Source organism: Stegostoma tigrinum, chromosome 38, assembly GCF_030684315.1.
Source record: "Stegostoma tigrinum isolate sSteTig4 chromosome 38, sSteTig4.hap1, whole genome shotgun sequence".
Taxonomy (NCBI): domain Eukaryota; kingdom Metazoa; phylum Chordata; class Chondrichthyes; order Orectolobiformes; family Stegostomatidae; genus Stegostoma; species Stegostoma tigrinum.
Genome location: NC_081391.1, coordinates 13,449,145 through 13,587,635, shown reverse-complemented (window position 1 = coordinate 13,587,635; position 138,491 = coordinate 13,449,145). Strand labels below are relative to the sequence as shown.

Sequence of the window (138,491 nt, the reverse complement as noted above, 5' to 3'; positions counted from 1 at the left end):
GAACTAGTGATTCACCCCAGCATGTTTCCAAGTGAAGAATTTCTGGTTCAGTTTACATTGCGTTCTCTCGATGGTACAGCTCAGAAACTGGGAATTCAGATGCTGGGAATTCTGTCAGGAAGTACTCAACTCCTGAGTTTCCAAAACCTGCCCACCCTCAATAAGGCTGAAGTTGGGAGTTGTGCTGGAATTAGTTTACAATGTTCTCGCTGGAGGCAGCACCAACGACACTCAAGCAGCTCCATGTAACTCTGTCACCATCCTGACTTGGAACACTATCCCTGTTTGTGAATGAAAATCCCAGGAGCCCCTCCTCAGCAACAGCAGCAGCAGCAGCATCATTCCGGTCTCTCCGACACCAGGTGGACTGTAATAAGCAGCTCATCACCACCTCCTGGAGTGTAACAGTTGCTGAGCACTAAATGTAGCCTTGCCATTGGCACACTCAAGATTGACTGTATATAAAAAGCATGCTGGGACAGGGTAGGGGGGTTCCAAAACTAGAGGGCACCGGTTTGAGGGGAGAGGGGCAAGATTTAAAAGGGGCGTGAGTGACAACATTGTCACACAGAGGGTGTTGCGTGTATGGAACGAGCTGCCAGAGGAAGTGGTAGAGGTGGATAGAATTACAACATTTAAGTGACATTTGGAGATTTACATGGAAAGGAACGGTTTAGAGAAAGATGGGCCAAACGTAGGCAAATGGCACTACACAGTTTATGAAAACCTGGTCTGCAAGTTCGGGCTGCGCTGCAGAGTCTATTCCCATGGCGTAGTTTGCCGCAGTGTATTCCTTTCCTTTGGTACTTTAGAATGTTTTGGCGCCTCAGTGCCAGGGACCCAGGTTCGATTCTACCCCTGGGCGATGGACTGCGTGGATTTCCTCCAGGTGCTGGAGTTTCCTCACACAGCCCGACGATTTGCAGATTGTCGATAGTGAGCAGGGGCATGCAGGCTTGGTCGAATAACCATGGGGAATGTGGAGTTAAGGCAAAGGGGTTGGGTCTAAGGAGGATGCTGTTCAGAAGGTCTATGCAGATTTAATGGGCCTAATGGTCCCTTCCTGCACTTGAGGGTTACTGTAGCCTAGACTTATTTTCACCAAAAATAAATTGCTTTATGAGGTTGGAACAAATATGTTGAGTGCCTTTTGACTCTGCAGCACCCCCCCCGCCAACCTCGATGAAGGCTGCAGTGTACACCCGCTACAAAACTCCCTGGAACAATCCTCAGGATGTCTCAGATCGCCCCCTCACGAACCCATGATCTCTGACACCTTGAAAGATAAAAGAAGCAGCCGTAAAGGAAAGTCAGCATCTCCATGTCTCCTCTCCGAGCCACTTTGCTCCTTCAATGTGATTTCACCCAATCAACCTGCATCAGGAGTAATGTTCACCATGGGGGAAAGCTCAGAGGAACCAAGGGAGCAGCTTAGTGTGCTCAATGCTGGCATTAGCAACAAGAGCCAATCAAACAGCAGCATTTAACCAAGTGCATTGCTGTGTTCTTCCCAGGTCCCTGTTATCCTGCTGTAAGCAGCAATGAGGCCCTACATTATAATCCAGTACAGTTCAGGTGAACGTCTTGAGCTGACTCCCAGGGAAAGGGGCTGTGGTGAATGTTTAGGCTGGTGGGGCACGTGGATAGAAAAGGTCGGGTGGGGGGAGGGCGGGGTGAGCGAAGTGGGGAGAAGCGGAAGAGAAAGAGCTCCAGCCACAGTTTGGGATGGTGAAACCAAAAGTAACAATACTGAGAATATAGTGTTTATTGGTCAGGGTAGGGCCCAATGGGGGGGAAAAAAAAAAAAAAGAAGAGATATACCAGGCAATAAAATGTGAGGCTGGATGAACACAGCAGGCCAAGCAGCATCTCAGGAGCACAAAAGCTGACGTTTCGGGCCTAGACCCTTCATCAGAGCCTGTGCTCCTGAGATGCTGCTTGGCCTGCTGTGTTCATCCAGCCTCACATTTTATTATCTTGGAATCTCCAGCATCTGCAGTTCCCATTATCTCAGATATACCAGGCAGTTGAGATTGTTTCACACCTCTGCTGCTTCCGCCAGCTGGATTGAAATCAGAGCCTGCTGGGCCTCTTCCTTTAGACCTTGGTGATCAGGCAGCTGGGTCAGTAGATAAAGGGCTGTCTTCACTTTGTGTTGCTGTCATCATTCAGGCAATAATTGAGTACGCAGGATGGCTGAGGCGGGGAAGAGATTAAGGGAAATGTGCAATTGAACACCACTATCCCAAATTCTATCAGGCTGGGTAGAGAAGTCTATTTAGAAGGTGTGGGAACTTCCTGTCACCAGAGGAAGACAATTGCTTTGAGCTACAGTTGAACCCACCATCTCCAGAAGTGCACTAATTGTCCTCTAGAAGAAAGCCAATGCCACAATTGACAAATTCCAACCTTATCCTATTTGGAGGAGAAACACCTTCAATTTCCACAGGACTAACCAAAAAAAACACTCCATCGAGTTACATTCTAATGTGGGGATAGTGAGCTATTCTGTGAAGGGTTGCCTAATCCAATTAGAAATTGGACCAATCAAATGACAGAAAACGAATTGGCTTCAAGCAAGAGCTATCACCCAAAGTATTCAGAGCTCTGAATGATGGACAATAAGCAAGATCAACACATCATTTTATTCATTTCCATTTAGCTGGTACAGCCATTACATTCTTTGCTACAAAAGTCCCTTCTCCTTGGAAGGAGACAGGTTGTCCAGGGTGAAGTGGGGAATGCATTCAGACCAAGCAGACAGTACTCCAGGCCACACTAACTGCTGTCCTCCAGGGAGAGCCTGTCAAACAGGTACTCTCCCATCCCATTCTCAGGGGCTCCCAGGCGCTTCAGGTTGGTGATGTAGTCCCCGAGTTGCTTGATGATCTCCACCTCCTCATCCAAATAGTGAGTCTCCAGGAAGTCACACAGCTGCAACAGAGGAATATGACAACTGGGTGCATTAACACTATCCAAGACAATTTCAGAATTCCCACTGAAAAAAACAGGCTTTACCATACTAGTTCCAGACAGCCCTGAAAATTTAGCTAACACCTGGAAAATCTGTGTCGGTGATGACAATAGGATTTCAGCTGCTCCATCTTGCTGCTTGTGAAGTGGAGCTGAGTTGGATGGTGATGGACAATGATCATTCCACTGTAATGCTCCCAAGTGAGAATGGGAATTCAATGGCCAATATCACTTCATCACTCCCAATGGATTGCCTTCCAAACTCCCATTTCACTTCATTACTGATCACCATGTAACAACTGCTCAGCAGCATGGACCCAAAGTGATCAGTGCACACCTGTGAATTTCCAATCCACACAGACCAACCAATGAAGTGTTACCCTGAGGGTCTCGCAGTGATGAGAATGAAGTGGTGAAGCTTACATGAGGGTCAGTCTGGGCCGTGGAGAGTTGGTGTAGATCCAGCAAACTCTGGTTCACATTCTTCTCCAGATCCAGGGCAACCTGCAGCGCCTGCAGACTGTTGCCCACTCATCCCTCTCTGGCTTCTGAGGATGGAAAGAAGGACAGGTAAGCCTCAGAAACAACATCCCTGCAGCATGCATCAGGCCATTCTGCCCACTCATGACCATCTGAAGAGCATCCAACCTGGTCCTAGCCCCAGCCATGTAATCCTGCATTTTTCATGCCCTATCCTACCCTGCACATCTTTGGACTGTGGGAGGAAGCCTATGTAGAGATGTGGTGAACATGTCAACTCCAGAATTAAGCTTGTGCCCCAAGCACTGATGCAGTTGTGCTAACCACCGCCATCCCTGAAGTCCTTAGGAAGAACAGATCAGTTATTTAAGGAATTGCTTTCACCTAGCCCTATTTGCTTCTTCCGAAAGGAAAGTCAATTCACAACCAGGTCATAGTGGGGATAAGAGTTATGTTTGCACAGAATTGTCAGTGCCCATCTGATGGCATCCCAAGGAAGATATTCACAACTTAATCCCAGGGCTCGTTAAGCAGTGGTACTGTCCCTAGGTTTGGAGCATAGGCCCAGGTTGAAGTCCCACTTGTGCTTATGGCTTCATCTCGGACTGACCTGAATGATCAAAAGCATCACTACTATTTAATTCATTGAAGGGACAGCAATATGTTGACAATAAAAGGAACCAAAAGAACAAGACTAGAGATATTTCAAGGATCCATAAGTGTAGACAGGTGGGGAAGTTGGCTTCCACAATGCCCTTCCCCATTTCTTGGGGCGCAGTACAGGTACTCCAGTCTTGTCACAAACTTTGCAGCATTGGCCATGCAAAGGTGGAATACTGTGTGGTGACCAGAGCCACAATGGCACTGGAAGGGTCACCAGGATGTTGCCCCAAGACTGAAAAATCCATTAAAAGGAGAGATTAGATTTCTCACTCCAATCCTCAGAGTGAAGTCAGTTGAGATGTTTATGTGATGGCATTTGATTAGTGTGGAGTCTTGATAGTAGATGGGGAGTGTCTGCTATGAGGGGGTGGGGAGAAAGAGACATTAAGACCAGAGGGCACTGATGTGAGGAGTCAGCAGGTTAGAGGAATCCTTTGCCCAGAGGGTAGTGGAAAAATAATATGGGGGGGGTGGGGCAGTGGGGGAGGCATCTCCTGCTGCAATATTTAAGCAGCTTCTAGACAACTACCAATGCCATGGGGGCTGTAGACCAAGTGCAGTAAATGGGATTAATGTGGTTTGGTGTTTATCGGGTCAGCATGGGGTGGGGTGGTGTGGGGGGGCGGGGTTGGGGGGGGGGTGGAGAAGCAGCAGGTGGAGGGGAGCCAAGAGGCGTGTTTCTAGGATTTCTTTCCTTTTCATCAAAAGGAGGGGAGCCAAACAAAACAGTTTTCACTTTCTTTCAGGACATGAAACCACACCATAAGCAGCCATTTCTCACATCTCCTCCCCACTGCCTGCCTTCTCCAACTCCAACCTTCACATCCTTTACCACATGAAAATCTTGTCACTACTAACAGAAAACACCATGAGCTACCATTCCTGCACACCACACCATGCCCCCCTCCCAAACTCCAACCTTCACATCCTGGAGGAGGACTCTGCCTCCACGCTGATTCTGGAATTTCAGCAGCTTCTCTGCATGTTCCTGCTTCTCCTGGGACTGATCTTTGAAGAACCGGGAGACATGGGTGAGGGCAACATCATCCCGGTCAAAGTAGGACATCTAGAAGGGAGATAACATGTTAAAGCCCATTAAACACATCATTGACCCCATTTCTCATGCTCAGAACTGGAGGACTGGTTTAGTCTAAAGCAAACTAATGATTCAATCAGCTGAAAATTGTTGACACCTTACAATGTTCACTAATGGTGTTGCAAAATTAGCCAGCAGCTCCTTTAATTGGAGGAAACCAAACAACCCCAGCTTCTTCCACGTAAGATGCAAATTCAGTGTTTTGGTTTGTAAACCCTGCTGAATTGTTTGGGGGGGGGTGTCTGGCACAGCCTGGAGAGAAAAGCTGAAAGCACATTTCTACCATCTAGCCTCCAGAAATGGATGGAAGTGGTAACTGAATAGGGTTTAAACAAGTGCCAGGAGCTGGAATGCAGGATGTGCACAGGGTCAGGCAACTTCCAGTCATTACATGTCTCCCCTGGTGCTAGAGTAACATGCAGATGCTGGACATTAATATAGCTGGTAGGTACAGGTCTTCTGCAACCAATTGGATCAGATGTACTGTATTTTTTTTTACATAAAGCAGCTCTACAAGAGATGCTGTTTGCAGTATGCAGGAGAATGAGGGCGATTAGGAGAATCTTGGTGCTAAAGGAGAGCCTGCCCAGTGACAGCCTTTGGCTTGTTGCAGCAATAGTTTATCACATTTGTTTATGCCATGCACTCAGGTTGCCAGAAGCTTGCAAAGCAAAGCATTAAAATTCACAACTGAAACAAGATCAAATGTTCAGGAGACCTAATGGTATCTGCAGGACTGTGTGACCTATAGATTATTGACTTGTTCAAAGCTGGAGAGCTCAATTTAGCTTATTCCAAGAGGCTAAACTATTGTTTTCCCCACTCATTTCACTCACTTTTCAACTGAGATTCACAATCCAACAAGTTACTGCTGATTAGGAACAGTCTATTGACATCAAAAGAAGAAGTTGTTCTTTGGTAGAATCCTGGTGAGAAGTTAGTTTAATCCTCAAATACAAACTAAAAGTTAAAAAAGTGGTTTAATTGGGTAGTTAAGTTGTAGAAGGTGAAGAATAGTGGGGATTTTATTATCAGCACACAAGATTCCCTATTGAGTTGGGACAGTGGTCAGTGACTAAAACCCAACAATTGGTTCACTAGTTAAAGCTATTCCCACCTCCCAAAAAGGTAGTTATAGGGACTTTATCCTCATGTCCCTAGATAGGACTTCCTTCCAATAGGCACAAGCCCAGAGAGTGATGAATATTCTCCATGTGTCTGGAGAAAAGTGGAGCTGCAACGTGCAAGAAGCAGACACCATCCAGGACAGAGCAGCCCACTTCGTGGGGACTGCATTCACCACCTCCTTTCAGGGTCCATTATCTACCAGGTCCCCTGCAGCACTCACCAAGGGGACCTCAACACCTTCTGAACACATTCTACTCCTGGGAAGGGCACAGGGGCACCACCACATGGTGGGAGGAGCCAGTTTGTTTCTTTATCTGGTTAAATGGTAAAGGAAGAACATTTATTTCTTCACCTCTGGGTCAATAGCCTCAGCATGTTCCAGCAGCCCCCTTTTGGGGGCGGGGGGGTCGGGGGGGGCAGGCACCTATAACAAGTCAACTTTCTATAGGTTGTGAAGTGATGGATCAAACCCACTTCATGATATAGAGCACAGAAAGCCAAAATAATATCGGAGACCTACTTAAGCAGGGAGCAGCTTGTCTTACCTCAAGGACTTCAGTTCAGCTTAAAAAAATCTGATTTGTCAAATTACTACAACACCTTATTGTAAATACCAAAACCAGTATGTTTGTTTATTTACATGCACAAAATTAAAGCAGATACATCAAGGCAGATTTAAAAAGGTAGTTAGCCAATGGTTATCTGGATCAAAGCTTGACAGTAGTTTAGAAAATTATGGAGAGCCACAGCCAGTTATAGGCAATCACAGCCCAAAAAGGAATTTTAAGATAAATCACAAGATGCTTCACCCTCCATATATCATTGAGACAACTGGGGCCTCAGTTGCTGCATATCAGTATCATATCCCATTGTCACCACATTTACGCTGAATCAAGAAATAGCTAAGAGAGATACAAAAAAAAAACAAACAAGTCTACAAGAGTGTTAAAGATAATGGGAACTGCAGATGCTGGAGAATTCCAAGATAATGAAATGTGAGGCTGGATGAACACAGCAGGCCAAGCAGCATCTCAGGAGCACAAAAGCTAAACGTGTGCTCCTGAGATGCTGCTTGGCCTGCTGTGTTCATCCAGCCTCACATTTTATTATACAAGAGTATTAATCTAGTTTGTTTTAAAAAAAAACAGTTCACTTCATAACAGAAGTAACTCCAACCCCACAGGGACAGCACTCACCAAAGACTGATAGAGATAGGAGGCAGTGAGCTCCACATTAATCTGCTTGTTGACAGCAGCTTCACAATCCTGGTGATAGTTCTGACTGATCTGGGAGGCCATTTTGTGATAGAAACAGCTTTCCTTATCCAACAAAACCAAATTATAAATATAGAAAGAAAATCAGCTACACCTAAAATAGCAATGCCATTGGGCTCTATTTATACTCCAGGAGAAGACCCTCATTTTTTGAGCAGGAAATGACATCATCAGTGATGGCCAATCACTCTTGTTAATCAATTGATCAGTTGCCACGTCCAATCAGTGCAGGATGGGAATTGGATCCAGAAACCAGAATTGACAACTGGTGGATGATGGAATTGCTGAATGACCTTTGACCTCCTGTGCAAGAACAAATTGTATAAGTTTATCAAGCTGAAAATGAGAATAAAATAGACGTATAATTACCACTTTGATAAGACATTTGGACACTTATGGGGGAAGGAATGGCTTCGAGGAAGATGGGCCAAATGGCACTACAGAATTTTGGAAACCTGGTGTGTAAGGACTGTGTGGGCAGAAGAGTCTATTTCCATGATGTACGACTTGATGACTGTGCAACAGCCTCCCCCTTTTGTTTGGTACTTTTGGGCGTGATGGGGGCTCAGTGGTTAACACTGTTACGTCACAGCCACAGGGACTCTGGTTCAATTCGAGCCTTTGGCAACATGAGTGGAGTTTGCACATTCTCCCTGTGTCTGCATGGGTTTCCACCATCTGCTCCGACTCCCTCCCCTCGTCCAATGGCCTGCAGAGTAAGTCGATTGGCAAAGATAATTGCTGACAGTGACAAGGGGCATTCGGATTTGTTAGATTAGCCATGGGAAATGTGGGATTAAGGGAACAGGGTGTCCCTGAGCAGGAGGTTGCTCAGTAGGTCATTACAAATTTAATCAGCTGAATGGCATCTGCCCGCATTGAGGGATTCTACAGCAAAAACTACAACTTCCTGTTGTTAGCATCGAGAGCAGACATTGTAATCCCATACAGATCAGGGGAATTCCAGCTGACCTCTTGGTAAATGGCTTCTGTGAACGTTTGGGCTGAGTTTTCCCAGATCTGGGCTGGGTAGCTTGTTGGAGTGAATGCTGGGAGAGAAGTGGGGTGTGGTGGAGAAAGGAGGAGGAAGAAGGGGAGGATGGCACATGAAAGACAATTTTGGATTGCTCTTGGGAAAAGCTCAGCCCCAGTGTGAACTGACTCCTTCTTGAGCAAAGATGGAGCGGTCGATGTTACTCAGATGGAGGAATGAAAAAGCCAACCTACAGTGAGTCCAGCCACCCTCCCTCAGAAATGTCAAGAGGGATTTAACCGGGTAGGGGGTGCAACTGCAGTTGGCTGGAACAAGAGATGGGGAGAAAGAGAAGGTCACAGGCCTCCAGTGCTGGTCCTGCTTTGATCCATAACCGGCTCCAAGATCCCTAGGCTACATCCACAGGAGACCAAAAACAACAACGCTGAGAATAGAAAATACTGGTCATGGTAGGGCCTCACTGGGGAGGTTACACCAGATGAGTCAAGCCTGTGTCTTTCCTAACTTAGCTGGTTCCTGCAACTGGATTTAGAGCAGAACTTGATATATCTACTTCCGCCAGCATTTTGTCAACTGATCCAGCCTCCAAATCACAGACTTGTCTTCCCATTAGATTATCGTCCGAGTGACAAATCTCATTGCTCGTGGTGACTGAGGGGAGCCTGTAGGAAGGGAAACCTGGCATTGAACGTAGATATCCCACATCCTATGGAATGGGCGTCTGGTTTATCCCTTCGAGCAGGTACGGGAACTTCCTGTCTCAAAAAGGAAGACAAGTTCTGATCGACAATTGAACCTAGAGTATCCAGAAGTGTACTAATTGACCTCTGGAAGATTTTCCACCCCACAATTGGGGAAACACCAACCTCATCCTACTTAGAGGGGAAAGTCTCGAGTCTCCTGTGTCATGAGAAAAAGGAAGTCCGTCTAGTTACTGTGCAATGATCGAGAGTGAGTAAATACATCCATTGAAAGGTTGTTTTCATGTCCAATTAGTAATTGGGTCAGCCAAATTACAGAAAGAGAACTGCCTTCAAGCTCAATAAGACATTTCCCAAAATATCCAGTGCTCTGAATGATGGACAATAAGCAAGATCATAAATGATTTTATTCATTTGCATTCAGCTGGTACAGCCATTATTCTTTGCTACAAGCCTCTTCTCCCTGGAAGGAGACGGGTTGCCCAGGGTGAAGTGGGGAATGCATTCAGAACAAGCAGACAGTACTCCAGGCCACACTAACTGCTGTCCTCCAGGGAGAGCCTGTCAAACAGGTACTCTCCCATCCCATTCTCAGGGGCTCCCAGGCGCTTCAGGTTGGTGATGTAGTCCCCGAGTTGCTTGATGATCTCCACCTCCTCATCCAAATAGTGAGTCTCCAGGAAGTCACACAGCTGCAACAGAGGAATATGACACTTGGTACATTTATACTATCCAAGACAACTTCACAATTCCTACTGAAAAAGACTGAGCCATAACGAGCTCTAGACAGCCCTGAAAATCTAGCTAACAGGTGGAGAATTTGTGCCAGTGAGCACATTTCAGCTGCTTCATCTCACCTTCTTAAAGAGCTCCAAGTTGTATTGTATAGTGCAACAATCCCCAATTCAGCAGCCAAAAATCACATCAGCATTCCCACCAGACTGTAATCCAAATTCCTATTTCAGTTCGGTGTTGAGCAGTTTAACATTGTCATCATAATTATGATGACAAAGGTACAATGTAGCATCTGGACAAAGTTACGTCTGTGAATTTCCACTCCACAAAGACCAACCAATGAAGTTGAGGAGGCCTGGCAGTGATGAGAATGAAGAGGTGAAGCTTGCATGAGGGTCAGTCTGGGCTGTGGCGAGTTGGTGTAGATCCAGCAAACTCTGGTTCACATTCTTCTCCACATCCAGGGCAACCTGCATTGCCTGCAGACTGTTACCCAACTCATCCCTCTCAGGCTTCTGAGGATGGAAACAGGAACAGTTAAGCTTCAGAATCAGAGACTCGCCGCAGCATGGGAGCAGGCCATTCAGCCCATTGAGTCTGCAATCAACCTTCTGAAGAAGATCTCAGATTTACCTGAGCCATTTGCACTGCAATTCCCCCATGGCTACTTCACCCAGCCTGCCCATATTTGGACTGTAGGAAGAAACCTGAACATGTAATCACCAGTCATCAGAGGCCAGAGCTAAACCTGTGTCCCTGGCACTGAGCAACTGTGCCACCCCTAAAACCCACATTCATTACTTGTGAAGTGACTTCACTTTGCTCCATTTATCCTTGATCTGAAGCATGAAGTCATTGTGGGCTAGGGATTTATTTCACACAAAGTTCAACTGTTTGCACCAGTGCCCATTTGGCATTTAGATGAGGACATTGACACCTTAGTCTCAAGGGCTCTTGAGGTAGAGTACCAATCTGCACCTTGCAGGCCAGGCATCTATGTCTCACCTGTGCTGGTGGCTTCATCCATGTCTGAGCAGGATGATCAGACATCACTACTATTTAATTCATTGAAGGGAGCAATGTGCTTACAGTAAAAGGGACAAGCAACAAATGCCCAAGTCCATCCCTCAAGGTTCAGCAAAGGTAGACAGAGTGGGGAAGGGGCTGACATGATGCTGGTCTCCATGATTTGGGGCTCAGTAGAAAGGATGAGTCTTGCCACAAACATGGCAGCATTGGCCAGACCAAAGATGGAATGTAGTGTGGTGACCAGAACCACCATCAGAGGGACAAGGTGGCACTGCAGGGGGTACAGGTGAGGGTCATCAGGATGTTGGCCCAAGATGGAAGCAAAAAAAGACAACAAAAATACAATGATGAGAGGGAGGTTGGATAGCCTGGGATGGTGATCTGATGGAAGTGTGGAAGATCAGGGAGGATGGACAATACACAGTCCCCATGGCAGACATGAAGACCAGATGGCACAGGTTTGAGGAGATTGGAGGACCCACCCACCCAGTCGAGGGTGGGAGAGGTATGGGATGCATTACCTGTGGGGTCAGTGGAGGCAGTTACTCCAGCAACATTGAAGGCTAATCTCAACAACTTCTTCATGCCAGAAGATAGTCGGCTGTGGACTAAGTGCAGGAAATTGTGTTAATGTAGTTTGATGTTTGTGGGCAGCATAGACATGGTGGACAATAGGGCTTGTTTAGAAACTGCCTTCAAAAGAAATCAAACAGGGAAGCCAGGCCAAAATAGGATTTTCACATCCCAACAGGACGCAGCACCACAAGAGCTGCCATTCTCTCCTCCACAGCTGCAACCCTCCCACACAACTCCAACCTTCACATCCTGGAGGAGGACTCGGCCTCCACGCTGATTCTGGAATTTCAGCAGCTTCTCTGCATGTTCCTGCTTCTCCCGGGACTGATCTTTGAAGAACCTGGAGAAGTGGGGGAGGGCCACATCATCCCGGTCAAAGTAGGACATCTGGAAGGGAGATAACATGTTAAAGCCCATTAAACACAGCACTGACTCCAAATTCTAGTTCAGCCTTCTGCAGCAAACCAACTGCCTGGTATGTGAACATGTTTGAGAACCCAATGATGTCCAGCTGTCCAGCAGATCCTTCAACTGGGATCAAACAGAACAATCCCAATTTCCTGTTGGAAACTGGCAAAAGTTTGGCTTAAAACAAACAGTAAATTGCTCAGGCTGCCTGGCACAGCATTATAGCTCTTCTTGTATCCAGCCATGTTTGCACTCACTAACCTTCATTCGAATTGGACAATATTAGTGCCAAACAAACAGCTGAAACAAGCACCAGGAGCTGGAGTGCAGGCTATACTTGAGTAGGGAGCTGTAACACTATTGCTCCTTTGGGGCTGGCATGGAAATACATGTTAGACACTGCTGTAACAATATAACCAGGAGGAAGCAAGGTTTCTGTGGCCTCAAAACCAGGGAGATTGAATGTACGGTATATTTTATGACTACAAGATATAATAGAGGCGAATGAGAGAAAGCGACAACAAGATAGTGCAAAGGAAAACCTACCCAGTAACTGCCTCTGGATTGTTGCAGTTTAGTTTATAGCACACTAAAATTAGTGCACTCACATCCAGAAGGGGGAGAACAAGGGTCACATGAACAAAACAAATTGAATCAAACTGAGGGAAGGTCAAATATTGGAGAGAAAGAACCAATGTGACCTGTATCTACAGATAATGGCTGATCTAACGTCACTAGTTAACACAAAGCTGGACAACAAAGTTTGGCTTATCCCAGCTGGCACCGTTCTGTTGTTTGTCCACCCATATGTGACTCACTTCCGAACCGAGATATTCACAATCCAATGCCTTGAGGTTTATGAAGGGCTATTCTTCTGATATTTGAAACAGGAGCTAAGAGTTTTGTTGTCGAGGAAGCCTGGTGGGAAGTTATTGTCTTCATGTAGAAGCAGTCAAACAAAATTTCTTGTCTGTTTAACGGGGTAGGGACAAGCTGTGGCAGGAGAGAATAGGAAGGATTTTATAATTGGCACACGTGTTCCCCAAGGGAAATGGGACCCTGGTCAGTAATTAAAACCCGTCAACTGGCTCACCAATGAAAGCTGTACCCACCTCCCAAATGGAGTTTATACGGGCTTCATCCATCTGTCATGAGACATCTTCTTTCTAACAGACAAAAGCTGAGAGTGAAGAAGATTCTCCATGTGTCTGTGGAAGTGGAGCTGCAACATTCAAGATGCAGACACCATCCAGGACAGAGCAGCCCACTTCATGGGGACTGCATTCACCACCTCCTTTCAGGGTCCATTATCTACCAGGTCCCCTGCAGCACTCACCAAGGTTACTTCAACACACACCTTCCAAACACATTCTACCCCTTGAGATACGATGATGTAGAGCTGGATGAACACATCAGGCCAAGCAGAGGAGCAGGAAGGCTGCTGTTTTGGGCCTAGGCCCACCTTCAGAAGGGTCATGCCCCAAGACATCAGCCTTCCTGCTCCTCTGATGCTGCTTGGCCTGCTGTGTTCATTCAGCTCTACACCTTGTTATCTCAGATTCTCCAGCATCTGCTGTTCCTACTGTCTGAAACATTCTACCCATTGGAAAGTTACAGGTTCACTGCCACCTGGCTAAAGGGGACAGTTTGTTCCCTATCAGGATGGCATAGAGACTGGACCATGAATCTCAGACTCCAGCAGCTAGAGGGGATGCAGGGTGTGGGTGAGGGGGCAGGAGGCAAACATGGTTTGCAGAAGCTTCAACACGCCACACACTAAAGCAGATCAACTTTCTACAGGTTCAGGGATAGGCCACACCCATCTCATGATGGGAGTGCAAAATGCCAAGCAGGCCTCAGCTGAGATCTACTTTAAAAAGTCAGATACCAGTCACTCACAGCCTAACCTCAAGTAGGTTTGCTCAGATTAGCCACAGCAGACTGCAATAGGGAATTATCATTGTCAATATCAGAATTGATATTTAAGTATCACCACAAAAGCAAGCAAATATAAAATCAGATACTTAAACCTGTCAGAAAGAGGGTAACTAGCCAGTGGGTGATTCTAGTCCCACAGTCTGATCAATATAATACCTTTCTGAAGTAACCCTACCAACATTTGGTAATCTTAGAGGGAATGACATCTACTGCCAATTCAAACACCAAACTGGCAAATTTCTCCAGGGACACTTCATCCTCCACATATCTCTGAAGGCCAACTGGGACCCAGCTTCAGAGTACATCATTATCAAACCCCATTGGTATAGTAACATTGCCCTTATCCTGAATTAATATTTAGGAAAGGACTACAAAACTCAATCTACAAAGAGAGAGGGTCCAGTTAATTAAATTCAAGAGAAAACATTTACTTCAACTACATAGATCAAGTTTTAACCCCACAGGGACAGCACTCACCAAAGAGTGATTGAGATCGGAGGCAGTGAGCTCCACATTAATCTGCCTTTTGACAGCAGCTTCACAATCCTGGTGACAGTTCTGACTGATCTGGGAACTCATCTTATAAAGGAAAAGCTTGCTTTACTTTCCTCACCACCTGCTCCTGTTTTTGTTCCTTTCGGGGGCATGGTATCTTACTGATGAGCACTGCTGCTGCATAGTGCCCGGGACCCACATGTAATTCCAGTCATGGGCGACTCTGACGAGGCTGTACATCGTCCCCGTGTCTGTGTGGGTTCCTTTCCTCCCACAGTCCAGAGACATGCAGTTTACTTTGCAATGGCTGTGGGATAGAAAGATGGGGGCAAGAAGACAGGGTGTGTCTGAACAAGATGCTGTTCAGAGGACAGAGGATCAGTGCAGACTAAATGGGCTGAACAATCTCTTCCTGCACTGCACGGATTCACAGATTCTACAGCCAAGACTCAAGATTATTTGAAATAAAACACTTCTTGTAGTGGAACAAATACATTCAGTGCCTGAACGACCCACACCTTCAGTGAAAGCTGCAGTGTGCACTCGCTACACAACTCCCTGGAACAATCCCCAGGCTGGCTCTGATCACCCCCTCCTCAACCCATCATCTCTCTGACACCTCAAAAAGATAGAAGAAGCAGTCGTACAGGAAAGTCAGCATCTCACGGTCTCCTCTCCAAGTCGCACTGATGCTTCAATGTGATTGGGTGAAATCTACCTTCATCAGGAGTAACCCTCAGCGTGTGTGAAGCACAGAGGAACCAAGGGAGCAGCTTAGTGTGCTCAATGCTGGCTTTAGCAGCAAGAGCCAATCAAATGGCAGCATTGAACCACGAGTGTTGCTGTGTTACTCCAAAAGACACAGTGATGGTGCTCGAAGTGGTATTGAGCTCATACATGAGCATGTAACAGTTCAAGATAATTTCCTGAGCTAACTCCATGGAATATGGGTGCTGTCAATGTTGGGGCTGAATTTTCCCAGCTGTAGACTGGCAGGGTGGAAGTTTATTGCTAGGAGTGGGGTGGTGGGAGGGGTGAGAAAAGCAATGAAGGTGTTGGAACAGGTCAGAGAAAGTAAACTGACAAAAGCCACATTAGGCCAGCTTCAGAATGCTCCTAGGAGAATTGACTCGAGGCTAAGGGTAATTACACCAAGATCCCTTCAGGGTAGCAGCATATTTAACTCCCACAACAAGAGGAATGAACTGTTCAGTGCTGTCAACTACAGTAGGCTGTAACAAGGCAGGGTAGGTCTCAGCCCACCAGTACTGGCCTTGGTTTGAACCTTCACCGGCTCCCAGTAACTTTAGGCTGTGTCCACATGAGATAAAGGCAGCAAATGTAAAACAGAATATGCTGGTCATGTCAGGGCCCATTGGGAGGATACGAGTCAGGTTGAACTCATCTCAGTCCCAGCTGAGCTGTTTCCTGCACCTGGGCAGAAAGCAGAGCCTGATATCTCTTCCCATAGGCCTATTGGTGAGAACCTGCAGCGTCCAGCTGTCTGAATGATGGACAAGAACCAAGATAAACACATCATTTTACTCATTTGCATTCAGCTGGTACAGCCATTACATTCTTTGCTACAAGTCCCTTCTCCCTGGAAGGAGACAGATTGCCCAGGGTGAAGTGGGGAATGCATTCAGACCAAGCAGACAGTACTCCAGGCCACACTAACTGCTGTCCTCCAGGGAGAGCCTGTCAAACAGGTACTCTCCCATCCCATTCTCAGGGGCTCCCAGGCGCTTCAGGTTGGTGATGTAGTCCCCAAGTTGCTTGATGATCTCCACCTCCTCATCCAAATAGTGGGTCTCCAGGAAGTCACACAGCTGCAACAGAGGAATTATGGCAACTTGGTACATTTGCATGATCCAGGAAATTTTCAGAATTCCCACTGCGAAACAGACCCCACCATAACTGGCTCTCGACAGCTGGAAAAGCCACTGACATCTAGATGTTGCGCCAGGGAGGACAGTAACATTCCAGATGCACCTTGTTGTTTGTGAAGTGGAGCCGAGCTGAACTGTGACAGACAATGATCATTCTACTGCAAGTGGACCTGAAAGTGAATTCAGTGGCCAACATCACTCGTGGTACTGAATCCAAATTCCCATTTCAGCTCATTGCTGAGCTGTTTTAATGTTGATTAAATGAACATACTGTTCAGATATGATATTGTGATCAAAGTATCCCAGTGAATTTTAATCTACAAAAGACCAATGAGGTGTTGCCCTGAGGGCCTAGCAGTGATCAGAACGAGGAGGTGGGAAAGCTCACATGAGGGTCAGTCTGGGCTGTGGCGAGTTGGTGTAGATCCAGCAAACTCTGGTTCACATTCTTCTCCAGATCCAGGGCAACCTGCATTGCCTGCAGGCTGTTACCCCACTCAGCCCTCTCTGGCTTCTGGGGATGGAGAGAAGGACAGGTAAGCTTCAGAATCTCTGCAGCATGGGAACAGGCTATTTGACACATGGTGACAATAACAAAGGTCACTACATCGTTTTATTCATCCCCGATCAGCAGGTACGGCCACTGCGTTCGTCGCTACAAGTCCCTTCTGTGAACAATCCCACCTTATTCCTGTAACCCTGCATTTTCAATGGCAATCCTTCTAACCCACACGTCATTGAACCGTGAAGCCAATGTGGACATGGCAAGAACAAGTAAACTCCAGTCGTTCACTGGAGCCTAGAACCAAGAACCAAACTTGGATCCCTGGCACTGAGGCAGGCATGGTAAACACCGAGTCACTGTGCCATCCCTGAGGAGCAGCCACTCTCTACCACCCAACTCCCCCCACCCCAAAAACCCAACACCAGCCTTCACATCCTGGAGGAGGACTCTGCCTCCACGCCGATTCTGGAATTTCAGCAGCTTCTCTGCATGTTCCTGCTTCTCCTGGGACTGATCTTGGAAGAACTGGGAGACATGGGGGAGGGCAACATCATCCCGGTCAAAGTAGGACATCTGGGAGAAAACAAGTTACAACCATTAAACATTATGCAATTGGTGCCAGACATGACTGGTTTAGCCTTCAATCAAATTGAGAAGTCAATAAACATGACATGTTTTTTTAAATACATCAAGGTGGATGAGAACCATTGTCCAATTAGCCAGTAGCTCCAGTTCAAGGATCATCAAAAACAACCCTCGCCTCCTCCTGGTAACCAGGCAAACTTGAAATTCCTTGACCAAAACCTGTGAATTGACCATGCCTGTTCTTGTCTGTAGAGAGAAGAGCATTTCCACTCTAAGCACCATCAGAATTGGATGAAGTTCGTGACTGAACAGGGTTTAAGGAAATGCCAGGAGCTGGAGTGCCACATATACTTGTGTGGAAGAGCAGCCGATACCTCCTACCACCCCGCCCTTCATCATGACTCCACCCCTGACCACCAAACCATCTCCTAGTCCATTTACAACTTCACTGGAGATGACCTCCCACCCACAGCCTCCAACCTCATCCATTCCCCATGGAGATAGCCGAAGGCCCTCTGCTTCTCTCATCCTGCAGGTCTGACTGGTCCCCATTCACCAACAACCTTGTCCACTAGCCAACTCATCCTCACCCCTAACTTCTCCTTCAATTCCTCCCACCTCCTACAGAGGAAGGGGGTGGCCATAGGCACGTGCATGGGCCCAGGCTGTGCCTGCTTCTGTTAGGATTTGTGGAACAATCCTTCTACAGGGAGATGGGCCATAAACTCCACATCTTCCTCCATTACATCCCACAAAGGAGCTTGAACGGTTCCTCTAATTCATTAGAGCCTTCTACCTCAACCTTAAGTTTGTCTATCAATCTTTGATATATTTCAAACCTACTGACTCCTACAGCTACCTAGAATACACCTTACCCACCTTCCTGTGGAAGGAAAACGCCATCCCCTAATCCAATTCCTTCACCTCCAGCCCCGAGGGGAGGCATTCTACTCCTGGGCATCCCAGATGTCCTCGTTTTCCGAGGGAGCGTAACTTCCCTTTAGTGGAAGAAAAACACAACCGGTCTTGCATCTTATCCCTCACACAACCAAAACAGAATCCTCTCATCCTTCAGTACCACCTCAATGCCAGGACCCAGTGCATCATCCTCTGGCACTTATACAATCTACAATCTGACAAAGACATGTTTTACCTCTCCAACCTTAGCTGCCTTCTGGAGAGACCACTGATTCCCTTGTACATTCCACTAGCCAGGGCTTTTTTCCTGCCACACAGATTGTGCTACACCTCCCCTCATCCCAGGCCCCAAGACCTTCCACATCAAGATGAAGTGGACCTACACACCTGCAGTTAGGTATGCTGTATCCACTGCTCCTAATGTGGCCTCCTCTACATCAGGAAATCCGAGCAGAGGCTTGACACCACTTTGTGGAGTGCCTATGCTGGGCTCGTGACCAGCAGCTGCACCTCCCAGTCACAAACTACTTCCCCTTCAGAGGGGCAGGAGGGGACAGTTGATGTTCATTCTGGGCCTCCAATGCCACCCAAAGGTTGCAGGAACAGCACCTTGTATTCTGCTTGGGAACCCTGCAGCCCAATGGTATCAGTGAGGACTTAAGCTGAAAGATCTCCCTTCCCCCAATCACAGCTCAGCTAGTTCCCACCTCCCCGACTGGTCCGTCCTTCCTCCCACCTACTTCCCCACACCACCCCACCTCCCGCCGACCCCCGCCACCTCAAATCCCATCCCCACGGACAGGCCTACTCAACTCACTTGACTTGATTGGCTCCATCCTTACCTCAGACTGGAGTCTCCTCACCACCTGTTTCTTTATCCCTCATCCATTCACCTCCCCACCCCTTCCTATTTCAGGGACCCCTTCCCCTCCCCATTTCTCAAGGGTCCAGGCCCAAAACATCAGCCTTCCTGCTCCCCCTGATGGTGCTTGGCCTGCTGTGTTCATCCAGCTCTACACCTTGTTAGAGCAGGTTATCTAGTTCCAACTGATCAGGCTGAGAAGTTTCTTTTGTCAAAAAACAGTCATGTAAATTTCTCTGGCTTTTCTCGGGTAGCTGCATCTCACAGATATACAATAGTAGGTTGTTTGGGCACATGCTGCCCAATTGATATGGGACACCACTAACAGTTAAGACCCAACAGGCTTATTGGTGATAGCTGTTCCCACCTGCTAAAGGGAAGGGTACAGGGATTTCATCCTCAGAGTGGGAAGAGAATGCTTCTCAGACATAAGCCCCATGGAGGGATGAATATTCTCCCTTTTTCCCAAGAAGTGGAGCTGCAACATGCACAAAGTAGACACTATGCAGGACAGAGCAGCCCACCTCATTGAAGGGAGTGAGTGAATGCACTCCCAGTGTCCACTATCTACCAGGTATCTAGCAGCCTTCAAAAGCTGCTTCAACATTTACAAACCATTATAGCCTGCCATTTTGAGAGGCCATAGGCACAGTGCTCCCTGGAGAAAGGCACTATTTCCCATACCGTGGGAATTTGAAACTCCAATTCTTCACCTTTTTTGGTGAAGTGAAGACCTCAGGTTATTCCAGACACCCTGTGCATGCACTCACAGGAGGGTATTGATCTATTGGAGGAATGGACAACAAGTGACTTCCTGGCCACTAACAGTCCATTCATGAACTGAGAATGCAGAAAGCCAACTAGTCCACATCTGAGGCCTCCTCAATGCAAGTTACAAGTGCATATGCTCAGAGAAGCCAGTCACTGCCATCATTCTCCATCACAGAATGGAAACTGTCATGTGTATTTAGGATCAGAGCACAAATTAAGTGTGATCAAGGTAAATTAAAATGTTACAGGATGACTAGCCAAGGGGTGCCTACAACTCCCAACACCATTACATCTAATTTTAGTAAAGTTTGGTCAATTCTGGGGAGGAAAACGACAGTTACCACCAGGCAGAGACCTGGCAGTAAATTGTAAAATAATTGACAGAACAATTTGCCCTCCATCTATCACTCAATCCCAGCTGGTGAATTAGATACTGCACATCAATATCAAAATCCATTGTCACCAAAGGGCATTACATTTATCCCAAAATGATTTTTCAAGGTGCAAACTTAAACTCCTCAAATCTACAAGACTATGAAGTTAATTAGAAACAAGAGGATCAGCTCATTTTTGCAGAATAGATTTAATTTCAACTCCATCAAGACAAAACTCACCAAAGACTGATAGAGATAGGAGGCAGTGAGCTCCACATTAACCTGCTTGTTGACAGCAGCTTCACAATCCTGGTGATAGTTCTGACTGATCTGGGAGGCCATTTTATGAAGAAAATAGATTTCCTTTTCCTCCAAAATCAAATAACAAACTTAGAAAGATGATCAACTACACCATAAACATCGCTCTCTTGGGACAATTTTTATACTCGAGCAGCAGCCCTTTATTTTCTTGAGCAGGAAATGACATCATCAGTGATGGCCGATCACTCTCATTCATCAATTGATCAGCTGCCACGTCCAATCAGTGCAGGATGGGAATTGGATCCAGAAAACGATCAGAATTGACAACTGGTCGATGATGGAATTGCTGACTGACCTTTGACCTCCTGCACAAGTGCAAATCCTGGAAATATTTCTCTGTGAAAATGACAATAAAATATACTCTAAACGTTCACGATTGTATCTGAGATTATATCTTAAGACACACTCATCACAGATTGGCAGAATTCTGTCAGTTTGTTACTCTGAGGGATTAGTCTTTGTACTTGTTGAATAACAGCGTTGGAGCCCATTGAAAAATGGCCAGATTTTGTTAACAGTAAACATTTTCTTATTGCTGTGCATCGACAGAAACAATGTGCTTTTGGGTTACCTCATACAGGAAGCTCATTCCTTTGTGGATCCATTCTGAATCTGCTGTGATCTCCTTGACGTTGGGTTCATGAAGTGCAGTTTGAAAAGCAAGGTGCTAAATGTGCTGAGTGCCTCTCCTGCATAGTAGACCTCACACCTCCCTGTCTACATTGCTGCTGGAAATGTATAGCACATGCAAACTTTCTATCGCAAAGTTTGGTTTTTATTTGTTTGAAGTAGATCGAGAGCTTAACTCCAGCATGTTTCCAAATGGAGAGTGGCTGGTCCTGTTTACATTACATTCTGTAGAATGTATGGCTCAGCAACTGTGTTGAATGGAGCAGCCTCCCATGCACTGGTGGCCTGTGAGGCTTTGGGAATTGAGGATCCCCAATGAACGTTCGAGTATGATCACAGCACTGATGTACAGACTGGTGGAAGCAAGTTACTTTCACTCAATATCTGCTTCAAAAAGCAGGATGCAGTCTAGTGCTATCTTTTAGCTTTGAATGACAAGTTTGAATATTATTCATGTGTTCAAAAAAGGGAATGGGGTAACCCTGGAAATTACAGGCCAGCTAGTCTTATGTCAGTGGTTGGCAAATTAATGGGAAGGGCTGTAAGAAACAGAATTAATGATCACTTGGATAGGCACAGTATGATTTGTGATGGCCAGTGTGGATTTGTGAGGCGTACATCATGCCTCACAAATCTGATTGAATTCTTTGAAGGGATGACCAAACGTGTGGATGAAGGTAGATCAGTGAATGTGGGATACATGGATTGAAGTAAGGCGTTTGATAAGGTTCCCCATGGCAGGCTCATGCAGAAAGTCAGGAGGCATGTGACGGGGGAAATGAGACAGATTGGATTCAGAATTGGCTGACCCATAGAAGACATGGGTGACAGTTGACTGAAAATATTCAACATGGCGCTCAGTTACGAGTGGTGTACCTCAAGGGTCTGTTCAGGGTCCTCTTCTATTTACGATTTTGGTAAATGATTTGGATGTAGGAGTGGAATGGCGGATTAGTAAGTTTTTGGAAGATACGAAGGTGATTTGACTTGTGGATAGTGTGGACGGCTGTTCCAGGTTACAAAAGGACATTGATAGGATGCCGAGCGGGGCTAAGAAGTGGCAGACAGAGTTTAACCCTGAAAAGCGTGAAGTGATTCCTTTTGGAAGGACAAATTTTAAAGCAGAATACAGGGTTAACGGAAAGATTCTTGGCAGTGTGGAGGAGCAGATGGATCTCGGGGTTCATGTCCACAGTTCCCTGAAAGCTGCCAGTCAGGTGGATAGAGTTGTCAAGAAGGCATGTGGTGTGTTAGCTTTCATTCATAGAGGGATTGATTTCAAGAGCTGTGAAGTTATGCTCCAGCTATACAAAAGCCTGGTTCGGCCACATCTGGAGTATTGTGTCCAGTTCTGGTCACCTCATTCCAGGAAAGATGTGGAAGTGTTAGAAAAGGTGCAGAGGAGATTTACCAGGATGTTGCTTGGAATGGAGGGAAGGTCTTACGAAGAAAGGTTGAGAGAACGAGTGCTTTTCTCTTCAGAACAAAGGATGAGAGGTGACTTGATAGAGGTGTACAAAATGATCATAAGTATAGGCAGATATGACAGCCAGAGACTTTTTCCTAGGATGGAGTTAGCTATTATGAGGGGGCATAGTTTTGAAGTGAGTGGAGGTAGATATAGGGTGGATGTCAGAGGTAGGTTCTTTACTCAGAGAGTGGCTGGGGCGTGGAATGCATTGCCGGAGAGTGCAGTGGAGTCGGCCTCGTTAGGGGATTTTAAGCGGCTATTAGATAAGCAGATGGATATAAGGTAGTGGAGGTGAGATCGTCCTTGGGTTTAGGATAAAAGTTCGAAACAACATCGTGGGCTGAAGGGCGTGAACTGTGCTGCACTGTTCTAGGTTCTATTTTCTAAGAAACCATGGGCAGAGGTCAATCCTAATTCATGTGCTCATGGCTTTGAGACCAAGTCAGAGTCTGGGAATTCTGTTGTGAATAACTCTACTTCAGACTTTCCAGAGTCTGTTCACCATCGATAAGACTGAAGTTGGGAATAATGCTGGAGTAGTTTGCAATTTTCCAGCTCAATGCCGCCCCAGTGACACTGAAGCAGCTCCAAGTAAATCCATCACCATCCTGACTTGGAATAATATCAGTGTTTGTGAGTGAAGATCCCAGAAGCCCCTCCTCAGCAACAGCAGCAGCATCATTCCGGTCTCTCCGACACCAGGTGGACTGCAATAAGCAGCTCATCACCATCTCCTGAAGTGTAACAGTTGCTGAGCACTAAATGTAGCCTTGCCATTGGCACACTCAAGATTGACTGTATATAAAAAGCATGCTGTGATAGGGTCAGGTGGGGTCCAAAATTAGAGGGCATCGGTTTGAGGGGAGAGGGGTAAGATTTGATGGGGACATGAGGGGCAACATTTTCATACAGAAGGTGGTGTGCATTGTTAGAACGAGCTGTCAGAGACAGTGGTGGAGGTAGTTAGAATTACAACATTTAAATGACATTTGGAGATTTGCATGGAAAGGAATGGTTTAGAAGGATATGGGCCAAAGGCAGACAAGTGGGACAATGTCAGTGATAATGGGAACTGCAGATGCTGGAGAATTCCAAGATAATAACATGTGAGGCTGGATGAACACAGCAGGTCAAGCAGCATCTCAGGAGCACAAAAGCTGACGTTTCGGGCCTAGACCCTTCGTCTCTGATTTTGTGCTCCTGAGATGCTGCTTGGCCTGCTGTGTTCATCCAGCCTCACATTTTATTATCTTGGGACTATGTCAGGTTGGGAAATCTGGTCAGCATGGACAGGTAGGACCGAAGGGTCTGTTTCCGTGAGAAACGAGTCATTCACTCTAATTCTATGCAACAGAGTGTTCCTGTTTTTTGTAACTTTTGGATGGCAGGGTATTTTAATGGTCAGCATTACTGCCTCATAGTGCCAGGGACCTGGGGTCAATTTCAGTCACGTGTGGAGGCTGCACATCCTCCCCGTGCCTGTGTGGGCCTCTTCCCACAGTCCAAAGACATGCAGTTTATTTTGGACTGGCCGTGGGAAAGATGGCGTAAGAAGGCAGGGTGTGTCTGAACAAGATGCTGTTCAGAGGATCAGTGCAGACTAAATGGGCTGAACAACTTCTTCAGAGGATCAGTGCAGACTAAATGGGCTGAACAACCTCTTCCCGCACTGCAGGGATTCTACACCCAAGACTCAAGATGGTTTAAAATAAAACTCTACGTGGTGGAACAAATACATTCAGTGCCTTAAAGACCCACACCTCAGTGAAGGCTGCAGTGTGCACTCGCTACAAAACTCCCTGAAACATTCCCCAGGATGTCTCTGACAGCCCCCTCCCTAAACCACGATCTCTGACACCTCGAAAGATAAAGGAAGCAGCCATTCAGGAAAGTCAGCATCTCCAGTTCTCCTCCCTGAGTCACACTGCTCCTTCAATGTGATCGGGTGAAATCAACCTGCATCAGGAGTAACCCTCCCCGTGGGGGAAGCTCAGAGGAACCAAGGGAGCAGCTTAGTGCGCTCAATGCTGGCTTGAGCAGCAAGAGCCAATCAAATGGCAGCATTTAACCAGGAGCGTTGCTGTGTTATTCCCAGGTCACTATTATCCTGCTGTAGGTGCCATTAAGTGCATCCAGTTCAGGTGAATTTTTTCAAGCAGACTTGTGCTGAATATTCCCATCTCTGGGCTGGCTGGCCTGAAGTTTATTACTAGGCGTGGTGGGGTTTTTGACCAAGACTTGGCAGAGAGCAAGGAAGTAAACGGAGCAAAGCCACATTAGGACAGCTTTGGATTACTCCTGGGAAATGGTTCCCCCCGTGTGAGCTTTCTTGTCGAGCTACAATGGGTATTTAATCCATATCGCCTGGGAGGGCAGCGCATGTTCCTCAGGCGAAGGAACAAATGAACTGGTCATTGTGAGTAACTGCTGATGGCTGTCCGGAGGCAGGCAGTTGGTGGTGGGGATCAGGAGGCCACAGGGCTGGTCTTGGCTTGAACCTCAACTGGGTCTGAGTGAATCTAGGATGCACTGTCAGGAAAAAGTAATAACATTGATTTGAACAGAATAGACCAGGTGTGTCAGATCCCAGTTGCTAAGTTTAATTTTATTGCTCCCAGCATTGCTGGTTCCTCCACAAGGCTAGAGAGGGGACGCTGCTGGATCTCTTCCCTTAAGCTCTTGTTGAGGCAAGCTGAGCCAGCTGGCACAGAATTTACATTGGCATCAACTTGTGATTTGTGTGGACTTTAGCAATCAGTCTCGGTTGGTGGAGGTTGACAGAGGTTGACAGGGAAGCTATTGCTAAGCAAACTAGACATGAACATAAAGCATCCTACAGCCCTGTTTCTGTGAAAGTGGGTGTCAAGTCTTTCTTTCGGCCAAACAGGGGTGTTTTCTCTTTCGAAAGCAATGAAAATTTTAGCTGCACCTGTATTCATCATACCTGGGTGTGGGATAATAGTACAAAGTGACTTGACACCCCGCAGGCCCCAACCTCAAGTTCTGGCTGGAGGAATAACTTGGATTCATAACTTAGAGGAAGTTCCACGGGAATTCCGAGACTGATGCTGGGGTGGTGTTGGAGGGAAGACCAGGGAAATATTCTGTCAAATTAATAATTTCATTAGCCAAAATTACAGGCTTGAAGCTCTCAAAAGCTCTTTAATATCAAGGGTCTCAATGATGGACAATAAGCAACATCAATACATTTCATTCATTTCCACTCAGCTGGTTCAGCCATTACATTGTTTGCTACAAGCCCCTTCTCCTTGGAAGGAGACAGGTTGTCCAGGGTGAAGTAGGGAATACATTCAGACCAAGCAGACAGTACTCCAGGCCACACTAACTGCTGTCCTCCAGGGAGAGCCTGTCAAACAGGTACTCTCCCATCCCATTCTCAGGGGCTCCCAGGCGCTTCAGGTTGGTGATGTAGTCCCCAAGTTGCTTGATGATCTCCACCTCCTCATCCAAATAGTGAGTCTCCAGGAAGTCACACAGCTGCAACAGAGGAATATGACACTTGGTACATTTATACTATCCACGACAATTTCAGAATTCCCACTGCAAGACAGACTTAGCCATGACTAGCTCTGGACAGCCCTGAAAAGCGAGCTAACACCTGGAGAATTTGTGCCAGTGAGGACAACATGTCAGCTGCTCCATCTTGCTGTTTGTGAAATGGAGCTGAGTTGGATTGTGATGGACAATGATCATTCCACTGCAATGATACTAATGAAGAACTCAGTGGCCAACGTCATTTCAGCACTTCCACTAGATTATAGATCAAATTCCCCTTATACCTCATTGTAATCAGTATGATCCCAAGTGATCAATGTTACAATAGTTCAGGAAAGTAATGGATGGAAAGTGTTACTTCAGTGAATTTCCAATCCACACAGACCAACCAATGAAACGTTACCTTGAGGGTCTAGCAGTGATGTGAATGAGGAGGTGAAGCTGACATGAGGGTCAGTCTGGGCTGTGGCGAGTTGGTGTAGATCCAGCAAACTCTGGTTCACATTCTTTTCCAGATTCAGGGCAACCTGAATTGCCTGCAGGCTGTTACCCCAGTCAATCCTCTCTGGCTTCTATGGATGGAGAGAAGGACAGGTAAGCTTCAGAAACAGAATCCCTGCAGCATGGGAGCAGGCCATTCACCCCACTGAGACCATAACTGCTGAAGAGCATCCCATCTGGTCCCATTCCCACCCTGTTCGTGTAACCTGCATTTCAAGTTGCCAATCTTCTTTTCTACTGTGTGGGGATGCTATGCTTTGGGATAACGTTTAAACTCTCGTCACGGGCCAGAACCAAACTGGTACCCCTGGCACTGAGTCAACAGTGCCAACCACTGAGCCACTGTGCCATCCCTGAAGTCCAGATAAAGAAAACATTAGCTACTTGGTGACTCCTTTCACCTTGCCCCATTTATCCTTGACCTGAAGCCGGAAGTTCAGGAACATATCCTTGTACCACAGGGAATAAATATGTACCAGATTAGTCATTTGCACCAGTGTCCATCTGCTGGAGTCTTAAAAAGGATATTCATGAGTGAATCCCAAGGGCTGTGGGGGAAGTAGCGGTAGTGTCCCAAGCTCCGGTTGACAAGGCTGATGTTCAAGTCTCACTTGTGCTTGTGGCCTCATACATGCCCGAGCGGCATGGTCAGAACCATCATTACTTGAATTCATTGTCGGGGGCAGTAATGTGCTTACAATAAACACAGGATCATCGATCCCTCAATGCTCACACAAGGCAAACTGTGTGTGAAAGGGGACATAGGCCAAGTAACATGTGTTAGTTTGGGGCAGGGTTGTGAGGAACAGCACAGGGACAAGTCCTTTGAACACATTTTATGAAAATTGTTCTTCCGGCCTCTGCTGCATTCTATCTTTGGCCTCGCTAGTCAGAAGGACAGGATAGCACTGCAGGGGGTGCTGGTGAGGGTCCCCAGGTTGTTTCCCCGAGACAGAAAATCCATTGTGAGGAGAGAGATTGGACAGGCTGGGGTTTTCCTTGTCCTTTGAGCAGGTGAGGCTGAGGTGGTTGTTTGATGGAAGTCAGGCTTGTATAAATGCTGAAACACTGGAGATGGAGGAGAGCAAACAGGGAAGCCAAGCAAAAGAACTTTCCACACTCGCTCAGGATCTGAAAATCTTGTCACTGGAGATGACACCGCAAGAGCAGCCATTCCACCCTGCACTCCCCCACCACCCAACCCCAACCTTCACATCCTGGAGGAGGACTCGGCCGCCACGCTGATTCTGGAATTTCAGCAGCTTTTCTGCATGTTCCCGCTTCTCCTGGAACTGATCTTTGAAGAACTGGGAGAAATGGGGGAGGGCAACATCGTCTTGGGCAAAGTAGGACATCTGGAAGAACAAGTTCAAGTTACATTCGACATCACTGGCTCACTCCCCATTGCAGTTCTCAACTACAAGACTACTTGAGCACTCAAACCAAACTGACAGAAGGCATGCTCATGTGTCAGACACTGAACAGATTGTGAACCCAGTGTTGTTCAATTCACCAGCAACTGGGCAAAATCACAACAGTCCAGCTTCCTCCTGGAACCAAAAATACTGTTTTATTTTGGTTTGAATCTACTGGTGATTAGCTCAGGAGTGCCTGGCACAGCCTTTGTGGAGAGACAGAGCTGAATTCATGCTTCTATTCATTAATCTCCAACAGAATTGGATGAAGTTACTGGTTGAACAGGGTTTCAGGAAGTGCCAGGAGCTGGCGTACAGGATGTACACAGGATGGAGGAGCCACAAGGCACTGTGTTTTGCCTTTCAGGTAAACTTTCAAAAAAGATGTTGAACCTTGTTCTAGTCAATGAATAGTAGGGAGAATGTTTTCTACAAACCCAGGATCAATGAGATTTGGACATAAGTGTACACATTAACTCTACACGGGTACGCTATCTTCAGTATGATGTTTAGCACTAAGATAATGCCAAGGAAAGCCTGCCCAGTAACAGCCTTTGGATCGTTGCAGCAGTGGGTTATTGCTCTGCCTAAAAATAGTGCAAACTCAGGCTGTCAGAAACTTGCACCAAGTCACATGACTGAAACAAATGATCAAATGTCAAATATCAGTGGCCTGTAGATAATGTCACTAGTGAAAACAGTAACCTGGAAAAGCACTTGCCCTGACTTAACCCAAACAGGCAAAAAATCCTGTCGGCTTTCAGCCCATGTGACTCATATCTAAACTGTCATGTTCACAATTCGATGTAAGGGTTTAAGAGCTAATCGTCACTATTGGAAGCATCAGCTAAGAGTTACATTCTGGGGAAGGACTCCTGAAAAGTTACTTTAATCCACAAATCCAAAAACCACAGTCAGGCAAGCAAAAATCTCTGGTTTAAGTGGGTAGTTACACGTCATGGCAGAAGATAGTCGGGATTTTATCCTTGGGAAGCATGTGCCAACAGAGTTGGGACACAGTGATTAAACCCCAACCACTGGATCACCAATAAAGCTGTCCCACCTCCCAAGTGAGGCTTATAGGGACTTAGTCCTCATTACAAGACAACTTCCTCACAACAGGCACAAGCCCAGAGAGAGATGAATATTCTCCATGTGTCTGGAGAAGGGGACCTGCAACATGCAAGAAGCAGACACCATCCAGGACAGAGCAGCCCACTTCATGGGGACTGCATTCACCACCTCCTTTCAGAGTCCATTACCTACCAGGTCCCCTGCAGCACTCACCAAGGTTACTTCAACACATACCTTCCAAGCACAGTCTACTCCTTGGAAGGGCACAAGCACATCACCACTGGGATAGAGGGGACATTTTGTTTTAGGTCAAGCTAAATGATATGGGAACAACCTCCATTCCTTCACTGTCACTGGGCTAATAGCCTCAGCACATTCCAGCAGCCCCAGCATGGGGTGGGGTGGAGAAGGGGCAGAGTGGGGATCCAACATTTCTCACACACAGCAGATCAACTCTCAGTAGGGACGGGATAGGCCACACCCACATCTTCAATAAATACAAGTAAAGCCAAGTCAGCCTCAATGAAGGAGATCTACTTAAAACAGATGCTAGTCACAGACTAGCTTCAGGTTTGTTCAGACTAACAAGGGCCACTGCAACAGGGAAGTTATTGTTATTGTCAGTGTTAAAAAAAATCAGCATGTTTGTTTAGGACCACCACAGAGATCAGGCAAATGAAGTCAGGAAACTTGTGTCAGAAAGAAAACAAAAGCAAGAGGCTTTTACCCTCCAGATACCACTGAAGGCCAACTGGGACCTGAGTTAACATACATCAGTATCCTACACCATCGTGATAGTAACACCACCTCTATCCTGAACTGATATTTAGGTAGGAGCCACAAAACCTCAATCTACTAGATTGTCAGCTTCACTAGAGGCCAGGCAAAGAATTTACTTCAACAGAACAGATTTATATGTTTAACCCCGAGAGACAGCACTCACCAAAGACTGATAGAGATAGGAGGCAGTGAGCTCCACATTAATCTGCTTGTTGACAGCAGCTTCACAATCCTGGTGATAGTTCTGACTGATCTGGGAGGCCATCTTGTGACAATAAATTTCTTTTATTCTCCTCACCACCAAAATAACAAAATTAGGAAGAACAATCAACATCATTCCCGTGGGACTCTATTTATACCCCAGGGGCTGACCCTCTTTTTATGAAGCAGGAAATGACATCATCAGTGATGGCCAATCACTCTTGTTAATCAATTGATCAGTTGCCACGTCCAATCAGTGCAGGATGGGAACTGGATCCAGAAACGAATCACGGTTGACAACTGGTCGATGATGGAATTGCTGAATGATCTTTGACCTCCTCTACAAGTGCACATTCTGTAAATGTATTTGCCAGAAAATGACAATAAAATATACTCTAAACCTTCGCTTTTCTATCTGAGGTTGTGCGTGAAGCCACAGTCATCACAGATTTGCAGAATTCTGTTGGATTGTTAATCTGAAGGATTATTCGTCATAACTTTTGAACGTTGCTGTTGGAGCCATAGAACATAGAAGATTACAGCACAGTACAGGCACTTCGGCCCTCGATGTTGTGCCGACCTGTCATACCGATATGAAGCCCATCTAACCTACACTATTCCATGTACGTCCATATGCTTGTCCAATGACGACTTAAATGTACCTAAAGTTGGTGAATCTACTACTGTTGCAGGCAAAGCGTTCCATTCCCTCACTACTCTCCAAGTAAAGAAACTATCTCTGACATCTGTCCTATATCTTTCACCCGTCCATTTGAAGCTATGCCCCCTCGTGCTCGCTGTCACCATCCTAGGAAAAAGGCTCTCCCTATCCACGCTATCTAACCCTCTGATTATTTTATATGTTTCAATTAAGTCACCTCGCAAACTTCTTCCCTCTAATGAAAACAGCCTCAAGTCCCTCAGCATTTCCTCGTAAGACCTTCCCACCATACCAGGCAACATCCTAGTAAATCTCCTCTGCACCCTTTCCAAAGCTTCTACATCCTTCTTATAATGGGGTGACCAGAACTGTACACAATACTCCAATTGCGGCCGCACCAGAGTTTTGTACAGCTTCGCCATAACCTCTTGGTTCCGGAACTCGATCCCTCTATTAATAAAAGCTAAAACATTGTATGCCTTCTTAACCGCCCTGTCAACCTGGGTGGCAACTTTCAAGGATATGTGTACATGGACACCGACATCTCTCTGCTCATCTAAACTACCAAGAATCTTACCATTAGCCCTGTACTTTGCCTTCCGGTTACTCCTACCAAAGTGCATCACCTCACACTCGTCTGCATTAAACTCCATTTGCCACCTCTCAGCCCAGCTCCGCAGCTTATCTATGTCTCTCTGCGACCTACAGCATCCTTCGTCACTATCCACAACTCCACCGACCTTCGTGTTGTCTGCAAATTTACTAACCCATCCTTCTACGCCCTCATCCAGGTCACCTATTAAAAATGAGAAACAGCAGTGGACCCAACACCGACCCTTGCAGTACACCACTAGTAACTGGTCTCCAGGATGAACATTTCCCATCGACTACCGCCCTCTGTCTTCTTTCAGCAAGCCAATTTCTGATCCAAACTGCTATATCTTCCACAATCCCATTCCTCCACATTTTGTACAATAGCCTCTTGTGGGGAACCTTAGAAGCTTATCGAATGCCTTGCTCAAATCCATATACACCACATCAACCAGTTTACTCTCATCTACCTGTTTAGTCACCTTCTGAAATAACTCAATAAGGTTTGTGAGGCATGAGCATGACTTTCCCCTCATAAAACCGTGCTGACTATCCCAAAATCAATTTATTCTTTTCTAGATGATTATAAATCCTATCCCTTATAACCTTTTCCAACACTTTACCAACAACTGAGGTAAGGCTCACTGGTCTACAATTACCAGGGTTGTCTCTACTCCCCTTCTTGAACAGGGGAACCACATTTGCAATCCTCTGAACAGGGGAAAACAACATTGGCTAATCTCATCTTTCTAAAATGCCCAGATTTGGTTGATATGAACATTTTCCTATTTCTGCGCAGCAACAGAATAGTATGCTTTTGGATCGTCTAATACAGGCAACCGATGTCCTTTAGATCTGTTCTGAATCTGCTGTGATCCCTGGGACTTAGGGTCTCATGAATCCCAGTTTGAAAAGCAAGATGCTAAATGTGCTGAGTGACTCGTATACACAGTAGGCCTCAGGGTTTTCTGTGAATTAAAATCCCAGAAGCCCCTCCTCAGCAGCATCATTCCAGAGTCTGCTACACCAGACCATCTGTAATAACCAGCTGCTGAGCACGAGATGTAGCCTTGCCATTGGCACACTCAAGAATGACTGTATATAAAAAGCATGCTGCGACAGGGTAGGGAAGTCCAAAACTAGAGGGCACAGGTTTGAGGGGAGAGGGGCCAGGGGAAACACAGGGTCAAAGGACTGTGGTGTGACTGAGCAGGATGCTGGGCAGAAGGTTGATACTACGTGGGTCAAACGGCCCCTTCCAGGAGAGTAGGGATTCTATCACCAAGGATTGAGACTGGGCAAAATAAAAAGGATTATTGTGATGGAACAAATATATTCAGTACCTCAATGACCCACACTCTTCCTAAGGCTGCCGTGTGCACTTCGACAAAACTCAAGACAAACTCTGGGCTGTCTCTGTTCATCCCCCTCCCTCAGCCATGATCTGACGCCTTGAATGATCAAGGAAACAGCTGTATAGGAATGTCAGCATGTCCAGGCATCTTGTCTGAAGGAGACAGTCCCCACCTTCCCCAGAAATCCCTGCTCCCTCACTTGTTCAAATTGAAGCATGTCAAAAGAAAAAAGAGCCTTCAGCCCATGGAAAGGTTCCAAGAACCAAGGCAGCAGCTTTTCATACAAACCCTTGAACAGTAAGAAGCCAGTTGTAGCTGCAAGCATAAACCAAATGGGAGTATTTTTAAACCGTGGGCTATCATCCAAGCCCCAGGTCACCAATCCTTGTCTTTATGGGATCAAGACCATCCACTATCAATCAGGTAGCCCTAGAGAATCTGGAGCCGATTCCCTGGAATGTGACTGTTGTGAAAGTTTGGGCCGAATTTCCCCAGCTCAGGGCTGGCAGACTTCCAGTTATTTAGGTGGTGGGGGCAGGCAGGGTGGGGTCGAGAAGAGAAGCCGTTGGAAGAGAAAGTTGCTGAGCCCATGGGTGAAGGAAAGACAGCAAAAAAACTGATGAAGCCACTTGGAAGACAAACTTTGAATTGCTTCTGGGAAAAGAGAGCAATGCAGTTAAACCAAGACAGTTATTTAGAAAACCCCCAAGGTGCCCTGGGAGGAGCAGCAGACAACTGACAAAACTTAAATGCGAACTGGTCAGTGGGGCCAACTGTCAATGGCTATTGCAAGGGTAGGTCACAGGCCCCGATTTGAACCTGAACTGGCTCCCATAGGCCTAGAGTCTGTCCACAGTGTGGGGGGGGGGGTGAACTTCAGTAGGAAAGCTTGATTGACCAAAGAAAGGTATCAATGGTCTCAAAATGATGGACAAAAACCAATATCAATATATCATTTTATTCATTCCCATTCAGCTGGTACAGCCATTACATTCTTTGCTACAAAAGTCCCTTCTCCTTGGAAGGAGACAGATTGCCCAGGGTGAAGTGGGGAATGCATTCAGACCAAGCAGACAGTACTCCAGGCCACACTAACTGCTGTCCTCCAGGGAGAGCCTGTCAAACAGGTACTCTCCCATCCCATTCTCAGGGGCTCCCAGGCGCTTCAGGTTGGTGATGTAGTCCCCGAGTTGCTTGATGATCTCCACCTCCTCATCCAAATAGTGAGTCTCCAGGAAGTCACACAGCTGCAAGAATATGACAACTTGCTACATTAATGCTATCCAAGACAACCTCAGATTTCCTACTGCAAAACACTCAGCCATATGAGCTCTAGACTACCCTGAAAACCTAACACCTGGAGACTATGCCAGTGAGGACCATGTATTTCAACTGCTCTTGCAGTTTGTTAAGTGATGCTGTGTTGGATTATGATGGATAGTGATCATTCCACTGCAATAATCCTGGATGAGCATTCAGTGGCCAATATCACTTCATCACTCCTACTAGATTATAATCCAAATTCCCATTTTACTTGATTGCTGAGCTGATCAGATTATAAGCATTGGTACAGATCTGAAGAGATCCAAATGGCACTTGTCTGAGACAGCAGGCAACTTCTAATCCACAAAAGACCAACCATTGAAGGTGTTGCCCTGAGTGACCAGCAGTGAAGAGAATGAAGTGGTGAAGCTTACATGAGGGTCAGTCTGGGCTGTGGCAAGTTGGTGAAGATCCAGCAAACTCTGGTTCACATTCTTCTCCAGATCCAGGGCAACCTGCATCGCCTGCAGGCTGTTACCCCACTCATCCCTCTCTGGCTTCTGAGGATGGAAAGAAGGAAAGTGAAGCTTCAGAATCTCTACAACATCGATCAGTGCAGAACTGCTCTGAAATGCATCCCAGCTCATCCCACTCCCCCTCTATTCCTGTAACCCTGCATTTCAGATGGCCAATCCTCTTATACTATGAGGACACCAACGCAGACATGGGGAGGACATGTAAACACCAGTCCCTCACCAGAGGCCAGATCAAAACCTGTGTCCCTAGCACTGAGAACACTGCTAGCCCCTGAGGGAGCCCTGGAGCACAGCTGAAGAACAGTTCCTTCAGAATTGCTTTCACCTTGCCTGTTGGTCCTTGATCTGAAGGAGGAAGTTGAATAACAGGTCATTGTGGGGGATAATGACAAGATTTGCATCAGGGTCCATCTGATGGAATTGCGAGGATATTGACGAGTGAATCCTAAATGCTGTCATGGTACAGTGGTAGTGCCCCTGTCTCTGGCTGACAAGGCCAAGGTTCAAGTACCACTTGTGCTGGTGGCTTCATACATGCCTGAGCAGGATGATCAGAAACATCACGGCTATTTAATTCATCCAAGGGACAGCGAGGTGTTTGCAAAGTGTGTTGTGCTGCTAACAGTTAAGAAAGGCCCACAACCATAGATCCCTCAAAGTTCAGACAAGGTCAACAGGGTGTAACAGTGACAGAGGGCAAGCAACCTCTATTAGTTGGGTGTGGTGGAACAGGAAGGGGGCCAGTCTTGTCACAGTTTGTTCTTCTAGTCACCACATTATTCCCTCTTTGGCCTCACCAGTCACAAGGACAGGATGGCACTGCAGGGGGAAGCTGGTGAGGTTGCCCAGGCTGTTGCCCAAGATCCATTGATTGGAGGTTAGATAGGCTGGGATTTTCTGTGGAGCAGGAACGGCTGAGGGAGTGACCTGATGTAACTATTGAAGAATAGAGAGTGGCCAGTTGATGGAATGTCTTCCCCATGGCAGACACCAAGACCAGAGAGAAACCAGGTTTGTGGAGTAAGCAGGTTAGAGGGGATTGGAGGAAACGTTCTCTTCACCCTCCTCCGAGGGGGAGGTTAGAAATATGAGATGAACCACATAAAGGGTTGGATGGTGGTGGAGTCAGCTACTCCAGATCAGTTTAAGGTCCAGCTGGACAAGTACATAGTGCCAGGACAGTGGCCTGTGGACCAAGGGAAGATAAATGGGATTAATGTGCTTTAGTGTTTGGGGGGGTCAGCAAAGACATGGTGGGCCAAAGGGCTTCTTTCTACACTGGCTTCAAAAAGGAGATCAAACAGGCCGAACAAAGTTTTGACTCAAATGAAAACCTTGTCACTGACTTGAAACCACACCACAAGAGCAGCCATTACCATCCCAACCCCCACCCCACCCAACTCCAACCTTCACATCCTGGAGGAGAACCCGGCCTCCACGCTGATTCTGGAATTTCAGCAGCTTCTCTGCATGTTCCCGCTTCTCCTGGGACTGATGTTTGAAGAAGCGGGAGACATGGGGGAGGGCAACATCATCCCGGTCAAAGTAGGACATCTGGAAGGGAGATCAAGGTAAAGCCCATTAACAAGTCACGGGCCAATTTTAGTTCAGAGCTCCAGGGCTACTTGAGCATTCTCAAAATCAGACTGACAATAAGCTGTTAAGTACCTGATGCATTAACAATTCAGAACCCAGTTTTGAGCAGTTCCTGTTGAATTGGAAAAATCAAAACAATCCCAGCTTCCTCCAGGTAAGCTGTAAACACCATGTGTTTTATTTTGGTTTGAAACTCCTGGCAAATTGCTCAGTGGGTCTGGCACAGCATTGGGTGAGAACAAGTGTGAATTGATGTTTTTACTGATTAACCTCCACCAGAAATGGGATAAATTACTGATTGAATAGGGTTTCAAGAAATGCCAGAAGCTGGAATGCAGGATGTGCACCAATAGAACAGCTGCAGGGCACGCTATTGCTCCTTTGGCAAAGGCCAGAAAACAGATCCCATCACTGCAACTAACAGCTAGGAAGGAGCACATTTTCTGCTTAGTCAGGATCAATGCAATTGGATGCACTGTATTAGGTTGACAAGGGCTGCAGTAGTGGGGTGGCTGGGATGAGGGGGAAGGGATGAATGAAGGACATGGGCACCAAGAATCTGCCAAGGAAAGCCTGCCTCGGGACAGTCTTTGGATTGTTCTAGATACAGTTTACTACTGCAACTAAAACAGCTGTACTGAGACTGCTAGCAACTTGTACCATTACACATGAAACAATGATTGACAAAACAAACTGATCACATGACAAATATGACAGTGACCTGCAGATCACCTACTCTCTAGACAACATCACTTATTAAAACAGTAACGTGGAAATGCTACTGTTGACTTAATCCAACAGGCAAAGTCCTGTAGATTTCTAAACCAGGATGTTCACAATTCAATGTATTCAGGTTTACCAGGTCTGCTATTGGAAGCAGCTACTAAGACACACATTCTTGGGAATCCTGCTGAAAAAAGTTGCTTTAATTGTCAAATGCAAACACAAGCACAATTTATCATTGCCCATTTAAATGGGCAGTTAGAAGATGTAGAATAGTGGAGATTTTACTCTTGGGACATGCTTCCAAGTTGTGTTAGGAACATGGGTCAGCGATTAAAACTGAACTGGTGGCTCAATGAAAGCTGTTGCCACCTCCCAAAGTGGGGCTGACAGGGACTTGATCCTCATCATGACAGGACTTCCTGCTGACAAGCACAAGCCCAGAGAGCACCCGGCAACACTCACTAAGGTTACTTCTAACACCTTCTAAACACATTCTACCCCTTGGAAGGGCACAGGCACCCAACCACCTGGGGAAAGAGGGGCTAGTTAGAGTCAGGCCAAATACAACAGGAATAAGCTATTTTTTCCATATTCACTGGGTCAGTACCCTCCGCACATTCTCAGCCCCACGGCAGTGCCGTGCCTTGGAAAAGCTCCAACACTTCATATACAGACAGCCCACACCCACCTCATGAGTATGAAAAAAAGCAAAGTAGATCTCAAATGGAGATCTGCTTGATCAGATACCAGTCACAACCTCACCCAGTTTAATCTGAAACTAGAACATAACAGCACAGTACAGGCCCTAGATGTTGTGTCAACTTGTCATACTGATCTCAAGCCCATCTAACCTAGACTATTCCCTGTACGTCCATATGCTTGTCCAATGACGACTTAAATGTACCTAAAGTTGGCAAATCTACTACCGTCACAGGCAAAGCATTCCATTCCCTTACTACTGAGTAAAGAAACTACCTCAGACATCTGTCCTATATCTATCATCCCTCAATTTACAGCTATGCCCCCTCATGCTCACCGTCCGCAGAAAGAGGATTTCCCTTTCCAACCCTCAGAATATTATATGTTTCAATTAAGTCAACTCTCAACCTTCTCACCAATGAAGACAGCCTCAAGTCCCTCAGTCTTCCCTCATAAGAGCTTCCCTCGATACCAGGCAACATCCTAGTAAACCTCCTCTGCACTCTTGCCAAAGCTTCCACATCCTTATAATGCAGTGACCAGAACTGTATACAATACTACAAGTGCAGCCACACCAGAGTTTGGTACAGCTTCACCATAACCTCTTGGTTCCAGAACTCAATGCCTCTATTAATCAAAGAGAAAACACTGCCTTCTTAACCGCCCTGTCAACCTGGATGGCAACTTTCAAGGACCTGTTTACGTGGACACCGAGATCTCTCTGCTCATCTACATTACTAAGAATCTTACCATTAGCCTCGTGCTTTGCCTTCCGGTTACTCCTACCAAAGTGCATCACCTCACACTTGTCTGCATTAAACTCCATTTGCCACCTCTCAGCCCAGCTCTGTAGGGCTAGAACAAGCCTATTCTAAGCTGATTGCAATAGGAAATCAAGATTCTCAAGGTTATTTGAGATGTTAAGTTGGGATCACCACAAAATTCAAATACAAGCAAGGATACAAGAAGGAAAAGAAGAGCAGTGACTAGCTGATGGTGCTTCCATTCCCACAATGGTGAGTCCCAATTCATTTTTAAATTAGTTCCCTCAAGTTTCAAACAGCCACAGGAAGCGATAATTACCACCACTCACAGCACCATCATGGGACAGGCAAGTAACTACAAGAACACTCCACCCTCCACATCTCACTGACAACCAACTGGGACCCAAGTTAGAGTAACATTGGACACCAAACTATTGTTACAGTAACATCACACTCATCCTGCATTGAGAAAGAGGTAGGAGCCACAAAACTCAGTCTAGAAGATAGACAACTTAATTACATCCAAGGGGAAGAGTTCACTTCAACAGAACAGAAGTATGTTTCACCCAACAGAGACACCACTCACCAAAGACTGATAGAGATAGGAGGCAGTGAGCTCCACATTAATCTGCTTGTTGACAGCATCTTCACAATCCTGGTGATAGTTCTGACTGATCTGGGAGGCCATCATATAAAGGAAAAGCTTGCTTTAGTTTCCACACCACAAAAATGACAAAGTTAAGAACAACAATAAACATCCCTGCCCTGGGACTCTATTTATACTCCAGGAGCCAACACTCATTTTATGAAGCAGGAAATGAGATCATCAGTGATGGCCAAACACTCTTGTTAATCAATTGATCAGCTGCCACATCCAATCAGTGCAGGATGGGAATCGGGTCAAAAAACCAATCAGAATTGATGAGTGGTTGATGATGAAATTGCTGAAATGATCTTTGACCTCCTGAACAAGTGCAAATTCTGGGAGGACATCTCCCTGAAAATGAGAATAAAGTATGCTCTAAAACTTCACGTCTGTATCTGAGGTTGTGCGTTAAGACACATTCATCACAGATTTGCAGAATTCTGTCGGATTGTTATTCTGAGGGATTAGTCGTCATAATTTTTTAACATTGGTGTTGGAGCTCTTTGAAAAATGGCTCGATTTGGTTGATCTGAACATTTTCCTATTTCTGTGCCGCAACAGAAATAATGTGCTTTTGGATCATCTAAAACAGGCAACTGATGTACTTTGTGGATCCAATCTGCATCTGATGTGATCTCCCTGACCTTGACCTTGAAGGCCCAGTTTGAAAAGCAAAACGCTAAATGTGCTGAGTGCCTCTTCTACACAGTAGGCCTCAGGCCTCTATGTCTCAGTTGCTGCTAGAAATGTATCGCACGTTGAACATTTCTGTCTCCCAGTTTCGTTTTTCATTGTTTGAAGTAGAACTAGCGATTAACCCCAGCAGGTTTCCAAGTGAGGAATTTCTGGTCCTGTATACATTGCGTTCTGTAGATGGTACAGCTCAGAAACTGGGAATTCAGATGCTGGGAATTCTGTCAGGAAGTACTCAACTCCTGAGTTTCCAAAACCTGTCCACCGTCAATAAGGCTGAAGTTGGGAGTAGTGCTGGAATAGTTTACAATGTTCTCGCTTGAGGCAGCTCCGACGACACTCAAGCAGCTCCATGTAAATCTGTCACCATCCTGACTTGGAACACTATCCCTGTTTGTGAACGAAAATCCCAGAAGCCCCTCCTCAGCAGCAGCAGCAGCATCATTCCGGTCTCTCCTACACCAGGTGGACTGTAATAAGCAGCTCATCACCACCTCCTGAAGTGGAACAGTTGCTGAGCACTAAATGTAGCCTTGCCATTGGCACACTCAAGATTGACTGTATATAAAAAGCATGCTGGGACAGGGTAGGGGGGTCCAAAACTAGAGGGCACCGGTTTGATGGGAGAGGGGGAAGGATTTAAAAGGGGCGTGAGGGACAACATTTTCACACAGAGGGTGGTACGTGCATGGAACGAGCTGCCAGAGGAAGTGGTCGAGGTGGATAGAATTACAACATTTAAGTGACATTTGGAGATTTACATGGAAAGGAACGGTTTAGAGAAAGATGGGCCAAATGTAGGCAAATGGCACTACACAGTTTATGAAAACCTGGTCTGCAAGTTCGGGCTGGGCTGCAGAGTCTATTCCCATGACGTAGTTTGCCACAGTGCATTCCTTCCCTTTGGTACTTTAGAATGTTTTGGCGCCTCAGTGCCAGGGACCCAGGTTCGATTCTACCCCTGGCTGATGGCCTGCGTGGATTTCCTCCAGGTGCTTGAGTTTCTTCACACAGCCCAATGATTTGCAGGGTAGGTGGGTTGGTAATACTAAATAGCCCCATAGTGACAATGCGCATCCAAGGTAATTCGATTGTCCGTGGGGTTAAGCAAATGGGTTGGGTCTGAGCAGGATGTGGTTCAGTGGGTCGATGCAGATTTAATGGGCCTAATATCCTCTTGCTGCACTATTGGGATTCTCCAGCCAAGACTTCAATTTGCTGCAATTAAACTGCTCTCTGTGGAGGAACAAACACGCTCAGTGCCTTAAAGACCCACACCCTCATGCAGGCTGCAGTGTGCACTCGCTACAAAACTCCCTGGAACAATCCTCAGGATGTCTCTGATAGCCCCCTCCCTAACCCAGGATCTCTGACCCCTCGAAAGATAAGGGAAGCAGGGGGACAGGAAAATCAGCATCTCCAAGTCTCCTCTCTGAGTCACACTGCTCCTTCAATGTGATTTCACCCAATTAACCTGCATCAGGAGTAACGCTCACCGTGGGGGAGGCTCAGAGGAACCAAAGGAGCAGCTTAGTGCGCTCAATGCAGGCTTTAGCAGCAAGAGCCAATCAAATGGCAACATTTAACCAGGAGCGCTGCTGTGCTATGCTATGCTCAAGACACTGCCACTGTGGGTGGCATCAAGAGCAGGCATTATACGCCCATACAGCTCAGGTGAATGTGAGCTGACTGTCTGATAGAGGCTGCTGTGAAAATTTGGGCTGCACTTTCCCAGGTCTCGGGGGTGGTAGGCTTGAAAATTTTTCCTTGGATGAAGCGGTAGAGTAAGTGCAAGGATAGGGAAAGAAAGTGGAATAAGGGAGCCACATTCGGACAAATTGGGATTGCTTCTGCGCATACTGCCCCCAGCAACCATGGGCATTGACTCCTTTTGGAGCTGAAGTGGATATAAAATCCCCTGAAGTGTCACCGTGTGGTAACTCAGACTGAAGGAGGAATCAACTGGTGAGCATTGCCAACTGGTGGAGACGTGTAACAAGGGAAGGGTGAATGGGTTTTAGAGAGTGGCACGTGGCACCCCACCCCCCACCACCTTGACTGCTGGTCCTGGTTTGACCCTTTACCAGCACCCAACGCTGTTGGGCTGCACACATGGTTGTGGGGGAGGGGGGTGTAAAGAAAAAAGTAACAGAAACAAAGGAGACAACAATGCTGAGAACTGAGAATAGAATATACTCGTCACGTCATGTTAGGGCCCGAGTCACAATGAATAGCAGACCAGCTGAAGTGGTATCCTCTCCCAATGAGCTGGTTCCTGCCCCGGGCAAGGAAACACATCCCGATATCTCACCTCCTTCGGCTGAGCTGATCCAGCCAGCAGATTAGTTAGTTTTGTCGTCAAATTGTGATTTCTGTCACTTGGAGTGTAAGGTACTGTTCAGGGAGGCTGATGAGGAAAGGTATTTAACGTTAATTTTTCCATGCCTTATCCATGTACAAGTTAAAATTTCCCTAATTTTCAGAATGTTGGGGCCTGGTCCTAGCTTTTGATAAAAGGTGTGGGAAGTTGCTTTTGCAAAAGGAATTCCACGTTCTGTTAACTGCAATTGTGCACACCACATCCAACAGTATGCTAGTCATTGTCAAAAACGTTTTCTCGGCCAACAGCATCAAACCACAACCTCAAATTCTGGTGGGAGGGGAATATCTTGTTTCACACAAAGGAGGCACTCCATCTCATTATCCCTGACCAGTGAGGTGGGGAAATTGTCAAAAGACCCAGTGAATTAGTCTCATGTCCAATTGTAATTGGACCAGCCAATCAAACTACAGAAAGATTACAGGCTTCAAGCTCTCGAGAGACACCACCCAGTTCTCTGAATGATGGACAATAAGCAAGATCAACACATCATTTTATTCATTCCCATTCGGCTGCTACAGCCATTACATTCTTTGCTACAAGTCCCTTCTCCTTGGAAGGAGACAGGTTGGCCAGGGTGAAGTGGGGCATGCATTCAGACCAAGTAGACAGTGCTCCAGGCCACACTAACTGCTGTCCTCCAGGGAGAGCCTGTCAAACAGGTACTCTTCCATCCCATTCTCAGGGGCTCCCAGGTGCTTCAGGTTGGTGATGTAGTCACCCAGTTGCTTGATGATCTCCACCTCCTCATCCAAATAGTGAGTCTCCAGGAAGTCTCAGCTGCAACAGAGGAAGATGACAACTGAGTGCATTAACACTGTCCAAGACAACTTCATAATTCCCACTGAAAAACCCTTAGCCATAACTAGCTCTAGACAGCCCTGAAAATCTAGCTACCAGGTGGAGAATTGATGCCAGTGACGACAACATTTCAGCTGATCCATCTCACCTTCTGAAAGAGCTCCAAGTTGTATTGTATAGTGCAACAATCCCCAATTCAGCAGCCAAAAATCACATCAGCATTCCCACTAGACTGTAATCCAAATTCCTATTTCAGTTCAGTGTTGAGCAGTTGTAACATTGTACCTTAATAACATAATTATGATGACAATGTAACATCGGGACAGAGTTACGTCTGTGACTTTCCACTCCACAAAGATCAACCAACGAAGTTGAGGAGGCATGGCAGTGGTGAGAATGAAGAGGTGAAGCTTACATGAGGGTCAGTCTGGGCTGTGGCGAGTTGGGGTAGATCCAACAAACTCTGGTTCACGTTCTTCTCCAGATCCAGGAGAACTTGCATTGCCTGCAGGCTGTTACCCTACTCATCCCTCTCTGGCTTCTGGAGGGGGGAAAGAAGAACAGTTAAGCCTCAGAATCAGACTTCCTGCAGCATGGGAGCAGGCCATTCAGCCCATTGAGTCTGCAAATCAACCTTCTGAAGCAGATCTCAGATTTACCTGATCCCATAGCCCTGCATTTCCCCCACAGCTACTTCACCCAGCCTGCCCATATTTGGACTGTAGGAAGAAACTGATCATGTCAGCACCAGTCACCAGAGGCCAGAGCTAAACCTGTGTCCCTGGCACTGAGGCAGCAGTGCTAACCACTGAGCAACTGTGCCACCCCTAAAACCCACATTGATGACTTGTAGGTGACTTCACTTTGCTCCATTTATCCTTGATCTGAAGCATGAAGTCATTGTGGGGACAGGGATTTATTTCACACAAAGTTAAACTGTTTGCACCAGTGCCCATTTGTCATTTAGATCAGGACATTCACACCTTAGTCTCAAGGGCTCTTGAGGTAGAGTACCAATCTGGACCTTGCAGGCCAGGCATCTATGTCTCACCTGTGCCAGTGGCTTCATACATGTCTGAGCAGGATGATCAGACATCACTGCTGTTTAATTCATTGAAGGGAGCAGCAATGTGCTTACAGTAAAAGGGACAAGCAACAAATGCCCAAGGCCATCCCTCAAGGTTCAGCAAAGGTAGACAGAGTGGGGAAGGGGCTGACATGATGCTGGTCTCCAGGAGTTGGGGATCAGTAAAAAGGATGAGTCTTGCCATAAACATGGCAGCATTGGCCAGACCAAAGATGGAATGTAGTGTGGTGACCAGAACCACAATCAGAGGGACAGGGTGACACTGGAGGGGGTACAGGTGAGGGTCATCAGGATGTTGGCCCAAGATGGGGGAAGAAAACTGACAAAAAAACAATGATGAGAGGGAGGTTGGATAGACTGGGATGGTTATCTCATGGAAGTGTGGAAGATCAGGGAGCATGGACAATAGACAGTCCCTGTGGCAGACATGAAGACCAGATGGCACAGGTTTGAGGAGATTGGAGGATAATGGAGGGTGGGAGAGGTATGGGATGCATGACCTGAGGGGTCAGTGGAGGAAGTTACTCCAGCAACATTTAAGCCTAATCTCAACAACTTCTTCATACCAGAAGATAGTAGGCTGGGGACTAAGTGCAAGGAAATTGTGTTAATGTAGTTTGAGGTTTGTGGGCAGCATAGACATGGTGGACAATAGGGCTAGTTTAGAAACTGCCTTCAAAAGAAATCAAACAGGGAAGACAGGCCAAAAGAGGATTTTTACATCCCAACAGGAAGCAGCACCACAAGAGCTGCCATTCTCTTCCCCACAGCTGCAACCCTCCCACACAACTCCAACCTTCACATCCTGGAGGAGGACTCAGCCTCTGCCTCCACACTGATTCTGGAATTTCAGCAGCTTCTCTGCAGGTTCCTGCTTCACCTGGGACTGATCTTTGAAGAACTGGGAGAAGTGGGGGAGGGCCACATCATCCCAGTCAAAGTAGGTCATCTGGAAGGGAGAGAACATGTTAAAGCCCATTGAACACAGCACTGACTCCAAATTCTAGTTCAGCCTTCTGCAGCAAGCTAACTGCTCAGTTAGCTGTTAACTGCGTGGTATGTGAACATGGTTGAGAATCCGCTGATATCCAGCTGGCCAGCGGATCCTTCAACTGGGAACTAACAACAATCCCAATTTCCTATTGGAAACTGGCAAAAGTTTGGCTTAAAACAGTGAATTGCTCAGGCTGTCTGGCACAGCATTATAGCTCTTCTTGCATCCAGCCATGTTTTCACTCACTAACCTTCATTTGAATTGGACAAATTTAGAGCCTAAAAAACAGCTGAAACAAGCACCAGGAGCTGGAGTGCAGGCTATAGTTGAGTAGCGGAGCTGCAACACTATTGCTCCTTTGGGGCTGGCATGGAAATGCATGTTAGACACTGCTGTAACAATATAACCAGGAGGAAGCAAGGTTTCTGCAGCCTCAAAACCAGGGAGATAGTGTACGGTATATTTTATTACTACAAGATATAGTAGAGGCGAATGAGAGAAAGCGACAACAAGATAGTGCAAAGGAAAACCTACCCAGTAACAGCCTCTGGATTGTTGCAGCTATAGTTTATAGCACACGAAAATTAGTGCACTCACATCCAGAAGGGGTCGGGGGGGAGAAAACAAGGGTCACATGACCACAAGAGCACGCGGGGGGGAGAGGGAGAGGGGGAGCAGGCCAATGCGACATGTACCTCCAGATAATGGCTGATCTAACATCACTAGTTAACACAAAGCTGGACACCAGAGTTTGGCTTATTCCAGCAGGCAGCGTTCTGTTGTTTGTCCACCCATATGTGACTCACTTCCGAACCGAGATATTCACAATCCAATGCCTTGAGGTTTATGAAGGGCTATTCTTCTGATATTTGAAACAGGAGCTAAGGGTTTTGTTGTTGAGGAAACCTGGTGGGAAGTTACTTTCTTGAAGCAGAAGCAGTCAAACAAAATTTCTTGGCTGTTTAATTGGGGTAGGGACAAGCTGTGGCAGGAGAGAATAGGAAGGATTTTAGAATTGGCACACATGTTCCCCAAGGGAATTGGGACCCTGGTCAGGAATTAACACCCATCAACTAGCTCACCAATGAAAGCTGTACCCACCTCCCAAATGGAGTTTACACAGGCTTCATCCATCTGTCATGAGGCATCTTCTTTCTAAGAGAAAAAAGCTGAGTGTGATGAAGCTTCTCCATGTGTCTGTGGAGGTGGAGCTGCCACATGCAAGAAGCAGACACCATCCAGGACAGAGCAGCCCACTTGATGGGGACTGCATTCACCACCTCCTTTCAGGGTCCATTATCTACCAGGTCCCCTGCAGCACTCACCAAGGTTACTTCAACACAACTTCCAAACACACTCTACCCCTTGAGATAGAATGATGTAGAGCTGAATGAACACATCAGGCCAAGCAAAGGAGCAGGAAAGCTGATGTTTTGGGCCTAGACACACCTTCAGAAGGGCCAAGCCCCAAAACATCAGCCATCCTGCTCAGCCTGCTGTGTAATCTTAGAGGGAATGACATCTACTGCCAATCAAAACTGGCAAATATCTCCAGGGACACTTAAACCTCCACATATCTCCAAATGCCAACTGGGACCCAGCATCAGAGTACATCATTATCAAACCCCATTGGTATAGTAACATTGCCCTTATCCTGAATTAATATTTAGGAAAGGACCACAAAACTCAGTCGACCAGAGAGAGTGTCCAGTTATTTAAATTCAAGAGAAACCATTTACTGCAACTACATAGATCAAGTTTTAACCCCCTAGGGACAACACTCACCAAAGACTGATAGAGATAGGAGGCAGTGAGCTCCACATGAATCTGCTTGTTGACAGCAGCTTCACAATCCTGGTGATAGTTCTGACTAATCTGGGAGGCCATCTTGTGATGAGGAGTTTGTTTTACTCTATTCACAACATAAGTGACCAATTTAGAACCAACATCAACTAGACAAAAAAACATAACCTCCTTGGGGCATTACTTATACTCCAGGAGCAGACTCTCATTTTATGAAGCAGGAAATGACATCATCAGTGATGGCCAATCACTCTTGTTCATCAATTGATCAGCTGCCACGTCCAATCAGTGCAGGATGGGAATTGGATCCAGAAAACGATCAGAATTGACAACTGGTCGATGATGGAATTGCTGAATGACCTTTGACCTCCTGCACAAGTGCAAATTCTGGAAGTATTTCTATGTGAAAATGACAATAAAATATACTCTAAAAGTTCACAATTGTGTCTGAGATTATATCTTAAGACACACTCATCACAGATTGGCAGAATTCTGTGAGTTTGTTACTCTAAGGGATTAGTCTTTGTACTTGTTGAATAACAGCGTTGGAGCCCATTGAAAAATGGCCAGATTTTGTTAACAGTAAACATTTTCTTATTGCTGTGCAGCGACAGAAACAATGTGCTTTTGGGTTATCTCATACAGGAAGCTCATTCCTTTGTGGATCCATTCTGAATCTGCTGTGATCTCCTTGACGTTGGGTTCATGAAGTGCAGTTTGAAAAGCAAGGCGCTAAATGTGCTGAGTGCCTCTCCTGCATAGTAGACCTCACACCTCCCTGTCTACATTGCTGCTGGAAATGTATAGCACATGCAAACTTTCTATCGCAAAGTTTGATTTTTAATTGTTTGAAGTAGATCGAGAGCTTAAGTCCAGCATGTTTCCAAGTGGAGAGTTTCTGGTCCTGTTTACATTACATTCTGTAGAATGTATGGCTCAGCAACTGCGTTGAATGGAGCAGCCTCCCATGCACTGGTGGCCTGTGAGGCTTTGGGAATTGAGGATCCCCAATGATAGTTCGAGTATGATCACAGCACTGATGTACAGACTGGTGGAAGCAAGTTACTTTTACTCAATATCTGCTTCAAATAGCAGGTTGCAGTCTAGTGCTATCTTTTTGCTTTGAAGGACAAATGTGAATATTATTCATGTGTTCAAAAAAGGGAATCGGGGTAACCCTGGAAATTACAGGCCAGCTAGTCTTATGCCAGTGGTTGGCAAATTAATGGGAAGGACTCTAAGAAACAGAATTAATGATCACATCATGCCTCACAAATCTGATTGAATTCTTTGAAGTGATGACCAAACATGTGAATGAAGGTAGATCAGTGAATGTGGGATACATGGATTGAAGTAAGGCGTTTGATCAGGTTGCCCATGGCAGGCTCGGGCAGAAAGTCAGGAGGCATGCGACGGGGGAAATGAGGCAGATTGGATTCAGAATTGGCTGACCCATGGAAGACATGGGTGACAGTTGACCGAAAATATTCAACATGGTGCTCAGTTATGAGTGGTGTACCTCAAGGGTCTGTTCGGGGTCCTCTTCTATTTATGATTTTGGTAAATGATTCATTTTGGAAGGACAAATTTGAAAGCAGAATACAGGGTTAATGGAAAGATTCTTGGCAGTGTGGAGGAGCAGATGGATCTCAGGGTTCATGTCCACAGTTCCCTGAAAGCTGCCAGCCAGGTGGATAGAGTTGTTAAGAAGGCATGTGGTGTGTTAGCTTTCATTCATAGAGGGATTGAGTTCAAGAGCTGTGAAGTTATGCTCCTGCTAGACAAAAGCCTGGTTCGGCCACATCTGGAGTATTGTGTCCAGTTCTGGTCACCTCATTCCAGCAAAGATGTGGAAGCGTTAGAAAAGGTGCAGAGGAGATTTACCAGGATGTTGCTTGGAATGGAGGGAAGGTCTTACGAGGAAAGGTTGAGAGAACGAGGGCTTTTCTCTTCAGAACAAAGGATGAGAGGTGACTTGATAGAGGTGTACAAAATGATCATAAGTATAGGCAGATTAGACAGCCAGAGACTTTTTCCTAAGATGGAGTTAGCTATTATGAGGGGGCATAGTTTTGAAGTGAGTGGAGGTAGATACAGAGGAGATGTCAGAGGTAGATTCTTTACTCAGAGAGTGGCCGGGGCATGGATTGCATTTCCGGAGAGTGTAGTGGAGTCGGCCTCGTTAGGGGCATTTAAGCGGCTATTAGATAAGCATATGGATGATCGCATAAAGTAGTGGAGGTGAGACAGGCCTTGGGTTTAGGATAAACGTTCGGCACATCATCGTGGGCTGAAGGGCCTGAACTGTGCTGTACTGTTCTAGGTTCTATTTTCTAAGAAACCATGGGCAATTAATTAATGAGCTCATGGCTTTGAGACCAAGTCAGAGTCTGGGAATTCTGTTGTGAATAACTCTACATCAGACTTTTCAGAGTCTGTCCACCATCGATAAGACTGAAGTTAGGAATAATGCTGGAGTAGCCGAAGGGTCTGTTTGCATATGGAATGAGTCATTAACTCTAATTGTATGCAAACAGGGTATTTTAATGGTTAGCATTACTGAACCCTCGTGCCAGGGACCTGGGGTCAATTCCAGTCACGTGTAGAGGCTGCACATCCTCCCCGTGCCTGTGTGGACCTCCTCCCACAGTCCAAAGACATGCAGTTTATTTTGGACTGGCCGTGGGAAAGATGGCGTAAGAAGGCAGGGTGTGTCTGAACAAGATGCTGTTCAGAGGATCAGTGCAGACGAAATGAGCTGAAAAACCTCTTCCTGCACGACAGGGATTCTACAGCCAAGACTCAAGATTGTTTAAAATAAAACACTTTATGTGGTGGAACAAATACATTCAGTGCCTTAAAGACCCACACCTCAGTGAAGGCTGCAGTGTGCACTCGCTACAAAACTCCCTGAAACATTCCCCAGGATGTCTCTGACAGCCCCCACCCTAAACCACGATCTCTGACACCTCGAAAGATAAAGGAAGCAGCCATTCAGGAAAGTCAGCATCTCCAGTTCTCCTCCCTGAGTCACACTGCTCCTTCAATGTGATCGGGTGAAATCAACCTGCATCAGGAGTAACCCTCCCCGTGGGGGAAGCTCAGAGGAACCAAGGGAGCAGCTTCGTGGGCTCAATGCTGGCTTTAGCAGCAAGAGCCAATCAAATGGCAGCATTTAACCAGGAGCGTTGCTGTGTTATTCCCAGGTCACTATTATCCTGCTGTAGGTGCCATTAAGTGCATCCAGCTCAGGTGAATTTTTTCAAGCAGACTTGTGCTGAATATTCCCAGCTCTGGGCTGGCCGGCCTGAAGTTTATTACTAGGCGTGGTGGGGTTTTTGACCAAGACTTGGCAGAGAGCAAGAAAGTAAATGGAGCAAAGCCACATTAGGACAGCTTTGGATTACTCATGGCAAACGGTTCCCCCCGTGTGAATTCTCTTGTCGAGCTACAATGGGTATTTAATCCACATCCCCGGGGAGAGCAGCACATATTCCTCAGGCGAAGGAACAAATGAACTGGTCACTGTGAGCAACTGCTGATGGCTGTCCTGAGGCAGGCAGTTGGTGGCGGTGGTCAGCAGGGCACACGGCTGGTCTTGGCTTGAACCTCAACTGGCTCACCGAGAATCTTAACTGCATGTGTATTCATTGTACGTGCTGTGAGATAATAGCAAAAAGTGATTTTCCTGCCCACAGGCCCCAACCTCAAGTTCTAGGATGCACTCTCAGCACAAAGTAATAAAAATGATTGGAGTAGAATAGACCAGGTGTGGCAGATCCCAGTTGCTAAGTTTAATATTATTGCTCCCAGCATTGCTGGCTCCTCCACAAGGCTAGAGAGGGGGGTCGCTGATGGATCTCTTCCCTTAAGCTCTTGTTGAGGAAAGCTGAGCCAGCCCGCACATAATTTATGTTGGCATCAACTTGTGATTTCAGTTGACTTTAGCATCAGTCTAGGTTGGTGGAGGTTGACAGGGAAGCTATTGCTATGCAAGCTAGACGTGAAAATAAGCATCCAACAGCCCTGTTTCTCTGAAAGTGGGTGTCAAGTCTTTCTTTTGCACATGCAGGCGTGTTTTCTCTTTTGAAAACAATACAAAATGTTAGCTGCACGTGTATTCATCATTCCTGGGTGTGAGATAATAGTACAAAGTGATTTTACACCCCACAGGCCCCAACCTCATGCTCTGGCTGGAGGAATAACTTGGATTCATAACAGAGGAAGTTCCTCGGGATTTCCGAGACTGAGGCGGGGGTGTGTTGGAGAGAAGACCAGGGAAATATTTTGTCAAATTATTGATAATTTCATTAGCCAAAATTGCAGGCTTGAAGCTCTCAAAAGCTCTTTAATATCAAGGGTCTCAATGATGGACAATAAGCAACATCAATACATTTTATTCATTCCCATTCAGCTGGTACAGCCATTACATTGTTTGCTACAAGCCCCTTCTCCCTGGATGGAGCCAGATTGCCCAGGGTGAAGTGGGGAATGCATTCAGACCAAGCAGACAGTACTCCAGGCCACACTAACTGCTGTCCTCCAGGGAGAGCCTGTCAAACAGGTACTCTCCCATCCCATTCTCAGGGGCTCCCAGGCGCTTCAGGTTGGTGATGTAGTCCCCGAGTTGCTTGATGATCTCCACCTCCTCATCCAAATAGTGAGTCTCCAGGAAAATCACAGCTGCAACAGAGGAATATGACACTTGGTACATTTATACTATCCAAGACAATTTCAGAATTCCCTCTGCAAGACAGACTTAGCCATGACTAGCTCTGGACAGCCCTGAAAAGCGAGCTAACACCTGGAGAATTTGTGCCAGTGAGGACAACATGTCAGCTGCTCCATCTTGCTGTTTGTGAAATGGAGCTGAGTTGGATTGTGATGGACAATGATCATTCCACTGCAATGATACTAATGAAGAACTCAGTGGCCAACGTCATTTCAGCACTTCCACTAGATTATAGATCAAATTCCCCTTATACCTCATTGATCACTTGGGATCATACTGATTACAATGTTACAATAGTTCAGGAAAGTAATGGATGGAAAGTGTTACATCAGTGAATTTCCAATCCACACAGACCAACCAATGAAATGTTACCCTGAGGGTCTAGCAGTGATGTGAATGAGGAGGTGAAGCTTACATGAGGGTCAGTCTGTGCTGTGGCGAGTTGGTGTAGATCCAGCAAACTCTGGTTCACATTCTTCTCCAGATCCAGGGCGACCTGCATTGCCTGCAGGCTGTTACCCCACTCATCCCTCTCAGGCTTCTGCGGATGGAGAGAGGACAGGTAAGCTTCACAATCTCTGCAGCATGGGAACAGGCTATTTGAGTCATGGTGACAATAACCAAGGTCACGACATCATTTTATTCATCCCCAATCGGCAGGTACAGCCACTACATTCGTCGCTACAAGTCCCTTCTTATTCCTGTAACCCTGCATTTTAAATGGCAATCCTTCTAACCCACACGTCATTGAACCGTGAAGCCAATGTGGACATGGCAAGAATAAGTCAACTCCAGTCATTCACTGGAGCCTAGAACCAAGAACCAAACTTGGATCCCTGGCACTGAGGCATGCATGGGAAACACTGAGTCACTGTGCCATCCCTGAGGAGCAGCCACTCTCTACCACCCAACTCCCCCCACCCCAAAAACCCAACACCAGCCTTCACATCCTGGAGGAGGACTGCCTCCATGCCGATTCTGGAATTTCAGCAGCTTCTCTGCATGTTCCTGCTTCTCCTGGGACTGATCTTTGAAGAACTGGGAGACATGGGGGACGGCAACATCGTCCCGGTCAAAGTAGGACATCTGGGAGAAAACAAGTTATATCCATTAAGCATCATACAATTGGTGCCAGACATGACTGGTTTAGCCTTCAATCAAATTGAGAAGTCAATAAACATGACTTTTTTGAATACATCAAGGTGGATGAGAACCATTGTCCAATGAGCCAGTGGCTCCAGTTCAAGGATCATCAAAAACAACCCTCGCCTCCTCCTGGTAACCAGGCAAACACTTTTTAAAATTCCTTGACAAAAACCTGAGTTGCCCAGGCCTGTTCTTGTCTGTAGAGAGAAGAACATTTCCACTCTAAGCACCATCAGAATTGGATGGAGTTTGTGACTGAACAGGGTTTAAGGAAATGCCAGGAGCTGGAGTGCCACATATACTTGTGTGGAAGAGCAGCCGATACCTCCTACCACCCCGCCCTTGATCATGACTCCACCCCTGACCACCAAACCATCTCCTCGTCCATTTACAACTTCACTGGAGATGACCTCCCACCCACAGCCTCCAACCTCATCCATTCCCCATGGAGATAGCCTAAGGCCCTCTGCTTCTCTCATCCTGCAGGCCTGACTGGTCCCCATTCACCAACAACCTTGTCCACTAGCCAACTCATCCTCACCCCTAACTTCTCCTTCAATTCCTCCCACCTCCTACAGAGGAAGGGGGTGGCCATAGGTACCTGCATGGGCCCAGGCTGTGCCTGCTTCTGTTAGGATATGTGGAACAATCCTTCTACAGGGAGATGGGCCATAAACTCCACATCTTCCTCCATTACATCCCACAAGGAGCTTGAACGGTTCCTCTAATTCATTAGAACCTTCTACCTCAACCTCAAGTTTGTCGATCAATCTTTGATCTATTTCAAACCTACTGACTCCTACAGTGACCTAGATTACACCTCACCCACCTTCCTGTGGAAGGAAAACGCCATCCCCTAATCCAATTCCTTCACCTCCAGCCCCGAGGGGAGGCATTCCCAGATGTCCTTGTTTTCCGAGGGAGCGTAACTTCCCTTTAGTGGAAGAAAAACACAACCGGTCTTGCATCTTATCCCACACACAACCAAAACAGAATCCTCTCATCCTTCAGTACCACCTCAAATGACAGGATCCAGTGCATCATCCTCTGGCACTTATACAATCTACAATCTGACAAAGACATGTTTTACCTCCCCAACCTTAGCTGCCTTCTGGAGAGACCACTGATTCCCTTGTCCATTCCACTAGCCAGGGCTTTTTTCCTGCCACACAGATTGTGCTACACCTCCCCTCATCCCAGGCCCCAAGACCTTCCACATCAAGAAGAAGTGGACCTACACATCTGCAGTGAGGTATACTGTACCCACTGTTCCTAACGTGGCCTCCTCTACATCAGGAAAGCCGAGCAGAGGCTTGACACCACTTTGTGGAGTGCCTATGCTGGGCTCGTGATCAGCAGCTGCACCTCCCAGTCACAAACTACTTCCCCTCCAGAGGAGCAGGAGGGGACAGTTGATGTTCATTCTGGGCCTCCAATGCCACCCAAAGGTTGCAGGAGCAGCACCTTGTATTCTGCTTGGGAACCCTGCAGCCCAATGGTATCAGTAAGGACTTAAGCTGAAAGATCTCCCTTCCCCCAATCACAGCCCAGCTAGTCCCCACCTCCCTAACTTGTCCATCCTTCCTCCCACCTACTTCCCCACACCTCCCCCCCCACAACCTCAAACCCCATCCCCACCTCCCTGGACAGGCCTACCCAACTCACTTGACTTTATTGGCTCCATCCTTACCTCAGACCGGAGTCTCCTCACCACCTGTTTCTTTATCCCTCATCCATCCACCTCCCCACCCCTTCCTATTTCAGGGACCTCTTCCCCTCCCCATTTCTCAAGGGTCCAGGCCCAAAACATCAGCTTCCCTGCTCCCCCAATGCTGCTTGGCCTGCTGTGTTCATCCAGCTCTACACCTTGTTAGAGCAGGTTATCTAGTTCCTACTGATCCTACTGAGAAGTTTCTTTTGTCCAAAAACAGTTATGCAACTTTCTCTGACTTTACTTGGGTAGCTGCATCTTACAGATGTACAATAGTGGGTTGTTTGGGCACATGCTGCCCAATTGATATGGGACACCACTGACAGTTAAGACCCAACAGGCTTATTGGTGATAGCTGTTCCCACCTGCTAAAGGGAAGGGTACAGGGATTTCATCCTCAGAGTGGGAAGAGAATGCTTCTCAGACATAAGCCCCATGAGGGATGAATATTCTCCCTTTTTCCCAAGAAGTGGAGCTGCAACATGCATAAGTAGACATTTTGGAAGGGCATGGGCACAGTACTACGTGGAGAAAGGGGCCATTTCCCATTTCTTCATATTTATTGAAATAAAAACCTCAGGTTATTCTAGACACCCTGTGCATGCACTCACAGGAGAGCATTGATCTATTGGAGGAATGGACAACAAGTGACTTCCTGACCACTAACAGCCCATTCATGAACTGAGAATGCAGAAAGCCAACTAGTCCACATCTGAGGCCTCCTCAATGCAAGTTACAAGTGCATATGCTCAGAGAAGCCAGTCACTGCCATCATTCTCCATCACAGAATGGAAACTGGCATGATGTGTATTTAGGATCAGAGCACAAAGTAAGTGTGATCAAGGTATATTAAAATGTTACAGGATGACTAGCCAAGGGGTGCATACAACTCCCAACACCATTACATCTAATTTTAGTAAAGTTTGGTCAATTCTGGGGAGGAAAATGACAGTTACCACCAGGCAAAGGCCTGGCAGTAAATTGTAAAATAATTCACTGAACAATTTGCCCTCCATCTATCACTCAATCCCAGCTGGTGAATTAGATACTATACATCAATATCAAAATCCATTGTTCCCAAAGGGCATTACATTTATCCCAAAATGATTTTTAAAGTAAAAAAACTTAAACACCTCAAATCTACAAGACTATGAAGTTAATTAGAAACAAGAGGATCAGCTCATTTTTGCAGAATAGATTTAATTTTAACTCCATCAAGACTAAACTCACCAAAGACTGACAGAGATAGGAGGCAGTGAGCTCCACATTAATCTGCTTGTTGACAGCAGCTTCACAATCCTGGTGATAGTTCTGACTAATCTGGGAGGCCATTTTATTAAGAAAATAGCTTTCCTTTTCCTCCAAAATCAAATAACAAACTTGGAAAGATAACCAACTACACCATAAACATCACACTCTCTTGGGACATTTTTTTAACTCGAGCAGCAGCCCTTTATTTTCTTGAGCAGGAAATGACATCATCAGTGATGGTCAATCACTCTCGTTCATCAATTGATCAGCTGCCACGTCCAATCAGTGCAGGATGGGAATTGGATCCAGAAACCGATCAGAATTGACACCTGGTCGATGATGGAATTGCTGAATGAGCTTTGACCTCCTGCACAAGTGCAAATTCTGGAAATATTTCTATGTGGGCTTTGGGAATTGAGGATCCCCAATGAACGTTCGAGTATGGTCACAGCACTGATGTACAGATTGGTGGAAGCAAGTTACTTTCACTCAATATCTGCTTCAAAAAGCAGGATGCAGTCTAGTGCTATCTTTTAGCTTTGAATGACAAGTTTGAATATTATTCATGTGTTCAAAAAAGGGAATGGGGTAACCCTGGAAATTACAGGCCAGCTAGTCTTATGCCAGTGGTGGGCAAATTAATGGGATGGGCTGTAAGAAACAGAATTAATGATCACTTGCACAGGCACAGTATGATTTGTGATGGCCAGTGTGGATTTGTGAGGCGTACATCATGCCTCACAAATCTGATTGAATTCTTTGAAGGGATGACCAAACGTGTGGATGAAGGTAGATCAGTGAATGTGGGATACATGGATTGATGTAAGGCGTTCGATAAGGTCCCCCATGGCAGGCTCATGCAGAAAGTCAGGAGGCATGCGACGGGGGAAATGTGGCAGATTGGATTCAGAATTGGCTGACCCATAGAAGACATGGGTGACAGTTGACTGAAAATATTCAACATGGCGCTCAGTTACGAGTGGTGTACCTCAAGGGTCTGTTCGGGGTCCTCTTTTACTTATGATTTTGGTAAATGATTTGGATGTAGGAGTGGAATGGCGGATTAGTAAGTTTTTGGAAGATACGAAGGTGATTTGACTTGTGGATAGTGTGGAGTGCTGTTCTAGGTGACAAAAGGACATTGATAGGGTACTGAGTGGGGCTGAGAAGTGGCAGATGGAGTTTAACCCTGAAAAGCGTGAAGTGATTCATTTTGGAAGGACAAATTTGAAAGCAGAACACAGGGTTAACGGAAAGATTCTTGGCAGTGTGGAGGAGCAGATGGATCTCGGATTTCATGTCCACAGTTCCCTGAAAGCTGCCAGTCAGGTGGATAGAGTTGTCAAGAAGGCATGTGGTGTGTTAGCTTTCATTCATAGAGGGATTGATTTCAAGAGCTGTGAAGTTATGCTCCAGCTGTACAAAAGCCTGGTTCGGCCACATCTGGAGTATTGTGTCCAGTTCTGGTCACCTCATTCCAGGAAAGATGTGGAAGTGTTAGAAAAGGTGCAGAGGAGATTTACCAGGATGTTGCTTGGAATGGAGGGAAGATCTTACGAAGAAACGTTGAGAGAACAATGGCTTTTCTCTTCAGAACAAAGGATGAGAGGTGACTTTATAGAGGTGTACAAAATGATCATAAGTATAGGCAGATTAGACAGCCAGGGACTTTTTCCTAGGATGGAGTTAGCTATTATGAGGGGGCATAGTTTTGAAGTGAGTGGAGGTAGATATAGGGTGGATGTCAGAGGTAGATTCTTTACTCAGAGAGTGGCTGGGGCGTGGAATGCATTGCCAGAGAGTGTCGTGGATTCGGCCTCGTTAGGGGCAATTAAGCGGCTATTAGATAAACATATGGATGATACTATAAAGTAGTGGAGGTGAGATAGGCCTTGGGTTTAGGATAAAAGTTCGAAACAACATCGTGGGCTGAAGGGCCTGAACTGTGCTGCACTGTTCTAGGTTCTATTTTCTAAGAAACCATGGGCAGAGGTCAGTCCTAATTCATGTGCTCATGGCTTTGAGACCAAGTCAGAGTCTGGGAATTCTGTTGTGAATAACTCTACTTCAGACTTTCCAGAGTCTGTCCACCATCGATAAGACTGAAGTTGGGAATAATGCTGGAGTAGTTTGCAATTTTCCAGCTCAATGCCGCCCCAGTGACACTGATGCAGCTCCAAGTAAATCCGTCACTATCCTGACTTGGAATAATATCAGTGTTTGTGAGTGAAGATCCCGGAAGCCCCTCCTCAGCAACAGCAGCAGCATCATTCCGGTCTCTCCTACACCAGGTGGACTGTAATAAGCAGCTCATCACCACCTCCTGAAGTGTAACAGTTGCTGAGCACTAAATGTAGCCTTGCCGTTGGCACACTCAAGATTGACTGTATATAAAAAGCATGCTGGGACAGGGTCGGGGGGGCGTCCAAAATTAGAGGGCATCGGTTTGAGGGGAGAGGGGTAAGATTTGATGGGGACATGAGGGGCAACATTTTCATACAGAAGGTGGTGTGTATGTTTAGAACGAGCTGTCAGAGACAGTGGTGGATGTAGTTAGAATTACAACATTTAAGTGACACTTGGAGATTTACATGGAAAGGCATGGTTTAGAAGGATATGGGCCAAAGGCAGGCAAGTGGGACTATGTCAGGTTGGGAAACCTCGTCAGCATGGACCGGTAGGACCGAAGGGTCTGTTTCCGTAAGAAATGAGTCATTCACTCTAATTCTATGCAACAGAGTGTTCCTGTTTTTTGTAACTTTTGGATGGCAGGGTATTTTAATGGTCAGCATTACTGCCTCATAGTGCCAGGGACCTGGGGTCAATTCCAGTCACGTGTGGAGGCTGCACATCCTCCCCGTGCCTGTGTGGGCCTCCTCCCACAGTCCAAAGACATGCAGTTTATTTTGGAGTGGCCGTGGGAAAGATGGCGTAAGAAGGCAGGGTGTGTCTGAACAAGATGCTGTTCAGAGGATCAGTGCAGACTAAATGGGCTGAACAACCTCTTCAGAGGATCAGTGCAGACTAAATGGGCTGAACAACCTCTTCCCGCACTGCAGGGATTCTACACCCAAGACTCAAGATGGTTTAAAATAAAACTCTACGTGGTGGAACAAATACATTCAGTGCCTTAAAGACCCACACCCTCAGTGAAGGCTGCAGTGTGCACTCGCTACAACACTCCCTGAAACATTCCCCAGGATGTCTCTGATAGCCCCCTCCCTAAACCACGATCTCTGACACCTCGAAAGATAAAGGAAGCAACCATTCAGGAAAGTCAGCATCTGCAGGTCTCCTCCCTGAGTCACACTGCTCCTTCAATGTGATCGGGTGAAATCAACCTGCATCAGGAGTAACGCTCCCCGTGGGGGAAGCTCAGAGGAACCAAGGGAGCAGCTTCGTGCGCTCAATGCTGGCTTCAGCAGCAAGAGCCAATCAAATGGCAGCATTTAGCCATGAGCGTTGCTGTGTTATTCCCAGGTCACTGTTATCCTGCTGTCGGTGCCATTAAGTGCATCCAGTTCAGGTGAATTTTTTCAAGCAGACTTGTGCTGAATATTCCCATCTCTGGGCTGGCTGGCCTAAAGTTTATTACTAGGCGTGGTGGGGTTTTTGACCAAGACTTGGCAGAGAGCAAGAAAGTAAACTGAGCAAAGCCACATTAGGACAGCTTTGGATTACTCCTGGGAAATGGTTCCCCCAGTGTGAGCTTTCTTGTCGAGCTACAATGGGTATTTAATCCATATCCCCTGGGAGAGCAGCGCATGTTCCTCAGGTGAAGGAACAAATGAACTGGTCATTGTGAGCTACTGCTGATGGCTGTCCTGAGGCAGCCAGTTGGTGGTCGGGGTCAGGAGGCCACAGGGGTGGTCTGAGCTTGAACCTCAACTGGGTCTCAGTGAATCTAGGATGCACTGTCAGGAAAAAGTAATAACATTGATTTGAATAGAATAGACCAGGTGTGTCAGATCCCCGTTGCTCAGTTTAATTTTATTGCTCCCAGCCTTGCTGGTTCCTCCACAAGGCTAGAGGGGGGACGCTGCTGGATCTCTTCCCTTAAGCTCTTGTTGAGGCAAGCCGAGCCAGCTGGCACAGAATTTACGTTGGCATCAACTTGTGATTTGTGTGGACTGTAGCAATAAGTCTCGGTTGGTGGAGGTTGACAGGGAAGCTATTGCTAAGCAAACTAGACATGAACATAAAGCATCCAACAGCCCTGTTTCAGTGAAAGTGGGTGTCAAGTCTTTCTTTCGGCCAAGCAGGGGTGTTTTCTCTTTTGAGAGCAATGAAAATTTTAACAGCACGTGTATTCATCATACCTGGGTGTGAGATAATAGTACAAACTGATTTTACACCCAACAGGCCCCAACCTCAAGTTCTGGCTGGAGGAATAACTTGGGTTCCTAACTTAGAGGAAGTTCCACGGGAATTCCGAGACTGATGCTGGGGTGGTGTTGGAGGGAAGACCAGGGAAATATTTTGTCAAATTAATAATTTCATTAGCCAAAATTACAGGCTTGAAGCTCTCAAAAGCTCTTTAATATCAAGGGTCTCAATGATGGACAATAAGCAACATCAACACATTTTATTCATTCCTATTCAGCTGGTACAGCCATTACATTGTTTGCTACAAGCCCCTTCTCCCTGGAAGGAGACAGATTGCCCAGGGTGAAGTAGGGAATACATTCAGACCAAGCAGACAGTACTCCAGGCCACACTAACTGCTGTCCTCCAGGGAGAGCCTGTCAAACAGGTACTCTCCCATCCCATTCTCAGGGGTTCCCAGGCGCTTCATGTTGGTGATGTAGTCCCCGAGTTGCTTGATGATCCTCACCTCCTCATCCAAATAGTGGGTCTCCAGGAAGTCACACAGCTGCAACAGAGGAATATGACACTTGGTACATTAACACTATCCAAGACAATTTCAGAATTCCCACTGCAAGACAGACTTAGCCATGACTAGCTCTGGACAGCCCTGAAAAGCGAGCTAACACCTGGAGAATTTGTGCCAGTGAGGACAACATGTCAGCTGCTCCATCTTGCTGTTTGTGAAATGGAGCTGAGTTGGATTGTGATGGACAATGATCATTCCACTGCAATGATACTAATGAAGAACTCAGTGGCCAACGTCATTTCAGCACTTCCACTAGATTATAGATCAAATTCCCCTTATACCTCATTGTAATCAGTATGATCCCAAGTGATCAATGTTACAATAGTTCAGGAAAGTAATGGATGGAAAGTGTTACATCAGTGAATTTCCAATCCACACAGACCAACCAATGAAACGTTACCCTGAGAGTCTAGCAGTGATGTGAATGAGGAGGTGAAGCTTACATGAGGGTCAGTCTGTGCTGTGGCGAGTTGGTGTAGATCCAGCAAACTCTGGTTCACATTCTTTTCCAGATCCAGGGCAACCTGCATTGCCTGCAGACTGTTACCCCACTCATCCCTCTCTGGCTTCTGGGGATGGAGAGAAGGACAGGTAAGCTTCAGAAACAGAATCCCTGCAGCATGGGAGCTGGCCATTCACCCCATTGAGACCATAACTGCTGAAGAGCATCCCATCTGGTCCCATTCCCACCCTGTTCGTGTAACCTGCATTTCAAGTTGCCAATCCTCTTTTCTACTGTGTGGGGAAGCCATGCTTTGGGATAACGTTTAAATTCTCGTCACAGGCCAGAACCAAACTGGTGCCCCTGGCACTGAGTCAACAGTGCCAACCACTGAGCCACTGTGCCATCCCTGAAGTCCAGATAAAGAAAACATTAGCTACTTGGTGACTCCTTTCACCTTGCCCCATTTATCCTTGACCTGAAGCCGGAAGTTCAGGAACATATCCTTGTACCACAGGGAATAAATATGTACCAGATTAGTCATTTGCACCAGTGTCCATCTGCTGGAGTCTTAAAAAGGATATTCAGGAGTGAATCCCAAGGGCTGTGGGGAAAGTAGCGGTCGTGTCCCAAGCTTCGGTTGACAAGGCTGAGATTCAAGTCTCACTTGTGCTTGTGGCCTCATACATGCCCGAGCAGCATGGTCAGAACCATCATTACTTGAATTCATTGTGGGGGGCAGTAATGTGCTTACAATAAACACAGGATCATCGATCCCTCAATGCTCACACAAGGCAAACTGTGTGTGAAAGGGGACATAGGCCAAGTAACATGTGTTAGTTTGGGGCAGGGTTGTGAGGAACAGCACAGGGACAAGTCCTTTGAACACATTTTATGAAAATTCTTCTTCCGGTCTCTGCTGCATTCTATCGTTGGCCTCACTGGTCAGAAGGACAGGATGGTACTGCAGGGGGTGCTGGTGAGGGTCCCAAGGTTGTTTCCCCAAGACAGAAAACCAATGAGGAGAGAGATTGGATGGGCTGGGGGTTTTCCTTTGAGCAGGTGAGGCTGAGGTGGTTGTTTGATGGAAGACAAGGAAGTCTGGACAGTAGATGGGGAAAATGTCTTCCCCATGGCAGACACTAAGACCAGAGGGCACAGGTTTGAGGAAGCAGGATAGAGGGGATTGGAGGAAATTTGGTGGGTGTGTTGGGGAACGGAAGAACAAAGTGCTGGAAACGGCTACTGCAGCACTGTTTAAAAGGACTAGCTGGGCGAGTGCTAAACACTAGGGTATAGTAGGGCCTGGACCAAGAACAGGGTGAGTACAGTTCGGTCTTTGCTGCATCAGCATAGGCCTGGTGGACCAGAGGGCTTGCATAAATGCTGAAACACTGGAGATGGATGAGAGCAAACAGGGAAGCCAAGCAAAAGAACATCTCACACTCGTTCAGGATCTGGAAAATCTTGTCACTGGAGATGACACCGCAAGAGCAGCCATTCCCCCCTGCACTCCCCCACCACCCAACCCCAACCTTCACATCCTGGAGGAGGACTCGGCCTCCACGCTGATTCTGGAATTTCAGCAGCTTTTCTACATGTTCCCGCTTCTCCTGGGACTGATCTTTGAAGAACCGGGAGAAATGGGCGAGGGCAACATCGTCCCGGTCAAAGTAGGACATCTGGAAGATCAAGTTAAAATTACATCAGACATGACTGGCTCACTCCCCATTCCAGTTCTCAACTACAAGACGCAAGGCACTACGTTTTGCCTTTGGGGAAACCTGGAAAAAAGATGTTGAAACCCTGCTATAGTCAACGACTAGTAGGGAGCATCTTTTCTGCAAACCCAGGATCAATGAGATTGGGATGTAAGTGTACACATGAACTCTACAAAGGTGTGCTGTCTCCAGTATGGAGTTTGGCACTAAGATAATGCCGAGGAAAGCCTGCCCAGTAACAGCCTTTGGATCGTTGCAGCAGTGGGTTATTGCTCTGCCTAAATAGTGCAAACTCAGGCTGTCAAAAGCTTGCACCAAGTCACATGACTGAAACAAATTGCAAAACAAATGATCAAATGTCAAATATTAGTGGCCTGTACATAACGTCACTAGTGAAAACAGTAACCTGGAAAAACACTTGCCCTGACTTTGCCCAAACAGCCAAAAAATCCTGTAGGTTTTCAGCCCATGTGACTCATCTCAACTGTCATGTTCACAATTCGATGTTAGGGTTTAAGAGCTAATGCTCGCTATTGGAAGCATCAGCTAAGAATTACATTCTGGGGAAGGACTCCTGTAAAGTTACTTTAATCCTCAAATCCAAAAACCAGTCAGGCAAGCAAATATCTGTGGTTTCAGTGGGTAGTTACAAGTTGTGGCAGAAGATAGTCGGGATTTTATCCTTGGGAAACATGTGCCAATAGAGTTGGGACACAGTGATTAAACCCCAACAACTGGCTCACCAATAAAGCGGTCCCACCTCCCAAGTGAGGCTTATAGGGACTTAGTCCTCATTACAAGACAACTTCCTTCCAATAGGCACAAGCCCAGAGAGAGATGAATATTCCCCGTGTGTCTGTAGAAGGGAAGCTACAACATGCAAGAAGCAGACACCATCCAGGACAGGGCAGCCCACTTCATGGGGACTGCATTCACCACCTCCTTTCACGGTCCATTACCTACCAGGTCCCCTGCAGCACTCACCAAGGTTACTTCAACACATACCTTCCAAGCACATTCTACTCCTTGGAAGGGCACAGTCACATCACCACCGGGATAGAGGGGACATTTTGTTTTAGGTCAACCTAAATGATCTGGGAACAACCTCCATTTCTTCAATGTCACTGGGCTAATAGCCTCAGCACATTCCCGCAGCCCCAGTGTGGGGTGGGGTGGGTTGGAGAGGGGGCAAAGAGGGGATCCAACATTTCTCACACACAGCAGATCAACTCTCAGTGGGGACGGGATAGGCCACACCCACCTCTTGAATAAATGCAAGTAAAGCCAAGTCAGCCTCAATGAAGGAGATCTACATAAAATAGATACCAGTCACAGACTAGCCTCAGGTTTGTTCAGACTAACAAGGGCCACTGCAACAGGGAAGTTATTGTTATTGTCAGTGTTAAAAAAAATCAGCATGTTTGTTTAGGACCACCACAGAGATCAGGCAAATGAAGTCAGGAAACTTGTGTCAGAAAGAAAAAAAGCAAGAGGCTTTTACCCTCCAGATACCACTGAAGGCCAACTGGGACCTGAGTTAACATACATCAGTATCCTACACCATCGTGACAGTAACACCACCTCTATCCTGAACTGATATTTAGGTAGGAGCCACAAAACCTCAATCTACTAGATTGTCAGCTTCACTAGAGGCCAGGCAAAGAATTTACTTCAACAGAACAGATTTATATGTTTAACCCCGAGAGACAGCACTCACCAAAGACTGATAGAGATAGGAGGCAGTGAGCTCCACATTAATCTGCTTGTTGACAGCAGCTTCACAATCCTGGTGATAGTTCTGACTGATCTGGGAGGCCATCTTGTGACAATAAATTTCTTTTATTCTCCTCACCACCAAAATAACAAAATTAGGAAGAACAATCAACATCATTCCCGTGGGACTCTATTTATACCCCAGGGGCAGACCCTCTTTTTATGAAGCAGGAAATGACATCATCAGTGATGGCCAATCACTCTTGATGATCAGTTGATCAGCTGCCACGTCCAATCAGTGCAGGATGGGAACTGGATCCAGAAACGAAACACAGTTGACAACTGGTCGATGATGGAATTGCTGAATGACCTTTGACCTCCTGTACAAGTGCACATTCTGTAAATGTATTTGCCAGAAAATGACAATAAAATATACTCTAAACCTTCACTTGTGTATCTGAGGTTGTGCATTAAGACTCAGTCATCACAGATTTGCACAATTTCGTCGGATTGTTAATCTGAGGGAATAGTCGTCATAACTTTTGAACATTGGTGTTGGAGCCATAGAATATAGAACATAAAACATAGAACATTACAGCACAGTACAGGCCCTTCGGCCCTCGATGTTGTGCCGACCAGTCATACCGATATGAAGCCCATCTAACCTACACTATTCCATGTACGTCCAGATGCTCGTCCAATGACGACTCAAATGTACCTAAAGTTGGCGAATCTACGACCGTTGCAGGCAAAGCGTTCCATTCCCTCACTACTCTGAGTAGAGAAACTACCTCTGAAATCTGTCCTATATCGTTCACACCTCAATTTAAAGCAATGCCCCCTCGTGCTCGCTGTCACCATCCTAGGAAAAAGGCTCTCCTCATCCAACCCTCTAATTATTTCATATGTTTCAATTAAGTCGCCTCTCAGCCTTCTTCTCTCGAATGAAAACAGCCTCAAGTCCCTCAGCATTTCCTCTTAAGACCTTCCCTCCATACCAGGCAACATCCTAGTAAATCTCCTCTGCACCCTTTCCAAAGCTTCTACATTCTTCTTATAATGGGGTGACCAGAACTGTACACAATACTCCAAGTGCGGCCTAACCAGAGTTTTGTACAGCTTCGCCATAACCTCTTGGTTCTGGAACTCAATCCCTCTATTAATAAAAGCCAAAACATTGTATGCCTTCTCAACCACCCTGTCAACCTGGGTGGCAACTTTCAAGGATCTGTGTACATGGACACCGAGATCTCTCTGCTCATCTACACCACCAAGAATCTTACCATTAGCCCTGTACTTTGCCTTCCAGTTACTCCTACAAAAGTGCATCACCTCACACCTGTCTGCATTAAACTCCATTTGCCACTTCTCAGCCCAGCTCTGCAGCTTATCTATGTCTCTCTGCGACCTACAGCTACCTTCGTCACTATCCACAACTCCACTGACCTTAGTGTCGTCTGCAAATTTACTAACCCATCCTTCTACAAACTCATCCAGGTCATTTATAAAAATGACAAACAGCAGTGGACCCAACACCGACCCTTGCAGTACACCACTAGTAACTGGTCTCCAGGATGAACATTTTCCATCAACTACCACCCTGTGTCTTCTTTCAGCAAGCCAATTTCCGATCCAAACTGCTATATCTCCCACAATTCCATTCCTCCGCATTTTGTACAATAGCCGACTGTGGCGAACCTAATCGAACGACTTGCTGAAATCCATATGCACCACATCAACCGGTTTACTCTCAAATACCTGTTTGCTCACCTTCTGAAAGAACTCAATAAGGTTTGTGAGGCACGACCTTCCCTTCACAAAACCGTGCTGACTATCCCTAACCAATTTATTCTTTTCTAGATAATTATAAATCCTATCCCTTATAACCTTTTTCAACACTTTCCCAACAACTGAGGTAAGGCTGACTGGTCTACAATTACCAGGGTTGTCTCTACTCCCCTTCTTGCACAGGGGAACCACATTTGCTATCCTCTGAACAGGGGAATGACATTTGCAATCCTCATCTTTGTAAAATGCCCTGATTTGGTTGATATGAACATTTTCCTATTTCTGTGCAGCGACAGAATAACGTGCTTTTGGATCGTCTGATACAGGCAACCGATGTCCTTTGTAGATCCATTCTGAATCTGCTGTGATCACCGTGACTTAGGGTCGCATGAAGCCCAGTTTGAAAAGCAAGATGCTAAATGTGCTGAGTGCCTCTTATACACAGTAGGCCTCAGGGTTCTGTGTCTCAGCTGCTGCTAGAAATGTATCGCACGTTGAACATTTCTGTCTCCATGTTTGGTTTTACATTGTTGAAGTTGAATCAGCGCTTAACGCCAGCATGTTTCCAAGGTGACAGTATCTGTTACAGTTTTCGTTGCATTCTGTAGAGTGAACAACTCAAAAATTGGGAAGTCAGAGGCAGGGAATTCTGTTGTGATTACGCAACTTCTAACTTTCCAAAGCCGGTCCACCATCAATAAGACTGAAGTTAGGAGTGAGTAATGCTGGAACAGTTTTCAATGTTCTGGCTGGAGGCAGCACCAACAACATGCAAGCAGCTCCATGTAAGTCTGTCACCATCCTGACTTGGGAAAATATTCCTGTTTGCGAATGAAAATCCCAGAAGCCCTTCCTCGGCAACATTATCATTCCGGTCTCTCCTACACCAGGTGGACTGTAATGACCAGCTCATCACCACCTCCTGAAGTGTAACACTTGCTGAGCACTAAATGTGGCCTTGCCCTTGGCAGACTCACGATTGACTGCATACAGTAAGCATGCTGGGACAGGGTCGTGGAGTCCAAAACTAGGGGTGGTAGGGGTAATGTTTTCACACACAGGCATGTGGAGTTTGGGGGGGGGGGGGGGGGGGGGGGGAGGGGGGTGGAGAGGGAGGGAAGCTGAAGAACAGCTTTGCCCCACAGAAAATGGTTTATGTCAAGAATGAGTGGCTACATAAAGCACGAGAAGTAGGTGCAATTGCAGTTGTTAAAAGACATTTGGTGATTTCCAGGGAAAGGACTGGTTGAGGGATATGTGGCAAACACAACTAGTTCAGATTTGGAACACTGCTCGACCTGGACGGTTTGAGCCAAACAACCTGTATCTCTGCTGTAGGACTCTGACAGTATGCAACAGCATATTCCTTTGTTCGGTACTTTCGGGTGAGACAGTGTCTCAGTAGCGAACACTTACCTCACAGCGACATGGGATTTATTACAGCCTTAGGGCACCCTGGGGAGTTTGTACATTTACAGTGTCTGTTTGGTTTCCCACCCACCATTTGAACTATTTGCTGGTCAAGTGGATAGGCAATGCTAAGTTGGTGATATTGACAAGGGGCAAGCTGGATTAGCCATGGGGAAGACACAGGGTTAAAGGACTGGGGTGGGACTGAGCAGGATTCTGGTCAGAAGGTTGATGCTACCTGGGTCAAATGGCCTCTTGCCAGAGAGCAGGGATTCTATCACCAAGGATAGAGACTGGGCCAAACAACAAGGATTTTTGTGATGGAACAAATCTATTCAGTACCTTAATGACCCACACTCTTCCTAAGGCTACAGTGTGCACTTGTGCCAAAACTCAAGATAATCTCCGGGCTGTCTCTGATCACACCCTCCCTAACCCATGATCTGACACCTTGAATGATCAAGGAAACAGCTGTAAGGCAAAGTCAGCATGTCCAGGCATCTTGACTGAAGGAGACAGCCCCCATCTTCCCCAGAAATCCCTGCTCCCTCACTGGGTCAAAAAAAAAATTTCATCAGCCCATGGAAAGGTTCCAAGAACCAAGGTAGCAGCTTTTTGTACAAACCCTTCAACAGTCAGAGGCCAGTTGTAGCTGCAAGCATAAACCAAATGTGAGTATTTTGAACCATGGGCAATCATCCAAGCCCCAGGTCACCAATCCTTGTATTTATGGTATCAAGAGCATCCACTATCAATCAAGTAGCCCCAGAGAATCTGGAGATGATTCTCTGGAATGTGACTGTTCAGAATGTTTGGGCTGAATTTCCCCAGCTCAGGGCTGGTGGACTTCCAGTTATGGGGAGGGACTGAGCCCAGGGCGAAGGAAAGAAAGCAAAAAACTGAGGAAGCCACTTGAAGGAATTTTGGATTCCTTCTGGGGGAAAAACAAATCTATGCAGTTGAACCAAGAAAGTTCAGAAAACCCAAGGGCCCCTGGGAGGAGCAGCAGACTTCAGTGACAAAGGGAACTGGTCAGCAGGGCCACCAGTTGATGGTTGTCGTCAGGGTCGGTCACAGGCCCCATTTGAACCCCAACTGGCTCCCATAGGCCTGGAGTCTGTCCACAGGGGGTTGGGGAAAAGCAATGGTGAAGTGAGGCAAGAAAGCTTGCTTGACCAAAGCGGTATCAGTGGTCTCAAAATGATGCACAGTAACTGAGATCAAGAGATCATTTTATTCATTTCCATTCGGCTGGTACAGCCATTACATTCTTTGCTCAAAGTCCTTTCTCCCTGGAGAGAGGCAGATTGCCCAGGGTGAAGTGGGGAATGCATTCAGACAAGCAGACAGTACTCCAGGCCACACTAACTGCTGTCCTCCAGGGAGAGCCTGTCAAACAGGTACTCTCCCATCCCATTCTCAGGGGCTCCCAGGCGCTTCAGGTTGGTGATGTAGTCCCCAAGTTGCTTGATGATCTCCACCTCCTCATCCAAATAGTGGGTCTCCAGGAAGTCACACAGCTGCAACAGAGGAATATGACACTTGGTACATCAACACTATCCAAGACAACTTCAGAATCCCCACTGAAAAACATGCATATGGAGGGAGATTGTCAGGGATGACTAGAGCCAACGCCTGGAGAAATTGTGCAAAGAGGACAACTGCTTTTTAGCTGCTTCATCTTGCTGTTTATTTACTGGAGCAGAGTTGACTTGTGATGGATAAAAGTCATTCCACTGCAGTGGCCCTGAATGAGAATTCAGTCGCCAATATCCCCTCAGTCCTCCCCACAGGTTTACAAGTTAAAATACATACTTGGAGTCAACTGCTCAGCAATGATTTTGTAATCACTATGGATCTGAAGTGATCCATGTCATCTGCACAAAAACAAAGTCTAACTGAATTTCTAATCCACAAAAGACCAACCAATGAAGGTGTTGCCCTGAGGGCCTAGCAGTGAAGTCAATGAGGAGGTGAAGCTTACATGAGGGTCAGCCTGGGCAGTGGCAACTTGGTGTAGATCCAGCAAACTCTGGTTCACATTCTTCTCCAGATCCAGGGCAACCTGCATTGCCTGCAGGCTGTTACCCCACTCATCCCTCTCTGGCTTCTGGAGGAGGGAAAGAAGGACTGTTAAGCTTCAGAATCTCTACAACGTGGATCAGTCTGTAACTGCTCTGAAGAGGATCCCAACTCGTCCTTCTCCCACCCTATTCCTGTAACCCTGCATTTCAGATGGCCAATCCTCTTATACTCTGAGGACACCAACGCAGACATGGGGTGGACATGTAAACACCAGTCCCTCACCAGAGGCCAGATCCAGACCTGTGTCCCTAGCACTGAGAACACTGCTAGCCCCTGAGGCAGCCCTGGAGCACAGCTGAAGAACAGTTCCTTCAGAATTGCTTTCACCTTGCCTGTCGGTCCTTGATCTGAAGGAGGAAGGTGAATAACAGGTCATTGTGGGGGATAATGACAAGATTTGCATCAGGGTCCATCTGATGGAATTGCGAGGATATTCACAAGTGAATCCTAAATGCTGTCATGGTACAGTGGTAGTGCCCCTGTCTCTGGCTGACAAGGCCAAGGTTCAAGTACCACTTGTGCTGGTGGCTTCATACATGCCTGAGCAGGATGATCAGAAACATCACGGCTATTTAATTCATCAAAGGGACAGCGAGGTGTTTGCAAAGTGTGTTGTGCTGCTAACAGTTAAGAAAGGCCCACAACCATAGATCCCTCAAAGTTCAGACAAGGTCAACAGGGTGTAACAGTGACAGAGGGCAAGCAACCTCTATTAGTTGGGTGTGGTGGAACAGGAAGGGGACCAGTCTCCTCAGTTTGTTTTTCTGGTCACCACATTATTCCTCTTTGGCCTCACCAGTCACCTGGACAGGATGGCACTGCAGGGGGAAGCTGGTGAGGTTCCCCAGGCTGTTGCCCAAGATCCATTGATTGGAGGTTAGATAGGCTGGGATTTTCTGTGGAGCAGGAACAGCTGAGGGAGTGACCTGATGTAATTGAAGAATAGAGAGTGGCCAGTCGATGGAATGTCTTCCCATGGCAGACACCAAGACAGGAGAGAAACCAGGTTTGAGGAGTAAGCAGGTTAGAGGGGATTGGAGGAAACTTCACCCCACCCCCACCCCTCTGAGGGGCTGTTTGAAATATGAGATGAACCACATAAAGGGTTGGATGGTGGTGGAGACAGCTACTCCAGATCAGTTTAGGGTCCAGCTGGACAAATACTTAGTGCCAGGACAGTGGCCTGTGGACCAAGGGCAGGTAAGTGGGATTAATGTTGTTCGTGTTTGTGGGGTCAGCATAGACATGGTGGGCCAAAGGGCTTCTTTCCACACTGGCTTCAAAAAGGAGATCAAACAGGCTGAACAAAGTTTTGACTCAAATGAAAACCTTGTCACTGACTTGAAACCACACCACAAGAGCAGCCATTACCATCCCATTCCCCACCCCACCCAACTCCAACCTTCACATCCTGGAGGAAGACTCCGCCTCCACGCTGATTCTGGAATTTCAGCAGCTTCTCTGCATGTTCCCGCTTCTCCTGAGACTGATGTTTGAAGAACTGGGAAAAATGGGGAAGGGCAACATCGTCCCGGTCAAAGTAGGACATCTGGAAGGGAGAACAAGGTAAAGTCCATTAACAAGTCATGGGCCAATTTCAGTTCAGAACTACAGGGCTACTTGAGCATTCTCAAAATCAAACTGACAATAAGCTGTTAAGTACCTGATGCATTAACAATTCAGAACCCAGTTTTGAGCAGTTGCTGTTGAATTGGAAAAATCAAAACAATCCCAGCTTCCTCCAGTAAGTTGTAAATACCATGTGTTTTATTTTGGTTTGAAACTCCAGGCAAATTGCCCAGGAGGGTCTGGCACAGCATTTGGTGAGAACAAGTGTGAATTGATGTTTTTACTGATTAACCTCCACCAGAAATGGGATAAATCTTTGATTGAATCGGGTTTCAAGAAATGCCAGGGGCTGGAGTGCAGGATGTACACCAATAGAACAGCTGCAGGGCACTGTATTGCTGCTTTGGCAAAGACCAGAAAACAGATCCTAGACACTGCAATTAACAGCTTGGAAGAAGCACATTTTCTGCTGAGTCAGGATCAATGCAATTGGATGCACTGTATCTATTAGTTTGACAAGAACTGCAGTATTGGGGTGGCTGGGGGGGCATGAGGAGATGAATGAAGGATGTTAGCTCCAAGAATCTGCCAAGGAAAGCCTGCCTAAGGACAGCCTTTGGGTTGTTACTGCAACAGTTTATTGTTGCATCTAAAACAGCTGCACTGACTCAGACTGCTAGCAACTTGTACCATTACACATGAAACAAAGACTGACAAAACAAACTGATCACATGACAAATATGACAGTGATCTGCAGATCAACTACTCTCCAGACAAGATCCCTCATTAACCTGGAAAAACCACTGTTGACTTAATCCAACAGGCAAAGTCCTGTAGATTTCTAAACCAGGATGTTCACAATTCAATGTATTGAGGTTTAGCAGGTCTGCTATTGGAAGCAGCCAGTAACAAGCACATTCTTACAAATCCTGCTGAAAAAAGTTGCTTCAATTCTCAAATGCAAACACAAGCACAATTTATCTTTGCGATTTAAATGTGCAGTTAGAAGATGTAGAATAGTAAGGATTTCATTCCTGGCACATGCTTACAAGGTGTGTTGGGACAATGGGTCAGTGATTAAAACCCAACTGCTGGCTCAATGAAAGCTGTTCCCCCTCCCAAACTGGGGCTGACAGGGGCTTGATCCTCATCAGGAGGGGGACTTCCTGCTGACAGGGACAAGCCCAGAGAGCACCCTGCAACAAACACCAAGGTTACGTAAACACCTTCTACCCCTTGGAAGGGCACAAGCACCCCACCTGGGGAAAGAGGGTCCAGTTAGTTTACAATCAGGCCAAATACAATGGGCATAAACTTTTTAACCAAAGTCACTGGGTCAGTACATTCTCAGCCCCATGGCAGTGCTGTGCCTTTGAAAAGCTCCAACACTTGACATACAGACAGCCCACACCCACCTCATGAGTATGAAGAAAAGCAAGGTAGATTTCAAATGGAGATCTGCTTAATCAGATAAGAGTCACAACCTCACCCAGTTTGATCTGAGCATAGAACATAACAGCCAAGTGCAGGCCCTTCAGCCCTTGATGTTGTGCCGACTTGTCATACTGATCTCAAGCCCATCTAACCTACACTATTCCATGTACGCCCATTTGCTTATCCAATGATGACGTAAGTGTACCTAAAGTGGGCAAATCTACTACTGTCACAGGCAAAGCATTGCATTCCCTTACTGAGTAAAGAAACTACCTCTGACATCTGTCCTATATTTATCAGCCCTCAATTTAAAGCTACCCCACCTCATGCTCACCATCACCATCTAGGTAAAAGGCTCTCCCTATCCACCCGAACTAGCCCTCTGATTATTTTATATGTTTCAATTAAGTCACCTCTCAACCTTCTTCTCTCTAATGAAGAGAGCCTCAAGTCCCTCAGCCTTTCCTCATAAGATGTTCCTTCCATACCAGGAAACATCCTAGCAGATCTCCTCTACACCCTTTCCAAAGCTTCACATCCTTATAATGCAGTGACCAGAACTGTATGCACCAGAGTTTTTGGATAGCTTCACCATAACCTCTTGGTTCCAGAACTCAATCCTCTTAATAAAAGACAAAACACTGCCTTAATTGCCCTGTCAACCTGGGTGGCAACTTTCAACAATCCGTGTCTACCTATCGACACAGATCTCTCTGCTCATCTACACTACCAAGAATCTTACCATTAGCCCTGTACTTTGCCTTCCGGTTACTCCTACCAAAGTGCATCAGCTCACACTTGTCTGCATTAAACTCCATTTGCCACCTCTCGGCCCATCACTGTAGGGCTAGAACAAGCCTATTCTAAGCTGATTGCAATAGGAAACCAAGATTCTCAGTCACAATTGGCAGGTTTACTTCAGATCCCCACAAGATTCAAATAGAAACAAGGATACAAGAAAAGCAGTGACTAGCTGATGGTGCTTCCATTCCCACAATGGTGAGTCCCAATTCATTTTTAATTTTGTTCCCTCAAGTTTCAAACAGCCACAGGAAGCTATAATTACCACCAGTCACAGCACCATCATGGGACAGGCAAGTAACTACAAGAACACTCCACCCTCCACATCTCACTGACAACCAACTGGGACCCAAGTTAGAGTAACATTAGACACCAAACTATTGTTACAGTAACATCACACTCATCCTGCATTGAGAAAGAGGGAGGAGCCACAAAACTCAGTCTATAAGATAGACAACTTAATTACATCCAAGGGGAAGAGTTCACTTCAACAGAACAGAAGTATGTTTCACCCAACAGAGACACCACTCACCAAAGACTGATAGAGATAGGAGGCAGTGAGCTCCACATTAATCTGCTTGTTGACAGCAGCTTCACAATCCTGGTGATAGTTCTGACTGATCTGGGAGGCCATCTTATAAAGGAAACACTTGCTTTATTTTCCACCCCAGAAAAATGACACAGCTAAAAGCAACAGTAAACATCCCTGCCCTGGGACTCTATTTATACTCCAGGAGCCAACACTCATTTTATGAAGCAGGAAATGAGATCATCAGTGATGGCCAAACACTCTTGTTAATCAATTGATCAGCTGCCACATCCAATCAGTGCAGGATGGGAATCGGGTCAAAAAACCAATCAGAATTGACAACTGGTTGATGATGAAATTGCTGAAATGACCTTTGACCTCCCGCACAAGTGCAAATTCTGGAAGGACATCTCCCTGAAAATGAGAATAAAATATACTCTAAAACTTCACGTCTGTATCTGAGGTTGTGCGTTAAGACACATTCATCACAGATTTGCAGAATTCTGTCGGATTGCTATTCTGAGGGATTAGTCGTCATAATTTTTGAACGTTGGTGTTGGAGCTCTTTGAAAAATGGCTCGATTTGGTTGATCAGAACATTTTCCTATTTCTGTGCAGCAACACAAATAATGTGCTTTTGGATCATCTAAAACAGGCAACTGATGTACTTTGTGGGTCCAATCTGCATCTGATGTGATCTCCCTGACCTTGACCTTGAAGCCCAGTTTGAAAAGCAAAACGCTAAATGTGCTGAGTGCCTCTTCTACACAGTAGGCCTCAGGCCTCTATGTTTCAGTTGCTGCTAGAAATGTATTGCACGTTGAACATTTCTGTCTCCAAGTTTCGTTTTTCGTTGTTTGAAGTAGAACTAGTGATTCACCCCAGCATGTTTCCAAGTGAAGAATTTCTGGTTCTGTTTACATTGCGTTCTCTAGATGGTACAGCTCAGAAACTGGGAATTCAGATGCTGGGAATTCTGTCAGGAAGTACTCAACTCCTGAGTTTCCAAAACCTGCCCACCCTCAATAAGGCTGAAATTGGGAGTAGTGCTGGAATAGTTTACAATGTTCTTGCTGGAGGCAGCACCAACGACACTCAAGCAGCTCCATGTAACTCTGTCACCATCCTGACTTGGAACAATATCCCTGTTTGTGAATGAAAATCCCAGGAGCCCCTCCTCAGCAACAGCAGCAGCAGCAGCATCATTCCGGTCTCTCCGACACCAGGTGGACTGTAATAAGCAGCTCATCACCACCTCCTGAAGTGTAACAGTTGCTGAGCACTAAATGTAGCCTTGCCATTGGCACACTCAAGATTGACTGTATATAAAAAGCATGCTGGGACAGGGTAGGGGAGTCCAAAACTAGAGGGCACCGGTTTGAGGGGAGAGCGGCAAGATTTAAAAGGGGCGTGAGTGACAACATTGTCACACAGAGGGTGGTGCGTGTATGGAACGAGCTGCCAGAGGAAGTGGTCGAGGTGGATAGAATTACAACATTTAAGTGACATTTGGAGATTTACATGGAAAGGAACGGTTTAGAGAAAGATGGGCCAAACGTAGGCAAATGGCACTACACAGTTTATGAAAACCTGGTCTGCAAGTTCGGGCTGCGCTGCAGAGTCTATTCCCATGGCGTAGTTTGCCGCAGTGTATTCCTTTCCTTTGGTACTTTAGAATGTTTTGGCGCCTCAGTGCCAGGGACCCAGGTTCGATTCTCCCCCTGGGTGATGGACTGCGTGGATTTCCTCCAGGTGCTTGAGTTTCCTCACACAGCCCAACGATTTGCAGATTGTCGATCGTGAGCAGGGGCCTGCAGGCTAGGTCGATTAGCCGTGGGAAATGTGGAGTTAAGGCAAAGGGGTTGGGTCTAAGGAGGATGCTGTTCAGAAGGTCGATGCAGATTTAATGGGCCTAATGGTCCCTTCCTGCACTTGAGGGTTACTGTAGCCAAGACTTATTGTCACCAAAAATAAATTGCTTTATGTGGTGGAACAAATATGTTGAGTGCCTTTTGACTCTGCAGCACCCCCCCCCCACCCCAGCCAACCTCGATGAAGGCTGCAGTGTGCACTCGCTACAAAACTCCCTGGAACAATCCTCAGGATGTCTCTGATAGCCCCCTCATGAACCCATGATCTCTGACACCTTGAAAGATAAAAGAAGCAGCCGTAAAGGAAAGTCAGCATCTCCATGTCTCCTCCGAGCCACTTTGCTCCTTCAATGTGATATCACCCAATCAACCTGCATCAGGAGTAATGTTCACCATGGGGGAAAGCTCAGAGGAACCAAAGGAGCAGCTTAGTGTGCTCAATGCTGGCATTAGCAACAAGAGCCAATCAAACAGCAGCATTTAACCAGGTGCATTGCTGTGTTCTTCCCAGGTCCCTGTTATCCTGCTGTAAGCAGCAATGAGGCCCTGCATTATAATCCAGTACAGTTCAGGTGAACGTCTGGAGCTGACTCCCAGGGAAAGGGGCTGTGGTGAATGTTTAGGCTGGTGGGGGCACGTGGATAGAAAAGGTTGGGTGGGGGGAGGGCGGGGTGAGAGAAGTGAGGAGAAGCGGAAGAGAAAGAGCGCCAGCCACAGTTTGGGATGGTGAAACCAAAAGTAACAATACTGAGAATATAGTGTTTATTGGTCAGGGTAGGGCCCAATGGGGGGAAAAAAAAAAGAGATATACCAGGCAGTCGAGATTGTTTCACACCTCTGCTGCTTCCGCCAGCTGGATTGAAATCAGAGCCTGCTGGGCCTCTTCCTTTAGACCTTTGTGATCAGGCAGCTGGGTCAGTAGATAAAGGGCTGTCTTCACTTTGTGTTGCTGTCATCATTCAGGCAATAATTGAGTACGCAGGATGGCTGAGGCGGGGAAGAGATTAAGGGAAATGTGCAATTGAACACCACTATCCCAAATTCTATCAGGCTGGGTAGAGAAGTCTATTTAGAAGGTGTGGGAACTTCCTGTCACCAGAGGAAGACAATTTCTTTGAGCTACAGTTGAACCCACCATATCCAGAAGCGCACTAATTGTCCTCTAGAAGAGGGAGAATGCCACAATTGACAAATCCCAACCTTATCCTATTTGGAGGAGAAACACCTTCAATTTCCACAGGACTAACCAAAAAAAAAAACACTCCATCGAGTTACATTCTAATGTGGGGATAGTGAGCTATTCTGTGAAGGGTTGCCTAATCCAATTAGAAATTGGACCAATCAAATGACAGAAAACGAATTGGCTTCAAGCAAGAGCTATCACCCAAAGTATTCAGAGCTCTGAATGATGGACAATAAGCAAGATCAATACATGATTTTATTCATTTCCATTTAGCTGGTACAGCCATTACATTCTTTGCTCCAAGTCCCTTCTCCTTGGAAGGAGACAGGTTGTCCAGGGTGAAGTGGGGAATGCATTCAGACCAAGCAGACAGTACTCCAGGCCACACTAACTGCTGTCCTCCAGGGAGAGCCTGTCAAACAGGTACTCTCCCATCCCATTCTCAGGGGCTCCCAGGCGCTTCAGGTTGGTGATGTTGTCCCCAAGTTGCTTGATGATCTCCACCTCCTCATCCAAATAGTGAGTCTCCAGGAAGTCACACAGCTGCAACAGAGGAATATGACAACTGGGTGCATTAACACTATCCAAGACAATTTCAGAATTCCCACTGAAAAACAGGCTTTACCATACTAGTTCCAGACAGCCCTGAAAATTTAGCTAACACCTGGAAAATCTGTGCCAGTGAAGACAATAGGATGTCAGCTGCTCCATCTTGCTGTTTGTGAAGTGTAGCTGAGTTGGATGGTGATGGACAATGATCATTCCACTGTAATGCTCCCAAGTGAGAATGGGAATTCAATGGCCAATATCACTTCATCACTCCCAATGGATTGCCTTCCAAACTCCCATTTCACTTCATTACTGATCACCATGTAACAACTGCTCAGCAGCATGGACCCAAAGTGATCAGTGCACACCTGTGAATTTCCAATCCACACAGACCAACCAATGAAGTGTTGCCCTGAGGGTCTAGCAGTGATGAGAATGAGGAGGTGGTGAAGCTTACATGAGGGTCAGTCTGGGCTGTGGAGAGTTGGTGTAGATCCAGCAAACTCTGGTTCACATTCTTCTCCAGATCCAGGGCAACCTGCAGCGCCTGCAGACTGTTACCCCACTCATCCCTCTCTGGCTTCTGAGGATGGAAAGAAGGACAGGTAAGCCTCAGAAACAACATCCCTGCAGCATGCATCAGGCCATTCTGCCCACTCATGACCATCTGAAGAGCATCCAACCTGGTCCTAGCCCCAGCCATGTAATCCTGCATTTTTCATGGCCTATCCTACCCTGCACATCTTTGGACTGTGGGAGGAAGCCTATGTAGAGATGCGGTGAACATGTCAACTCCAGAATTAAGCTTGTGCCCCAAGCACTGATGCAGTTGTGCTAACCACCGCCATCCCTGAAGTCCTTAGGAAGAACAGATCAGTTATTTAAGGAATTGCTTTCACCTAGCCCTATTTGCTTCTTCCGAAAGGAAAGTCAATTCACAACCAGGTCATAGTGGGGATAAGAGTTATGTTTGCACAGAATTGTCAGTGCCCATCTGATGGCATCCCAAGGAGGATATTCACAACTTAATCCCAGGGCTCGTAATGCAGTGGTACTGTCCCTAGGTTTGGAGCATAGGCCCAGGTTGAAGTCCCACTTGTGCTTATGGCTTCATATAGGACTGACCTGAATGATCAAAAGCATCACTACTATTTAATTCATTGAAGGGACAGCAATATGTTGACAATAAAAGGAACCAAGAGAACAAGACTAGAGATATTTCAAGGATCCATAAGTGTAGACAGGATGGGGAAGTTGGCTTCCACAATGCCCTTCCCCATTTCTTGGGGCGCAGTACAGGGACTCCAGTCTTGTCACAAACTTTGCAGCATTGGCCATGCAAAGGTGGAATACTGTGTGGTGACCAGAGCCACAATGGCACTGGAAGGGTCACCAGGATGTTGCCCCAAGACTGAAAAATCCATTAAAAGGAGAGATCAGATTTCTCACTCCAATCCTCAGAGTGAAGTCAGTTGAGATGTTTATGTGATGGCATTTGATTAGTGTGGAGTCTTGATAGTAGATGGGGAGTGTCTGCTATGAGGGGGTGGGGAGAAAGAGACATTAAGACCAGAGGGCACTGATGTGAGGAGTAAGCAGGTTAGAGGAATCCTTTGCCGAGAGGGTAGTGGAAAAATAATATGGGGGGGGGGTGGGGCAGTGGGGGAGGCATCTCCTGCTGCAATATTTAAGCAGCTTCTAGACAACTACCAATGCCATGGGGGCTGTAGACCAAGTGCAGTAAATGGGATTAATGTGGTTTGGTGTTTATCGGGTCAGCATGGTGGTGGGGGGGGGGTGGGTGGGGGGGGAAAGCAGCAGGTGGAGGGGAGCCAAGAGGCTTGTTTCTAGGATTTCTTTCCTTTTCATCAAAAGGAGGGGAGCCAAACAAAACAGTTTTCACTTTCTTTCAGGACATGAAACCACACCATAAGCAGCCATTTCTCACATCTCCTCCCCACTGCCTGCCTTCTCCAACTCCAACCTTCACATCCTTTACCACATGAAAATCTTGTCACTACTAACAGAAAACACCATGAGCTACCATTCCTGCACACCACACCATGCCCCCCTCCCAAACTCCAACCTTCACATCCTGGAGGAGGACTCTGCCTCCACGCCGATTCTGGAATTTCAGCAGCTTCTCTGCATGTTCCTGCTTCTCCTGGGACTGATCTTTGAAGAACCGGGAGACATGGGTGAGGGCAACATCATCCCGGTCAAAGTAGGACATCTAGAAGGGAGATAACATGTTAAAGCCCATTAAACACATCATTGACCCCATTTCTCATGCTCAGAACTGGAGGACTGGTTTAGTCTAAAGCAAACTAATGATTCAATCAGCTGAAAATTGTTGACACCTTACAATGTTCACTAATGGTGTTGCAAAATTAGCCAGCAGCTCCTTTAATTGGAGGAAACCAAACAACCCCAGCTTCTTCCACGTAAGATGCAAATTCAGTGTTTTGGTTTGTAAACCCTGCTGAATTGTTTGGGGGGGGGTGTCTGGCACAGCCTGGAGAGAAAAGCTGAAAGCACATTTCTACCATCTAGCCTCCAGAAATGGATGGAAGTGGTAACTGAATAGGGTTTAAACAAGTGCCAGGAGCTGGAATGCAGGATGTGCACAGGGTCAGGCAACTTCAAGTCATTACATGTCTCCCCTGGTGCTCGAGTAACATGCAGATGCTGGACATTAATATAGCTGGTCGGTACAGGTCTTCTGCAACCAATTGGATCAGATGTACTGTTTTTTTTTTTTACATAAAGCAGCTCTACAAGAGATGCTGTTTGCAGTATGCAGGAGAATGAGGGCGATTAGGAGAATCTTGGTGCTAAAGGAGAGCCTGCCCAGTGACAGCCTTTGGCTTGTTGCAGCAATAGTTTATCACATTTGTTTATGCCATGCACTCAGGTTGCCAGAAGCTTGCAAAGCAAAGCATTAAAATTCACAACTGAAACAAGATCAAATGTTCAGGAGACCTAATGGTATCTGCAGGACTGTGTGACCTATAGATTGTTGACTTGTTCAAAGCTGGAGAGCTCAATTTAGCTTATTCCAAGAGGCTAAACTATTGTTTTCCCCACTCATTTCACTCACTTTTCAACTGAGATTCACAATCCAACAAGTTACTGCTGATTAGGAACAGTCTATTGACATCAAAAGAAGAAGTTGTTCTTTGGTAGAATCCTGGTGAGAAGTTAGTTTAATCCTCAAATACAAACTAAAAGTTAAAAAAGTGGTTTAATTGGGTAGTTAAGTTGTAGAAGGTGAAGAATAGTGGGGATTTTATTATCAGCACACAAGATTCCCTATTGAGTTGGGACAGTGGTCAGTGACTAAAACCCAACAATTGGTTCACTAGTTAAAGCTATTCCCACCTCCCAAAAAGGTAGTTATAGGGACTTTATCCTCATGTCCCTAGATAGGACTTCCTTCCAATAGGCACAAGCCCAGAGAGTGATGAATATTCTCCATGTGTCTGGAGAAAAGTGGAGCTGCAACGTGCAAGAAGCAGACACCATCCAGGACAGAGCAGCCTGCTTCGTGGGGACTGCATTCACCACCTCCTTTCAGGGTCCATTATCTACCAGGTCCCCTGCAGCACTCACCAAGGGGACCTCAACACCTTCTGAACACATTCTACTCCTTGGAAGGGCACAGGGGCACCACCACATGGTGGGAGGAGCCAGTTTGTTTCTTTATCTGGTTAAATGGTAAAGGAAGAACATTTATTTCTTCACCTCTGGGTCAATAGCCTCAGCATGTTCCAGCAGCCCCCTTTTGGGGGCGGGGGGGGTTCGGGGGGGGCAGGCACCTATAACAAGTCAACTTTCTATAGGTTGTGAAGTGATGGATCAAACCCACTTCATGATATAGAGCACAGAAAGCCAAAATAATATCGGAGACCTACTTAAGCAGGGAGCAGCTTGTCTTACCTCAAGGACTTCAGTTCAGCTTAAAAAAATCTGATTTGTCAAATTACTACAACACCTTATTGTAAATACCAAAACCAGTATGTTTGTTTATTTACATGCACAAAATTAAAGCAGATACATCAAGGCAGATTTAAAAAGGTAGTTAGCCAATGGTTATCTGGATCAAAGCTTGACAGTAGTTTAGAAAATTATGGAGAGCCACAGCCAGTTATAGGCAATCACAGCCCTAAAAGGAATTGTAAGATAAATCACAAGATGCTTCACCCTCCATATATCATTGAGACAACTGGGGCCTCAGTTGCTGCATATCAGTATCATATCCCATTGTCACCACATTTACGCTGAATCAAGAAATAGCTAAGAGAGATACAAAAAAAAACAAACAAGTCTACAAGAGTGTTAAAGATAATGGGAACTGCAGATGCTGGAGAATTCCAAGATAATAAAATGTGAGGCTGGATGAACACAGCAGGCCAAGCAGCATCTCAGGAGCACAAAAGCTAAACGTGTGCTCCTGAGATGCTGCTTGGCCTGCTGTGTTCATCCAGCCTCACATTTTATTATACAAGAGTATTAATCTAGTTTGTTTTAAAAAAAAAACAGTTCACTTCATAACAGAAGTAACTCCAACCCCACAGGGACAGCACTCACCAAAGACTGATAGAGATAGGAGGCAGTGAGCTCCACATTAATCTGCTTGTTGACAGCAGCTTCACAATCCTGGTGATAGTTCTGACTGATCTGGGAGGCCATTTTGTGATAGAAACAACTTTCCTTATCCAACAAAACCAAATTATAAATATAGAAAGAAAATCAGCTACACCTAAAATAGCAATGCCATTGGGCTCTATTTATACTCCAGGAGAAGACCCTCATTTTTTGAGCAGGAAATGACATCATCAGTGATGGCCAATCACTCTTGTTAATCAATTGATCAGTTGCCACGTCCAATCAGTGCAGGATGGGAATTGGATCCAGAAACCAGAATTGACAACTGGTGGATGATGGAATTGCTGAATGACCTTTGACCTCCTGTGCAAGAACAAATTGTATAAGTTTATCAAGCTGAAAATGAGAATAAAATAGACGTATAATTACCACTTTGATAAGACATTTGGACACTTATGGGGGAAGGAATGGCTTCGAGGAAGATGGGCCAAATGGCACTACAGAGTTTTGGAAACCTGGTCTGTAGGGACTGTGTGGGCAGAAGAGTCTATTTCCATGATGTACGACTTGATGACTGTGCAACAGCCTCCCCCTTTTGTATGGTACTTTTGGACGTGATGGGGGCTCAGTGGTTAACACTGATACGTCACAGCCACAGGGACTCTGGTTCAATTCGAGCCTTTGGCAACATGAGTGGAGTTTGCACATTCTCCCTGTGTCTGCATGGATTTCCACCATCTGCTCCGACTCCCTCCCCTAGTCCAATGGGCTGCAGATTAGGTCGATTGGCAAAGATAATTGCTGACAGTGACAAGGGGCATTCGGATTTGTTAGATTAGCCATGGGAAATGTGGGATTAAGGGAATAGGGTGTCCCTCAGCAGGAGGTTGCTCAGTAGGTCATTACAAATTTAATCAGCTGAATGGCATCTGCCCGCATTGAGGGATTCTACAGCAAAAACTAAAACTTCCTGTTGTTAGCATCGAGAGCAGACATTGGAATCCCATACAGATCAGGGGAATTCCAGCTGACCTCTTGGTAAGTGGCTTCTGTGAACGGTTGGGCTGAATTTTCCCAGATCTGGGCTGGGCAGCTTGTTGGAGTGAATGCTGGGAGAGAAGGGGGGTGTGGTGGAGAAAGGAGGAGGAAGAAGGGGAGGATGCCACATTAAAGACAATTTTGGATTGCTCTTGGGAAAAGCTCAGCCCCAGTGTGAACTGACTCCTTCTTGAGCAAAGATGGAGCGGGCTATGTTACTCAGATGGAGGAATGAAAAAGCCAACCCACAGTGAGTCCAGCCACCCTCCCTCAGAAATGTCAAGAGGGATTTAACTGGGTAGGGGGTGCAACTGCAGTTGGCTGGAACAAGAGATGGGGAGAAAGAGAAGGTCACAGGCCTCCAGTGCTGGTCCTGCTTTGATCCATAACCGGCTCCAAGATCCCTAGGCTACATTCACAGGAGACCAAAAACAACAATGCTGAGAATAGAAAATACTGGTCATGGTAGGGCCTCACTGGGGAGGTTACACCAGATGAGTCAAGCCTGTGTCTTTCCTAACTTAGCTGGTTCCTGCAACTGGATTTAGAGCAGAACTTGATATATCTACTTCCGCCAGCATTTTGTCAACTGATCCAGCCTCCAAATCACAGACTTGTCTTCCCATTAGATTATCGTCCGAGTGACAAATCTCATTGCTCGTGGTGGTTGAGGGGAGCCTTTAGGAAGGGAAACCTGGCATTGAACGTAGATATCCCACATCCTATGGAATGGGCGTCTGGTTTATCCCTTCGAGCAGGTACGGGAACTTCCTGTCTCAAAAAGGAAGACAAGTTCTGATCGACAATTGAACCTAGAGTATCCAGAACTGTACTAATTGACCTCTGGAAGATTTTCCACCCCACAATTGGGGAAACACCAACCTCATCCTACTTAGAGGGGAAAGTCTTGAGTCTCCTGTGTCATGAGAAAAAGGAAGTCCGTCTAGTTACTGTGCAATGATCGAGAGTGAGTAAATACATCCATTGAAAGGTTGTTTTCATGTCCAATTAGTAATTGGGTCAGCCAAATTACAGAAAGAGAACTGCCTTCAAGCTCAATAAGACATTTCCCAAAATATCCAGTGCTCTGAATGATGGACAATAAGCAAGATCATAAATGATTTTATTCATTTGCATTCAGCTGGTACAGCCATTATTCTTTGCTACAAGCCTCTTCTCCCTGGAAGGAGACGGGTTGCCCAGGGTGAAGTGGGGAATACATTCAGAACAAGCAGACAGTACTCCAGGCCACACTAACTGCTGTCCTCCAGGGAGAGCCTGTCAAACAGGTACTCTCCCATCCCATTCTCAGGGGCTCCCAGGCGCTTCAGGTTGGTGATGTAGTCCCCGAGTTGCTTGATGATCTCCACCTCCTCATCCAAATAGTGAGTCTCCAGGAAGTCACACAGCTGCAACAGAGGAATATGACACTTGGTACATTTATACTATCCAAGACAACTTCACAATTCCTACTGAAAAAGACTGAGCCATAGCTAGTTCTAGACATCCCTGAAAATCTAGCTAACAGGTGGAGAATTTGTGCCAGTGAGGACATTTCAGCTGCTTCATCTCACCTTCTTAAAGAGCTCCAAGTTGTATTGTATAGTGCAACAATCCCCAATTCAACAGCCAAAAATCACATCAGCATTCCCACCAGACTGTAATCCAAATTCCTATTTCAGTTCGGTGTTGAGCAGTTTAACATTGTCATCATAATTATGATGACAAAGGTACAATGTAGCATCTGGACAAAGTTACGTCTGTGAATTTCCACTCCACAAAGACCAACCAATGAAGTTGAGGAGGCATGGCAGTGATGAGAATGAAGAGGTGAAGCTTGCATGAGGGTCAGTCTGGGCTGTGGCGAGTTGGTGTAGATCCAGCAAACTCTGGTTCACATTCTTCTCCACATCCAGGGCAACCTGCATTGCCTGCAGACTGTTACCCCACTCATCCCTCTCAGGCTTCTGAGGATGGAAACAGGAACAGTTAAGCTTCAGAATCAGAGACTCGCCGCAGCATGGGAGCAGGCCATTCAGCCCATTGAGTCTGCAATCAACCTTCTGAAGAAGATCTCAGATTTACCTGAGCCATTCGCACTGCAATTCCCCCATGGCTACTTCACGCAGCCTGCCCATATTTGGACTGTAGGAAGAAACCTGAACATGTAAGCACCAGTCATCAGAGGCCAGAGCTAAACCTGTGTCCCTGGCACTGAGCAACTGTGCCACCCCTAAAACCCACATTCATTACTTGTGAAGTGACTTCACTTTGCTCCATTTATCCTTGATCTGAAGCATGAAGTCATTGTGGGCTAGGGATTTATTTCACACAAAGTTCAACTGTTTGCACCAGTGCCCATTTGGCGTTTAGATCAGGACATTGACACCTTAGTCTCAAGGGCTCTTGAGGTAGAGTACCAATCTGCACCTTGCAGGCCAGGCATCTATGTCTCACCTGTGCTGGTGGCTTCATCCATGTCTGAGCAGGATGATCAGACATCACTACTATTTAATTCATTGAAGGGAGCAATGTGCTTACAGTAAAAGGGACAAGCAACAAATGCCCAAGTCCATCCCTCAAGGTTCAGCAAAGGTAGACAGAGTGGGGAAGGGGCTGACATGATGCTGGTCTCCATGATTTGGGGCTCAGTAGAAAGGATGAGTCTTGCCACAAACATGGCAGCATTGGCCAGACCAAAGATGGAATGTAGTGTGGTGACCAGAACCACCATCAGAGGGACAAGGTGGCACTGCAGGGGGTACAGGTGAGGGTCATCAGGATGTTGGCCCAAGATGGAAGCAAAAAAAGACAACAAAAATACAATGATGAGAGGGAGGTTGGATAGCCTGGGATGGTGATCTGATGGAAGTGTGGAAGATCAGGGAGGATGGACAATACACAGTCCCCATGGCAGACATGAAGACCAGATGGCACAGGTTTGAGGAGATTGGAGGACCCACCCACCCAGTCGAGGGTGGGAGAGGTATGGGATGCATTACCTGAGGGGTCAGTGGAGGCAGTTACTCCAGCAACATTGAAGCCTAATCTCAACAACTTCTTCATGCCAGAAGATAGTCGGCTGTGGACTAAGTGCAGGAAATTGTGTTAGTCTAGTTTGATGTTTGTGGGCAGCATAGACATGGTGGACAATAGGGCTTGTTTAGAAACTGCCTTCAAAAGAAATCAAACAGGGAAGCCATGCCAAAATAGGATTTTCACATCCCAACAGGAAGCAGCACCACAAGAGCTGCCATTCTCTCCTCCACAGCTGCAACCCTCCCACCCAACTCCAACCTTCACATCCTGGAGGAGGACTCGGCCTCCACGCTGATTCTGGAATTTCAGCAGCTTCTCTGCATGTTCCTGCTTCTCCCGGGACTGATCTTTGAAGAACCTGGAGAAGTGGGGGAGGGCCACATCATCCCGGTCAAAGTAGGACATCTGGAAGGGAGATAACATGTTAAAGCCCATTAAACACAGCACTGACTCCAAATTCTAGTTCAGCCTTCTGCAGCAAACTAACTGCCTGGTATGTGAACATGTTTGAGAACCCAATGATGTCCAGCTGTCCAGCAGATCCTTCAACTGGGATCAAACAGAACAATCCCAATTTCCTGTTGGAAACTGGCAAAAGTTTGGCTTAAAACAAACAGTAAATTACTCAGGCTGCCTGGCACAGCATTATAGCTCTTCTTGTATCCAGCCATGTTTGCACTCACTAACCTTCATTCGAATTGGACAATATTAGTGCCAAACAAACAGCTGAAACAAGCACCAGGAGCTGGAGTGCAGGCTATACTTGAGTAGGGGAGCTGTAACACTATTGCTCCTTTGGGGCTGGCATGGAAATACATGTTAGACACTGCTGTAACAATATAACCAGGAGGAAGCAAGGTTTCTGTGGCCTCAAAACCAGGGAGATTGAATGTACGGTATATTTTATGACTACAAGATATAATAGAGGCGAATGAGAGAAAGCGACAACAAGATAGTGCAAAGGAAAACCTACCCAGTAACTGCCTCTGGATTGTTGCAGTTATAGTTTATAGCACACTAAAATTAGTGCACTCACATCCAGAAGGGGGAGAACAAGGGTCACATGAACAAAACAAATTGAATCAAACTGAGGGAAGGTCAAATATTGGAGAGAGAGAACCAATGTGACCTGTATCTACAGATAATGGCTGATCTAACGTCACTAGTTAACACAAAGCTGGACAACAAAGTTTGGCTTATCCCAGCTGGCACCGTTCTGTTGTTTGTCCACCCATATGTGACTCACTTCCGAACCGAGATATTCACAATCCAATGCCTTGAGGTTTATGAAGGGCTATTCTTCTGATATTTGAAACAGGAGCTAAGAGTTTTGTTGTCGAGGAAGCCTGGTGGGAAGTTATTGTCTTCATGTAGAAGCAGTCAAACAAAATTTCTTGTCTGTTTAACGGGGTAGGGACAAGCTGTGGCAGGAGAGAATAGGAAGGATTTTATAATTGGCACACGTGTTCCCCAAGGGAAATGGGACCCTGGTCAGTAATTAAAACCCGTCAACTGGCTCACCAATGAAAGCTGTACCCACCTCCCAAATGGAGTTTATACGGGCTTCATCCATCTGTCATGAGGCATCTTCTTTCTAACAGACAAAAGCTGAGAGTGACGAAGATTCTCCATGTGTCTGTGGAGGTGGAGCTACAACATTCAAGATGCAGACACCATCCAGGACAGAGCAGCCCACTTCATGGGGACTGCATTCACCACCTCCTTTCAGGGTCCATTATCTACCAGGTCCCCTGCAGCACTCACCAAGGTTACTTCAACACAACTTCCAAACACATTCTACCCCTTGAGATACGATGATGTAGAGCTGGATGAACACATCAGGCCAAGCAGAGGAGCAGGAAGGCTGCTGTTTTGGGCCTAGGCCCACCTTCAGAAGGGTCATGCCCCAAGACATCAGCCTTCCTGCTCCTCTGATGCTGCTTGGCCTGCTGTGTTCATTCAGCTCTACACCTTGTTATCTCAGATTCTCCAGCATCTGCTGTTCCTACTGTCTGAAACATTCTACCCATTGGAAAGTTACAGGTTCACTGCCACCTGGCTAAAGGGGACAGTTTGTTCCCTATCAGGATGGCATAGAGACTGGACCATGAATCTCAGACTCCAGCAGCTAGAGGGGATGCAGGGTGTGGGTGAGGGGGCAGGAGGCAAACATGGTTTGCAGAAGCTTCAACACGCCACACACTAAAGCAGATCAACTTTCTACAGGTTCAGGGATAGGCCACACCCATCTCATGATGGGAGTGCAAAATGCCAAGCAGGCCTCAGCTGAGATCTACTTTAAAAAGTCAGATACCAGTCACTCACAGCCTAACCTCAAGTAGGTTTGCTCAGATTAGCCACAGCAGACTGCAATAGGGAATTATCATTGTCAATATCAGAATTGATATTTAAGTATCACCACAAAAGCAAGCAAATATAAAATCAGATACTTAAACCTGTCAGAAAGAGGGTAACTAGCCAGTGGGTGATTCTAGTCCCACAGTATGATCAATATAATACCTTTCTGAAGTAACCCTACCAACATTTGGTAATCTTAGAGGGAATGACATCTACTGCCAATTCAAACACCAAAGTGGCAAATATCTCCAGGGACACTTCATCCTCCACATATCTCTGAAGCCCAACTGGGACCCAGCTTCAGAGTACATCATTATCAAACCCCATTGGTATAGTAACGTTGCCCTTATCCTGAATTAATATTTAGGAAAGGACTACAAAACTCAATCTACAAAGAGAGAGTGCCCAGTTAATTAAATTCAAGAGAAAACATTTACTTCAACTACATAGATCAAGTTTTAACCCCACAGGGACAGCACTCACCAAAGAGTGATTGAGATCGGAGGCAGTGAGCTCCACATTAATCTGCCTTTTGACAGCAGCTTCACAATCCTGGTGACAGTTCTGACTGATCTGGGAACTCATCTTATAAAGGAAAAGCTTGCTTTACTTTCCTCACCACCTGCTCCTGTTTTTGTTCCTTTCGGGGGCATGGTATCTTACTGATGAGCACTGCTGCTGCATAGTGCCCGGGACCCACATGTAATTCCAGTCATGGGCGACTCTGACGAGGCTGTACATCGTCCCCGTGTCTGTGTGGGTTCCTTTCCTCCCACAGTCCAGAGACATGCAGTTTACTTTGCAATGGCTGTGGGATAGAAAGATGGGGGCAAGAAGACAGGGTGTGTCTGAACAAGATGCTGTTCAGAGGACAGAGGATCAGTGCAGACTAAATGGGCTGAACAATCTCTTCCTGCACTGCACGGATTCACAGATTCTACAGCCAAGACTCAAGATTATTTGAAATAAAACACTTCATGTAGTGGAACAAATACATTCAGTGCCTGAACGACCCACACCTTCAGTGAAAGCTGCAGTGTGCACTCGCTACACAACTCCCTTGAACAATCCCCAGGCTGGCTCTGATCACCCCCTCCTCAACCCATCATCTCTCTGACACCTCAAAAAGATAGAGGAAGCAGTCGTACAGGAAAGTCAGCATCTCACGGTCTCCTCTCCAAGTCGCACTGATGCTTCAATGTGATTGGGTGAAATCTACCTTCATCAGGAGTAACCCTCAGCGTGTGTGAAGCACAGAGGAACCAAGGGAGCAGCTTAGTGTGCTCAATGCTGGCTTTAGCAGCAAGAGCCAATCAAATGGCAGCATTGAACCACCAGTGTTGCTGTGTTACTCCAAAAGACACAGTGATGGTGCTCGAAGTGGTATTGAGCTCATACATGAGCATGTAACAGTTCAAGATAATTTCCTGAGCTAACTCCATGGAATATGGGTGCTGTCAATGTTGGGGCTGAATTTTCCCAGCTGTAGACTGGCAGGGTGGAAGTTTATTGCTAGGAGTGGGGTGGTGGGAGGGGTGAGAAAAGCAATGAAGGTGTTGGAACAGGTCAGAGAAAGTAAACTGACAAAAGCCACATTAGGCCAGCTTCAGAATGCTCCTAGGAGAATTGACTCGAGGCTAAGGGTAATTACACCAAGATCCCTTCAGGGTAGCAGCATATTTAACTCCCACAACAAGAGGAATGAACTGTTCAGTGCTGTCAACTACAGTAGGCTGTAACAAGGCAGGGTAGGTCTCAGCCCACCAGGACTGGCCTTGGTATGAACCTTCACCGGCTCCCAGTAACTTTAGGCTATGTCCACATGAGACAAAGGCAGCAAATGTAAAACAGAATATGCTGGTCATGTCAGGGCCCATTGGGAGGATACGAGTCAGGTTGAACTCATCTCAGTCCCAGCTGAGCTGTTTCCTGCGCCTGGGCAGAAAGCAGAGCCTGATATCTCTTCCCATAGGCCTATTGGTGAGAACCTGCAGCGTCCAGCTGTCTGAATGATGAACAAGAACCAAGATAAACACATCATTTTATTCATTTGCATTCAGCTGGTACAGCCATTACATTCTTTGCTACAAGTCCCTTCTCCCTGGAAGGAGACAGATTGCCCAGGGTGAAGTGGGGAATGCATTCAGACCAAGCAGACAGTACTCCAGGCCACACTAACTGCTGTCCTCCAGGGAGAGCCTGTCAAACAGGTACTCTCCCATCCCATTCTCAGGGGCTCCCAGGCGCTTCAGGTTGGTGATGTAGTCCCCAAGTTGCTTGATGATCTCCACCTCCTCATCCAAATAGTGGGTCTCCAGGAAGTCACACAGCTGCAACAGAGGAATGATGGCAACTTGGTACATTTGCATGATCCAGGAAATTTTCAGAATTCCCACTGCGAAACAGACCCCACCATAACTGGCTCTCGACAGCTGGAAAAGCCACTGACATCTAGATGTTGCGCCAGGGAGGACAGTAACATTCCAGATGCACCTTGTTGTTTGTGAAGTGGAGCCGAGCTGAACTGTGACAGACAATGATCATTCTACTGCAAGTGGCCCTGAAAGTGAATTCAGTGGCCAACATCACTCGTGGTACTGAATCCAAATTCCCATTTCAGCTCATTGCTGAGCTGTTTTAATGTTGATTAAATGAACATACTGTTCAGATATGATATTGTGATCAAAGTATCCCAGTGAATTTTAATCTACAAAAGACCAATGAGGTGTTGCCCTGAGGGCCTAGCAGTGATCAGAACGAGGAGGTGGGAAAGCTCACATGAGGGTCAGTCTGGGCTGTGGCGAGTTGGTGTAGATCCAGCAAACTCTGGTTCACATTCTTCTCCAGATCCAGGGCAACCTGCATTGCCTGCAGGCTGTTACCCCACTCAGCCCTCTCTGGCTTCTGGGGATGGAGAGAAGGACAGGTAAGCTTCAGAATCTCTGCAGCATGGGAACAGGCTATTTGACACATGGTGACAATAACAAAGGTCACTACATCGTTTTATTCATCCCCGATCAGCAGGTACGGCGACTGCGTTCGTCGCTACAAGTCCCTTCTGTGAACAATCCCACCTTATTCCTGTAACCCTGCATTTTAAATGGCAATCCTTCTAACCCACACGTCATTGAACCGTGAAGCCAATGTGGACATGGCAAGAACAAGTAAACTCCAGTCGTTCACTGGAGCCTAGAACCAAGAACAAAACTTGGATCCCTGGCACTGAGGCATGCATGGTAAACACTGAGTCACTGTGCCATCCCTGAGGAGCAGCCACTCTCTACCACCCAACTCCCCCCACCCCAAAAACCCAACACCAGCCTTCACATCCTGGAGGAGGACTCTGCCTCCACGCTGATTCTGGAATTTCAGCAGCTTCTCTGCATGTTCCTGCTTCTCCTGGGACTGATCTTGGAAGAACTGGGAGACATGGGGGAGGGCAACATCATCCCGGTCAAAGTAGGACATCTGGGAGAAAACAAGTTACAACCATTAAACATCATGCAATTGGTGCCAGACATGACTGGTTTAGCCTTCAATCAAATTGAGAAGTCAATAAACATGACATGTTTTTTTAAATACATCAAGGTGGATGAGAACCATTGTCCAATTAGCCAGTGGCTCCAGTTCAAGGATCATCAAAAACAACCCTCGCCTCCTCCTGGTAACCAGGCAAACTTGAAATTCCTTGACCAAAACCTGTGAATTGACCATGCCTGTTCTTGTCTGTAGAGAGAAGAGCATTTCCACTCTAAGCACCATCAGAATTGGATGAAGTTTGTGACTGAACAGGGTTTAAGGAAATGCCAGGAGCTGGAGTGCCACATATACTTGTGTGGAAGAGCAGCCGATACCTCCTACCACCCCGCCCTTGATCATGACTCCACCCCTGACCACCAAACCATCTCCTAGTCCATTTACAACTTCACTGGAGATGACCTCCCAGCCACAGCCTCCAACCTCATCCATTCCCCATGGAGATAGCCGAAGGCCCTCTGCTTCTCTCATCCTGCAGGCCTGACTGGTCCCCATTCACCAACAACCTTGTCCACTAGCCAACTCATCCTCACCCCTAACTTCTCCTTCAATTCCTCCCACCTCCTACAGAGGAAGGGGGTGGCCATAGGTACCTGCATGGGCCCAGGCTGTGCCTGCTTCTGTTAGGATTTGTGGAACAATCCTTCTACAGGGAGATGGGCCATAAACTCCACATCTTCCTCCATTACATCCCACAAAGGAGCTTGAACGGTTCCTCTAATTCATTAGAGCCTTCTACCTCAACCTTAAGTTTGTCTATCAATCTTTGATATATTTCAAACCTACTGACTCCTACAGCTACCTAGAATACACCTTACCCACCTTCCTGTGGAAGGAAAACGCCATCCCCTAATCCAATTCCTTCACCTCCAGCCCCGAGGGGAGGCATTCTACTCCTGGGCATCCCAGATGTCCTCGTTTTCCGAGGGAGCGTAACTTCCCTTTAGTGGAAGATAAACACAACCGGTCTTGCATCTTATCCCTCACACAACCAAAACAGAATCCTCTCATCCTTCAGTACCACCTCAATGCCAGGATCCAGTGCATCATCCTCTGGCACTTATACAATCTGACAAAGACATGTTTTACCTCCCCAACCTTAGCTGCCTTCTGGAGAGACCACTGATTCCCTTGTACATTCCACTAGCCAGGGCTTTTTTCCTGCCACACAGATTGTGCTACACCTCCCCTCATCCCAGGCCCCAAGACCTTCCACATCAAGACGAAGCGGACCTACACACCTGCAGTGAGGTATGCTGTATCCACTGCTCCTAATGTGGCCTCCTCTACATCAGGAAATCCGAGCAGAGGCTTGACACCACTTTGTGGAGTGCCTATGCTGGGCTCGTGACCAGCAGCTGCACCTCCAAGTCACAAAATACTTGCCCTTCAGAGGGGCAGGAGGGGACAGTTGATGTTCATTCTGGGCCTCCAATGCCACCCAAAGGTTGCAGGAACAGCACCTTGTATTCTGCTTGGGAACCCTGCAGCCCAATGGTATCAGTGAGGACTTAAGCTGAAAGATCTCCCTTCCCACAATCACAGCTCAGCTAGTTCCCACCTCCCCGACTGGTCCGTCCTTCCTCCCACCTACTTCCCCACACCACCCAACCTCCCGCCGACCCCCGCCACCTCAAATCCCATCCCCACCTCCACGGACAGGCCTACTCAACTCACTTGACTTGATTGGCTCCATCCTTACCTCAGACCGGAGTCTCCTCACCACCTGTTTCTTTATCCCTCATCCATTCACCTCCCCACCCCTTCCTATTTCAGGGACCCCTTCCCCTCCCCATTTCTCAAGGGTCCAGGCCCAAAACATCAGCCTTCCTGCTCCCCCTGATGGTGCTTGGCCTGCTGTGTTCATCCAGCTCTACACCTTGTTAGAGCAGGTTATCTAGTTCCAACTGATCAGGCTGAGAAGTTTCTTTTGTCAAAAAACAGTCATGTAAATTTCTCTGGCTTTTCTCGGGTAGCTGCATCTCACAGATATACAATAGTAGGTTGTTTGGGCACATGCTGCCCAATTGATATGGGACACCACTAACAGTTAAGACCCAACAGGCTTATTGGTGATAGCTGTTCCCACCTGCTAAAGGGAAGGGTACAGGGATTTCATCCTCAGAGTGGGAAGAGAATGCTTCTCAGACATAAGCCCCATGGAGGGATGAATATTCTCCCTTTTTCCCAAGAAGTGGAGCTGCAACATGCACAAAGTAGACACTATGCAGGACAGAGCAGCCCACCTCATTGAAGGGAGTGAGTGAATGCACTCCCAGTGTCCACTATCTACCAGGTATCTAGCAGCCTTCAAAAGCTGCTTCAACATTTACAAACCATTATAGCCTGCCATTTTGAGAGGCCATAGGCACAGTGCTCCCTGGAGAAAGGCACCATTTCCCATACCGTGGGAATTTGAAACTCCAATTCTTCACCTTTTTTGGTGAAGTGAAGACCTCAGGTTATTCCAGACACCCTGTGCATGCACTCACAGGAGGGTATTGATCTATTGGAGGAATGGACAACAAGTGACTTCCTGGCCACTAACAGTCCATTCATGAACTGAGAATGCAGAAAGCCAACTAGTCCACATCTGAGGCCTCCTCAATGCAAGTTACAAGTGCATATGCTCAGAGAAGCCAGTCACTGCCATCATTCTCCATCACAGAATGGAAACTGTCATGTGTATTTAGGATCAGAGCACAAATTAAGTGTGATCAAGGTAAATTAAAATGTTACAGGATGACTAGCCAAGGGGTGCCTACAACTCCCAACACCATTACATCTAATTTTAGTAAAGTTTGGTCAATTCTGGGGAGGAAAACGACAGTTACCACCAGGCAGAGACCTGGCAGTAAATTGTAAAATAATTGACAGAACAATTTGCCCTCCATCTATCACTCAATCCCAGCTGGTGAATTAGATACTGCACATCAATATCAAAATCCATTGTCACCAAAGGGCATTACATTTATCCCAAAATGATTTTTAAAGGTGCAAACTTAAACTCCTCAAATCTACAAGACTATGAAGTTAATTAGAAACAAGAGGATCAGCTCATTTTTGCAGAATAGATTTAATTTCAACTCCATCAAGACAAAACTCACCAAAGACTGATAGAGATAGGAGGCAGTGAGCTCCACATTAACCTGCTTGTTGACAGCAGCTTCACAATCCTGGTGATAGTTCTGACTGATCTGGGAGGCCATTTAATGAAGAAAATAGCTTTCCTTTTCCTCCAAAATCAAATAACAAACTTAGAAAGATGATCAACTACACCATAAACATCACTCTCTTGGGACAATTTTTATACTCGAGCAGCAGCCCTTTATTTTCTTGAGCAGGAAATGACATCATCAGTGTTGGCCGATCACTCTCATTCATCAATTGATCAGCTGCCACGTCCAATCAGTGCAGGATGGGAATTGGATCCAGAAACCAATCAGAATTGACAACGGGTCGATGATAGAATTGCTGACTGACCTTTGACCTCCTGCACAAGTGCAAATTCTGGAAATATTTCTATGTGAAAATGACAATAAAATATACTCTAAAAGTTCACGATTGTATCTGAGATTATATCTTAAGACACACTCATCACAGATTGGCAGAATTCTGTCAGTTTGTTACTCTGAGGGATTAGTCTTTGTACTTGTTGAATAACAGCGTTGGAGCCCATTGAAAAATGGCCAGATTTTGTTAACAGTAAACATTTTCTTATTGCTGTGCATCGACAGAAACAATGTGCTTTTGGGTTATCTAATACAGAAGGCTAATTCCTTTGTGGATCCATTCTGAATCTGCTGTGATCTCCTTGACGTTGGGTTCATGAAGTGCAGTTTGAAAAGCAAGGTGCTAAATGTGCTGAGTGCCTCTCCTGCATAGTAAACCTCACACCTCCCTGTCTACATTGCTGCTGGAAATGTATAGCACATGCAAACTTTCTATCGCAAAGTTTGATTTTTAATTGTTTGAAGTAGATCGAGAGCTTAACTCCAGCATGTTTCCAAATGGAGAGTTGCTGGTCCTGTTTACATTACATTCTGTAGAATGTATGGCTCAGCAACTGCGTTGAATGGAGCAGCCTCCCATGGACTGGTGGCCTGTGAGGCTTTGGGAATTGAGGATCCCCAATGAACGTTCGAGTATGATCACAGCACTGATGTACAGACTGGTGGAAGCAAGTTACTTTCACTCAATATCTGCTTCAAAAAGCAGGATGCAGTCTAGTGCTATCTTTTAGCTTTGAATGACAAGTTTGAATATTATTCATGTGTTCAAAAAAGGGAATGGGGTAACCCTGGAAATTACAGGCCAGCTAGTCTTATGTCAGTGGTTGGCAAATTAATGGGAAGGGCTGTAAGAAACAGAATTAATGATCACTTGGATAGGCACAGTATGATTTGTGATGGCCAGTGTGGATTTGTGAGGCGTACATCATGCCTCACAAATCTGATTGAATTCTTTGAAGGGATGACGAAACATATGGATGAAGGTAGATCAGTGAATAAGGGAATACATGGATTGAAGTAAGGCGTTTGATAAGGTTCCCCATGGCAGGCTCATGCAGAAAGTCAGGAGGCATGTGACGGGGGAAATGAGACAGATTGGATTCAAAATTGGCTGACCCATAGAAGACATGGGTGACAGTTGACTGAAAATATTCAACATGGCGCTCAGTTACGAGTGGTGTACCTCAAGGGTCTGTTCGGGGTCCTCTTCTATTTACGATTTTGGTAAATGATTTGGATGTAGGAGTGGAATGGCGGATTAGTAAGTTTTTGGAAGATACGAAGGTGATTTGACTTGTGGATAGTGTGGACGGCTGTTCCAGGTTACAAAAGGACATTGATAGGATGCCGAGCGGGGCTGAGAAGTGGCAGACAGAGTTTAACCCTGAAAAGCGTGAAGTGATTCATTTTGGAAGGACAAATTTTAAAGCAGAATACAGGGTTAACGGAAAGATTCTTGGCAGTGTGGAGGAGCAGATGGATCTCGGGGTTCATGTCCACAGTTCCCTGAAAGCTGCCAGTCAGATGGATAGAGTTGTCAAGAAGGCATGTGGTGTGTTAGCTTTCATTCATAGAGGGATTGATTTCAAGAGCTGTGAAGTTATGCTCCAGCTATACAAAAGCCTGGTTCGGCCACATCTGGAGTATTGTGTCCAGTTCTGGTCACCTCATTCCAGGAAAGATGTAGAAGTGTTAGAAAAGGTGCAGAGGAGATTTACCAGGATGTTGCTTGGAATGGAGGGAAGGTCTTACGAAGAAAGGTTGAGAGAACGAGGGCTTTTCTCTTCAGAACAAAGGATGAGAGGTGACTTGATAGAGGTGTACAAAATGATCATAAGTATAGGCAGATATGACAGCCAGAGACTTTTTCCTAGGATGGAGTTAGCTATTATGAGGGGGCATAGTTTTGAAGTGAGTGGAGGTAGATATAGGGTGGATGTCAGAGGTAGGTTCTTTACTCAGAGAGTGGCTGGGGCGTGGAATGCATTGCCGGAGAGTGCAGTGGAGTCGGCCTCGTTAGGGGATTTTAAGCGGCTATTAGATAAGCATATGGATATAAGGTAGTGGAGGTGAGATCGTCCTTGGGTTTAGGATAAAAGTTCGAAACAACATCGTGGGCTGAAGGGCGTGAACTGTGCTGCACTGTTCTAGGTTCTATTTTCTAAGAAACCATGGGCAGAGGTCAATCCTAATTCATGTGCTCATGGCTTTGAGACCAAGTCAGAGTCTGGGAATCCTGTTGTGAATAACTCTACTTCAGACTTTCCAGAGTCTGTTCACCATCGATAAGACTGAAGTTGGGAATAATGCTGGAGTAGTTTGCAATTTTCCAGCTCAATGCCGCCCCAGTGACACTGAAGCAGCTCCAAGTAAATCCATCACCATCCTGACTTGGAATAATATCAGTGTTTGTGAGTGAAGATCCCAGAAGCCCCTCCTCAGCAACAGCAGCAGCATCATTCCGGTCTCTCCGACACCAGGTGGACTGTAATAAGCAGCTCATCACCATCTCCTGAAGTGTAACAGTTGCTGAGCACTAAATGTAGCCTTGCCATTGGCACACTCAAGATTGACTGTATATAAAAAGCATGCTGTGATAGGGTCAGGTGGGGTCCAAAATTAGAGGGCATCGGTTTGAGGGGAGAGGGGTAAGATTTGATGGGGACATGAGGGGCAACATTTTCATACAGAAGGTGGTGTGCATTGTTAGAACGAGCTGCCAGAGACAGTGGTGGAGGTAGTTAGAATTACAACATTTAAGTGACATTTGGAGATTTGCATGGAAAGGAATGGTTTAGAAGGATATGGGCCAAAGGCAGACAAGTGGGACTATGTCAGTGATAATGGGAACTGCAGATGCTGGAGAATTCCAAGATAATAACATGTGAGGCTGGATGAACACAGCAGGTCAAGCAGCATCTCAGGAGCACAAAAGCTGACGTTTCGGGCCTAGATCCTTCATCTCTGATTTTGTGCTCCTGAGATGCTGCTTGGCCTGCTGTGTTCATCCAGCCTCACATTTTATTATCTTGGGACTATGTCAGGTTGGGAAATCTGGTCAGCATGGACAGGTAGGACCGAAGGGTCTGTTTCCGTGAGAAACGAGTCATTCACTCTAATTCTGTGCAACAGAGTGTTCCTGTTTTTTGTAACTTTTGGATGGCAGGGTATTTTAATGGTCAGCATTACTGCCTCATAGTGCCAGGGACCTGGGGTCAATTCCAGTCACGTGTGGAGGCTGCACATCCTCCCCGTGCCTGTGTGGGCCTCTTCCCACAGTCCAAAGACATGCAGTTTATTTTGGAGTGGCCGTGGGAAAGATGGCGGAAGAAGGCAGGGTGTGTCTGAACAAGATGCTGTTCAGAGGATCAGTGCAGACTAAATGGGCTGAACAACCTCTTCCTGCACTGCAGCGATTCTACAGCCAAGACTCAAGATTGTTTAAAATAAAACTCTACGTGGTGGAACAAATACATTCAGTGCCTTAAAGACCCACACCCTCAGTGAAGGCTGCAGTGTGCACTCGCTACAAAGCTCCCTGAAACATTCCCCAGGATGTCTCTGACAGCCCCCTCCCTAAACCACGATCTCTGACACCTCGAGAGATAAAGGAAGCAGCCATTCAGGAAAGTCAGCATCTCCAGTTCTCCTCCCTGAGTCACACTGCTCCTTCAATGTGATCGGGTGAAATCAACCTGCATCAGGAGTAACCCTCCCCGTGGGGGAAGCTCAGAGGAACCAAGGGAGCAGCTTAGTGCGCTCAATGCTGGCTTGAGCAGCAAGAGCCAATCAAATGGCAGCATTTAACCAGGAGCGTTGCTGTGTTATTCCCAGGTCACTATTATCCTGCTGTAGGTGCCATTAAGTGCATCCAGTTCAGGTGAATTTTTTCAAGCAGACTTGTGCTGAATATTCCCATCTCTGGGCTGGCTGGCCTGAAGTTTATTACTAGGCGTGGTGGGATTTTTGACCAAGACTTGGCAGAGAGCAAGGAAGTAAACGGAGCAAAGCCACATTAGGACAGCTTTGGATTACTCCTGGGAAATGGTTCCCCCCGTGTGAGCTTTCTTGTCGAGCTACAATGGGTATTTAATCCATATCGCCTGGGAGAGCAGCGCATGTTCCTCAGGCGAAGGAACAAATGAACTGGTCATTGTGAGCAACTGCTGATGGCTGTCCTGAGGCAGGCAGTTGGTGGTGGGGGTCAGGAGGCCACAGGGCTGGTCTTAGCTTGAACCTCAACTGGGTCTCAGTGAATCTCGGATGCACTGTCCGGAAAAAGTAATAACATTCATTTGAATAGAATAGACCAGGTGTGTCAGATCCCCGTTGCTCAGTTCAATTTTATTGCTCCCAGCATTGCTGGTTCCTCCAAAAGGCTAGAGAGGGGACGCTGCTGGATCTCTTCCCTTAAGCTCTTGTTGAGGCAAGCCGAGCCAGCTGGCACAGAATTTACATTGGCATCAACTTGCGATTTGTGTGGACTTGAGCAATCAGTCTCGGTTGGTGGAGGTTGACAGAGGTTGACAGGGAAGCTATTGCTTAGCAAACTAGACATGAACATAAAGCATCCTACAGCCCTGTTTCTGTGAAAGTGGGTGTCAAGTCTTTCTTTCGGCCAAGCAGGGGTGTTTTCTCTTTCGAAAGCAATGAAAATTTTAGCTGCACCTGTATTCATCATACCTGGGTGTGGGATAATAGTACAAAGTGACTTGACACCCCGCAGGCCCAAACCTCAAGTTCTGGCTGGAGGAATAACTTGGATTCATAACTTAGAGGAAGTTCCACGGGAATTCCGAGACTGATGCTGGGGTGGTGTTGGAGGGAAGACCAGGGAAATATTCTGTCAAATTAATAATTTCATTAGCCAAAATTACAGGCTTGAAGCTCTCAAAAGCTCTTTAATATCAAGGGTCTCAATGATGGACAATAAGCAACATCAATACATTTCATTCATTTCCACTCAGCTGGTTCAGCCATTACATTGTTTGCTACAAGCCCCTTCTCCTTGGAAGGAGACAGGTTGTCCAGGGTGAAGTAGGGAATACATTCAGACCAAGCAGACAGTACTCCAGGCCACACTAACTGCTGTCCTCCAGGGAGAGCCTGTCAAACAGGTACTCTCCCATCCCATTCTCAGGGGCTCCCAGGCGCTTCAGGTTGGTGATGTAGTCCCCCAGTTGCTTGATGATCTCCACCTCCTCATCCAAATAGTGAGTCTCCAGGAAGTCACACAGCTGCAACAGAGGAATATGACACTTGGTACATTTATACTATCCACGACAATTTCAGAATTCCCACTGCAAGACAGACTTAGCCATGACTAGCTCTGGACAGCCCTGAAAAGCGAGCTAACACCTGGAGAATTTGTGCCAGTGAGGACAACATGTCAGCTGCTCCATCTTGCTGTTTGTGAAATGGAGCTGAGTTGGATTGTGATGGACAATGATCATTCCACTGCAATGATACGAATGAAGAACTCAATGGCCAACGTCATTTCAGCACTTCCACTAGATTAGAGATCAAATTCCCCTTATACCTCATTGTAATCAGTATGATCCCAAGTGATCAATGTTACAATAGTTCAGGAAAGTAATGGATGGAAAGTGTTACTTCAGTGAATTTCCAATCCACACAGACCAACCAATGAAACGTTACCTTGAGGGTCTAGCAGTGATGTGAATGAGGAGGTGAAGCTGACATGAGGGTCAGTCTGGGCTGTGGCGAGTTGGTGTAGATCCAGCAAACTCTGGTTCACATTCTTTTCCAGATTCAGGGCAACCTGCATTGCCTGCAGGCTGTTACCCCAGTCATCCCTCTCTGGCTTCTATGGATGGAGAGAAGGACAGGTAAGCTTCAGAAACAGAATCCCTGCAGCATGGGAGCAGGCCATTCACCCCACTGAGACCATAACTGCTGAAGAGCATCCCATCTGGTCCCATTCCCACCCTGTTCTTGTAACCTGCATTTCAAGTTGCCAATCTTCTTTTCTACTGTGTGGGGATGCCATGCTTTGGGAAAACGTTTAAACTCTCGTCACGGGCCAGAGCCAAACTGGTACCCCTGGCACTGAGTCAACAGTGCCAACCACTGAGCCACTGTGCCATCCCTGAAGTCCAGATAAAGAAAACATTAGCTACTTGGTGACTCCTTTCACCTTGCCCCATTTATCCTTGACCTGAAGCCGGAAGTTCAGGAACATATCCTTGTACCACAGGGAATAAAAATGTACCAGATTAGTCATTTGCACCAGTGTCCATCTGCTGGAGTCTTAAAAAGGATATTCATGAGTGAATCCCAAGGGCTGTGGGGGAAGTAGCGGTAGTGTCCCAAGCTCCGGTTGACAAGGCTGAGGTTCAAGTCTCACTTGTGCTTGTGGCCTCATACATGCCCGAGCGGCATGGTCAGAACCATCATTACTTGAATTCATTGTGGGGGGCAGTAATGTGCTTACAATAAACACAGGACCATCGATCCCTCAATGCTCACACAAGGCAAACTGTGTGTGAAAGGGGACATAGGCCAAGTAACATGTGTTAGTTTGGGGCAGGGTTGTGAGGAACAGCACAGGGACAAGTCCTTTGAACACATTTTATGAAAATTCTTCTCCCGGTCTCTGCTGTATTCTATCTTTGGCCTCGCTAGTCAGAAGGACAGGATAGCACTGCAGGGGGTGCTGGTGAGGGTCCCCAGGTTGTTTCCCCGAGACAGAAAATCCATTGTGAGGAGAGAGATTGGATGGGCTGGGGTTTTCCTTGTCCTTTGAGCAGGTGAGGCTGAGGTGGTTGTTTGATGGAAGTCAGGCTTGTATAAATGCTGAAACACTGGAGATGGAGGAGAGCAAACAGGGAAGCCAAGCAAAAGAACTTTCCACACTCGCTCAGGATCTGAAAATCTTGTCACTGGAGATGACACCGCAAGAGCAGCCATTCCACCCTGCACTCCCCCACCACCCAACCCCAACCTTCACATCCTGGAGGAGGACTCGGCCGCCACGCTGATTCTGGAATTTCAGCAGCTTCTCTGCATGTTCCCGCTTCTCCTGGAACTGATCTTTGAAGAACTGGGAGAAATGGGGGAGGGCAACATCGTCTTGGGCAAAGTAGGACATCTGGAAGAACAAGTTCAAGTTACATTCGACATCACTGGCTCACTCCCAATTGCAGTTCTCAACTACAAGACTACTTGAGCACTCAAACCAAACTGACAGAAGGCATGCTCATGTATCAGACACTGAACAGATTGTGAACCCAGTGTTGTTCAATTCACCAGCAACTGGGCAAAATCACAACAGTCCAGCTTCCTCCTGGAACCAAAAATACTGTTTTATTTTGGTTTGAATCTACTGGTGATTAGCTCAGGAGTGCCTGGCACAGCCTTTGTGGAGAGACAGAGCTGAATTCATGCTTCTATTCATTAATCTCCAACAGAATTGGATGAAGTTACTGGTTGAACAGGGTTTCAGGAAGTGCCAGGAGCTGGCGTACAGGATGTACACAGGATGGAGGAGCCACAAGGCACTGTGTTTTGCCTTTCAGGTAAACTTTCAAAAAAGATGTTGAACCTTGTTCTAGTCAATGAATAGTAGGGAGAATGTTTTCTACAAACCCAGGATCAATGATATTTGGACATAAGTGTACACATTAACTCTACACGGGTACGCTATCTTCAGTATGATGTTTAGCACTAAGATAATGCCAAGGAAAGCCTGCCCAGTAACAGCCTTTGGATCGTTGCAGCAGTGGGTTATTGCTCTGCCTAAAAATAGTGCAAACTCAGGCTGTCAGAAACTTGCACCAAGTCACATGACTGAAACAAATGATCAAATGTCAAATATCAGTGGCCTGTAGATAATGTCACTAGTGAAAACAGTAACCTGGAAAAGCACTTGCCCTGACTTAACCCAAACAGGCAAAAAATCCTGTCGGCTTTCAGCCCATGTGACTCATATCTAAACTGTCATGTTCACAATTCGATGTAAGGGTTTAAGAGCTAATCGTCACTCTTGGAAGCATCAGCTAAGAGTTACATTCTGGGGAAGGACTCCTGAAAAGTTACTTTAATCCACAAATCCAAAAACCACAGTCAGGCAAGCAAAAATCTCTGGTTTAAGTGGGTAGTTACACGTCATGGCAGAAGATAGTCGGGATTTTATCCTTGGGAAGCATGTGCCAACAGAGTTGGGACACAGTGATTAAACCCCAACCACTGGATCACCAATAAAGCTGTCCCACCTCCCAAGTGAGGCTTATAGGGACTTAGTCCTCATTACAAGACAACTTCCTCACAACAGGCACAAGCCCAGAGAGAGATGAATATTCCCCATGTGTCTGGAGAAGGGGACCTGCAACATGCAAGAAGCAGACACCATCCAGGACAGAGCAGCCCACTTCATGGGGACTGCATTCACCACCTCCTTTCAGGGTCCATTATCTACCAGGTCCCCTGCAGCACTCACCAAGGTTACTTCAACACATACCTTCCAAGCACAGTCTACTCCTTGGAAGGGCACAAGCACATCACCACCGGGATAGAGGGGACATTTTGTTTTAGGTCAAGCTAAATGATATGGGAACAACCTCCATTCCTTCACTGTCACTGGGCTAATAGCCTCAGCACATTCCAGCAGCCCCAGCATGGGGTGGGGTGGAGAAGGGGCAGAGAGGGGATCCAACATTTCTCACACACAGCAGATCCACTCTCAGTAGGGACGGGATAGGCCACACCCACCGCTTGAATAAATACAAGTAAAGCCAAGTCAGCCTCAATGAAGGAGATCCACATAAAATAGATACCAGTCACAGACTAGCCTCAGGTTTGTTCAGACTAACAAGGGCCACTGCAACAGGGAAGTTATTGTTATTGTCAGTGTTAAAAAAAATCAGCATGTTTGTTTAGGACCACCACAGAGATCAGGCAAATGAAGTCAGGAAACTTGTGTCAGAAAGAAAACAAAAGCAAGAGGCTTTTACCCTCCAGATACCACTGAAGGCCAACTGGGACCTGAGTTAACATACATCAGTATCCTACACCATCGTGATAGTAACACCACCTCTATCCTGAACTGATATTTAGGTAGGAGCCACAAAACCTCAATCTACTAGATTGTCAGCTTCACTAGAGGCCAGGCAAAGAATTTACTTCAACAGAACAGATTTATATGTTTAACCCCGAGAGACAGCACTCACCAAAGACTGATAGAGATAGGAGGCAGTGAGCTCCACATTAATCTGCTTGTTGACAGCAGCTTCACAATCCTGGTGATAGTTCTGACTGATCTGGGAGGCCATCTTGTGACAAAAAATTTCTTTTATTTTCCTCACCACCAAAATAACAAAATTAGGAAGAACAATCAACATCATTCCCGTGGGACTCTATTTATACCCCAGGGGCAGACCCTCTTTTTATGAAACAGGAAATGACATCATCAGTGATGGCCAATCACTCTTGTTAATCAATTGATCAGTTGCCACGTCCAATCAGTGCAGGATGGGAACTGGATCCAGAAACGAATCACAGTTGACAACTGGTCGATGATGGAATTGCTGAATGACCTTTGACCTCCTGTACAAGTGCACATTCTGTAAATGTATTTGCCAGAAAATGACAATAAAATATACTCTAAACCTTCGCTTTTCTATCTGAGGTTGTGCGTGAAGACACAGTCATCACAGATTTGCAGAATTCTGTTGGATTGTTAATCTGAGGGAATAGTCGTCATAACTTTTGAACGTTGCTGTTGGAGCCATAGAACATAGAAGATTACAGCACAGTACAGGCACTTCGGCCCTCGATGTTGTGCCGATCTGTCATACCGATATGAAGCCCATCTAACCTACACTATTCCATGTACGTCCATATGCTTGTCCAATGACGACTTAAATGTACCTAAAGTTGGTGAATCTACTACTGTTGCAGGCAAAGCGTTCCATTCCCTCACTACTCTCCAAGTAAAGAAACTATCTCTGACATCTGTCCTATATCTTTCACCCGTCCATTTGAAGCTATGCCCCCTCGTGCTCGCTGTCACCATCCTAGGAAAAAGGCTCTCCCTATCCACGCTATCTAACCCTCTGATTATTTTATATGTTTCAATTAAGTCACCTCGCAAACTTCTTCCCTCTAATGAAAACAGCCTCAAGTCCCTCAGCATTTCCTCGTAAGACCTTCCCACCATACCAGGCAACATCCTAGTAAATCTCCTCTGCACCCTTTCCAAAGCTTCTACATCCTTCTTATAATGGGGTGACCAGAACTGTACACAATACTCCAATTGCGGCCGCACCAGAGTTTTGTACAGCTTCGCCATAACCTCTTGGTTCCGGAACTCGATCCCTCTATTAATAAAAGCTAAAACATTGTATGCCTTCTTAACCGCCCTGTCAACCTGGGTGGCAACTTTCAAGGATATGTGTACATGGACACCGACATCTCTCTGCTCATCTAAACTACCAAGAATCTTACCATTAGCCCTGTACTTTGCCTTCCGGTTACTCCTACCAAAGTGCATCACCTCACACTCGTCTGCATTAAACTCCATTTGCCACCTCTCAGCCCAGCTCCGCAGCTTATCTATGTCTCTCTGCGACCTACAGCATCCTTCGTCACTATCCACAACTCCACCGACCTTCGTGTTGTCTGCAAATTTACTAACCCATCCTTCTACGCCCTCATCCAGGTCACCTATTAAAAATGAGAAACAGCAGTGGACCCAACACCGACCCTTGCAGTACACCACTAGTAACTGGTCTCCAGGATGAACATTTCCCATCGACTACCGCCCTCTGTCTTCTTTCAGCAAGCCAATTTCTGATCCAAACTGCTATATCTTCCACAATCCCATTCCTCCACATTTTGTACAATAGCCTCTTGTGGGGAACCTTAGAAGCTTATCGAATGCCTTGCTCAAATCCATATACACCACATCAACCAGTTTACTCTCATCTACCTGTTTAGTCACCTTCTGAAATAACTCAATAAGGTTTGTGAGGCATGAGCATGACTTTCCCCTCATAAAACCGTGCTGACTATCCCAAATCAATTTATTCTTTTCTAGATGATTATAAATCCTATCCCTTATAACCTTTTCCAACACTTTAGCAACAACTGAGGTAAGGCTCACTGGTCTATAATTACCAGGGTTGTCTCTACTCCCCTTCTTGAACAGGGGAACCACATTTGCTATCCTCTGAACAGGGGAAACAACATTGGCTAATCTCATCTTTCTAAAATGCCCAGATTTGGTTGACATGAACATTTTCCTATTTCTGCGCAGCAACAGAATAGTATGCTTTTGGATCGTCTAATACAGGCAACCGATGTCCTTTAGATCTGTTCTGAATCTGCTGTGATCCCTCATGAAGGGTCTCATGAATCCCAGTTTGAAAAGCAAGATGCTAAATGTGCTGAGTGACTCGTATACACAGTAGGCCTCAGGGTTTTCTGTGAATGAAAATCCCAGAAGCCCCTCCTCAGCAGCATCATTCCAGAGTCTGCTACACCAGACCATCTGTAATAACCAGCTGCTGAGCACGAGATGTAGCCTTGCCATTGGCACACTCAAGAATGACTGTATATAAAAAGCATGCTGCGACAGGGTAGGGAAGTCCAAAACTAGAGGGCACAGGTTTGAGGGGAGAGGGGCCAGGGGAAACACAGGGTCAAAGGACTGTGGTGTGACTGAGCAGGATGCTGGGCAGAAGGTTGATACTACGTGGGTCAAACGGCCCCTTCCAGGAGAGTAGGGATTCTATCACCAAGGATTGAGACTGGGCAAAATAAAAAGGATTATTGTGATGGAACAAATATATTCAGTACCTCAATGACCCACACTCTTCCTAAGGCTGCCGTGTGCACTTCGACAAAACTCAAGACAAACTCTGGGCTGTCTCTGTTCATCCCCCTCCCTCAGCCATGATCTGACACCTTGAATGATCAAGGAAACAGCTGTATAGGAATGTCAGCATGTCCAGGCATCTTGTCTGAAGGAGACAGTCCCCACCTTCCCCAGAAATCCCTGCTCCCTCACTTGTTCAAATTGAAGCATGTCAAAAGAAAAAAGAACCTTCAGCCCATGGAAAGGTTCCAAGAACCAAGGCAGCAGCTTTTCATACAAACCCTTCAACAGTAAGAAGCCAGTTGTAGCTGCAAGCATAAACCAAATGGGAGTATTTTTAAACCGTGGGCTATCATCCAAGCCCCAGGTCACCAATCCTTGTCTTTATGGGATCAAGACCATCCACTATCAATCAGGTAGCCCCAGAGAATCTGGAGCCGATTCCCTGGAATGTGACTGTTGTGAAAGTTTGGGCCGAATTTCCCCAGCTCAGGGCTGGCAGACTTCCAGTTATTTAGGTGGTGGGGGCAGGCAGGGTGGGGTCGAGGAGAGAAGCCGTTGGAAGAGAAAGTTGCTGAGCCCATGGGTGAAGGAAAGACAGCAAAAACACTGATGAAGCCACTTGGAAGACAAACTTTGGATTGCTTCTGGGAAAAGAGAGCAATGCAGTTAAACCAAGACAGTTATTTAGAAAACCCCAAGGTGCCCTGGGAGGAGCAGCAGACAACTGACAAAAACTTAAATGCGAACTGGTCAGTGGGGCCAACTGTCAATGGCTATTGCAAGGGTAGGTCACAGGCCCCGATTTGAACCTGAACTGGCTCCCATAGGCCTAGAGTCTGTCCACAGTGTTGGGGGGGGGGGGGGGGTGAACTTCAGTAGGAAAGCTTGATTGACCAAAGAAAGGTATCAATGGTCTCAAAATGATGGACAAAAACCAATATCAATATATCATTTTATTCATTTCCATTCAGCTGGTACAGCCATTACATTCTTTGCTACAAAATTCCTTCCCCCTGGAAGGAGACAGATTGCCCAGGGTGAAGTGGGGAATGCATTCAGACCAAGCAGACAGTACTCCAGGCCACACTAACTGCTGTCCTCCAGGGAGAGCCTGTCAAACAGGTACTCTCCCATCCCATTCTCAGGGGCTCCCAGGCGCTTCAGGTTGGTGATGTAGTCCCCGAGTTGCTTGATGATCTCCACCTCCTCATCCAAATAGTGAGTCTCCAGGAAGTCTCAGCTGCAACAGAGGAAGATGACAACTGAGTGCATTAACACTGTCCAAGACAATTTCATAATTCCCACTGAAAAACCCTTAGCCATAACTAGCTCTAGACAGCCCTGAAAATCTAGCTACCAGGTGGAGAATTGATGCCAGTGACGACAACATTTCAGCTGATCCATCTCACCTTCTGAAAGAGCTCCAAGTTGTATTGTATCGTGCAACAATCCCCAATTCAGCAGCCAAAAATCACATCAGCATTCCCACTAGACTGTAATCCAAATTCCTATTTCAGTTCAGTGTTGAGCAGTTGTAACATTGTACCTTAATAACATAATTATGATGACAATGTAGCATCTGGACAGAGTTACATCTGTGACTTTCCACTCCACAAAGATCAACCAATGAAGTTGAGGAGGCATGGCAGTGGTGAGAATGAAGAGGTGAAGCTTACATGAGGGTCAGTCTGGGCTGTGGCGAGTTGGGGTAGATCCAACAAACTCTGGTTCACGTTCTTCTCCAGATCCAGGAGAACTTGCATTGCCTGCAGGCTGTTACCCTACTCATCCCTCTCTGGCTTCTGGAGGGGGGAAAGAAGAACAGTTAAGCCTCAGAATCAGACTTCCTGCAGCATGGGAGCAGGCCATTCAGCCCATTGAGTCTGCAATCAACCTTCTGAAGCAGATCTCAGATTTACCTGATCCCATAGCCCTGCATTTCCCCCACAGCTACTTCACCCAGCCTGCCCATATTTGGACTGTAGGAAGAAACTGATCATGTCAGCACCAGTCACCAGAGGCCAGAGCTAAACCTGTGTCCCTGGCACTGAGGCAGCAGTGCTAACCACTGAGCAACTGTGCCACCCCTAAAACCCACATTGATGACTTGTAGGTGACTTCACTTTGCTCCATTTATCCTTGATCTGAAGCATGAAGTCATTGTGGGGACAGGGATTTATTTCACACAAAGTTAAACTGTTTGCACCAGTGCCCATTTGTCATTTAGATCAGGACATTCACACCTTAGTCTCAAGGGCTCTTGAGGTAGAGTACCAATCTGGACCTTGCAGGCCAGGCATCTATGTCTCACCTGTGCCAGTGGCTTCATACATGTCTGAGCAGGATGATCAGACATCACTGCTGTTTAATTCATTGAAGGGAGCAGCAATGGGCTTACAGTAAAAGGGACAAGCAACAAATGCCCAAGGCCATCCCTCAAGGTTCAGCAAAGGTAGACAGAGTGGGGAAGGGGCTGACATGATGCTGGTCTCCAGGAGTTGGGGATCAGTAAAAAGGATGAGTCTTGCCATAAACATGGCAGCATTGGCCAGACCAAAGAAGGAATGTAGTGTGGTGACCAGAACCACAATCAGAGGGACAGGGTGACACTGGAGGGGGTACAGGTGAGGGTCATCAGGATGTTGGCCCAAGATGGGGGAAGAAAACTGACAAAAAAAACAATGATGAGAGGGAGGTTGGATAGACTGGGATGGTTATCTCATGGAAGTGTGGAAGATCAGGGAGTATGGACAATAGACAGTCCCTGTGGCAGACATGAAGACCAGATGGCACAGGTTTGAGGAGATTGGAGGATAATGGAGGGTGGGAGAGGTATGGGATGCATGACCTGAGGGGTCAGTGGAGGAAGTTACTCCAGCAACATTTAAGCCTAATCTCAACAACTTCTTCATGCCAGAAGATAGTAGGCTGGGGACTAAGTGCAAGGAAATTGTGTTAATGTAGTTTGAGGTTTGTGGGCAGCATAGACACGGTGGACAATAGGGCTAGTTTAGAAACTGCCTTCAAAAGAAATCAAACAGGGAAGCCAGGCCAAAAGAGGATTTTTACATCCCAACAGGAAGCAGCACCACAAGAGCTGCCATTCTCTTCCCCACAGCTGCAACCCTCCCACACAACTCCAACCTTCACATCCTGGAGGAGGACTCAGCCTCTGCCTCCACGCTGATTCTGGAATTTCAGCAGCTTCTCTGCAGGTTCCTGCTTCACCTGGGACTGATCTTTGAAGAACTGGGAGAAGTGGGGGAGGGCCACATCATCCCAGTCAAAGTAGGTCATCTGGAAGGGAGAGAACATGTTAAAGCCCATTGAACACAGCACTGACTCCAAATTCTAGTTCAGCCTTCTGCAGCAAGCTAACTGCTCAGTTAGCTGTTAACTGCGTGGTATGTGAACATGGTTGAGAATCCGCTGATATCCAGCTGGCCAGCAGATCCTTCAACTGGGAACTAACAACAATCCCAATTTCCTATTGGAAACTGGCAAAAGTTTGGCTTAAAACAGTGAATTGCTCAGGCTGTCTGGCACAGCATTATAGCTCTTCTTGCATCCAGCCATGTTTTCACTCACTAACCTTCATTTGAATTGGACAAATTTAGAGCCTAAAAAACAGCTGAAACAAGCACCAGGAGCTGGAGTGCAGGCTATAGTTGAGTAGCGGAGCTGCAACACTATTGCTCCTTTGGGGCTGGCATGGAAATGCATGTTAGACACTGCTGTAACAATATAACCAGGAGGAAGCAAGGTTTCTGCAGCCTCAAAACCAGGGAGATAGTGTACGGTATATTTTATTACTACAAGATATAGTAGAGGCGAATGAGAGAAAGCGACAACAAGATAGTGCAAAGGAAAACCTACCCAGTAACAGCCTCTGGATTGTTGCAGCTATAGTTTATAGCACACTAAAATTAGTGCACTCACATCCAGAAGGGGTCGGGGGGGAGAAAACAAGGGTCACATGACCACAAGAGCACGCAGGGGGAGAGGGAGAGGGGGAGCAGGCCAATGCGACATGTACCTCCAGATAATGGCTGATCTAACATCACTAGTTAACACAAAGCTGGACACCAGAGTTTGGCTTATTCCAGCAGGCAGCGTTCTGTTGTTTGTCCACCCATATGTGACTCACTTCCGAACCGAGATATTCACAATCCAATGCCTTGAGGTTTATGAAGGGCTATTCTTCTGATATTTGAAACAGGAGCTAAGGGTTTTGTTGTTGAGGAAACCTGGTGGGAAGTTACTTTCTTGAAGCAGAAGCAGTCAAACAAAATTTCTTGGCTGTTTAATTGGGGTAGGGACAAGCTGTGGCGGGAGAGAATAGGAAGGATTTTAGAATTGGCACACATGTTCCCCAAGGGAATTGGGACCCTGGTCAGGAATTAACACCCATCAACTAGCTCACCAATGAAAGCTGTACCCACCTCCCAAATGGAGTTTACACAGGCTTCATCCATCTGTCATGAGGCATCTTCTTTCTAAGAGAAAAAAGCTGAGTGTGATGAAGCTTCTCCATGTGTCTGTGGAGGTGGAGCTGCCACATGCAAGAAGCAGACACCATCCAAGACAGAGCAGCCCACTTGATGGGGACTGCATTCACCACCTCCTTTCAGGGTCCATTATCTACCAGGTCCCCTGCAGCACTCACCAAGGTTACTTCAACACAACTTCCAAACACACTCTACCCCTTGAGATACAATGATGTAGAGCTGAATGAACACATCAGGCCAAGCAAAGGAGCAGGAAAGCTGATGTTTTGGGCCTAGACACACCTTCAGAAGGGTCAAGCCCCAAAACATCAGCCATCCTGCTCAGCCTGCTGTGTAATCTTAGAGGGAATGACATCTACTGCCAATCAAAACTGGCAAATATCTCCAGGGACACTTAAACCTCCACATATCTCCAAATGCCAACTGGGACCCAGCTTCAGAGTACATCATTATCAAACCCCATTGGTATAGTAACATTGCCCTTATCCTGAATTAATATTTAGGAAAGGACCACAAAACTCAGTCGACCAGAGAGAGTGTCCAGTTATTTAAATTCAAGAGAAACCATTTACTGCAACTACATAGATCAAGTTTTAACCCCCTAGGGACAAGACTCACCAAAGACTGATAGAGATAGGAGGCAGTGAGCTCCACATGAATCTGCTTGTTGACAGCAGCTTCACAATCCTGGTGATAGTTCTGACTAATCTGGGAGGCCATCTTGTGATGGGGAGTTTGTTTTACTCTATTCACAACATAAGTGACCAATTTAGAACCAACATCAACTAGACAAAAAAACATAACGTCCTTGGGGCATTACTTATACTCCAGGAGCAGACTCTCATTTTATGAAGCAGGAAATGACATCATCAGTGATGGCCAATCACTCTTGTTCATCAATTGATCAGCTGCCACGTCCAATCAGTGCAGGATGGGAATTGGATCCAGAAAACGATCAGAATTGACAACTGGTCGATGATGGAATTGCTGAATGACCTTTGACCTCCTGCACAAGTGCAAATTCTGGAAGTATTTCTATGAGAAAATGACAATAAAATATCCTCTAAAAGTTCACAATTGTATCTGAGATTATATCTTAAGACACACTCATCACAGATTGGCAGAATTCTGTCAGTTTGTTACTCTGAGGGATTAGTCTTTGTACTTGTTGAATAACAGCGTTGGAGCCCATTGAAAAATGGCCAGATTTTGTTAACAATAAACATTTTCTTATTGCTGTGCAGCGACAGAAACAATGTGCTTTTGGGTTATCTCATACAGGAAGCTCATTCCTTTGTGGATCCATTCTGAATCTGCTGTGATCTCCTTGACGTTGGGTTCATGAAGTGCAGTTTGAAAAGCAAGGCGCTAAATGTGCTGAGTGCCTCTCCTGCATAGTAGACCTCACACCTCCCTGTCTACATTGCTGCTGGAAATGTATAGCACATGCAAACTTTCTATCGCAAAGTTTGATTTTTAATTGTTTGAAGTAGATCGAGAGCTTAAGTCCAGCATGTTTCCAAGTGGAGAGTTTCTGGTCCTGTTTACATTACATTCTGTAGAATGTATGGCTCAGCAACTGCGTTGAATGGAGCAGCCTCCCATGCACTGGTGGCCTGTGAGGCTTTGGGAATTGAGGATCCCCAATGAACGTTCGAGTATGATCACAGCACTGATGTACAGACTGGTGGAAGCAAGTTACTTTTACTCAATATCTGCTTCAAATAGCAGGTTGCAGTCTAGTGCTATCTTTTTGCTTTGAAGGACAAATGTGAATATTATTCATGTGTTCAAAAAAGGGAATCGGGGTAACCCTGGAAATTACAGGCCAGCTAGTCTTATGCCAGTGGTTGGCAAATTAATGGGAAGGACTCTAAGAAACAGAATTAATGATCACATCATGCCTCACAAATCTGATTGAATTCTTTGAAGTGATGACCAAACATGTGAATGAAGGTAGATCAGTGAATGTGGGATACATGGATTGAAGTAAGGCGTTTGATCAGGTTGCCCATGGCAGGCTCGGGCAGAAAGTCAGGAGGCATGCGACGGGGGAAATGAGGCAGATTGGATTCAGAATTGGCTGACCCATGGAAGACATGGGTGACAGTTGACTGAAAATATTCAACATGGTGCTCAGTTATGAGTGGTGTACCTCAAGGGTCTGTTCGGGGTCCTCTTCTATTTATGATTTTGGTAAATGATTCATTTTGGAAGGACAAATTTGAAAGCAGAATACAGGGTTAATGGAAAGATTCTTGGCAGTGTGGAGGAGCAGATGGATCTCAGGGTTCATGTCCACAGTTCCCTGAAAGCTGCCAGCCAGGTGGATAGAGTTGTTAAGAAGGCATGTGGTGTGTTAGCTTTCATTCATAGAGGGATTGAGTTCAAGAGCTGTGAAGTTATGCTCCTGCTAGACAAAAGCCTGGTTCGGCCACATCTGGAGTATTGTGTCCAGTTCTGGTCACCTCATTCCAGCAAAGATGTGGAAGCGTTAGAAAAGGTGCAGAGGAGATTTACCAGGATGTTGCTTGGAATGGAGGGAAGGTCTTACGAGGAAAGGTTGAGAGAACGAGGGCTTTTCTCTTCAGAACAAAGGATGAGAGGTGACTTGATAGAGGTGTACAAAATGATCATAAGTATAGGCAGATTAGACAGCCAGAGACTTTTTCCTAAGATGGAGTTAGCTATTATGAGGGGGCATAGTTTTGAAGTGAGTGGAGGTAGATACAGAGGAGATGTCAGAGGTAGGTTCTTTACTCAGAGAGTGGCCGGGGCATGGATTGCATTTCCGGAGAGTGTAGTGGAGTCGGCCTCGTTAGGGGCATTTAAGCGGCTATTAGATAAGCATATGGATGATAGCATAAAGTAGTGGAGGTGAGACAGGCCTTGGGTTTAGGATAAACGTTCGGCACATCATCGTGGGCTGAAGGGCCTGAACTGTGCTGTACTGTTCTAGGTTCTATTTTCTAAGAAACCATGGGCAATTAATTAATGAGCTCATGGCTTTGAGACCAAGTCAGAGTCTGGGAATTCTGTTGTGAATAACTCTACGTCAGACTTTTCAGAGTCTGTCCACCATCGATAAGACTGAAGTTAGGAATAATGCTGGAGTAGCCGAAGGGTCTGTTTGCATATGGAATGAGTCATTAACTCTAATTGTATGCAAACAGGGTATTTTAATGGTTAGCATTACTGAACCCTCGTGCCAGGGACCTGGGGTCAATTCCAGTCACGTGTAGAGGCTGCACATCCTCCCCGTGCCTGTGTGGACCTCCTCCCACAGTCCAAAGACATGCAGTTTATTTTGGACTGGCCATGGGAAAGATGGCGTAAGAAGGCAGGGTGTGTCTGAACAAGATGCTGTTCAGAGGATCAGTGCAGACGAAATGAGCTGAAAAACCTCTTCCTGCACGACAGGGATTCTACAGCCAAGACTCAAGATTGTTTAAAATAAAACACTTTATGTGGTGGAACAAATACATTCAGTGCCTTAAAGACCCACACCTCAGTGAAGGCTGCAGTGTGCACTCGCTACAAAACTCCCTGAAACATTCCCCAGGATGTCTCTGACAGCCCCCACCCTAAACCACGATCTCTGACACCTCGAAAGATAAAGGAAGCAGCCATTCAGGAAAGTCAGCATCTCCAGTTCTCCTCCCTGAGTCACACTGCTCCTTCAATGTGATCGGGTGAAATCAACCTGCATCAGGAGTAACCCTCCCCGTGGGGGAAGCTCAGAGGAACCAAGGGAGCAGCTTAGTGGGCTCAATGCTGGCTTTAGCAGCAAGAGCCAATCAAATGGCAGCATTTAACCAGGAGCGTTGCTGTGTTATTCCCAGGTCACTATTATCCTGCTGTAGGTGCCATTAAGTGCATCCAGCTCAGGTGAATTTTTTCAAGCAGACTTGTGCTGAATATTCCCAGCTCTGGGCTGGCCGGCCTGAAGTTTATTACTAGGCGTGGTGGGGTTTTTGACCAAGACTTGGCAGAGAGCAAGAAAGTAAATGGAGCAAAGCCACATTAGGACAGCTTTGGATTACTCATGGCAAACGGTTCCCCCCGTGTGAATTCTCTTGTCGAGCTACAATGGGTATTCAATCCACATCCCCGGGGAGAGCAGCACATATTCCTCAGGCGAAGGAACAAATGAACTGGTCACTGTGAGCAACTGCTGATGGCTGTCCTGAGGCAGGCAGTTGGTGGCGGTGGTCAGCAGGGCACACGGCTGGTCTTGGCTTGAACCTCAACTGGCTCACCGAGAATCTTAACTGCATGTGTATTCATTGTACGTGCTGTGAGATAAGCTCTTGTTGAGGAAAGCTGAGCCAGCCCGCACATAATTTATGTTGGCATCAACTTGTGATTTCAGTTGACTTTAGCATCAGTCTAGGTTGGTGGAGGTTGACAGGGAAGCTATTGCTATGCAAGCTAGACATGAAAATAAGCATCCAACAGCCCTGTTTCTCTGAAAGTGGGTGTCAAGTCTTTCTTTTGCACATGCAGGCGTGTTTTCTCTTTTGAAAACAATACAAAATTTTAGCTGCACGTGTATTCATCATTCCTGGGTGTGAGATAACAGTACAAAGTGATTTTACACCCCACAGGCCCCAACCTCATGCTCTGGCTGGAGGAATAACTTTGATTCATAACAGAGGAAGTTCCTCGGGATTTCCGAGACTGAGGCGGGGGTGTGTTGGAGAGAAGACCAGGGAAATATTTTGTCAAATTATTGATAATTTCATTAGCCAAAATTACAGGCTTGAAGCTCTCAAAAGCTCTTTAATATCAAGGGTCTCAATGATGGACAATAAGCAACATCAATACATTTTATTCATTCCCATTCAGCTGGTACAGCCATTACATTGTTTGCTGCAAGCCCCTTCTCCCTGGATGGAGCCAGATTGCCCAGGGTGAAGTGGGGAATGCATTCAGACCAAGCAGACAGTACTCCAGGCCACACTAACTGCTGTCCTCCAGGGAGAGCCTGTCAAACAGGTACTCTCCCATCCCATTCTCAGGGGCTCCCAGGCGCTTCAGGTTGGTGATGTAGTCCCCGAGTTGCTTGATGATCTCCACCTCCTCATCCAAATAGTGAGTCTCCAGGAAGTCACACAGCTGCAACAGAGGAATATGACACTTGGTACATTTATACTATCCAAGACAATTTCAGAATTCCCTCTGCAAGACAGACTTAGCCATGACTAGCTCTGGACAGCCCTGAAAAGCGAGCTAACACCTGGAGAATTTGTGCCAGTGAGGACAACATGTCAGCTGCTGCATCTTGCTGTTTGTGAAATGGAGCTGAGTTGGATTGTGATGGACAATGATCATTCCACTGCAATGATACTAATGAAGAACTCAGTGGCCAACGTCATTTCAGCACTTCCACTAGATTAGAGATCAAATTCCCCTTATACCTCATTGATCACTTGGGATCATACTGATTACAATGTTACAATAGTTCAGGAAAGTAATGGATGGAAAGTGTTACATCAGTGAATTTCCAATCCACACAGACCAACCAATGAAATGTTACCCTGAGGGTCTAGCAGTGATGTGAATGAGGAGGTGAAGCTTACATGAGGGTCAGTCTGGGCTGTGGCGAGTTGGTGTAGATCCAGCAAACTCTGGTTCACATTCTTCTCCAGATTCAGGGCAACCTGCATTGCCTGCAGACTGTTACCCCACTCATCCCTCTCTGGCTTCTGGGGATGGAGAGAAGGACAGGTAAGCTTCAGAAACAGAATCCCTGCAGCATGGGAGCTGGCCATTCACCCCATTGAGACCATAACTGCTGAAGAGCATCCCATCTGGTCCCATTCCCACCCTGTTCGTGTAACCTGCATTTCAAGTTGCCAATCCTCTTTTCTAGTGTGTGGGGAAGCCATGCTTTGGGATAACGTTTAAATTCTTGTCACAGGCCAGAACCAAACTGGTGCCCCTGGCACTGAGTCAACAGTGCCAACCACTGAGCCACTGTGCCATCCCTGAAGTCCAGATAAAGAAAACATTAGCTACTTGGTGACTCCTTTCACCTTGCCCCATTTATCCTTGACCTGAAGCCGGAAGCTCAGGAACGTATCCTTGTACCACAGGGAATAAATATGTACCAGATTAGTCATTTGCACCAGTGTCCATCTGCTGGAGTCTTAAAAAGGATATTCAGGAGTGAATCCCAAGGTCTGTGGGGGAAGTAGCGGTCGTGTCCCAAGCTTCGGTTGACAAGGCTGAGGTTCAAGTCTCACTTGTGCTTGTGGCCTCATACATGCCCGAGCAGCATGGTCAGAACCATCATTACTTGAATTCATTGTGGGGGGCAGTAATGTGCTTACAATAAACACAGGATCATCGATCCCTCAATGCTCACACAAGGCAAACTGTGTGTGAAAGGGGACATAGGCCAAGTAACATGTGTTAGTTTGGGGCAGGGTTGTGAGGAACAGCACAGGGACAAGTCCTTTGAACACATTTTATGAAAATTGTTCTTCCGGCCTCTGCTGCATTCTATCGTTGTCCTCACTAGTCAGAAGGACAGGATGGTACTGCAGGGGGTGCTGGTGAGGGTCCCCAGGTTGTTTCCCCAAGACAGAAAATCCATTGAGGAGAGAGATTGGATGGGCTGGGGGGTTTCCTTTGAGCAGGTGAGGCTGAGGTGGTTGTTTGATGGAAGACAAGGAAGTCTGGACAGTAGATGGGGAAAATGTCTTCCCCATGGCAGACACTAAGACCAGAGGGCACAGGTTTGAGGAAGCAGGATAGAGGGGATTGGAGGAAATTTGGTGGGTGTGTTGGGGAACGGAAGAACAAAGTGCTGGAAATGGCTACTGCAGCACTGTTTAAAGGACTAGCTGGGCGAGTGCTAAACACTAGGGTATAGTAGGGCCTGGACCAAGAACAGGGTGAGTACAGTTCGGTCTTTGCTGGGTCAGCATAGGCCTGGTGGACCAGAGGGCTTGCATAAATGCTGAAACACTGGAGATGGAGGAGAGCAAACAGGGAAGCCAAGCAAAAGAACTTCTCACACTCGCTCAGGATCTGAAAATCTTGTCACTGGAGATGACACCGCAAGAGCAGCCATTCCCCCCTGCACTCCCCCACCACCCAACCCCAACCTTCACATCCTGGAGGAGGACTCGGCCTCCACGCTGATTCTGGAATTTCAGCAGCTTTTCTACATGTTCCCGCTTCTCCTGGGACTGATCTTTGAAGAACCGGGAGAAATGGGCGAGGGCAACGTCGTCCCGGTCAAAGTAGGACATCTGGAAGATCAAGTTAAAATTACATCAGACATCACTGGCTCACTCCCCATTCCAGTTCTCAACTACAAGACGCAAGGTACTATGTTTTGCCTTTGGGGAAAACTGGAAAAAAAGATGTTGAAACCCTGCTGTAGTCAACGACTAGTAGGGAGCATGTTTTCTGCAAACTCAGGATCAACGAGATTGGGATGTAAGTGTACACATGAACTCTACAAAGGTGTGCTGTCTCCAGTTTGGAGTTTGGCACTAAGATAATGCCGAGGAAAGCCTGCCCAGTAACAGCCTTTGGATGTTTGCAGCAGTGGGTTATTGCTCTGCCTAAATAGTGCAAACTCAGGCTGTCAAAAGCTTGCACCAAGTCACATGACTGAAACAAATTGCAAAACAAATGATCAAATGTCAACTATCAGTGGCCTGTAGATAACGTCACTAGTGAAAACAGTAACCTGGAAAAACACTTGCCCTGACTTTACCCAAACAGGCAAAAAATCCTGTAGGTTTTCAGCCCATGTGACTCATATCTAAACTGTCACGTTCACAATTCGATGTAAGGGTTTAAGAGCTAATGCTCGCTATTGGAAGCATCAGCTAAGAGTTATATTCTGGGGAAGGACTCCTGAAAAGTTACTTGAATCCTCAAATCCAAAAACCACACTCAGGCAAGCAAATATCTGTGGTTTCAGTGGGTAGTTACAAGTTGTGGCAGAAGATAGTCGGGATTTTATCCTTGGGAAGCATGTGCCAGTAGAGGTGGGACACAGTGATTAAACCCCAACAACTGGCTCACCAATAAAGCGGTCCCACCTCCCAAGTGAGGCTTATAGGGACTTAGTCCTCATTACAAGACAACTTCCTTCCAATAGGCACAAGCCCAGAGGGAGATGAATATTCCCCATGTGTCTGTAGAAGGGGAGCTACAACATGCAAGAAGCAGACACCATCCAGGACAGGGCAGCCCACTTCATGGGGACTGCATTCACCACCTCCTTTCAGGGTCCATTACCTACCAGGTCCCCTGCAGCACTCACCAAGGTTACTTCAACACATACCTTCCAAGCACATTCTACTCCTTGGAAGGGCACAGTCACATCACCACCAGGATAGAGGGGACATTTTGTTTTAGGTCAAGCTAAATGATATGGGAACAACCTCCATTTCTTCAATGTCACTGGGCTAATAGCCTCAGCACATTCCCGCAGCCCCAGTGTGGGGTGGGGTGGGGTGGGGAGGGGATCCAACATTTCTCACACACAGCAGATCAACTCTCAGTATGGACGGGATAGGCCACACCCACCTCTTGAATAAATACAAGTAAAGCCAAGTCAGCCTCAATGAAGGAGATCCACATAAAATAGATACCAGTCACAGACTAGCCTCAGGTTTGTTCAGACTAACAAGGGCCACTGCAACAGGGAAGTTATTGTTATTGTCAGTGTTAAAAAAAATCAGCATGTTTGTTTAGGACCACCACAGAGATCAGGCAAATGATGTCAGGAAACTTGTGTCAGAAAGAAAACAAAAGCAAGAGGCTTTTACCCTCCAGATACCACTGAAGGCCAACTGGGACCTGAGTTAACATACATCAGTATCCTACACCATCGTGATAGTAACACCACCTCTATCCTGAACTGATATTTAGGTAGGAGCCACAAAACCTCAATCTACTAGATTGTCAGCTTCACTAGAGGCCAGGCAAAGAATTTACTTCAACAGAACAGATTTATATGTTTAACCCCGAGAGACAGCACTCACCAAAGACTGATAGAGATAGGAGGCAGTGAGCTCCACATTAATCTGCTTGTTGACAGCAGCTTCACAATCCTGGTGATAGTTCTGACTGATCTGGGAGGCCATCTTGTGACAATAAATTTCTTTTATTTTCCTCACCACCAAAATAACAAAATTAGGAAGAACAATCAACATCATTCCCGTGGGACTCTATTTATACCCCAGGGGCAGACCCTCTTTTTATGAAGCAGGAAATGACATCATCAGTGATGGCCAATCACTCTTGTTAATCAATTGATCAGTTGCCACGTCCAATCAGTGCAGGATGGGAACTGGATCCAGAAACGAATCACGGTTGACAACTGGTCGATGATGGAATTGCTGAATGACCTTTGACCTCCTGTACAAGTGCACATTCTGTAAATGTATTTGCCAGAAAATGACAATAAAATATACTCTAAACCTTCACTTGTGTATCTGAGGTTGTGCATTAAGACTCAGTCATCACAGATTTGCACAATTTCGTCGGATTGTTAATCTGAGGGAATAGTCGTCATAACTTTTGAACATTGGTGTTGGAGCCATAGAATATAGAACATAAAACATAGAACATTACAGCACAGTACAGGCCCTTCGGCCCTCGATGTTGTGCCGACCAGTCATACCGATATGGAGCCCATCTAACCTACACTATTCCATGTACGTCCATATGCTCGTCCAATGACGACTGAAATGTACCTCAAGTTGGTGAATCTACTACCGTTGCAGGCAAAGCGTTCCATTCCCTCACTACTCTGAGTAGAGAAACTACCTCTGAAATCTGTCCTATATCGTTCACACCTCAATTTAAAGCAATGCCCCCTCGTGCTCGCTGTCACCATCCTAGGAAAAAGGCTCTCCTTATCCAACCCTCGAATTATTTTATATGTTTCAATTAAGTCACCTCTCAGCCTTCTTCTCTCGAATGAAAACAGCCTCAAGCCCCTCAGCATTTCCTCGTAAGACCTTCCCTCCATACCAGGCAACATCCTAGTAAATCTCCTCTGCACCCTTTCCAAAGCTTCTACATCCTTCTTATAATGGGGTGACCAGAACTGTACACAATACTCCAAGTGCGGCCTAACCAGAGTTTTGTACAGCTTCGCCATAACCTCTTGGTTCTGGAACTCAATCCCTCTATTAATAAAAGCCAAAACATTGTATGCCTTCTAAACCACCCTGTCAACCTGGGTGGCAACTTTCAAGGATCTGTGTACATGGACACCGAGATCTCTCTGCTCATCCACACCACCAAGAATCTTACCATTAGCCCTGTACTTTGCCTTCCAGTTACTCCTACAAAAGTGCATCACCTCACACCTGTCTGCATTAAACTCCATTTGCCACTTCTCAGCCCAGCTCTGCAGCTTATCTATGTCTCTCTGCGACCTACAGCATCCTTCGTCACTATCCACAACTCCACTGACCTTAGTGTCGTCTGCAAATTTACTAACCCATCCTTCTACAAACTCATCCAGGTCATTTATAAAAATGACAAACAGCAGTGGACCCAACACCGACCCTTGCAGTACACCACTAGTAACTGGTCTCCAGGATGAACATTTTCCATCAACGACCACCCTCTGTCTTTTTTCAGCAAGCCAATTTCCGATCCAAACTGCTATATCTCCCACAATTCCATTCCTCCGCATTTTGTACAATAGCCTACTGTGGCGAACCTTATCGAACGACTTGCTGAAATCCATATGCACCACATCAACCGGTTTACTCTCAAATACCTGTTTGCTCACCTTCTGAAAGAACTCAATAAGGTTTGTGAGGCACGACCTTCCCTTCACAAAACCGTGCTGACTATCCCTAACCAATTTATTCTTTTCTAGATAATTATAAATCCTATCCCTTATAACCTTTTTCAACACTTTCCCAACATATGAGGTAAGGCTGACTGGTCTACAATTACCAGGTTGTCTCTACTCCCCTTCTTGCACAGGGGAACCACATTTGCTATCCTCTGAACAGGGGAATGACATTTGCAATCCTCATCTTTGTAAAATGCCCTGATTTGGTTGATATGAACATTTTCCTATTTCTGTGCAGCAACAGAATAACGTGCTTTTGGATCGTCTGATACAGGCAACCGATGTCCTTTGTAGATCCATTCTGAATCTGCTGTGATCACCGTGACTTAGGGTCGCATGAAGCCCAGTTTGAAAAGCAAGATGCTAAATGTGCTGAGTGCCTCTTATACACAGTAGGCCTCAGGGTTCTGTGTCTCAGCTGCTGCTAGAAACGTATCGCACGTTGAACATTTCTGTCTCCATGTTTGGTTTTTCATTGTTGAAGTTGAATCAGCGCTTAACGCCAGCATGTTTCCAAGGTGACAGTATCTGTTACAGTTTTCATTGCATTCTGTAGAGTGAACAACTCAAAAATTGGGAAGTCAGAGGCAGGGAATTCTGTTGTGATTACGCAACTTCTACCTTTCCAAAGCCGGTCCACCATCAATAAGACTGAAGTTAGGAGTGAGTAATGCTGGAACAGTTTTCAATGTTCTGGCTGGAGGCAGCACCAACAACATGCAAGCAGCTCCATTTAAGTCTGTCACCATCCTGACTTGGGAAAATATCCCTGTTTGTGAATGGAAATCCCAGAAGCCCCTCCTCAGCAGCAGCATCATTCCGGTCTCTCCTACACCAGGTGGACTGTAATGACCAGCTCATCACCACCTCCTGAAGTGTAACAGTTGCTGAGCACTAAATGTAGCCTTGCCACTGGCACACTCCAGATTGACTGTATATAAAAAGCATGCTGGGACATGGTAGGGGAGTCCAAAACTAGAGGTGGTAGGGGTAATGTTTTCACACACAGGCATGTGGGGTTGGCGCGGGCGGGGGGGGGGGTGGAAGAGCTTTTCCCACAGAAAATGGTTTATGTAAAGAATGAGCTGTTATACGAAGCAGGAGAAGTGGGTGCAATTACAGTTGTTAAAAGACATTTGGTGATTTCCAGGGAAAGGCATGGTTGAGGGATATGGGGCAAACAAAACAAATATATTCAGCACCTTAATGACCCACACTCTCCCTAAAGGCTACAGTGTGCACTTGCGCGAAAATTCACGACAATCTCTGGGCTGTCTCTGATCACCCCCTCCCTAACCCATGATCTGACACCTTGAATGATCAAGGAAACAGCTGTACAGGAAAATCAGCATGTCCAGGCATCTTGACTGAAGGAGACAGTCCCCACCTTCGCCAGAAATCCCTGCTCCCTCACTGGGTCAAAAAAATTTCATCAGCCCATGGAAAGGTTCCAAGAACCAAGGCAGCAGCTTTTTGTACAAACCCTTCAACAGTCAGAGGCCAGTTGTAGCTGCAAGCTTAAACCAAATGTGAGTATTTTGAACTGTGGGCTATCATCCAAGCCCCAGGTCACCAATCCTTGTATTTATGGTATCAAGAGCATCCACTATCAATCAAGTAGCCCCAGAGAAACTGGAGAGGATTCTCTGGAATGTGACTGTTCAGAATGTTTGGGCTGAATTTCCCCAGCTCAGGGCTGGTGGACTTCCAGTTATGGGGAGGGACTGAGCCCGGGGCGAAGGAAAGAAAGCAAAAAACTGAAGAAGCCACTTGAAGGAATTTTGGATTCCTTCTGGGGAAAGACAAATCTATGCAGTTGAACCAAGATAGTTTAGAAAAACCCAAGGGCCCCTGGGAGGAGCAGCAGACTTCAGTGACAAAGTGAACTGGTCAGCAGGGCCACCAGTTGATGGCTGTACTAAGGGTAGGTCACAGGCCCCATTTGAACTCGAACTGGCTCCCATAGGCCTGGAGTCTGTCCACGGTGGTTGGGGAAAGCAGTGGTGAACTAAGGCAAGAAAGCTTGCTTGACCAAAGAGAGGTATCAATGGGCTCAAAATGATGCACAGTAACTGAGATCAAGAGATCATTTTATTCATTTCCATTCAGCTGGTACAGCCATTACATTCTTTGCTCCAAGTCCTTTCTCCCTGGAAGGAGACAGATTGGCCAGGGTGAAGTGGGGAATGCATTCAGACCAGGCAGACAGTACTCCAGGCCACACTAACTGCTGTCCTCCAGGGAGAGCCTGTCAAACAGGTACTCTCCCATCCCATTCTCAGGGGCTCCCAGGTGCTTCAGGTTGGTGATGTAGTCCCCAAGGTGCTTGATGATCTCCACCTCCTCATCCAAATAGTGGGTCTCCAGGAAGTCACACAGCTGCAACAGAGGAACATGACACTTGGTACATCAACACTATCCAAGACAACTTCAGAATTCCCACTGAAAAACGTGCATATCGAGGGAGATTGTCAGGGATGACTAGAGCCAATGTCTGGAGAAATTGTGCAATGAGGACAACTGCTTTTTAGCAGCTTCATCTTGCTGTTTATTTACTGGAGCAGAGTTGACTTGTGATGGATAAAAGTCATTCCACTGCAGTGGTCCTGAATGAGAATTCGGTGACCAATATCCCCTCAGTCCTCCCCACAGGTTTACAAGTTAAAATACAGACTTGGACTCAACTGCTCAGCAATGATTTTGTAATCACTATGGATCTGAAGTGATCCATGTCATCTGCACAAAAACAAAGTCTAACTGAATTTCTAATCCACAAAAGACCAACCAATGAAGGTGTTGCCCTGAGGGCCTAGCAGTGAAGTCAATGAGGAGGTGAAGCTTACATGAGGGTCAGTCTGGGCAGTGGCGACTTGGTGTAGATCCAACAAACTCTGGTTCACATTCTTCTCCAGATCCAGGGCAACCTGCATTGCCTGCAGGCTGTTACCCCACTCATCCCTCTCTGGCTTCTGGAGGAGGGAAAGAAGGACAGTTAAGCTTCAGAATCTCTACAATGTGTATCAGTCTGTAACTACTCTGAAGAGGAACCCAACCCGTCCTTCTCCCACCCTATTCCTGTCACCCTGCATTTCAGATGGCCAATCCTCTTATACTCTGAGGACACCAACGCAGACATGGGGTGGACATGTAAACACCAGCCCCTCACCAGAGGCCAGATCCAGACCTGTGTCCCTAGCACTGAGAACACTGCTAGCCCCTGAGGCAGCCCTGGAGCACAGCTGAAGAACAGTTCCTTCAGAATTGCTTTCACCTTGCCTGTCGGTCCTTGATCTGAAGGAGGAAGTTGAATAACAGGTCATTGTGGGGGATAATGACAAGATTTGCATCAGGGTCCATCTGATGGAATTGCGAGGATATTCACAAGTGAATCCTAAATGCTGTCATGGTACAGTGGTAGTGCCCCTGTCTCTGGCTGACAAGGCCAAGGTTCAAGTACCACTTGTGCTGGTGGCTTCATACATGCCTGAGCAGGATGATCAGAAACATCACGGCTATTTAATTCATCCAAGGGACAGCGAGGTGTTTGCAAAGTGTGTTGTGCTGCTAACAGTTAAGAAAGGCCCACAACCATAGATCCCTCAAAGTTCAGACAAGGTCAACAGGGTGTAACAGTGACAGAGGGCAAGCAACCTCTATTAGTTTGGTGGGGTGGAACAGGAAGGGGACCAGTCTTCACAGTTTGTTTTTCTGGTCACCACATTATTCCCTCTTGGGCCTCAACAGTCACAAGGACAGGATGGCACTGCAGGGGGATGCTGGTGAGGTTGCCCAAGAGCCATTGATTGGAAGTTAGAAAGGCTGGGATTTTCTGTGGAGCAGGAAAGGCTGAGGGAGTGACCTGATGTAATTATTGGAGAGAGAGTGGCCAGTTGATGGAATGTCTTCCCCATGGCAGACAGCAAGACCAGAGAGAATACAGGTTTGTGGAGTAAGCAGGTTCGAGGGGATTGGAGGAAACTCTTCACCCTCCTCACCCACTCCGAGGGGGAGTTAGAAATATGAGACGAACCACAAAGGTTTGGATGGTGGTGGAGACAGACAGCTACTCCAGATCAGTTTAAGGCCTTGCTGGACATGTACTTAGTGCCAGGACAGTGGCCTGTGGACCAAGGGCAGGTAAATGGGATTAATGTGGTTTAGTGTTTGTGGGGTCAGTATAGACATGGTGGGCCAAAGGGCTTCTTTCTACACTGGCTTCAAAAAGGAGATCAATCAGGCTGAACAAAGTTTTGACTCAAATGAAAACCTTGTCACTGACTTGAAACCACACCACAAGAGCAGCCATGACCATCCCATCCCCCAGCCCACCCAACTCCAACCTTCACATCCTGCAGGAGGACTCCGCCTCCACGCTGATTCTGGAATTTCAGCAGCTTCTCTGCATGTTCCTGCTTCTCCTGGGACTGATGTTTGAAGAACCGGGAAAAATGGGGAAGGGCAACATCGTCCCGGTCAAAGTAGGACATCTTGAAGGGAGAACAAGGTAAAGCCCATTAACAAGTCATGGTCCAATTTCAGTTCAGAACTATAGGGCTACTTGAGCATTCTAAAAAAGTCAAACTGACAGTAAGCTGTTCAGTACCTGATGCATTAACAATTCAGAACCCAGTTTTGAACAGTTGCTGTTGAATCGGAAAAAAATCAAAACAATCCCAGCTTCCTCTAGATAAGCTGTAAATACCATGTGTTTTATTTTGGTTTGAAACTCCTGGTAAATTGCTCAAGGGGGTCTAGCACAGCATTTGGTGAGAACAAATGTGAATTGATGTTTTTACTGATTAACCTCCACCAGAAACGGGATAAATTAGTGATTGAATAGGGTTTCAAGAAATGCCAGGAGCTGGAGTGCAGGATGTACACCAATAGAACAGCTGCAGGGCACTGTATTGCTCCTTTGACAAAGGCCAGAAAAGTCCAAAGGAAAGCCTGCCAAGGGACAGCCTTTGGATTGTTGCATCTAAAACAGCTGTACTGACTCAGACTGTTGGGAACTTGTACCATTACCCATGAAAGAAACAAACTGATCACATCACAAATATGACAGTGACCTGCAGATCAACTACTCTCCAGAGGAGAGCACTCATTAAAACAATAACCTGGAAAAACCACTGTTGACTTAATCCAACAGGCAAAGTCCTGTAGATTTCTTAACTAGGATGTTCACAATTCAACATATTCAGGTTTAACAGGTCTGCTGTTGGAAGCAGCCATTTAGAATCACATTCTTACGAATCCTGCTGAAAAAAGTTGCTTTAATTCTCAAATGCAAACACCCAAGCACAATTTACCATTGTCATTTAAATGGGCACTTGGAAGATGTAGAATGGTAGGGATTTCATTCCTGGCACATGCTTACAAGGTGTGTTAGGACAGTGGGTCAGCGATTGAAACCCAACTGCTGGCTCAATGAAAGCTGTTCCCACCTCCCAAAGTGGGGCTGACAGGGACTTGATCCTCATCATGACAGGACTTCCTGCTGACAGGCACGAGCCCAGACAGCACCCTGCAACACTCACTAAGGTTACTTCTAACACCTTCTAAACACATTCTACCCCTTGGAAGGGCACAGGCACTCCACCACCTGGGGAAAAAGGGGCCAGTTCGTTTAGAGTCAGGCCAAACACAACAGGGATAAGCTTCTTTCCATAGTCACTGGGTCAGTACCCTCAGCACATTCTCAGCCCCATGGCAGTGCTGTGCCTTTGAAAAGCTCCAACACTTGACATACAGACAGCCCACACCCACCCCATCAGTATGAAAAAAAGCAAAGTAGATCTGCTTAATCAGATACTAGTCACAACCTCACCCAGTTTGATCTGAACTTCAAACATAACAGCACAGTACAGGCCCTTCATGTTGCACCAACTTGTCATACCGATCAAGCCCATCTAACCTACACTATTCCATGTAAGTCCATATGCTAAAGTCAAATGACGACTTAAGTGTACCTAAAATTGGCAAATCTACTACTGTCACAGGCAAAGCATTCCATTCCCTTGCTACCAAGTAAAGAAACTCTGACATCTGTCCTATATCTATCACCCCTCAATTTAAAGCTATGCCCCCTCATGCTCGCCATCACCATCCACAGAAAAGGCTCTCCCTATCTACCCCTCTGATTATTTTATATCTTTCAATTAAGTCACCTCTCAACCTTCTTCTCTCCAATGAAAACAGCCTCAAGTACCTCAGCCTTTCCTCATAAGGCCTTCCCTCCATACCAGGCAACATCCTAGTAGATCTCCTCTGCACCCTATCCAAAGCTTCCACATCCTTATAATGCAGCAACCAGAACTGTACACAATACTCCAAGTGCTGCCACACCAGAGTTTTGTACAGCTTCACCATAACCTCTTGGTTCTAGAATTCAATCCCTCTATTAATAAAAGCCAAAACACTGCCTTAACAGCCCTGTCAACCTGGGTGGCAACTTTCAAGGATCTGTGTACATGGACACCAAGATCTCTCTGCTCATCTACACTACCAAGAATCTTACCATTAGCCCTGTACTTTGCCTTCCGGTTACTCCTACCAAAGAGGATCAGCTCACACTTGTCTGCATTAAACTCCATTTGCCACCTCTCGGCCCAGCTCTGCAGGGCTAGAACAAGCCTATTCTAAGCTGATTGCAATAGGAAACCAAGATTCTCAGTATCAATTGGCAGGTTTACTTCAGATCCCCACAAAATTCAAATAGAAACAAGGCTACAAGAGGGAAAAGAAAAGCAGTGACTAGCTGATGGTGCTTCCATTCCCACAATGGTGAGTCCCAATTCATTTTTAAATTAGTTCCCTCAAGTTTCAAACAGCCACAGGAAGCGATAATTACCACCAGTCACAGCACCATCATGGGACAGGCAAGTAACTACAAGAACACTCCACCCTCCACATCTCACTGACAACCAACTGGGACCCAAGTTAGAGTAACATTAGGCACCAAACTATTGTTACAGTAACATCACACTCATCCTGCATTGAGAAAGAGGTAGGAGCCACAAAACTCAGTCTATAAGATAGACAACTTAATTACATCCAAGGGGAAGAGTTTACTTCAACAGAACAGAAGTATGTTTCACCCAACAGAGACACCACTCACCAAAGACTGATAGAGATAGGAGGCAGTGAGCTCCACATTAATCTGCTTGTTGACAGCAGCTTCACAATCCTGGTGATAGTTCTGACTGATCTGGGAGGCCATCTTATAAAGGAAAAGCTTGCTTTATTTTCCTCACCACCAAAATGACAAAGCTAAGAGCAACAGTAAACAGCCCCGCCCTGGGACTCTATTTATACTCCAGGAGCCAACACTCATTTTATGAAGCAGGAAATGAGATCATCAGTGATGGCCAAACACTCTTGTTAATCAATTGATGAGCTGCCACATCCAATCAGTGCAGGATGGGAATTGGATCCAGAAACCGATCAGAATTGACAACTGGTCGATGATAGAATTGCTGCTTAACCTTTGACCTCCTGCACAAGTACAAATTCGGTAAGTATATCAACCTAAAAATGACAATAAAATATACTCTACAACTTCACTTGAGTATCTGAGGTTAACTATTAAGACACGCTCATCGCAGATTTGCTGAATTCTGTCAGTTTGTTACTCTGAGGGATTTGTCTTCATATGTTTCGAATGACAGTGTTGGAGTCCATTGCAAAATGGCTAGATTTTGTTGACATTAAACATTTTCCTACTGCTGTGCATCAACAGAATGAATGTGCTTTTGGGTCATCTAGTACGTGTAACTGATGTACTTTGTGGATCCATTCTGAACCTGCTGTGATCTCCTTGACATTGGGTCTCATGAAGCCCAGTTTGAAAGGCAATCGTTAAATGTGCTGAGTGTCTCCTTCTACACAGTAGGCCTTAGGCCTCCCTGTCTAAATTGCTGCTGGAAATGTGTAGCACAGGCAACCTCGACTGTGTTGAATGGAGCAGCCTCCCATGGACTGGTGGCCTGTGAGGCTTTGGGAATTGAAGATGTTAGGGTATGATCACAGCACTGATGTACAGACTGGTGGAAGCAAGTTACTTTGTCTCAATATCTGCTTCAAATACCAGGTTGCAGTCTCGTCCTATTAGATTAACTTACAAGTATGAATATTATACATAAACCATGGTCTGAGATCACACCTTGTGAATCATCATGGGTTTAAGAGCAAGTCAGATGCGAGGAATTCTGTTGTGAATAACTCAACTGCTGATTTTGCAAAGCCTGTCCATCATCTTCAAAACCACAGTTAGGAAGTGTTAATGAATACTTTACAATTTGCTGACTCCATGCAGCCCCAACATTGCTCAAGCAGCTCCATGTAAGTCCGTCACCATCCTGACTTGGAACAATACCCCTGCTTGTGACTGAAAATCCCAGAAGCCCCTCCTCAGCAGCATCATTCCGGTCTCTCCGACACCAGGTGGACTGTAATAACCAGCTCATCACCACCTCCTGAAGTGTAACAGTTGCTGAGCACTAAATGTAGCCTTGCCATTGGCACACTCAACGTTGACGGTATGTAAAAAGCATGCTGGGACATGGTAGGGGAGTCCAAAACTAGAAGACATGGGTTTGAGGGGAAAGATGTGAAAGGGAACCAGAAGGCCAACTCTATCCTCACAGAGGGTGATCTGTATATGAAATACACTGTTAGAGGAAGTGGCATAATTAGAACTTTTGAAAGCCATCTGCTGATTTACATGGAAAGGAATGGCATTAAAGGGAAATGGGCCAAACGTGGAAACCTCATCAGCAGGGGCAATGGGGTCTATTTCTGTAATGAATGTGTTTGCGACTCTCATCATATGCAACAGGGTGCTCCTGTTTTTGTTACTTTAGGTGGCATGGTTTCTTAATGACGAGCACTACTGCTGCATAGTGCCCGGGACCCACATGTAATTCCAGTCATGGGCAACTCTCAGGAGGCTGCACATCCTCCCCGTGTCTGTGGGGGTTCCTTCCCTCCCACAGTCCAGAGATATGCAGTTTATTTTGGAACGGCTGTGGGGTAGAAAGATGGGGGCAAGAAGACAGGGTGTGTCTGAACAAGATGCTGTTCAGAGGATCAGTGCAGACTAAAGGGGCTGAACAACCTCTTCCCGCACTGCGGGGATTCTACAGCCAAGACTCAGGATTGTTTGAAATAAAACACTTTATGTAGTGGAACAAATACATTCAGTGCCTGAACGACCCACACCTTCAGTGAAGGCTGCAGCGTGCACTCGCTACAAAACTCCCTGAAACAATCCTCAGGCTGTCTCCGATAACCCCCTCCTCAACCCATCATCTCTCTGACACCTCGAAAAGGTAAAGGAAGCAGCTGTACAGCAAAGTCAGCATCTCACGGTCGCCTCTCCCAGTCACACTGCTCCCTCAATGTGATCGGGTGAAATCTACCTGCATCAGGAGTAACCCTCAGCGTGTGGGAAGCTCAGAGGAACTAAGGGAGCAGCTTAGTGCGCTCAATGCTGCTTTTAGCAGTAAGAGCCAATCAAATGGCAGCATTGAACCATGAGTGTTGCTGTGTTACTCCCAAAGACCCAGTGATGGTGCTCGAAGTGGTATTGAGCTCATACATGAGCATGTAACAGTTCAGGATAATTTCCTGAGCGAACTCCATGGAATATGGGTGCTGTCAATGTTGGGGCTGAATTTTCCCAGCTGTAGACTGGCAGGGTGGAAGTTTATTGCTCGGAGTGGGGTGGTGGGAGGGGTGAGAAAAGGAATGAAGGTGTTGGAACAGGTCAGAGAAAGTAAACTGACAAAAGCCACATTAGGCCAGCTTCAGAATGCTCCTAGGAGAATTGACTCGAGGCTAAGGGTAATTACGCCAAGGTCCCTTCAGGGTAGCAGCATATTTAACTCCCATGAAAAGAGGAATGAACCGTTCAGTGCAATCAACTACAGTAGGCTGTAACAAGGCAGGGTAGGTCACAGCCCACCAGTACTGGCCTTGGTTTGAACCTTCACTCGCTCCCAGTAACTTTAGGCTGTATCCACATGAGAAAAAGGCAGCAAATGAAAAACAGAATATGCTGGTCATGTCAGGGCCCATTGGGAGGATACGAGTCAGGTTGAACTCATCTCAGTCCCAACTGAGCTGTTTCCTGCACCTGGGTAGAAAGCAGAGCCTGATATCTCTTCCCATAGGCCTATTGGTGAAAGCCGACAGCATCCAGCTGTCTGAATGATGGACAAGAACCAAGATAAACACATCATTTTATTCATTTGCATTCAGCTGGTACAGCCATTACATTCTTTGCTACAAGCCCCTTCTCCCTGGAAGGAGACAGGTTGTCCAGGGTGAAGTGGGGAATGCATTCAGACCAAGCAGACACTACTCCAGGCCACACTAACTGCTGTCCTCCAGGGAGCGCCTGTCAAACAGGTACTCTCCCATCCCATTCTCAGGGGCTCCCAGGCGCTTCAGGTTGGTGATGTAGTCCCCAAGGTGCTTGATGATCTCCACCTCCTCATCCAAATAGAGAGTCTCCAGGAAGTCACACAGCTGCAACAGAGGAATTATGGCAACTTGGTACATTTGCATGATCTAGGAAAATTTCAGAATTCCCACTGCGAAACAGACCCCAACATAACTAGCTTTCGACAGCTGGAAAAGCCACTGACATCTAGGAGATGTTGCGCCAGTGAGGACAGTAACGTTCCAGATGCACCTTCTTGTTTGTGAAATGGAGCTGAGCTGAACTGTGACAGACGATGATCATTCTAATGCAAGTGGCCCTGAAAGTGAATTCATTGGCCAACATCACTCCTGGTAGTGAATCCAAATTCCCATTTCAGCTCATAGCTGAGCTGCTTTGATGTTGATTAAATGAACATACTGTTCAGATATGATATTGTGATCCAAGTATCCGAGTGAATTTTAATCTACAAAAGACCAATGAGGTGTTGCCCTGAGGGCCTAGCAGTGATCAGAATGAGGAGGTGGTGGGAAGGCTTACATGAGGGTCAGTCTGGGCTGTGGCAACTCGGTGCATATCCAGCCAACTCTGGTTCACATTCTTCTCCAGATCCAGGGCGACCTGCATTGCCTGCAGACTGTTACCCCACTCATCCCTCTCTGGCTTCTCGGGATGGAGAGAGGACAGGTAAGCTTCACAATCTCTGCAGCATGGGAACAGGCTATTTGAGTCATGGTGACAATAACCAAGGTCACAACATCATTTTATTCATCCCCAATCGGCAGGTACAGCCACTACATTCATCGCTACAAGTCCCTTCTTATTCCTGTAACCCTGCATTTTAAATGGCAATCCTTCTAACCCACACGTCATTGAACCGTGAAGCCAATGTGGACATGGCAAGAACAAGTCAACTCCAGTCATTCACTGGAGCCTAGAACCAAGAACCAAACTTGGATCCCTGGCACTGAGGCATGCATGGGAAACACTGAGTCACTGTGCCATCCCTGAGGAGCAGCCACTCTCTACCACCCAACTCCCCCCACCCCAAAAACCCAACACCAACCTTCACATCCTGGAGGAGGACTGCCTCCATGCCGATTCTGGAATTTCAGCAGCTTCTCTGCATGTTCCTGCTTCTCCTGGGACTGATCTTGGAAGAACTGGGAGACATGGGGGAGGGCAACATCATCCCGGTCAAAGTAGGACATCTGGGAGAAAACAAGTTATATCCATTAAGCATCATACAATTGGTGCCAGACATGACTGGTTTAGCCTTCAATCAAATTGAGAAGTCAATAAACATGAATTTTTTGAATACATCAAGGTGGATGAGAACCATTGTCCAATGAGCCAGTGGCTCCAGTTCAAGGATCATCAAAAACAACCCTCGCCTCCTCCTGGTAACCAGGCAAACACTTTTTAAAATTCCTTGACAAAAACCTGAGGTGCCCAGGCCTGTTCTTGTCTGTAGAGAGAAGAGCATTTCCACTCTAAGCACCATCAGAATTGGATGAAGTTCGTGACTGAACAGGGTTTAAGGAAACGCCAGGAGCTGGAGTGCCACATATACTTGTGTGGAAGAGCAGCCGATACCTCCTACCACCCCGCCCTTGATCATGACTCCACCCCTGACCACCAAACCATCTCCTCGTCCATCTACAACCTCACTGCAGATGACCTCCCACCCACAGCCTCCAACCTCATCCATTCCCCGTGGAGATAGCCGAAGGCCCTCTGCTTCTCTCATCCTGCAGGTCTGACTGGTCCCCATTCACCAACAAGCTTTTCCACTAGCCAACTCATCCTCACCCCTAACTTCTCCTTCAATTCCTCCCACCTCCTACAGAGGAAGGGGGTGGCCATAGGTACCTGCATGGGCCCAGGCTGTGCCTGCTTCTGTTAGGATATGTGGAACAATCCTTCTACAGGGAGATGGGCCATAAACTCCACATCTTCCTCCATTACATCCCACAAGGAGCTTGAACGGTTCCTCTAATTCATTAGAACCTTCTACCTCAACCTTAAGTTTGTCGATCAATCTTTGATCTATTTCAAACCTACTGACTCCTACAGCTACCAAGATTACACCTCACCCACCTTCCTGTGGAAGGAAAACGCCTTCCCCTAATCCAATTCCTTCACCTCCAGCCCTGAGGGGAGGCATTCTACTCCTGGGCATCCCAGATGTCCTCGTTTTCCGAGGGAGCGTAACTTCCCTTTAGTGGAAGAAAAACACAACCGGTCTTGCATCTTATCCCGCACACAACCAAAACAGAATCCTCTCATCCTTCAGTACCACCTCAATGACAGGATCCAGTGCAGCATCCTCTGGCACTTATACCATCTACGATCTGACAAAGACATTTTTTTAACCTCCCCAACCATAGCTGCCTTCTGGAGAGACCACTGATTCCCTTGTCCATTCCACTAGCCAGGGCTTTTTTCCTGCCACACAGATTGTGCTACACCTCCCCTCATCCCAGGCCCCAAGACCTTCCACATCAAGAAGAAGTGGACCTACACATCTGCAGTGAGATATACTGTACCCACTGTTCCTAACGTGGCCTCCTCTACATCAGGAAAGCCGAGCAGAGGCTTGACACCACTTTGTGGAGTGCCTATGCTGGGCTCGTGATCAGCAGCTGCACCTCCCAGTCACAAACTACTTCCCCTCCAGAGGAGCAGGAGGGGACAGTTGATGTTCATTCTGGGCCTCCAATGCCACCCAAAGGTTGCAGGAACAGCACCTTGTATTCTGCTTGGGAACCCTGCAGCCCAATGGTATCAGTGAGGACTTAAGCTGAAAGATCTCCCTTCCCCCAGTCACAGCTCAGCTAGTCCCCACCTCCCTAACTTGTCCATCCTTCCTCCCACCTACTTCCCCACACCACCCCACCCCACCCCCACCGCCACCTCAAACCCCATCCCCACCTCCCTGGACAGGCCTACCCAACTCACTTGACTTTATTGGCTCCATCCTCACCTCAGACCGGAGTCTCCTCACCACCTGTTTCTTGATCCCTCATCCATCCACCTCCCCACCCCTTGCTATTTCAGGGACCTCTTCCCCTCCCCATTTCTCAAGGGTCCAGGCCCAAAACATCAGCTTCCCTGCTCCCCCGATGCTGCTTGGCCTGCTGTGTTCATCCAGCTCTACACCTTGTTAGAGCAGGTTATCTAGTTCCTACTGATCAGGCTGAGAAGTTTCTTTTGTCGAAAAACAGTTATGCAACTTTCTCTGACTTTACTTGGGTAGCTGCATCTTACAGATGTACAATAGTGGGTTGTTTGGGCACATGCTGCCCAATTGATATGGGACACCACTGACAGTTAAGACCCAACAGGCTTATTGGTGATAGCTGTTCCCACCTGCTAAAGGGAAGGGTACAGGGATTTCATCCTGAAAGTGTGGGAAGAGAATGCTTCTCAGTGATAAGCCCCACGAGGGATGAATATTCTCCCTTTTTCCCCCCAAGAAGTGGAGCTGCAACATGCACAAAGCAGACACTATGCAGGACAGAGCAGCCCACCTCATTGAAGGGAGTGAGTGAATGCACTCCTAGTGTCCACTATCTACCAGGTACCTAGCAGCCTTCAAAAGCTGCTTCAACATTTCCAAACCATTATAGCCTGCCATTTTGAGAGGCCATAGGCACAGTGCTCCCTGGAGAAAGGCACCATTTCCCATACCGTGGGAATTTGAAACTCCAATTCTTCACCTTTTTTGGTGAAGTGAAGACCTCAGGTTATTCCAGACACCCTGTGCATGCACTCACAGGAGAGCATTGATCTATTGGAGGAATGGACAACAAGTGACTTCCTGACCACTAACAGTCCATTCATGAACTGAGAATGCAGAAAGCCAACTAGTCCACATCTGAGGCCTCCTCAATGCAAGTTACACATGCATATGCTCAGAGAAGCCAGTCACTGCCATCATTCTCCATCACAGAATGGAAACTGGCATGATGTGTATTTAGGATCAGAGCACAAAGTAAGTGTGATCAAGGTATATTAAAATGTTACAGGATGACTAGCCAAGGGGTGCATACAACTCTCAACACCATTACATCTAATTTTAGTAAAGTTTGGTCAATTCTGGGGAGGAAAATGACAGTTACCACCAGGCAAAGGCCTGGCAGTAAATTGTAAAATAATTGACAGAACAATTTGCCCTCCATCTATCACTCAATCCCAGCTGGTGAATTAGATACTGCACATCAATATCAAAATCCATTGTTACCAAAGGGCACTACATTTATCCCAAAATGATTTTTAAAGGTGCAAACTTAAACACCTCAAATCTACAAGACTATGAAGTTAATTTGAAACAAGAGGATCAGCTCATTTTTGCAGAATAGATTTAATTTTAACTCCATCAAGACAAAACTCACCAAAGACTGATAGAGATAGGAGGCAGTGAGCTCCACATTAATCTGCTTGTTGACAGCAGCTTCACAATCCTGGTGATAGTTCTGACGAATCTGGGAGGCCATTTTATGAAGAAAATAGCTTTCCTTTTCCTCCAAAATCAAATAACAAACTTGGAAAGATAACCAACTACACCATAAACATCACTCTCTTGGGACATTTTTTTTACTCGAGCAGCAGCCCTTTATTTTCTTGAGCAGGAAATGAGATCATCAGTGATGGTCGATCACTCTCGTTCATCAATTGATCAGCTGCCACGTCCAATCAGTGCAGGATGGGAATTGGATCCAGAAAACGATCAGAATTGACAACGGGTCGATGATAGAATTGCTGACTGACCTTTGACCTCCTGCACAAGTGCAAATCCTGGAAATATTTCTCTGTGAAAATGACAATGAAATATACTCTAAAACTTCAAGATTGTATCTGAAATTATATCTTAAGACACACTCATCACAGATTGGCAGAATTCTGTCAGTTTGTTACTCTGAGGGATTAGTCTTTGTACTTGTTGAATAACAGCGTTGGAGCCCATTGAAAAATGGCCAGATTTTGTTAACAGTAAACATTTTCTTATTGCTGTGCCGCGACAGAAACA

General features: G+C 46.3%; 11 protein-coding genes and 1 pseudogene across 11 annotated transcripts; all 12 read right to left on the bottom strand.

Annotated features, from left to right (window-relative positions):
* Window positions 1-2,038: 2,038 nt before the first annotated feature.
* Window positions 2,039-7,638, bottom strand: LOC132206487 (ferritin, heavy subunit-like). Its single transcript, XM_059640677.1, has 5 exons — window positions 7,537-7,638; window positions 5,036-5,182; window positions 3,397-3,504; window positions 2,848-2,934; window positions 2,039-2,158 (listed from the first exon to the last, which is right to left on the bottom strand). The coding sequence occupies exons 1-5, from the start codon at window positions 7,636-7,638 to the stop codon at window positions 2,039-2,041; spliced, it is 564 nt and encodes a 187-aa protein (XP_059496660.1).
* Window positions 7,639-8,871: 1,233 nt separating this feature from the next.
* Window positions 8,872-14,730, bottom strand: LOC132206486 (ferritin, heavy subunit-like). Its single transcript, XM_059640676.1, has 5 exons — window positions 14,653-14,730; window positions 11,890-12,036; window positions 10,434-10,559; window positions 9,858-10,001; window positions 8,872-8,913 (listed from the first exon to the last, which is right to left on the bottom strand). Exons 1-5 carry the CDS (start codon window positions 14,728-14,730, stop codon window positions 8,872-8,874), a joined length of 537 nt encoding a protein of 178 aa, XP_059496659.1.
* A 1,150-nt stretch (window positions 14,731-15,880) lies between these two features.
* Window positions 15,881-20,736, bottom strand: LOC132206485 (ferritin, middle subunit-like). Its single transcript, XM_059640675.1, has 5 exons — window positions 20,635-20,736; window positions 17,311-17,457; window positions 16,768-16,893; window positions 16,176-16,319; window positions 15,881-15,994 (listed from the first exon to the last, which is right to left on the bottom strand). The coding sequence occupies exons 1-5, from the start codon at window positions 20,734-20,736 to the stop codon at window positions 15,881-15,883; spliced, it is 633 nt and encodes a 210-aa protein (XP_059496658.1).
* Window positions 20,737-34,001: 13,265 nt separating this feature from the next.
* LOC132206433 (ferritin, middle subunit-like) lies at window positions 34,002-39,185 on the bottom strand. The gene is made up of 4 exons (XM_059640571.1): window positions 39,081-39,185; window positions 36,117-36,263; window positions 34,608-34,733; window positions 34,002-34,157 (listed from the first exon to the last, which is right to left on the bottom strand). Exons 1-4 carry the CDS (start codon window positions 39,183-39,185, stop codon window positions 34,002-34,004), a joined length of 534 nt encoding a protein of 177 aa, XP_059496554.1.
* A 21,270-nt stretch (window positions 39,186-60,455) lies between these two features.
* LOC132206562 (ferritin, middle subunit-like) lies at window positions 60,456-64,614 on the bottom strand. Its single transcript, XM_059640791.1, has 4 exons — window positions 64,513-64,614; window positions 62,610-62,756; window positions 61,076-61,201; window positions 60,456-60,611 (listed from the first exon to the last, which is right to left on the bottom strand). The coding sequence occupies exons 1-4, from the start codon at window positions 64,612-64,614 to the stop codon at window positions 60,456-60,458; spliced, it is 531 nt and encodes a 176-aa protein (XP_059496774.1).
* A 2,230-nt stretch (window positions 64,615-66,844) lies between these two features.
* LOC132206484 (ferritin, heavy subunit-like) lies at window positions 66,845-74,229 on the bottom strand. The gene is made up of 5 exons (XM_059640674.1): window positions 74,128-74,229; window positions 71,194-71,340; window positions 69,691-69,816; window positions 69,083-69,226; window positions 66,845-66,898 (listed from the first exon to the last, which is right to left on the bottom strand). The coding sequence occupies exons 1-5, from the start codon at window positions 74,227-74,229 to the stop codon at window positions 66,845-66,847; spliced, it is 573 nt and encodes a 190-aa protein (XP_059496657.1).
* A 2,595-nt stretch (window positions 74,230-76,824) lies between these two features.
* Window positions 76,825-82,419, bottom strand: LOC132206483 (ferritin, middle subunit-like). The gene is made up of 5 exons (XM_059640673.1): window positions 82,318-82,419; window positions 79,814-79,960; window positions 78,185-78,310; window positions 77,578-77,721; window positions 76,825-76,944 (listed from the first exon to the last, which is right to left on the bottom strand). The coding sequence occupies exons 1-5, from the start codon at window positions 82,417-82,419 to the stop codon at window positions 76,825-76,827; spliced, it is 639 nt and encodes a 212-aa protein (XP_059496656.1).
* A 2,207-nt stretch (window positions 82,420-84,626) lies between these two features.
* Window positions 84,627-89,511, bottom strand: LOC132206482 (ferritin, heavy subunit-like). The gene is made up of 5 exons (XM_059640672.1): window positions 89,434-89,511; window positions 89,254-89,316; window positions 86,671-86,817; window positions 85,215-85,340; window positions 84,627-84,782 (listed from the first exon to the last, which is right to left on the bottom strand). Exons 1-5 carry the CDS (start codon window positions 89,509-89,511, stop codon window positions 84,627-84,629), a joined length of 570 nt encoding a protein of 189 aa, XP_059496655.1.
* A 1,150-nt stretch (window positions 89,512-90,661) lies between these two features.
* LOC132206481 (ferritin, middle subunit-like) lies at window positions 90,662-95,516 on the bottom strand. The gene is made up of 5 exons (XM_059640671.1): window positions 95,415-95,516; window positions 92,092-92,238; window positions 91,549-91,674; window positions 90,957-91,100; window positions 90,662-90,775 (listed from the first exon to the last, which is right to left on the bottom strand). Exons 1-5 carry the CDS (start codon window positions 95,514-95,516, stop codon window positions 90,662-90,664), a joined length of 633 nt encoding a protein of 210 aa, XP_059496654.1.
* Window positions 95,517-100,900: 5,384 nt separating this feature from the next.
* On the bottom strand, window positions 100,901-105,109 carry LOC132206588 (ferritin, heavy subunit-like). The gene is made up of 4 exons (XM_059640824.1): window positions 105,008-105,109; window positions 102,784-102,930; window positions 101,521-101,646; window positions 100,901-101,056 (listed from the first exon to the last, which is right to left on the bottom strand). Exons 1-4 carry the CDS (start codon window positions 105,107-105,109, stop codon window positions 100,901-100,903), a joined length of 531 nt encoding a protein of 176 aa, XP_059496807.1.
* Window positions 105,110-108,047: 2,938 nt separating this feature from the next.
* Window positions 108,048-130,234, bottom strand: LOC132206480 (uncharacterized). Its single transcript, XM_059640670.1, has 9 exons — window positions 130,133-130,234; window positions 127,356-127,502; window positions 125,859-125,984; window positions 119,282-119,428; window positions 117,749-117,874; window positions 117,159-117,284; window positions 114,146-114,280; window positions 110,887-110,955; window positions 108,048-108,302 (listed from the first exon to the last, which is right to left on the bottom strand). Exons 1-9 carry the CDS (start codon window positions 130,232-130,234, stop codon window positions 108,048-108,050), a joined length of 1,233 nt encoding a protein of 410 aa, XP_059496653.1.
* A 3,155-nt stretch (window positions 130,235-133,389) lies between these two features.
* On the bottom strand, window positions 133,390-137,958 carry LOC132206422 (ferritin, middle subunit-like; annotated as a pseudogene).
* Window positions 137,959-138,491: the final 533 nt, after the last annotated feature.

Excerpts from the sequence above, each read along its gene's own strand:
- LOC132206588 (XM_059640824.1), bottom strand. The coding sequence starts at position 105,109 with ATGGCCTCCCAGATCAGTCAGAACTATCACCAGGATTGTGAAGCTGCT. Across the intron at positions 102,931-105,007 it reads CCTATCTCTATCAGTCTTTG|ATGTCCTACTTTGCCCAAGA; the intron begins GTGAGTGCTGTC and ends TTGTTCTTCCAG. Across the intron at positions 101,057-101,520 it reads CAGCCCAGACTGACCCTCAT|CTGTGTGACTTCCTGGAGAC; the intron begins GTCAGCTTCACC and ends CCTCTGTTGCAG.
- LOC132206480 (XM_059640670.1), bottom strand. The coding sequence starts at position 130,234 with ATGGCCTCCCAGATCAGTCAGAACTATCACCAGGATTGTGAAGCTGCT. Across the intron at positions 119,429-125,858 it reads CTGCCCAGACTGACCCTCAT|ATGTCCTACTTTGACCGGGA; the intron begins GTAAGCTTCACC and ends TTGATCTTCCAG. Across the intron at positions 110,956-114,145 it reads AACGCCTTACTTCAATCCAT|ATGACCTACTTTGACTGGGA; the intron begins GTATCCCACATT and ends TCTCCCTTCCAG.
- LOC132206433 (XM_059640571.1), bottom strand. The coding sequence starts at position 39,185 with ATGATGGCCTCCCAGATCAGTCAGAACTATCACCAGGATTGTGAAGAT. Across the intron at positions 36,264-39,080 it reads CCTATCTCTATCAGTCTTTG|ATGTCCTACTTTGACCGGGA; the intron begins GTGAGTGGTGTC and ends TCTCCCTTCCAG. Across the intron at positions 34,734-36,116 it reads TTCTCCTCCAGGATGTGAAG|AAGCCAGAGAGGGATGAGTG; the intron begins GTTGGAGTTGGG and ends TTCCATCCTCAG.
- LOC132206562 (XM_059640791.1), bottom strand. The coding sequence starts at position 64,614 with ATGGCCTCCCAGATCAGTCAGAACTATCACCAGGATTGTGAAGCTGCT. Across the intron at positions 61,202-62,609 it reads TCCTCCTCCAGGATGTGAAG|AAGCCAGAGAGGGATGAGTG; the intron begins GTTGGGGTTGGG and ends CTCCATCCCCAG. Across the intron at positions 60,612-61,075 it reads CAGCACAGACTGACCCTCAT|CTGTGTGACTTCCTGGAGAC; the intron begins GTAAGCTTCACC and ends CCTCTGTTGCAG.
- LOC132206482 (XM_059640672.1), bottom strand. The coding sequence starts at position 89,511 with ATGTACAGCCTCGTCAGAGTCGCCCATGACTGGAATTACATGTGGGTC. Across the intron at positions 89,317-89,433 it reads TGCAGCAGCAGTGCTCATCA|GAAGCTGCTGTCAAAAGGCA; the intron begins GTAAGATACCAT and ends CACCAGGATTGT. Across the intron at positions 84,783-85,214 it reads CAGCCCAGACTGACCCTCAT|CTGTGTGACTTCCTGGAGAC; the intron begins GCAAGCTTCACC and ends CCTCTGTTGCAG.
- LOC132206481 (XM_059640671.1), bottom strand. The coding sequence starts at position 95,516 with ATGGCCTCCCAGATCAGTCAGAACTATCACCAGGATTGTGAAGCTGCT. Across the intron at positions 91,675-92,091 it reads TCCTCCTCCAGGATGTGAAG|AAGCCAGAGAGGGCTGAGTG; the intron begins GCTGGTGTTGGG and ends CTCCATCCCCAG. Across the intron at positions 91,101-91,548 it reads CAGCCCAGACTGACCCTCAT|CTGTGTGACTTCCTGGAGAC; the intron begins GTGAGCTTTCCC and ends CCTCTGTTGCAG.
- LOC132206487 (XM_059640677.1), bottom strand. The coding sequence starts at position 7,638 with ATGGCCTCCCAGATCAGTCAGAACTATCACCAGGATTGTGAAGCTGCT. Across the intron at positions 5,183-7,536 it reads CCTATCTCTATCAGTCTTTG|ATGTCCTACTTTGACCGGGA; the intron begins GTGAGTGCTGTC and ends TCTCCCTTCTAG. Across the intron at positions 3,505-5,035 it reads TCCTCCTCCAGGATGTGAAG|GTGGGCAACAGTCTGCAGGC; the intron begins GTTGGAGTTTGG and ends AGAGAGGGATGA.
- LOC132206484 (XM_059640674.1), bottom strand. The coding sequence starts at position 74,229 with ATGGCCTCCCAGATCAGTCAGAACTATCACCAGGATTGTGAAGCTGCT. Across the intron at positions 71,341-74,127 it reads CCTATCTCTATCAGTCTTTG|ATGTCCTACTTTGACCGGGA; the intron begins GTGAGTGGTGTC and ends TCTCCCTTCCAG. Across the intron at positions 69,227-69,690 it reads CTGCCCAGGCTGACCCTCAT|CTGTGTGACTTCCTGGAGAC; the intron begins GTAAGCTTCACC and ends CCTCTGTTGCAG.
- LOC132206483 (XM_059640673.1), bottom strand. The coding sequence starts at position 82,419 with ATGGCCTCCCAGATCAGTCAGAACTATCACCAGGATTGTGAAGCTGCT. Across the intron at positions 78,311-79,813 it reads TCCTCCTCCAGGATGTGAAG|AAGCCAGAGAGGGATGAGTG; the intron begins GTTGGAGTTTGG and ends TTCCATCCTCAG. Across the intron at positions 76,945-77,577 it reads TTGACAGGCTCTCCCTGGAG|CAACACAAAGTGAAGACAGC; the intron begins GACAGCAGTTAG and ends GAATGATGACAG.
- LOC132206486 (XM_059640676.1), bottom strand. The coding sequence starts at position 14,730 with ATGTACAGCCTCGTCAGAGTCGCCCATGACTGGAATTACATGTGGGTC. Across the intron at positions 10,560-11,889 it reads TCCTCCTCCAGGATGTGAAG|AAGCCTGAGAGGGATGAGTT; the intron begins GTTGGAGTTGTG and ends TTCCATCCTCAG. Across the intron at positions 10,002-10,433 it reads CAGCCCAGACTGACCCTCAT|CTGTGTGACTTCCTGGAGAC; the intron begins GCAAGCTTCACC and ends CCTCTGTTGCAG.
- LOC132206485 (XM_059640675.1), bottom strand. The coding sequence starts at position 20,736 with ATGGCCTCCCAGATCAGTCAGAACTATCACCAGGATTGTGAAGCTGCT. Across the intron at positions 17,458-20,634 it reads CCTATCTCTATCAGTCTTTG|ATGTCCTACTTTGACCGGGA; the intron begins GTGAGTTTTGTC and ends GTTTTCTCCCAG. Across the intron at positions 16,894-17,310 it reads TCCTCCTCCAGGATGTGAAG|AAGCCAGAGAGGGCTGAGTG; the intron begins GCTGGTGTTGGG and ends CTCCATCCCCAG.